This window comes from Trematomus bernacchii, unplaced genomic scaffold, assembly GCF_902827165.1.
Source record: "Trematomus bernacchii unplaced genomic scaffold, fTreBer1.1, whole genome shotgun sequence".
Lineage (NCBI taxonomy): Eukaryota > Metazoa > Chordata > Actinopteri > Perciformes > Nototheniidae > Trematomus > Trematomus bernacchii.
The window spans coordinates 11,506,421-11,650,599 of NW_022987828.1; the positions used below are offsets into that span (position 1 = coordinate 11,506,421).

The window sequence follows — 144,179 nt, forward strand, 5'->3', positions numbered from 1 at the left end:
TGTGTGACTTGCCAACTGAGGAAAGAGCGGAGGATAAAATTCCCCTTCTTGAGTTGAAGGTGGAGGAAAAGATGGAGCAGAGCAGGTTATGAGAACAGTCTCCACTCTGACCTATGGAGCTGCGCCCCTGGACTTTCATATAATACTTTCCACCGGGGAGGCGAGGGGGATACGGTGCATGGAAAGACAAAGACAAAGACAAAGAGGGAGAGAAAATGAAATTAAATAAGAAGAGCGGAGGAGGAGAATAAGAGAAGATTTAGGAGGACGGAAGTGGTTGATTGGGTCCCCTCTGAGATTCCTTTGTTTAGATTGTTCTGCATTTCACTTTTCACTCTCTCCCCTCCACCTCCTTCTTTTTCTGACATCTGAGGTAGATTACAACAGAGACCCTGGGTCACATTTATGACTTAAATCAAGAACATATGTTGCGAGTGTGTGTGTGTGTGTGTGTGTGTGCGCGTGTTTGTACGTCCATTTCAGTGGGATTCCCCTCCGGTCCCTGAGTGGTGGTCAGATTTATTTTCTTGTCCATTGTCTCTTGCTGGGACATCAAAGGACCATTGTTTGTTGATCAGCGAGGGTGCTGCAGGTTACTCGCAGGTCCCGTAAGAGAACGCTTGGCCTCTCCTCCACATCTCCCCTTCTTATCTCCTTTTACTGAAATTGACCTTCTAAGCATGTCAGATCGCCGCAGAGAATTCCTGACACAGTGGATCAGCGCAACACAAAAAACATGTTTTGATTATAAGAGACTGAAATGCGGTTATGTCCCATTTGTTTCATTTAGGCCTGGTCAAGGCTTGTTCTAATGTTCTAAAAACACCACATTCGGTCTGTAAACAATATCTTACTCGAACAAAATGTACTTTAATACAAACCTCATGGACACTAAATGTACCGCATGCTTTGATCACTACAGCACTGAAATTCAGTCATTGTTAGCGGGTAAAAGAAGAAATGTCGCATTAACTTCAGCACAACAGCACATCTGTAAAAGTGTCAGTTGACTTTATTAGGATCGGTTTCACTCAGTTGAAGAAAAAACAACTTTTGTCTTTGGAACGTTTACCTAGGAAGAAAACAAATCTACAAAATAAGTTGCTGGAAGGACAATATATAAAACAATGGCATCAAAATAAAAAAAATAAAAAACAGGCTCAAATATTTTTGGATGCAGGGCATTTTCCTCTTTTTGCCCTTTTGTTTACAAAACAATGACAAAAAAGGGAAACTTAAAAAAAAAAAAAAAGATCAATACTTATTTACAGTGCATATATTTACATTAAGGCATTTTTCCTGGGGAGAAAGACGGTTGATCTGATACAACCCCCACTTCTACACAAATAAATAGTCAGATTTACCATGATACATTACAGTGCTATATCATATTTATGCTACCTGCAGTGAATGAACAAATACAGTTATAGGTGCAGGCTGAATCATACAATCAAAGCGGACAAGCGTATGTTGAAAGGTTCACATTTGTTCTGTCTTTAAAAATACTCTCATGTCCATATGTCAATTAAAATAGTCCATTATAGTCACTGTGACTTGACATTTCCCTAAAGCAATTTCAATGAAAGCGATGGGGAACAAAATCCTTTTTTGGTGAAAAAATTAATATCTTCTTAAGTTTAACCAAAGTCTCTTTGAGTTAAAAAAATAAATCAAAATCAGCTGGGTATCTTACAAAGTTAGTGTTTTTGATTATTTTGCCCTGATTATTTTGAAATTAGAAGCCTAATATAATCATGTTGTTTCACATATACTGTTATTTGTTTCCCCATCATTGACATTGAACATGTTTTGATTGGGGCTAGCTGCAGGAACACTTGCAGCAACAACTCTTGCAATATACGGACATTGTTGTTTCAAGAAAGACTTTAAATATTGTGAACTTCTCCTTTAACAAAACATATGTCCGTGTTTGATTGACTGATAGAACCTCAATGCAATTAATTGTGTACAGAGTCAGACTGTCAATTCATTAAAAAAAAATCAACATCAGGATGTCCGTAAAGTGGCCTGAGCCAATCTGTTAAATCACAACGAATGATGGGTAAACCTGTCATTTAAAAATAATTCACTTTTTTTAGAGCTTTCAATAGATTAAGAAATAAAAACAGCACCAAGTGTGTTTAAAAGGACTTTCTACATTGATCACAGCTCTGCTACCACTTAACAAAAACACATACAAATCAGAGAAGGAGGCACTTTATAAGGTGTTGAGGATGAAGATCATACTTTGGTTAAAACGTTGAACGTAAAAAGGCTGGATGAGATAAATGTACGGGTAATTGTATTTTGAAGACGCTTAATTCAAGCTTGTGCATCAAAATAAAGTCAAATTCAGTTTTAACTGAATTAATTCTCAGATATGTCTACGGGTTCTGCTTACATTTCTCTGGTTGGAAATCCATCAGAAGACATCATGAATAATGTATCACCTAATTGCTGCTCTTTACCATCCATCCACCTTCCTCTGTTTCTCCGCTGTCCTCACATCTCCTCTCTATAAAAACTAAAATCTTTCTATCTCTTCATCTCCACCCCTCCCTTGTTTTTTCCTGCACTATCTTCCCTCTCCAGAGTATAAATGCCTTCAATTTTTAATATCTGAACAGCAAAGGTTTCTGTGGCGTTCACAAATATTCAGTCCAGTAGTGATAAGGATCTTTCCAGTGGTGAATGAGATGCATGAGCCAAAAAAGGCTCAGATTTAAGATTTCTAGTGCAAACCGAAGGATTTGGTAAAAACTAAAACCTGGATGTTCCAGTTATATGAGCAAACTAACAAACCATGGAGCAAAAAAAATGTGGTTTGACTAGTTTTGCAACAAAAAAAAAAGCTTCTCCTGTTTATGTAAGGATAAAAGATGTACAAATGTTGAGCGGTAAGTGCTTTCATTCCAGTCACACGAAAGACTCCAATTGGACTGGAGACACATTTTGGAGCTACCATTTTCTTTTTGTTATAATTTTTCTTCTCTGTGTTTGTCCAAAGAAATCTATACTAAGTATATCTGGAGGTTAAGGGACCAGGAACTACATCTGGCAATTATTGTTCTACCTTACAACCTCCGATTCGTCCCACTCGCGTTTAAAAAGCAACATGTTTGTTAGGCTATCGTACGGTTTCAGCACAGGATAGCAGCACCAGGAGCAGCTGTGGTGTCATCAGGCAGCTTGTAACGTTGTGGAAGATGAAGTGAGTGCTTTGTGTGTGTCAACATAGTGCTTGTGTGTTTGTAGTGTGTGTGTGTGTGTGCAAACGCTGCTAGTTCTGGTGTCTTTTCATGTGCAGAGCGAGGTGGTCGGATCGGGAGAAGGAGCGTGAGCAGATGGCGCACTGGAAGGGTTTGGCGCCCGTGTGCTTCCGGAAATGGCGCGTCAGCTCGTCGGATCGGGCGAATCTCCAGTCGCAGCTGTCCCACGTGCACCGGTACGGCTTCTCACCTGCAGGATGGAAAGAAGAAAAAGTCTGAATGAGTGCTGCGGCTCCTTTATCTAAACTTTATCTAAACTAAAACAATTATTTAGAAACCAAATCCTGAATGGTTATAAGCAGGACCTGTGAACTCATGCTTGCTATTTCTTGTCGTTGTAAAAGTTATTTGTTTTTGTACAAAGAAATGATTTGTTTAAAACAATGAATCAAATATCACGGATGCTGATGACGATGACTTAAACTTTTATTTTCATGAACAATGTACGCTAGAGGGGGGAGGACCAGAAAACGTTTAAGCTTCTTCTTGCACTTTTTGAACATGACCGACTATTTTAGAATTAGCTTGAAAGTTTTTTAATTTTGCTTCTCTTTGTTATAATTATTATTATTGTTTGTTTTGTTTCCAACATGTTCAATAAATTGACTAAATTAAAAAAACAAATGGCATCACTGAGCTGAATTTCTGGTTAAATCACATGATCTTCAGCAAATAACAGAGATATGACAACATGTGATTATGAGAACCAATTAAACTAATTATTATTAGTACAAACATTAAAGTCTCTGCAATACATGACTTGCTCAATTGGGTGGAGCAACTGGCAAAACAGGCTCTACTGAAAGGTAAAGTTGCATCCCATCATACAGTCATCACGCTGTCATAGGCATTTATGAAGCACAAACGCTGCTCACGTTTCCCACGCTCAGCATTGTCTGACTTGGCTATTGTGCATTTCTCTTTGACAGATGTGGTTTGTTTCTCTGTCACTCTGTCATTGCAATAATGTTTACATATAGTGCCAGCTACTTTGGGAAAACGTATGTGACCAGTCTCATTCATTCACGGCACAATCAACCAGTGGTGACTATCCATGCAGATCATTTTAGTTTTATCGGCCCAGGTATTGAGATTTCTGCAAACCACCCACATACATACTTGTGACATTATTTATTTAATTAATTGATGGAACAACAAGACCCAAGGACAAGACTTTGCAGGAAACACAATCAGGTAACAATTGATAAAGAATTATGATCCCTTTTCTTCTTTCAGTAGTTTGTCTTTTTAAATTTCAATTTGGTGCTCAATTTCAAGTTGGCAAATACTGCTTCACAATGTAATTGATTAAAACGTGTCTTAAAAGCAAGCCACAGTTTGTTTGTAATTGTTTAAATCTCAATGCACCAAAAACATAATTCTTTTCTCCTCAATTAAACCTGAATTAAATGTGGTAAAAGCAGAAAGAGATGTAGGCACCTGGACGAATTAAATATAAATCTGTCTGCATGCTGAATACCACTAGAGTTAAGTGAACACAATAGGATTTATTTTGTCGTCTGTGTGAACAAAACCTCAAACAGGCACAGCAAGCTCTGCAGCGTCGCTAAAACAACAACAGTAATGCCATTATGACATTTAAATGAACAACAGCATCAACAAATTGAGGAACACACACCTGAAACTCAAACACAAATAGGAGAGACAATAAAATAACACACACAAAAAAAAGTGAACCGGGAGAACAACTCACAATACACACACACACACAAACAATCAGGGTAATGGATGTTGATGGAGATTAGAGTGGGAACTCCCACAGGGACAAAAACGCATTAGGAATCATCTCATCCAGATTACTGACAGGTGTGTGTGTGTGTGTGTGTGTGTGTGTGTGTGTGTGTGTGTGTGTGTGTGTGTGTGTGTGTGTGTGTGTGTGAGTGCGTAAGTGTGCATTCAAGCAGCTGAATAAGATAAGTAGAATGAGTAACAGACAAAGATAGAAATGGGGGGAGTGTTGAAAGTGGGAGGATGGCACAAAAGAGAAAAGAGATTGATTAGATGAATAAAAAGGATGGGAAAAGGGGGATAAAATAACTAAGTGGGCCTGACAAAAGCAGAGAGGATAAGGAAGTTGCTGCTACATCCCTCTTTACATGGCGTGCCCTCATCTTGTGGTCTATAATAACTGCAATAACCACAATCAGCCTGCAGCATGAATGACGCCAGATTTAATTGTCGTGTCATGTTCCCAAAAACGAAATGTGAGGCACGCACATCCACAACAGTATTCTGAACAAGCAGTGCAGACTCATAAGTGGAACAAACTCTGGATCCTAAAGTGGTAAGAATGAAATTGGTGTGTGTTTGTGTATCCATACGAGTGAGGAGAGCGTAGATATCAACAGAAGCTTTGTTTTGTTAGCTGGAGTGAGGTGGGGCCCAACACCTAAGCCCTTGTTTGTTGATTTTTCCCATCCAATAGTAATAATAGTTCAAATATAAATGTGAAGAGGGGGAGAAAGTGAAGCAAGGAAAAGGGAAAATGGACCCTGAAGTGCACACGGTGAGGATCGAAGTGGAACAAGAAGGTATATTTGTACATATTTATAATTTCAAAGATCCACACAATAATAAGGCATTCAAACATTGATGTCTTCACAGATCTTAAGAGAGATGGCACCATGCGTCTAGCGCTGACCACATAGTTTGTCATAGAGTCATCCCCTGGCAGAAGTGTGTCACTTCCACCTGTTTTGATGGAATAGTATATTGGGCAGAGGATGGGAATGGGGTAGGATACATTTACACACACATGCCAGGAACACAACACTCTGCCTAGCAACTTGGTGCCAGTGCAGATACCGAAATACAAGTCGCGTGGGCAGCGTATTTTTCCCTGTTTAAAAAAGATGCATTAATTGGAGGAATGTCTTACCCGTGTGGGTCCTGAGGTGGGCTTTCAGATGGGACGACTTGGTGTAGACCTTCTTGCAGCCTGACGACAGAGAGAAGGATAAACACAAACAGAAGTGTCAGATATGCGTTTACCCAATGCGCTGAGTAGTGGCATGCTAGAAATGTGAACTAATGAACAACAGAAGCTGTAAACATTTGTTTTTGCTATTCTGATTTATCAAAAGTACACGTGACTGTGTAAATAAGGGGCACACATGCTTCTCGTATTAAAACTGTTTTCATTTGGGCGTATTTAAAAAATAAACTGCATGCCAATAATCACACGCCTTTTTTTCTAAACATATTCTGACATCCAAGTCGAAATATTTAAAATACTGAAAAACAAGACCCTTTTCACAAAATAAACAGTGTGCATTTTGAAAAGATTTAGGATTTAGATTTAATATTTAGGATTTTGATTGATTTAGAAAGATGTTTTTCTGATCTGTTCTGGCTTTAAATGAAAATATTACATTTCACATATTGAAAACATGTAAAGAGTGAACAGCTGCTGCAGTGAGACTAATATTATACACTTGGTTAGAGTGTGGATGCGTCCTTGTGTGGATATGATGGATCTGCCTCATCTGACTTGTGGTAACATGCTGCAGGAGGCTCGGCTTAATCCTATTTTACACGCTGCCACAGGCTAGTTGACATTACATGTCCTACAAGTAGCTGCACATCGTACAAGTGCAATCTGAACCAAATATCTAAAGTGTGACTGTATGTAAATGACGTGTTGTGGAGAGAAGATCAAATGACTTCAGGAGAACATTCAATTAATTACACCCACGCAGGTTAATTCCACAATCATACCAGCAATGTCTTAAAAGCCACAACAATGTGTGAGAGCTCGAGAGTGCCCGAGTCATTTGAGGTGAGACATTAAAAGCAAGGTAGTTATAATACCAGAAGGTTAATTGTAAGGCAGTGATTGACGTTCTGCATTGCCAAAATATTTTAATGCTAGTGCAGCGTGCACACTGCCGTGGCTGTAGTACATATCGTGACTCATAAGCCTGGGAAATCGTTTTACACACAACATATCATTTTCCAAAAATGCACGGGTGTCTCAAAATAGATCTGTTTTTTCTTAGTTTGTGAGTGACCAAATATTCACCTGACCACAGCTCAATGTAAGAATAAACACACAGTGAGAATAATCAGAGAGCTGTGTAATTGTTCTGACCTGGGTAATCACAGTGATGGATCCGTCGTTTCTCCAAATCGGGGTTGTTCCTCCGGTTGTAGCGGGCAGACATGGTGTTCTGGGCTGGAGTTGGGGTTGTTGCAGGTGCTTGGGGAACGCCTGAAGCTTGGCCTGGGGACGGAGTGGGAGCTGTGGTGAGGGGGAGGGCTAAGCTGCCTGGTCCTGGTCCGGGGCCGATCCCAGGGGTGCTGCCTGCCAACTTGGAGGCGATGGTGGCTGCATATGAGGGAGGAGGGGACATGGTGTGGAGCAGCTCCTTCTGCCTGTCAGGGCTGCCGGGCTCCGAGCTCGGGGGAGAGGGCGGCAGGTAGGGCGTCTGGTGCTGGAGGAAGTGGGGGTGGGCCTCAGCGTGGGGGTGTGTGTACCCCCGGCCACCCAGGCCGCAGTACCTGCCAGGCTTGGCTGTCTGCTCTTGTTGAGACGCAGAAGAAGCTACCGGCATGTCATGGAAAGGTGTGTGGATTGTGGAAGTGTGCTGTATCTGCTGATGATGATGGTGGTGATGATGATGCTGAGCCTCCATACCATTGCCATGGTGATGGTCCAAGCCGGAGTTCAGTAGCTGAAACAGTGAGCCGCTGTTGTCATGGTGGTGGAGAGCGTGCTGTTCAAACTGCGGTGACATTTCCTGTTTGATGAACACTTCTGGCACTGACTCGTCACCGCGGCCGCCTCCCGCATGGTTAAAAACACTGGTGAAGTTCGGTAACCCTGTTAGCGTCATGTTTATGGCTGAGGTTTCCATGGCAATGCTGCAGCTACTGGTGGGCGTTGTGTTGGGGCAGTGCAGCTGGATGTTGGGGGAGAAACACGGGGAGGCATTTTCTGTTTTTATTTGGGAGAGACCTGTGTGGTTCTGCTGCTGAGGCGGCCGCACCTGCTGACACAAGCCCATCCTCAGGTAGGCGGCGTCGGGGAGGTAAAGATTCATGTTGAGGGTGTAGGGAGCCCCTGTATGGTTGTCAGTGAAGAACTGATCCAGCGCGGACACACAGTCTCTCTGATTCTTCTGCTGGCTTTCTGAGTGAGGTTGAAGTGGTAGAGACTGAGGGGAGAGGTACCTGTCCATCTCAAACTTTGCCTGTAGATAGAAACACAAACACAAACAAAACAGTCTAGTTTAGAGACATTTCATTTTGAAGAAAACTTTGGTTGAATCAAATGTTTTCAGCTTGCTTCTCATGAGCTACCATGAAACCATTCTGAGGCACTATTTAGAGAAGACAAAGGTTTGATAGGACAGTCACCGCTAAAACATTTATCAAGTAGTCATCAATAGGCAGTTCCTACATTCCACATTCACTCTCTGGCTGCGAAGCTGAACTCAGGAACCCATCAGCTGTGAGGCCAACAGTTGAGAATCAGGCCATGGAAATAAGAACTAATACCACTAGAAAAAACCCTAATAAATGTCCACAACTGCAACTATGACAACAGACTTAAGAAGCAAACTCGGGCTGATCCAACTGGAATCACAGGTGGACAACTTGATGTCAAATAGGGCCTTTTTCACTCTGTCCATTTCCTGTGAATATTAAGGCAGGTATAAAAGTTAGAGAAGCCTTGCAGCAGAGGATGAAACGGCAACATGAAAGGGAATAGGGAAACACCCATGCCTCTCTATCCGCAGCAGCAGTAGTCTGGGGATGGGCTGCTATTTCTAGGCTCCTGATCCACCAGCTGTTATATAGCACTCTCTCCTCTGCTGCACAAGTTTCCTGCTAACTGGGGACAGAGTTGCCGGGAGCTTTCTGTCCGGAGCTGGAGTCAGTTGTTGTCAGCGTGGTATGATGGTGAGAGGGGGGGGGGGGGAAGAGGAGACCAACAACTGGTGGCCAACTGGCTGGCAGAGAAAACATGCGGTGAATGCGTTTGCAGGCGGAGCGGCTCGGCTCCGTCCAGCTGGCCGCAGCCTGCTCGCTAATCACCAAAAATAGTGCAAATGAAAGTGGAGGTTAACATCAGCTAGGCCGATGGAAATTTAGAGGCCAGCCAAATAAACTGGATCTACAACCTATCTGCCACGCCCATTCAATGAAATACATCAAGTCGGTTTGATTTCTACCCGGTTTACCTGTGCGTAGTCATTGTGTCCAGTCTTGTCTGTTTCTGTGATCTTGCAGTCCAAGCCGAACATCAGCGAGTCCTCCAGGGGGAATCCTGCGGGCAGAGCCGCCTTCTGCAGCGGGTAGAAGGGGTCCTCCTGCCCGCCGCCGCTCATCGCCAGGGTCGCGGCCATGAAGCTCGGGTGCAGCGCCGCTAAGGATCGCTCGTCCTTTTCTGCTAAAAGGAGGATGCTACAGCGGAGTGAGAGGAGTAGAGCCGACGAGGTGGAGAGCGTGAGGTGGAGTTAATAATGTGAGCCTGTCTGCTACATCCCCTTCACTTGTTTCATCCCTCCACCGGCCCACAGACAGTTTTCTATCTCCTGCTACAGGGCGGAGCGACCCAGTGTAAATACTGCACATGCACCGCCCATCAAGCGTTTAATAGGGCTTTGATCATTCATTCACTGGCCACCGCCCTACTCCATCTAAATACACTGACAACAGTGTCGTAAAGTACAGGACCTGCCTGACAGACAGCATACACAGCCATAGAGGAAGTGAAGGTTAATTCATGTTTTTAATTCAGTGTTTTTAGTTTATATCAAATATATACTTATATAGATAATCTCTAATAGGAATATTATATTGTATCTAAATACCTGGTCTATTCTTGCAATTAAAGTAACTTTTTAAACCTGATAGTCCCAAAAGATACACAAATAAAACACGAATGGGCAATTTAAGGCAGCAACTAGACCCACATGCCTCCTAAATGTCCGGTTATTTCAAACCCCACACCACCAGTTGGTAATACAGACTTTAAAATGCGATCCGAGACTATTTTTTTTTAACTCATCATTATAAATCAATATTCTCAGGTTGGGTATAGCACTTCCATTGACAGGTAAACTGAACTTCATATGCAAATTAAGGAGTAAAAACTACTTTTAAACAGGTCATTCTTTTAATGTGAACTGGATGGTGTTAGAAATCGCAGTTTATCACTAAGTTTATTATGGAAAATACAATCTGCAAGGGGCTGTACTCACACATTTTAGTTTGTACAAAAACATGTATACAGTGTAGGATATGATAAGCTTTTACAAAAACATGTTCTTATATTTTATCCTAGCTCATTTAACAAAAAAATAAAAGTGGTTGTTTGTGAAGTATTTTATGCTCAAAAGAAATGAGACAGCCTCTAAGCAATCCTCTGGTTGAGTTTAATTTGACACCGATAAAAACGTGGTCAGAAATGAGAGGTATGTCTACTATATGTCTATATTTAAAGCCAAAGGAGCCTCAGCTCGTTCAAATCAGCGGCTTATGTTCCTGCAATGCTGTTTGTCTGTAGCCACCACTATCTGCAAACCTGGAAAAGATGAGGAAATAATGATAGACAGACCTAATAAAAAAACAACTCACACATTTTAGTTTGTACAAAAACATGTATACAGTGTAGGATATGATAAGCTTTTACAAAAACATGTTCTTATATTTTATCCTAGCTCATTTAACAAAAAAACAAAGTGGTTGTTTGTGAAGTATTTTATGCTCAAAAGAAATGAGACAGCCTCTAAGCAATCCTCTGGTTGAGTTTAATTTGACACCGATAAAAACGTGGTCTGAAATGATAGAGGTATGTCTACTATCTCTATATTTAAAGCCAAAGGAGCCTCAGCTCGTTCAAATCAGCGGCTTATGTTCCTGCAATGCTGTTTGTCTGTAGCCACCACTATCTGCAAACGTGGAAAAGATGAGGGAATAATGATAGACAGACCTAATAAAAAACAACAGTGCCAAGATAGAGGAATTTTTGGGCAGCCAGTTAGCCAGGAATGAGTATTTTGTGGAAGGTAATACTTACTGAACCAGTACGCTGGCAATGTATCCTCTCTGAACAATATGTAACCAAGGATGAGAACAACAAAACACTCGGACACCAGCAACAGTTTCTGCTTTTGTATATCAAAAGTGTTTTACATTGGAAAATTCTTGATAAATTAATAAAACAAGTCGTAACATAAAAATAAATATTTTCATTTGGGTTTCTGCTTCATCTTTTGGTGCCAATTAGGAGCTTCTTTATTTGTCTGCAAATGAAAAAAAAAAGAGGAAAAAATGTTAGAAAAGGATGTGCCAGCAGGAGCTTTTCTTAACATCTCACATATTTGACTTTCTCATGATTCAAGGATGTATACTACAGTGTATATTTGCTCAGCTGACTGTAGTGAAAAGCTCAATTGAAACTAAATGACAAAAATACAATTTATTATTTCTTGTGAACCTGTATTGCTCCTTTGTGTGAACTTCTGTCCAGGCAGGTTAAGATGCTGTGACTCATACAAGGGCGTTGCCCTGTCAGACACTTACAAACACAGTGGGTTTGGGTTTGTTTGGCGACTCTTCTTCTGTGGTCCTGTTGATACGTTTGGACTGGTGTTTCCCTGCAGCTTTATCTGATTCCAATAGGGTTACAGCTTCTCCCTGTCCGGACCGCATGCTGATCAGGACCTGCTTCATCACAGCTAACTCCTGCAGAATCACATGGTTCAGAAAAATAGGGATGTGGAAATGATAGCAGAACAATAAACATGAATCTTTATGAAGAATACCTCGGAGTTTAGTTTTCCAAAATGCTAAAAAAACTAAACTAAACCGCCAGATAATTTTTTGGCTGAGTGCAAATCTGACAGGGGTGAACAAAACATTCCTCTGTATACAGTATATTGATCATTTCTGCACAATACCTCTTCAAAACGGCATAGATCTACCACACTAAATTATGATAAGCTGTAATATTTCATATTCTATTTTTCAGAGTAATTTTTAATATATGTAATCGTTTTTTTAATTGGTTTTATTATAATTCTATATTTGGTACTTTTTTTTTAAACTGAATTCCTTGCATGTAAAACGACTTGGCAATGAGTTTTCTTTGGATTCTGATATAAGAAATGTTTTACAAATATTTATTAGGATTGTAATACCTTTAATGCAAAAATAATCATATATTTTAAGCTAATACTTCCTCAACATTTGATGATTCATTTGCATCAATGTTTGTTTCCAGGAATTTTTATTGCTGCTTTCTGTTGACATGTTTGTCCTCTTAACTTTAACTATGGGACGACTTGCATTAAGCTCAACAAGTTGAAGGGTCTGCGGGGTTAGGCAGAGGGGAGGACTCTGGACCATTTTCACGGTTCTATTTATCACCCCTGAGGACATGAGCAATGGCATGTCAGATACACGCACTATCACACACACATACACAGAAACACACACGCATAACGGTGGCATCCCAAGCAGCCAGGCAGAGGAACAGCTGTCTGTGACAGGGCACATACTTCAAACAGCAAACGGCTGGCTGGGGGGACACGCACTCCCAACATGCACTCACATACGAGCACACGCAATCTTGAAGTAAGCGTTGCAACACAGAGAAATAAGTTGTCTGACTATTAAAAGCCTGTTAAATTAAGAGTTGCAACGTTCATTTTATTTATCAATTAAACAATTGATGGAAATAGATTCAGTGACTCATTTGCTAATAGATTAAGCAGTTGTCATTTTCAAGCAAACCTAACAAATATCAAATGGTTTCATGCTCTCAAATGCAAGATTAGTTGCTTTTATTTGTCTTAAATTAACTATTTCTCAGATTTAACTGTTAATTGGACAACAGAAGTTTGTTGTCATCATGGAGGAAACCATCAAACATTTACATTAAAAAGAAAAAAGCATTGTTATCATGTGTACCTCTCGATGGTTGAGGAGTCTCTCCAGATCGGCTGCCATGTTGTTTTTCACCTGTTGTAGTGCAGTCCGTTCTTTCCTCAGAGAACTGGGGTTACAACCAAAGACAATAAGAGCAGATCTTGTGTTAAACGAAAAAACATGACTGTACTTACTGAGAGTTATTAATTTAATGTTCTAGTTACTTAAAGGGTTCTGTGAAACATGATGACGTTTATACATTCTTAAAGACAGGGTATTATTTTCTCTGTAATAAAGCAATATACCCAAACTTGCCAATGGCATTATTATGGTTTACCTTCAACAAGAAATGCTGGCTATAAACCAATCAGCCAAGAAAAGACAGCACTCGTGTTTACTAGCACTGTCTGTGACCATAAATAACTGGCATGAAACCATCAACCTCTAAAGTTTATTAGGACTTTATTCTCTGAGAAAACTCTTCAGCACTGTTCAAGTGTTCCTTCCTGCGGCTGTGAAACATACAAGCAGGAGCTTGTGATGGAGGGTGCTTTCAAGTAAATCATCTTGCAAATCTTGAAACTGCAGCAGTGTCACCACTCTTATAGCCTGAGATCTGCCTCTGCTGAGACACTGTTTTGGTCAACTTTGAATATCACCAAACAAACTGTGAATACAATTATTACTTAAGACAGAGAGCGATTGAAGTACAGAAGTAAGAATAGGTGTATCAGCTGTTTAACAGATGGCACTGCACAGCCACAGGAAGACTTCAATATCTCTGTCAGATGGGGAGGTTTGAGAAGCTTATGGGGATTTTAAAGAATTTTTTTTTCGCTCTGCTGCTTGCCCCAGGTGAGCGCTCAGTGGTAGTGAGCAGCAAGAGAAAACCTGCAGTCTGTCAGTTTGCATATTTCTCAGGTTCAAATACAGAGGGGGCCAGGGGAGATTAAGGTCAGTGCCAGGAAGCTAAATGTGTACTTATGTGAAACACTCACTTGTTGGGCATAGACAAACTCTCTGTATGGTTTACATAGGCAAACTCTTTGTTTTTGTTTCTTTACATACACAGGCTCTTGCACAATCAGCTTTGCACGAAGACAGAAAGAGATAGATGTGATATGGACAAACAAGGTTTAAATGGAGGTTGTTATAAAGCAGAGACGCCCAAGGGCGAGTAGTTATGACCTGCTGCCATGATGAACAAATTACAAGACACAGAATGTAACCAATTAAATTGACAAAGAAAATGTTCGACCAACAAGACAGAACAGACTTAATCGCCATCAATTAGAAAAAAAGGTCACGTGTGGTGACTTTCTTTTCTGTTCAGTTCCTTCTTTTATAGAAGGAAGTGTTCATCTTTATGAACGGCGTGCTCTGTACCTGACTTCGTCCTGGAGCGAGGAAAGACGCTCCTTCAGTGTGTTGATCTGCGTGTCTCTTTGTCTCACCGTCTCTATCAGGTAGCTATAGGGCTGCTGCGTCTGTTGCAACAGCTGGTTGGCTGCCAACAACTGGGGAACAACACACATATGTAAATACTTCAGAAAAATACTCCACCTAGTACTGTCAGTGTGAATTAAGGTGGCTGTTTTCCCCCGCACTTAATTATACACCTGGGAATCAGGTCTTCACTGTGTGCTGTACATGAACTCAGCCATGTATGATGCAACAAGGGCCTAACCATTTATCCGCATGTTAGATGTTTATTAACCTGAACATGACTTAGTTAAAGAATATTTTCACTTTAAAACTATTTGTAAATGCGGTTAATATTGAAAAAATTAAGATCTGTGAATGACTTGAAGCCCCAACCACCGCCAAGATATTCCTTATATCTGATGTCATCAATGGTGCCCATATAATTGAGATTTATAAAAAGGTGTATCCAAATTGTATCCTTTGTATTAAGAGTAGTAGTATGAAGACATATAATAAAGTTATTACAAACTCATAAAGTTATTAACCTTTCATTTATAATTACTGTCAGAAAACTCCTCGCATAAGAATCTGAATGTTCCATGTGTGTAATCAAACATTACTCAGCCAGTATCATGCTTAAAATCTGCGAAACAATAGATAAAGTTAGGGTGTTGTTACTCATTAAACCACTTTTACAGCCAGCCAGTAGTGAGTAGAACTGGGTGGGAGGGTAAGGACAATAGTTACTTAGTCAGAGCATCTGTGTGGGTGGTGAAGTGGTTAACACCCTTTCTTGAGAATAAAAAGTATAATTTTTCACTCTTTCTTGTCACGCTCAATGAATATGAGGCATTCCAGGTGAGTGTCAGTCAATCACAGACGACAGTTGAATGGACGGTTTATTTAGTCTCAAACCGGCCCAGCCTTTACTCCAACTTGCACAATCTCTCCTCTCAATGACATTAGACTTAGAATTACATTTAGAAGAGACAAACATAGCATTCTATAATGTTTACTTAATTTTTACTCAATTTTTAAAGTGGTAGACAAGTGACTTCACATTCACAGACAACATACACACACCCAATATTAAAGTATCAACATTGCACACACATGCATGGTGTGCCAAACACAACAAAAGCCTCAGTGATTGGCCAGGTGAGTTGTTGGGAGAGCCTGGTCGTCACGCTTTCTGGCAGTGTTTCCCACTGTGTCAACAAGTGTGACAGGTACTAAGAAAGATTAACTTCTCATGTAAGGTGTCTGCCGCCTGCTCTCAAACAACCTGTCACTTTCCTGACACAGCTTTGAAAGAATTGGTGAGACCGTTGTTAAACTTGGACCAAGGTTTTTGAGGAAAATAAAAGCAGAAGACACCCTCCTTAAAGAGTCCTGAAGTGTGTTTGATGATCCATGTGCTGACCGACCTCACAAGCTGCAAAAATCCCTTTACTGTTTTGCACGATATGTCTTTTAAAGAGCGATTAGATGTGCATTCGACATTGACTTTCACAGCAAAGTGTCGTGCGATGGAGTGATGAGGTAAATAGTGGGTGATGAGAGAGGAGCCACCGATCCTTGCTCTCCGATAATGACTATGTTATGTCATCAGAGAGAGGTAAAAACCAGCTGAGATAAATCACAAGGCTTTGATAGAAGCTGCGGAATAACCATAATCTGAGTTGCTGGAGGAGATCTGTGATAGTGGGGAAACAATTGTGTGATACAGGTACTGACTTGCAGTGACTCTAATTATTATGACTTTTTAAAAAAACATTAAACTATTATTTCATTAAAGATAGGCCCGAGGCAGGTCCACACCTACATGCTGTGCGTGTGCGTGTGCGTGTGCGTGTGCGTGTGTGTGTGTGTACCTCGTCAGATATCTGTCCTGCCTGTGACTGGTGCCTCTCCAGCTCCCTCCTCAGTGACGTGTTCAGCCTCTCGAGCTGCAGCACCCTGCGGGCCAGGTGAACGCTGCACGATACACACAATCACAAACACAGTTTTGGAAAATTCCAAAAGATGACAACACCAACAGGTTTACACTAGTGTGTACTTCCACCTCGTTTACCCTACAGCTTATGTAACCACAACTGTTTGGGTTCATGTTTCACTGCACATAGATTTCAGATCGAAGTTTACGATTGAGTGTGTCATTTTTAGAAAAAGAAAACATACAAAACTAGGACAAAATAATCTATTATCTACCTGATATATCCGCATACCTACATATCAATGTAACCCTTACAGCAAAGATTAGTAGATCAAAAAAGTAATAGCCAACTATTTTGAGTGTATCATCAAAATAGAAAGCTGTTTTCAACCTTTGAAAATGTCCTGCTTTCCTCTGCTTTGTATCATTAAACTGAATATCTTTTTCTTTGGGAAAGTGGGATGGACACTTTTTTAAAACAATTTTATGACATTTTAGGGATCAAACAATTGAGAACTCGGAAGATTGTGTCTATTTGTGAAGTTTGCAGCCCTATTCCCATGCTATATTCAAATGCGATTTTCTTAATGAATTCAAATAATTAATGTGATCAATTCCAGAGTTTGTTAAGTGCCATCTCTCACACAATGTGTCCAATCCTTGAATTGTAAAGGGTACCATGTGCTGTACCTCTGTTTCAGTCTTCTTTTGGCCGTTGTGGGAACATTTGCTCCGTAGCCGTATGAGAACAGGACTCTCTCTGCCTCCTCCTCATTCTCAACTGGGAACAAACAGAAACACAAATACTGTCCATACATCTCCATTATTTAAACACTGTGGCAACGTCTATAGTAAAACAAAATAATAATTATGTTACACATCATCTTTGTTTTCTCTTTTAACTTATTTTACATCAAGTGTCACAAGGCTGTCCATTACAGCTCTACAATTTGATGCTATCTGTTCATATTATAATAAACATTTCCTAAAGCCAGGCCAAAGCATTTGAAGGGAGCAGTTCTTGTTCGTTGGTGCTTTTATCTCTCTGACCTCACAGTAATGTGTGCAATGTCATGAGTCCGCTTCTTACTTTCAGCAGCCTGCATGGTGACCTGGTCCAACTCTTGCTCGAGCTTCTCATACGTCTCCAGCCGAGACGCCTGCTCGGCATTGTGGGCATGCAGCTCCGCCAATCGCTTCTCTGATGACGACTGAAGCTGGTAAAACTCCTGGGTCAGGAGCTGAGGGGAGGAGGGGGGGGGACAGATGAGAAGGGTTTTGGAGCAAACAGAGCATATGACAGAGATCTCAGAATTGTTTTTCAGTGGGCGTCTGTTGAAAACAATGGTTTTTGTACTTGTACAAAATGATACGCCTGAGGAATATTGTTAATGAAGTGGTACACTCAGTCAGTGTAAGAAAATGAAGGATGCGTGATTAATCATTTCACTTTAGTTTCAAATTATGTAGCTATTTTTTTTATACAAAATCTTGTTGAAACAATGAAGCACTGTAGATTAGCTGAGGTCAAATGAAAATAAACTGTAACTGTTGTTACTCGCACGGACAAACGTGTTGTTGGTCTTTCAAAATTGCTGTCATTGTGGATGTGTATATTAAAAAGAAAAAAATCACAATCATAACAATTCCACCTTTTTTCACATTCATAAGGATGTACAATAACATCACAAAGAGAGAGAGAGAGAGAGAGAGAGAGAGAGAGAGAGAGAGAGAGAGAGAGAGAGAGAGAGAGAGAGAGAGAGAGAGAGAGAGAAGTAAAAGAAAACTAGGAGAAAAAATAAACAATCCTACAAGAAAGGACTTTTATTCAAAAAATAGCTTTAAACCTCATTATTACAAAGAACTGGAACAAAATCAAAGCTAAACTGCACACTCCACAGTAAAAACCTAAACAAGCTCTTCATTGAATGTTTAAAAAGAGAAAAGGTATTTTTGCTTCCTTCTTTTCCTCCATGATTGTTTGCAATGCATCATTTTAACATGCATGACCCTCTGGTGAGCAGGACAGGGTTAAACACAGATGAAGAGGAGGGCCTCAGCTAAGAGCATCCAGAAATCATGAACAACCTGTGCTCAATTAACTCCTTTTATTAATGGGAGTGCTACAGAGGACAGAGATAAGAGTGGAGCCACCGGACAGACGTACAAAGACTGGCCAGAGTAATGAGTGATGTAGAACCTTGAGACTTTAAGAAACACTCAAAGTGACAATCTGTTAACTTGAGCTATATTGATTGATGTGTATACTGTTCAAAATGACAATGTTGGATTTGAATAAACAAAGGGGGATTTCTCAACCTGAAATAAATATGTGTTTTGTACATTCATTTTATTTTCATGACAGTAAACAGTTATAATAACCTTGGAGACGTGGACATCTCGGGTGTGAAATTTGAATCAGGCAACACTTTGCATAGTGTTTGTTTACTGTTTACCACCTGTTTAAAACTACCAACAAATAATGTTAGTGGTTGAAATCAAATCATGAGAAGTTGGGGGATATTAAAAGTTAACTGTGATAGAGTATACCGCTGTAAAGTCAAACTGATTTTCCTTTAGATTTTTACAAGAAGAGTACCTCCAGTTTCCTCTGCTGTTTCTCACACTCCACCTGGCACTGGGCCAAGGTCTTAGCCGTCTCTTCTTTGACCATCTGAGCGCGCTCGGCTTCGAAGGAGTGCAGCTTGGCCTGGTTGGACAGGTCTGAAACCCGGCTGTCGGTGCCCAGCTGGAGCTGACGAAATCTGCGCAGACAGATACACACAGATAGTCACACACAGATAGTCACACACAGATAGTCACACTTCACCTGATATCAATGGTAATAGGTGTTAATGAGGTGAGATAATGTATTTTGGTGAAGACAGATACAGAAGGTAAACTCAGCTCTGGGCACCCGGTTGAGCTCAGGCATGACATGGTGGTTAGAAACAAATGTTGAAATATATTCTTTCTCATAGATGCACTCACATTCTGAGATTATTTGCATAATAACATTTTTATTTGGAAATTGGCAATGAAATTAGTATTTGGGGTGCCTTGCGCAATGAACATTTTTGTATGTGTGGTGCTCAGAGTGCTCTGTGGTATCTAACAGCTTGGCACATAAAGTATGAGTATAAGTCGTCAAGCAGGAAATCAAAGCAGGTTTTAAATCCTTTGGTTGCAGAAGATTATTTCTCAATGACGCTCGAAGCAATGTTTGTTCTTGTTTGATCTTTCATGATTCTATTTGGCACTTGAGAAACATGTTTCAACTTTGGTGTTTAGTAAATAGGACAGAAAGAGACAAGAGTGTATTCTACCGTTTTCACAGTTCTGCATCAACCCAGTCTTGTTATACATACATGTGCGGATGGGAAACTTGAACACAACATAGAGACATAAGCTGTTTGCATTAAAAAAAAAAAAAAAAGGATATTCATATAAGCAGAACAGACTGAAGATAGTAAAATGCATCTCTGAAGTCATTTATAAGGCAGACAAACGTATTCAAACTTCCCAAATGAGAGTTTTCGGCTTTGCTCTGTTGTATCTCATCTTAAATTGAGTATCATTGTGTTTTGAACTGTTGGTTTGATTCAAAATAATGAAGGCAATGTTTCATTATTTTCAGATATTTATTAGACCAAGCAATAATGGATGTATTCAATAAAAATGAACAAACTGACAGGGGTTGTGTTAATAATCACTTGCTGCAGCCATATAAAAATAAAACAAAATAGTTTTTCAGTCTGGGGCTCTTCCTCAGGCAGCTTTCAAGCCCCAACACACATTATTAAACCATGGAGGTCGGTTGGATAATATTAATAACTCTCTATTACAGCCGACCTGATAGGATTTCATCATCCGTGGAGCGCGGGCCTGAGCTGTGTGCTCACGGTGACAGACACGTACACGCGGTCCACATTCCATGCCTTTTATAAATAAAAGGCAAAATATAACTTACTCGAGCAGAAGATTTTCTTTGACGTGGTTTTTCGCTCTTCTTTTAATTGCAGCTACGCTATGTAAGAGTGCATGACTCTGGGGTTTCCTGAGGCACTTTAGTCGAAGAGTTGACAAATACTGTTTTTTCTGTTCGTCTGTTTTGACTGATTTATCACCCTAAGTGGCCAGTTAGCCAGCATTGTAAAACAGAGAGCAGAGATTGTCTTCTATGTTACAATCATCTGACGCCCTTTCAAGCTTGTGCAACTCATTCTTTGCCCCAAAAATAGGGGCATGCGTGGGGTTAGGGGTTAAGGGCTTGAGGCTAGCATCTGTCGTTACTGGCTTTCGATGCGAAGCAGAGAGGGAATGTGATCGCAGCAAAAAGAGAGAGAGAAAGAGTGAGAGTTAAGTGTGTATGTGTGGATGGACCAACAGCTGGTAGTTTGGATCTGGAGAAATGACTGGTATGTAGTAGTAACCCAGGACAGGGACACTGCTGCTGCTGCTGTGTGTGCGTCACTGTTTGTTGCTGATACAATATTGTAAAACAGAAATTAAAATAAAGAAAAAGCTCCTAAAATATATTGTTGTCGAGATATTGGAATTTTTACACCTACAACTCTATAAAAAGCATATTTGATACCATTTTCAATATGATAGGGAAGATGGAATAACACATAGGTAGGGCATACCATTTTAATTACATTTATTTTAAAATTAAATATAGATATATCAAGGCATTAGAATAAAAACTGTTCTTGTTTTCGCTAGCAGCAGAGAACAGCAAAATGGACACTGCAGCGGTATGTGTGAACTTGTGTTGGATATAAGAGGGAGTGAGAAGGTGCAGCTGCTACCGGTTTATTGATAGTGCGGAAAATGAGTACTGAAACCATCTCAAATATTCAGAATTGATATGTAGTTCAAAATAGAAATAGTTGACAACATTACGGTTTGTTTTTTAAGCATATTTTTCTACATAATTCCTTTCAGTACTAAGAACATGTTACCACAGGTGTGGGACTAGACAAATCAGATGCAAATACACTCTGTTTGTTTAACCAGACATCTTTGTATGCAGCAGAGTGTTGTGTGTGTGTGTGTGTGTGTGTGTGTGTGTGTGTGTGTGTGTGTGTGTGTGTGTGTGTGTGTGTGTGTGTGTGTGTGTGTGTGTGTGTGTGTGTGTGTGTGTGTGTGTGTGTGTGTGTGTGTGTGTGTGTGTGTGTGTGTGTGTGTGTGTGTGTGTGTGTGTAGCTGGGCTTACAATATATCTATGTTGCAATTTCCACGCAAGATAGGAAACTTCCTTCAAGGCCATGACCCTGAGGCACCTTTCAAGGCTACACTGAGCTGGACATAGTTGCCTGGAGCAGAGATATTGACCAGCAACTCGATACAAATCACGACAAGAATGTCTGGAAATTACTAAAAAAGCTGCTTTGCATTAACATTTGTTTAGCCAAGTCAATTCATCCTCCAGGTCAAGAACAACTTAAGCTAGTTTAAAGGAGGTATTTAAAATAGTGCTTAGCCACAGTGAAAAAGGAATTCCTCGGCATCTAAATAGTCTTCAGAATAACACTGTCTGTCACTGCATTCAACCTGCACTGAAAGTATTTCCCTCGAAAGGCATGCAGCCTGGCCGGTGACACCTGTTGCTTTAAAGTGACATTCAGTAAACGTCAATGTGTGCCCTCCTGACCCCGCAGTTACAGAAAAACATTCATGTGATCTTTAGTAAGAGATAGTAAACCACAACCACAGAAGACCTGCTGCTCCCACAACATGAGCTAATGACAGACTGCTGACGGCTCACATCGGCAGCATCAGAGCCACAACAAGCTCCCAGCTTTCAGGGAAATACTCAGGAATTCCATAAATCACACTAGTTTGTTTCTGTCCACTCCCACAAACATCAAGTCAACACTATGAAAACGAGGGAAAAGTAACCCATTCTCTCGGTCTTATTGACATTTGTACAGTTGCCCTCAGGTTTAGTAACTTCCCCCAATACATTACGAGTGAATCCAGGAAGTGACGTCTATTTAAGGGCAGCGGTTCAGTATCTTACAGTTTATTACTTATGTGTTGGAGGTGTCTGTTTTTGTCCCAACATTAAGCAGAGGCCTGTACTACGAAGCTGGTTCAACATAACCTGGATATGTTTGAGTTACCCGGCTTACCTAATCCAAAACAAACGCGCTCTCGCTAAGCGGTCCTACGACGCTGGTTATCAACTCGTTAACTCAAGCCAGCTTTGCCCTATCTAGTTATGTGCGCGTTCACATGAAAGGGGCGGGGTTAGCAACATTTGACAAATCACAAACATGGACAAGCGTACTGACAGCGCAGCGTCATACTTCCTGAATGAAAAGTGAACTATAATATTAGACAAATATTAAGACGTTAAACTTTAAACATCCATGACTTAAACACTTTATCCAGGATAAAAGCAACATAGCTGCACCGGCAAGGTGAATACAGCTGGTAACAGAAAAAGTGTTTGAATGCGTACATTAACAGGTTTATGATATCACTGCCCCGTCTAAGACACGAGAGGATCTGACTTTAATTAGGAGAATTTGACTCGAGTGTTTCGTCAACTTAATGTGTTGCTTAAAATAATACTTCTGCATACAGTATGTGACACTGTGTTGCACGGCCAGATACGGCTCAAGAAGCTGACTCAGATAAGGAAATATATGATACATTATGATGTGATATGAATGATAATGGGACACATCGACGTCTGCACTCACAGTGCCGTGGACTGTACGTAATGTTACTTTGATCTGGTTACTTATGTTGTGTACTTAATGTTATAATAGTCAGATTGCTCTGAAGATGGGAGGTGATATTCTATAAATGTTCACGTTCACACAGTCAATTGATTTTTGCCGGCAGTCTTTCCTGCAACGGCAGTTTTTCTGTATTTCCTTTCTCCTGTAATATGACTTGATCGCTTTAAACTCTGCACACTGAGCTCTGATTGGTCAGCAGGCGGTGCTTTCACTGAGTTGATCTCTTAGCCTGGAACCTAACCTGCTCCGGAGCAGGCTAGCCGTTCAGCATAAGTTACCATGGAGATCTAGCCCGCTAAGAAGTGAACCAGCGTCGTAGGACCGAAAACCCAGAGTTTTCCCTGAAGTTACCTCGCTAAGCGAAAATCCAGCTTCGTAGTACAGGCCTCTGGTGATTAGTATTTCCTTTATGTTATGATCACTTCAAACTTTACTGTTGGAGTTAAAGGCAGAAAAAAAGAATAAAAAGGTAAATGTATTTATTGGCCTGTTGATGTTCAATGTCCATAAAGACAGTATAACATTACCGATGAGGTGTATTAAATCTTTATGTGTGGGATGGAAGGTAAAACTCACTGTTCCAGCAGCTGGTCGTATCTGGACTGAGCGTCTCTCTCAGCAACAACAGCTCTGTCCTTCTCCAGCACCGCATTGTCTCTGGCCTCACGCAGGTTTCTGACAAACACAGGATGCAGCAAAAAGGAAATGGCATGTTCTGTTAATGTAGGTCATAATAAAGGAATTCTTCATCTTTTTGAAGTTGTGTCTCCTTTGTTGTGATGCTGCCGGGAGGTATCTTGCCAATAGCTGTTCCTCATGTTAAATATGTGCATATGCATTCATTACTTTAGTTACTGCTGTATTGTATACTAGATTAAGAGTTGCTGTCATGTAAATGTCAAGAGTATAAATGTGTACATTTACTAAGAGATTATTGTTTACCATTCCCAAATTAACAAAAACATCACAAGGAGAGAGAAGCAGCTCGTATTAGATCCAGGATAGATGTCTTTTTATTTTTTTTACAAATGCTGGAGTTTTAAGAATTCATTTGAATAAAAGTTAATAAAAAAGAAAAGAAAATGAGAAGTCTTATCTGTAAATCGACTAGGAAAATAATGATTGATATGGCATGAGAGCAAAATGAGAAACTATCCCGATATTTAGTCATAGTTTTTACCAACATCCATACAAACATATTAATTAGGAGGGTTATGTAAAATAAAAGACTGGTACCTGTTCTCCCTCTCATACATCTCTCTGGAGGTTCTCTGCAGGTTGTCTATCTCCTGACTGGTTTTCAGTCGGATGTTCTCCAACTCCTCTCTCAACTTGGTCTCGTACTCTGACTTATAGTGGTCTCTGTAGTTGAAAGATACAAATAAAACAAAATTACTAGATCATAATGTCTCTGTAAGATGAAACCATCAATGTCCGTGTTTGGCACAGGTCTCCCACATTATAAAGAGTATTGTCTGCTGATGACCAGTGTAAAACAGCAGAGACTAACCTGGATGCTACATATTTTTCATAGGCGTCTTCCCTCGCCTTCTTAGTGTCTTCCAATTGTACCTAGATCACAAAATCATGAAGTGAGAGCATGTCAGAAGAATATGAGTGGTATTGATTGCCTGTCCTAATAGATGAGTCTCTCATCAGCTGTCCTGACCTGCAGCCTCTCCAGGCGGTCTTCTTCATGTGCACAGCGCACACTGAGCTCCATGTTCTGCCTGTGCAGGTAATCCTTATCCTTCTGCAGGAGACTCACTGACTGCTGCAATGTCGCCACCTGGAGGGGAAGACAAATAAAAACTATTATAGAAAAGAATAAAGCCAAAAATAATAACATTTGTTTTTTGTGTGTGTTTGTGTGAAGCACCTCTTTGCTGAGTGTGTTCCTTTCTCTGGTCACTGCAGTGTGAGTCAGGTCTAGTGTCTCAAATCTTCTCTTGAAATCTTTCAGTTCTGCCTCAAAGTTGTCCCGCTCACTATAAACAGTTACAGGTTAACATATATTTCAACTTGCAAATATATATCAATAATTTCAATAGAGGGGGAAAGTAGACAAGATATAAAGGGTTCTGGAGTTTTGTTGTGATGAAAGAAAAAAACTTAACAAAATAACTCCATGTACTAGGGATGTGCAATTAATCGATTTTTAATCGCAATTACGATTTTGGCCTGCCACAATTACAAAAACAACAAACGAAAAAAACGATTATTTTGCTAGGTTGTGACAGTGCACTGCAACATATTTGATCTAATTTATTTTATAGTCTAATTTATTTATCATATTTATATATGTTTAGTAGCTTGTTGAAGTGCGCTCCAAAATATTTGTTGATCTTTTTTATTGGTATTTATTATTTTGATATTATTTATGTAAATGTAAATATACATTTATCATTTATTTTATTTATTGGTTTTTCAGTTGAATTATACGTTCAGGGTAATCAACAGTTAAACAGATACTGTTCAAATGATTATTTTAATTTGTTTTAAAGTTCAATAAATTGACGTTTTCAAAGTCAATGAATAATCGTATTTAATAATCGTGATATCAATTATTGACCAAAATAATCGTGATTATGATTTTTGCCATAATCGCACAGCCCTACCATGTACTGAATTAGACAAAATCCAATATATAGTGAGCTTATAATACCAAAAAATACTAAATGAATGATACACACAACCTTCCATAACTTTTCCAGAAACTGACACACACACCGTTTGATGGCAGGGTAGTTTTCTCGCCGATAGTCTCCTTCTTGAATCTGCTGCTTGGTGTCGGCCAGTTCCAGCGTCAGTCTCTGGCTCCTCAACTCCAGCTCAGTTCGTAGCCGCCGCTCCTCCTCGTAGCTCTGTTGACACACACAGTCACAGAACAGAACATTTTCAATTATATTTGGCATTTATTTTATTAGACACAATAGGCAAAAAGGCAGGATTTCACCTTCTGGACACCCTGACAGGAATTAAACAAAAATCACTATCAAGAAAATGTCAAATTTGCTTTAAAATGTACAGTATCATACAATCCCTGACAATTATTTAATAGTTCATTCATGCAGTGAAAAACACATCCTTATTTACCTGCTGGATGTACCCAAGTCAAAAAACAAACTGTGATATAAAAGGCAAGAACCTATTCAGGAATAATGTTTAAATACTCATTCAAACGATGATGAATTAGTAAGAAAATGGTCTGATGATTGCGATGATCAGGTTATTTTTTTCCTATATTCTTACCCTGCACTATTATCTTTTCATTGGGACAAATATGCCTGCCGGACGACTGCTGACTAGATTGAATGCATGGCTTTTTTTGGGGGGTAAGTCACAGAACTTTCAGTTTTTTCAATGCAGGCTGTAAAAATAACTATTTTGAGAATGTTGTAACTGACACAACAAGCAATAACTGATGTGTTTTATGTGGCGTTGATGTTTTCCACATTTAGGTTGAAGGTTACTGAACCTCTTGACACATTCGTCGTTTCTATGCTTTCTAAATATGTGACAGGAGGAGTGAGTGTTTGTTTGAGATGTGTGGGATATTGTACGTTTAAACAAAGAAAAAAAAGGAATTCAGCTGGACTTGTGTGCTCACAAACACTTGAGAAGGTTACATAAAAGCTTGTTGAAATGATGCACAATCAGTTATGTTTATTTTAACTGTGCAAAGTCTACGATTTTACCAGAGATGAATAGGAATAAACAAAATACTGATAATACATGAATAATACAATAATGAATAAGTGAAATACAATTATGGTTATTCAAAACATGTGAACTCACATAGAAAAAAGATGGAATGCAACATACAGATGTAGAGTTTAAGGGAGTGTATGTGTGCCGTACCTCCATCAAAGCCCTCATCTGGGTTCTGTGTGTGTCCAGGTCTTCAGTTAAAGTTCCTCTCTTCACACTGAGCTCAGACAGCTGGGCCCGCAGAGGAGTCACCACCTCGTAGAAACGCATCTGAAACACACAGCGCAGAGAAAAGGTCACCATGTCAGCTTCTTGTCTTGTCTTCTATATTGTCTCCCTGGTTCTACAAGTTGGTGTAGAGATTCAGGAAAGCCCCCCATACTTACAGCCACGTATTCCTGTATGGAGAGTTTGTCGTCAGGGAGGTCACGGAGCTCCTGGTACCTGTCCTGGGGGAGGTCCAGATCCCTGAGAGACCTCCGCAGCTCTCCAGACTTCTCACACAGCTGCCGGTTAGTTTCCTCCAGCTGCTGCTGCCTGAGCAGGATGGCCTCCATCTCTTGTTTACGCAGAGTCTGCTGCTTCCTGGTGAGGACAAGATTTGTTAGCACCGTTTGTACTTACCATAAATGATGGGAAAGATAACACAGGCAGTTCTCCTTATTAAAAACTTTTTCCTATTTTAAATACATATATCTATTCCAGTTTTAATATTCTCTACATCATTTTATGTGGCATAGAAGCATGGCACCTGCTTTCAAAAGTGATTTGTTCTATAAATGAGGTCATTGATAACCATTCACTTACAAGCACAGACATTTCAGGCTTGGCTTTAACACTGTGAGTTAGATTTTTACTTGGTATTCAGTAAGATGTGTGATGTGGTTAAACATGATGACTGCAAAAACACCAAGACTCTATGGCGGTAGAAGATATGTTAACTGAGAGACAGTGGGCCAATATGAAATGCTAAAACCATGTCAAAATGTCTGTTCTTAAAACAGACGACTCAACAATTACAAGGGGCATGGCAGTTTTCCTACAGTACATTTCTCTGAACTTCATCACTTTTTCTCACCTGTTCTCCTCTTGATTGAGTTTCAGCTGGCTGTCAAGTCTCAGGGCAAACATTTGTTTCTGATGTATAGCATCATTCAGCCTCTCTTCCAGCTCCTCAACCTCACATGGGAAAAAACACATGGAAACAATCATGGGACTATTATTGCAACAAAGATAGTTTTGGAAATGGAAGTGACTGCATGTTTTTGTCTTTGTCAGGTGGGCAAAATGTAACTCTAACTTGTACTATAATATGAGAATAATGTGATAAAGCAAGAAGAAGTAATTCAACTCTTTTTTATGTTCTGTCCGCCTTTTTTAAGTAGCAGCCTAACTACATTTGCAAGATGGATTAAGAGTAAAAATACAACATTTTCCTTTGAGAGAGATAGATACATAAAATAGAATAAAATGCAAACAACATTTAAAAAAACATTTAAGCAAATATGTGCATAATCAATGTAGAAAATACACAGACAAATATCTTAGAATACACAGTATAAAATATACAGAATAAATTAAAATGCTCTCTAATATCTGATATGTAGAAGAGATGTTCGTAGAGAGTACTTGAGTAAATGTACTTAGTTACAATTTACTTCTGTATAAGAGGAACAACCTGGGGATGAATTACACCAACACCGTTCCTCTCTCCTACCTTGGACATATGGTCGGCCTTCATGTTGTCTATGATGAGGTTTTTCTGAGAAAGCTCTATCTTCAGCAGCTGGACGGAGTGCAGCAGCTCCTTCCTCTCGATCAGCTGGCGGGTCACCTTCTGCGATCCGTCTCGTTGCTCGTCGGAGGAGGAGAGGTCCTCGGTGGTGGGCACCGTGGTCTCCAGGCTGATGTCCTCCGACTCCAGGTCCAGGGAGCTGGAGATGTTGGCTGCTCTTGGCCTCACCTGTTGCTTCTTGGGAGGCATTTTGTCCTGTTTTGGCCCTTTGTTTTCCTCTCTAACGACGCCCCGTAGCAGAGATAGTTAGTTTGTAGCTACCGACAACAACACTGACACTGCCCCACTCTATCTAGCATATATCGTGGAAAAAAAGTCAACCGATGCACTCATATTGAGAGAATGAGATATATATACCCGCAATAAAGCTTTTAGGTGACATCCCGGAGCTGCCAAGACCATACGGTGGTGGGTTGTTTTTATTTTCAAGTGTCCCGCTCCGAGTCGCCTGCTAACCGCCAACGGCTCGAGCTCGACTACGCTGGTATAGGTAACGTTGACTACAGCGCCTACTATGGTTATAAACCTGCATTACATTCAACGCCCACATGTCTGCCATTCATTACAGTGCAACGGGAATGCAGTACCTCCTCCTAAACACAGGAGGCGCTAATTAATTAGCATATTTTTCTAAACCCACCCCCTCGGACTTCTTTAGCTTTGTTTTCATTGACCAAGCGTTGTGGGCAACCAAAACTAACCACATACTTTTCATTTATTTCACATAAAAGCAAAGGGTAGCGTTGTATCGTAATATATTAATTGTACGTTATTTTTTGAGATTGTTAAAACATAAATATTAACTTATTTTAACTAACGACCTGAAATCTGGCTTTACGTGTTTATCAAAACTCTGTGAAAGTTTTGTCGGCCCACTGAGTGAGTTTACCCATGGTTTACACATGGGCAGCTAACTCCTAGCTTCTCGTCAATTTGGTAGGAAAAAACATTGGGATGTTATGTTTGTGAAGCCTTAATTGTTATCATGTTGAAATCTAAAACCTTCGTAAAGAAGACCCGGTCGGGTGGGGTGATGAAAATAGTGCGTGAGCATTATCTGAGAGATGATATTTGGTGCGGAAGCGAAGTTTGCACTGAATGCAAACAGGAGTCCACAGCGCTGCAGAGAGACCCGTGTATGGAGAGCAACCTGTGCTCTTATCCACATTATGTGATACCTGACACTAATGTGGTGCTGCATCAGGTAAGAAAAATACGTCACACTTCACCTGGATATCTATTTTATTTGTGAAAATTGTGTAATAAACTGAAGAAAAAAATGTGTCATCACCAAGAAGTCTAACATGATGTTTTCCAGACATATTGACTTGACATGTACTTTTACATACAGATTTGTATCCCTAGTTTATGCCTCATGTATTTTGATAATACATAATCTATTATTTCATCTTTGGTTGTTGTATTGTTAATATCTTTCATTGCACTCAGCTAGGTTCTATGACAATCCTTGTGTGTCTTTACACAACTATAATATCAGTATTGTTGACCAATTGCAGTCGAGGGATTACATAAATGTGGGCTCTGGTTGACTCTGATAAAGAAAACATGATCAAGCGTCCCCTTTCAGTGTTAAAATATAGGATTTGCCTTAAAAATGTCCCCTAAGGAAACATTTTTTACCTATCGGACTGCCTGAGTCCACCACTAAATGTAGGTCATAGATTAGTGATTCCTTGATCCTAATCCTATGCCATTATAACTTCTCCTTTTGTATTCACACCAATACAAACTTAGCACCTGATTCTCAACACTTCTGATTCTCTTTACCCTAATGTTTATAATTTCTGTGTCCTGCAGATCGACGTGTTGGAAGACCAAGTTATTCGTAATGTCATAATCCTTCAGACAGTGCTGGCCGAGGTACGCCACCGCAGTGCACCAATCTATAAACGCCTGAAGGACATTGTACATGAGAAAGAGAAAAACTTCTACACCTTTACCAATGAACACCACAGGTAGAAAAACACCACTGACCTTTTTACTGCTTCTGAACATCTCAATTGCATTACAGTAATATGTAAAAAGTCAAAGTAATCAGTGACAAAGTACATCGGCCTGTTGAACAGAGTTTCTTCTTCTTCTAATAAATATCTTCGTCTTAGACCTCCCTCCTGATGTACATTTTCTTATGAAAGGCATGAAATAATGATTTACCTGTTAATTTTTTCAGAGAGACATTCATTGAACGTGAACCAGGGGAGAGTGCCAATGACCGCAACGACCGTGCAATCCGTGTGGCGGCAAAATGGTACAGCGAGCACCTGAAGAAGTCCGAGTCGGACACTGGCCCACTCAAGGTTGTCCTCCTCACCAATGATCAAGGGAACAAGCAGAAGGCAGAGGAGAGCGGCTTGCTGGTGTACAAATGTAAGTAGTCTTTTTTTCAGAAAAGATAATAGGACACAGCAGAAATTTGTTAAATGAGACATTCCAATTTGACGGATTCTCCCTAATTTCAAATTCAAAGCTTTACGTATGAAGCACCGATCCCCAATTTGTTGAATAAAATATTCCTCAGGCCTTCCCAATATTTTCTGTCGGATACTAGCAGCATCGGCTGTTATACCACTTTGTAACAACAATTTGTTCACTTCCCTTCTAGGTGAAGAGTACATCAAGAGTCTTATCGGGAACCCTGAGCTGGTGGATCGTCTGGCTTTGTCCAATGATGACAAGGTAAACCTTTCTACAAAAAACTATTTTGTTTCATTTTTAAATAGTAGTTATATTATTTCTGTATGTACAACTTGTATCGGTATCAACTTTTTACACTCCTACCTTTTCATGGTGTTTTTAACCTTCCATTGATCTCTTTTTATTTGCTCCCTCAGAATGACATCACTAGCAGTAAGGTGTTATTCCCAGAGCACCTCCCTCTGTCCAGGATCCAAGCAGGACTTAAGAATGGCACTTTCCTCCAGGGCACCTTTAGGGCTAGCAGGGACAACTACCTGGAGGCCACTGTCTTTGTCCAGGGAGAGGGGGAAGAAAGCACAGAGGTGTGTGTGTACATGTTTCTGTGAATGTAAAGTGTTTGTCTGAACAATCATCCAAAATCTGGAAATATATGAATTTGTCAAACTTAGTAAAGTTAATGTAAATGAATGCTTTCCATTTTGTCTGGCTGCAGGTTCTCATCCAGGGTCTTCAGAACCTCAACAGATCCGTGTACCAGGATGTTGTTGCCGTGCAGCTGTTGCCACGGGATCAGTGGGTGGCGCCCTCCTCAGTTGTCCTGCAGGATGAAGGCGCAGAAAAGGACGATAATGAGGAGGAGGGTGAAGAAGAAAAAGAGGTGAATATGTGTTGACTGAACGATTAGTTAGCAGCTAGTGCAGAACGCAGCTGCGCGTCTTCTCACTGGCCATAAAAAGCGTGACCACATCACCCCAATTCTGGCCTCATTGCACTGGCATCCAATTCGGTTCCGAATTTATTTGAAACTCCATTTTATTTGTTTTCAAAGCACTAAATGGGCTGGCTCCGGCCTATATAGCAGAACTCTTCCATCGCTACACCCCAGCCAGAGCCTTAAGGTCTGCTGATCAGCTGCTGCTGGTAGTGCCCAAGACTAGGCTTAAAACCCGAGGGCACCGAGCCTTTGCAGTAGCTGGCCCTAGGCTCTGGAACAGTCTGCCCCTCCATGTGAGGTCGGCCCAGACCCTAGGGGTTTTTAAATCTACACTAAAGACTCACTTCTTCTCTCTGGCCTTCTAATCAGAGCGGAGTACGACTCCTGACATTTCCCTGTGTTTGATTTTTATATTTGCTGTTGTAAATTATTGTCTTCTGTTTGCTTTTGCAGTAAAGTGTTTTTATTGCATGTACAGCACTTTGGCTCGACCAAAAATAATTTTAAAAATGTGCTATATAAATAAAACATGATTGATTTGATTTGATTAGTTATTAGACTTAACCTTTCTGATAGTGTTATTGTCAAAACAAATCAGCAGGGTGTACACCGGTAGGATTGGACAGTATGTGCGTGCTGTACTATACAAATGAGGCTTGCTGTTGAACCCCAATTTTACATTTGTAGCTTCATTATCTTAATAATGTCCCATTATCCTGTGTGTCTGAGCAGTTGAGGGTATCGGCAGCTGAAGCAGCCAGGAAGCCCACAGGAAGAGTGGTGGGGATCATCAAAAGGAACTGGAGGCCATTCTGTGGCATGCTCAACGCCTCGATCATTAAAGGGGTAAGTTAAGACTGCTCTATACAGCCATATGTCTTATATCGTTTATTATTTGTTTGGTTTGAACATTCTTCCTGAGAAATGGTAGGCCTTTTTACAATGATTACATCTCTATTCACTTTACAAGCTGTTAAGCACCACTTTGTCTCATCATTGATCATCTGTTTTCTTTTTCTTACAGTCCACCAGACATCTTTTCACCCCTGCAGATCGCCGTATCCCGCGCATTCGCATTGAAACACGTCAGGCAGACGCACTGGCAGGCCAGAGGATCATGGTGGCCATCGATGGCTGGCCCAAACACTCCAGATATCCAAATGTGAGTTTAAATACCTTTCATCTGGTCAAATCTTTGAAACCTTATATCCTTGATTTCTTTTATCTCCACTTATCAACGTTTCACAGGAAATGTAATTGTTCACTTTTTCTACTTATATAGCCACACTTTAGGATTGCAGGTTTTTTTTCATTTAAGAAAACATCAAGTCTGTCCATGGAGAGAACTCAGTTTTTTCTTCTTTGTTAGGGTCACTTTGTGCGCAGTCTGGGTAGTGCCGGGGATAAGGAGACGGAGCAGCAGGTGCTGCTGCTGGAGCACGATGTCCCCCACCAGGCCTTCTCTCAGGCTGTGCTCAGTTTCCTTCCCACGATGCCGTGGGAGATCACACCAGAGGTAATGACAGCTTTGCGTGGGATACACTGAGCATTATTCTAGTTGCCGTTTATTGTTTAGGGATGCACACATTTATGAGCACACAATATGACATGCCGTAAAGATTAGGCATATGTAGCACGAACCCCTGACAAAGCAAGTGGACAAACTAAAATGTCTGCTATGTGTTATTTTTCTTTTGATGATTGTCTCGTCATCCATCATCATCAGCATCATCCAAGTTTGTTTGCAAAGAATGTTTTTTCAGCTTATTTTGGACATGTTACATAAAATAAATAGTCTGTTTTACATTTGACCGAAGTTTAAATACTTTTCTTATGCACACTACATTTGGAAAAACATTGCATATGTTTGCATCTGCCAGTTGGCCATCACAATAACAGAGGAATGACTTGATGGTTCCTGCAAATAGTTTGAAAATATACTGTATTTGCAGATATCGTTATCTGCATTCAGTCAAAATGTGGTGGAAACTTAAGGAATTTTGTAAAAATCCAACATGTTGCATTCCTGTCAATTATCAGTGGGTCTATCACAGTATAATTTTAAGGCACAAACATGTTGATAGTTATGTATATGTGTTTATAATAGTGTTGATGTTTGTGGAACAGGTGATGGTGAACAGAGAGGACCTGAGGAGTCTGACAGTGTGCAGCGTGGATCCTCCTGGATGTACAGACATAGATGACGCCCTGCACTGTAGAGAACTGGACAATGGAAACCTTGAGGTACACATACTGGACACAAACATTATAAAGTTAAAAACATGTTTTTTTTTAAGTTCATATGAACCTAAAGTATTTTATTTCTTTGCTGTAGGTGGGTGTCCACATCGCTGATGTCAGTCACTTCATCAGGCCTGGCAACGCTATGGACAAAGAAGCTGCAAACCGTGGCACCACTGTGTACCTGTGTGGCAAAGTAAGGGCAAAACACAAACAAAACACTCTGAATTCAGTCCAGTTTGGAGGGGAACAATCGGTTATTTGGGATCTTTTACTAAAATGTATATTGGTAGGAACAGAAACAGCAATGACAGTATAAAAACCTCAAGACGGTATAAAAATATGCAATATATATGCAGAAACTTTTTTTAAACTAAAATGGCTTTAACTTTGTGTCCACCAGAGGATAGACATGGTTCCTGAACTGCTCAGCTCCAATCTTTGTTCTCTACGCTCCAATGTGGAAAGGTGAGGACTAGAGATTTATACACACACTCACACAATAACCAATATCATCAAGGCTCCTACTTACCAAAATATTTCAGTGAATAAATAGATCATAGTTTGAACGCAATTTAAATGTTTGTCTCTGACTTTTTTTCCAGGCTGGCTTTCTCTTGTATCTGGGAGATTAACCATGAGGCTGAAATTCTAAAGACCCGGTTCACAAAAAGTGTCATTAAGTCTAAGGTATAGTACTAAAACACTATATACTATACTATCACCTGTTTTCAATATTTATTTGTAAGACACAAAACTACATGCTCAAGATGATTGTTGTTTACTTATGTTTTCCTATTTTACAGGCATCTTTGACTTACGCTGAGGCCCAAATGAGGATTGATGACACCACACAGACTGATGATGTCACCAAGAACCTGCGCGGTCTCAACAAACTGGCCAAAATCCTCAAGAAAAATAGGATATTGAAAGGGTGAGGACTGGAAGTTGGGACAATTATAGCATAAGAAATAGATTTACAAAATGTAGATTTGGTAAACTCTAATGCAATGGGCAGAACAGGCTATTGATGGTGTGAGTTTTTATTTAACCTGAAGTGTGTTTTTATGTTGCATTCGATATCCTTCAGGGCATTGACACTGTCTTCTATAGAGGTCCGATTCCACATCGACAGCGAAACCCACGACCCCATCGACCTCCAGACCAAAGAACTCATGTAGGTTACCCCAAAAAGGAGCACACCATTATCAAAGCAAATATTTGTATTTTGTGTTTTGGGACGGATGCAAATAACCCCATATTTTGTTTTTTAGGGAGACAAACTCTATGGTGGAGGAGTTCATGTTGCTGGCGAATATTTCAGTTGCTCAGAAGATCTTCGACGAGTTTCCAGACTGTGCCCTGCTGAGGAAACATCCAGCACCGCCTCCATCTAACTACGACATCCTGCTCAAGGCTGCAAAGTCCAAGGTGAGTGGAGATAGAATCACATGCAGAAAGGTTGCTCTGTTTTTCGGTTTTATTCTTTTTTCTTGAGGTAATCGAATCACTTTTGCTTGTAATAAATGGAGTGACATTTAAACCTGGTACCAGACACTGGAATCGCTGCCCACACCATAGATTATTTCAGTGACTCAAACTAATTGGATGAAAATGGCATTTCAGTAGGAACTTTATTTTGTGCTTTTTGCAAATAATAAATAAAAGTGTGTTAAGATGTCAACACCAGAGTTCGCGTTAACCGAATATTTTCCATCTATGACAGATTTTTTTTAACAATGGCGGAAAAATCTGAAAACAGTCCGTCATTTTGACAATTAGAACAAACTCAGAACAGCGCCAAATTTCCCCCGCAGCGAGGCTACGGTGTTATGCCGTGTTATGCATGCCCGCCGAAAAGGAAATGATATCGGTTCCAAACCGTACTTTGCCGTACAAATCATTGACATGTCTGCGAGTTTTTGCTTTACGCTGTGCGCGCTCCCGCGAGGTGCATGCATAACACGGCATAACACCGGCGCTAATAGTTCACCACCCCCCGCCCCGTTGACAGTTCACGAGCGTGCTCTCTCCCCCCTCGTCAGCTCGTTGTTACAGACCCGACGGGTAATAATGGATTATGACGGAAATGTTACGATCCTGTCCGTCAAAATTACGGACAATGAAAAAGTCTAACGCAACCTCTGGTCAACACTCTGTTTCCTTCTCTCCCCAGGCTGTGGAGATTCACACAGACTCAGCGAAGGCTCTCGCTGACTCCCTTGACGTGGCCAGAGTGGACGGCTTCCCGTACTTTAACACGCTTCTGCGCATCTTGGCCACCCGCTGCATGATGCAGGCCGTCTATTTCTGTTCTGGCATGGACAGCGATTTCCACCACTACGGCCTTGCTTCTCCCATTTATACACACTTCACATCACCTATTAGGAGGTATGGAAACAGATATTCTTCACCTCTTGAACACACTTGTGGGGTCTGGCCAATTTTTAACAAAGAAATGCACAATTAGGAAATAACCACAGCACATTTAAACCTCTACCTTTCCTCCCCCTCAATTGTCTGTATCTGCTCTCCTGCACAGGTACGCAGATATTATCGTTCACCGCCTGCTGGCAGTGGCCATAGCAGCGGACAAAACCTACCCAGATTTGATGGACAAACAGAAGCAGTCAGCCCTCTCCAACAACCTCAACTACAGACACAAAATGTCTCAGTATGCACAGAGAGCTTCTGTGGCCTTCCACACACAGGTAAACACAAATGGAGCCCACACACTGTTTGGAATACATATAATGAAAAACCCACCGAACCATCATGATTAAGACTAGTCCATTTACATCCCCATGAACATTTGGTTTGAATTAAAATAAGAATCAAACAGATCCTATACCATGCTAAATAATCCACTGCTTTAATGCAAACAATCTCTTTCCAGTTGTTCTTCAAGAGCCGAGGCATACTGAACGAAGAGGGATTTGTTCTGTTTGTGAGGAAGAACGCCATCATCGTACTCATCCCAAAGTTTGGCCTGGAGGGAACTGTGTTCTTTGACTCCAAAAACAAAGTAGCCCCTAAAGTTGTGTTTGATGAAGAGGTTAGTTATTTATTTTTGTTATACCTGGTTAAATCACTGATACATTCTAACAATCATTCAAACAATATCTCTTCTGTATGTGTGTTCAGGGTCCCTCTCTGACAGTGGAACAGCACACCTTCCACATTTTTGATAGAGTGATGGTCACCATCAGCCTGGACGCCTCCAATATCCAGCACCAGAAGATCCGCATGTCTCTCATTGAACCTGTGGTAAGGACTGAGTACAATTTCACTATCAAAAAAGCAGGAGCACACGATTAAGGCGACATTTTTTAGATCTTCAACTTTAGCGCAAACCTCTTTTCTACCAGCAGTATTAAAGGTTTATTTACGAAGGTTAACATGTTTCCAGGATGTCTCAATAGGAAAACGACTAATTTTGTGAATTATTTGTCTTTATTTTAGATCCCTGGTGTGAGTGTTTCAGCTCCAGAGATTGAACCACTGGCCAAGAAACCCAGACTGGATCGCTGATGCAGAAAGAAGAAGTGTCACCAACTTGTCCTCTAGATCAAGAGGAAACATCTATAAAAGCAGTTTGGACTGTTTGATGCGTAGACACAATTAACTGTTTTATTTTTTGGCAAGTGCGTCCATTTTAACAAAAACTTGTGTAGCCACAGCTCAAACCTTACATATTCCACTCTGCTATTCGTTATATGATGTGAAACAACAGTTCGTGGAAGGGCACTGCAAGTCAAATGCAATGTAACTTGTCAAAATTATAGTGAGTTCATCATTAAAGTGCTTTGTTTTGTTTTTATATCAGTTTTTATTGCTTTTTAAACCGAAATATTTTTGTTCTGAAAGAGCTTTACAACACTGACAAAATCAAGTTATTGCAGCCTTGAAGCATTCTTTATCAATGTGACAGATTTTAAGTATTTTACATTTCATATTTTAGTCTTACCCTATCAAAATAAAGAATATAAAACTTATATTCTCCACTTTTCTCCAATTTCTTTTTTTTCCTCCACTTTTTAAAGTCTAACAAATTTGGAACTACAATTTTTAGATCAGTTAAAATGCATTTTGTAATTAATATTGTTGGTAGTATAGAATTGTATGTCTTTTTTGGACGATCTCTTTAACTCAAAATAAATAGAAACACACAACTCAAACTCGTTAAGGCAGACAAAGAATTCAAGTTAATTTATTTATGTGACAGCGATACAGCCCATGCTTTAAGTATGGCTCAATAGGCTTTGAATTAGTGGCATTATGTGTCTTATTCAGAAATAAATACTCTGACAATCCAAATAAGATGCACAGGTAACCTGAATTTAAACAATTAGTTCAAAACAAGAAAAAGCTTGTATAAAAACATGGTAAATTGTTTAAATAAAAAAAAGATAAGTACAGTACAAATCTGATGTCATCTGAAACTCAGGATCAATCTGGGAGATCATGTTGGCACCAAACAAAACTGAAATTATGACTTCAGCATAAATCCAGCATAACAGAGGTATTTGTGCAAGTTTGATACAGCATTTACTTATTTCTCTTCCCCCTTACCACAACATTATACAATACCAGGTCCCAAAGAACTGGAAAACGTTTAGTCTATTAACTAGTCTAACATTCACTTGTGAAACCCCTCAGTTTATACTGCATTGATTAGTTGACCCAATTCACCTTAAAACACATAAATGCTTCAAAATATAGTGTGAACTTTGTTTCCACTGGAAGAGGCGAACCTTTAAATGGCTCAGTGGTGAGGATAAAATGCCTGGAAAAGAAGAAACATTCATTTAGTGAAGTGAAAAGGGTAACTTAAAAGACACTTATAAACCCTTGAGGCAGGCACTGAAAAGCTCATGGGTTAACTTACCTTTACTTTAATGTATCGAGGGGGTTGGAAGGCTTCTTCTGCCATGGTCGAACTGAAGGACTCTCTGCCATGACAGTCTGAGCCGAGTCCATCTATAAGACTGGCAGTGCCCGCTGAGGTAGTGTTGTACCCACTGTCTACCTGAACACACAAAAAAGCAGTCTATATAAAATCATTTGTTTACAGATCAGGGACAGATCACTTAAAACCTGTAGAGTTTTTAGCTATTAGGTGCAAGTTGCCAAATGTTGGAGATATTGGGTCATGATTTCTTGAAAGGCAGACAACTCACACCAAAACAATGTAGATCCATAAAAAGCAAAACTTGTAAGAGGAAAAAAATGGGTTCAAATGTCTTTTAAAATGTCAAACAAAAAAGGGAAGACAGTAGCTCACAGTTGAAATTGCACCCTCGTACCTGCATGCTGGAATCGAAGGGTATGCTGCTCCCCTCTGCCAGAATAGATACAAACATACGAGAGCCTTCTATTGGCGACACATTGCCCATACGAGAGCTGGTCAGCTGTCCCGAAAGCAATCCACCTTCCTCCTCTTCATCCTCCAGCCTCCCTTCCATCTCTGAGTCCTTGCTCTCGTCCATTTTCACAGGTTCCATAGGATCCAGGTTTACCCTCTCAGCGGCAGCGGAGTGAGCGTGGTGGGCAAGCGGTGAAGATGGATCTAGCTCCATAATGGGGAGAGAAGAGGAAGACGAGGCAAAGGAGGGGGGGGACAGAGAGAGTTGGTCCTCAGCCTCCTGATTGTCTTGGAGCTTAGGGTTGAGGATCGGAGAGATGAGGGGAGGGGACGCCCAGCAGCGGACCCTGGGTCGGGGCTTAGGTCTGGCATTGTGCTGAGACTCATTGTGGCAGAGGAGCTGGTGGGGAGAGCAGCTACGAATGGGAGAGCAACCCTCCACGAATGGACTCACATTGCAGGGAGGGAGATTTATGTCCAGGGAAACGCCAAGTGGAGTCAAAGTGCTCAGCTTCTTCCTCTCAACTTAAGAAAGAACACAGTTTGAAGAGAAACTTAGTAAACATTACCCCAGTGTCTCAAGTAGTAAAACCCAATCATACAAAGTTTATATTCGGTACGAGTCACAAATTCAGATTCCCTACCTGAAGAAATGGGTGAGCAAACTGCGTGGGAAACGATGGGAGAAATTGTGGGGGAGACCAGGCAGGCAGGAGAAGACCTGTCCGGGAACAGAGGACTGGTGATGCTTCCGAGGCTGCAGTCCCGGAAGCGGCCATTATGAATGGGACTCGACGAGAACTGACCCTGTAGTAAAGAAAACAGTGTAAATTTTACTTAATTTTCTGAAAAAAAGAATCCTTCTTAATCAATACTTATGTCTCACTAGAAGTGTTCGACTGTATCTGCAGAGACTCTACATTTGGAGTGCATTTTCTTAAATTTGCTGAGTTCGGGACGTCTCTGGGCGTCAACTTTAAAAACATAGCAACCAGGTGCCGGATGTGAAGCATGAATTCAAAATGACGCTAGAAAATTGTTGCGTTTACAAAACTGCAGCGGACAAATCTTACTCATTCTGCCTTTAAATTGACTGTTTGATCGAAATATAAAAAAAACTTTTTGCTAAAAAACACTTGTTAGTTGTGATGTTAGACTTTTGTATTGAGCATGAACAACATCTGCAGTACTCTTTTGCAGTAAGTAAATAAGCAAAAGCTCATTATTTAAAATATTAACATTTGCATCACTTAACTTCTGCACTGACTCACCGTAGAGGGAGTAGGAGCTGACACCCCACAGGACAAAGGGGAGGCAAAGATGGAGGAAACAGGTTCCCCCGCAGAGCCTACTGCCCCTCCTGCAGATCCCCCTCCTCGGTTCAGAAAGAGCCTCCCCTGCGTTGTGTGGATTCTCTCCGGGCTCGCTGGGCAGGAGCTGTCAGAGCCGCTGAAAGCACCCTGGCCATCGAGGAAGAGTTTCCTTCTTAAGGAGGAGGAACTGAGACTCTCGTGCACGGCGTCACATGGTTCCTCGATGCGGTAATAATCCCCTGAGGAGAAGGAAGAAACACACGGTGACTTGATGGTGAAATACTCTCTCATAACACGGTCTGATATGACTGTGCATGCATTTATTAGAGGTTTACCTAGTATTTTCTCCAAATCAAAAGCCAAAGGTAATGAAAGAGTTGTCTGACAAGCAACTGTAAAAGAAACATAGGGAAGATTGAAAAAAGTTAGTAGATAGATACTGCAGAAAAGACAGAGAGATGTGGCACTGTTTGTTTGTTGAAAGTCTTTTTGAACCCTCTTAAAGAAGAAACAAACCTGAGATTTTTTCCGGCTCCTCTTCAATCATTGCAGACTTAGAACCTACAAGAAGAAGACACAATACAGTAAGTTGAACATCATTTCTGTAATAAACCAAACCCAAGGCAAAAACAGGGAGAAGGATATTGATCATAAAAATACTTTGTGCAGTTCAAATCAATAATAAACCTACTTTTGGTATACATCTGAGGGCCTTTACGGGTGTCTGGTGCGGCCCAGGGCGAAGGCACGATTGCTCCTTTGGTAAAAAACTTTATTGGAAGACAGAAAAATGAATGTGTCAAGAAATCATCAATATATGAAGTATCATTTAAAAATATTAGCAATTTAATTATAGTCCCGTACCTGTTCAATAGCATTCTGACGCTTTTCTTCAATGTCAGTATCCATCCTAGAATAAAAGATTTGACAATGAATTAATACATTTGTTAAAATACATTGTACTTAGATTGTTGGAGAAACTGCAGCAGAAGGTTTTGCTAGTTTTTTTCAGCCTGCAGCAGTATTGGTGAAGAATGGGAAGGTTACTAAAGCAAAGAGGGTAGGACAGTGTACTGTATGTGTCTGACATTGGTCTGAGAGATATCCATGAACAGCTTAGTAAGTTAACTTGTGGATTTTATACCCAATGCAGGCGAGAACAGGAAGCAATTAACTAACAATTGCAGTTACCTGTCGATGTGGGGGAGGGTAGGCAAGTACTCCCTGCTTGCTTTTTGCATTTTGTACAACAACATGGGTTCAATTAGGATGTTTTAACCCTTTAAAAACTATTTTAGTTGTGTCATCATTATAACCTACATACAAACGTTGGCACCTGCTGTGTTCAAGTACATACCTTGTCTGGCTGAGGTATAAAGACTGTCGCTGAATTTCCTCTGCATCTATGTGCACTGGGAGAAGACTGGCCATTTCATCTATTGACCAGTTAAACTTGGGTGGAGTCTAAGAGAGAGACAGATGAGGAAGTGAATAAAAGACTACATACCAGTGGAGCAAAATGTGTGGACATAATACAGTATGTGGATATTTGCAGTGAGAGATGTGTCAAATAGGCAAGTACTAAGTCCAAATGGTTTGAGGTGATGGGGTAGGTGTGTTAAACTTACAGCTTTACAACAAGTCCTGGATTTGAAGACAGATGGGCTTGGCACCAGGGCTTCACGGAGGTGGTGGTAGTCATTGGGACTTTCAAAGGGGTTTCTTACTGAAGGCCTGCCTGGAGTCTCAGGAGTGATCTGTAGCTCAACTTGGTCCCCCATCTTACCTGAAATATTCCAGTCGGCATAAAGCAAAAAACAGACATTACATTAACATGATCAAACCCATTAAAATAACTGCCTCTATGTATGATTATGATGAGTTAACATCGTTAAATTAACGTTAGCTACATTTCCCTGTTTCTATAGCATTAATTAACGTTAGCGTACACGGAATTTGGTCGCACATTTCCTCCCTCCTCTTTCTTAACAAAACACTATACTAAAATATGAAAGGGATATTGAAATATGAGCAAGATAAAGATCTGCCGTTGTCACTTACAACTGTTAACGATCCAGAATGTTGAACAAACAGCTAAAAAACAATCTTCATTGAGGACTCGACAAACAATCAGCAGCAACAGCGTTCAAACGTTTATTTCAATTTCGCCATAGGGTCCGCTAGCCAATAGAAACGTCGCAGGAACTTGCTGGGAACCAATCAATGATCGATTGTCGTCACTTCCTCCTCCAGTTCCGCGAGTTAGCATCATAGCCATAGCATGCAAGCAAGCTAACTAGCTCCCAATATTACAATTTCTTATTAAAAACAATTGACCGTGTCTATTTTTGGAGGACGTATCTCAAATGACAGCGAAACGTTTAAAGTCTGACTGAACTGTTTTGAAAACGTTGTCTTATTTCCCGTCAAATACCTCTTCTCTCAGTCGTATTTGTTAGCTTCCTGATAGCAGTCATTGGCTAACTTCACTCTAACACTATGGCAAGTGCAGCAAGTGCAAACTTAAATGCAGTCCGGGAGACAATGGACGGTAAATATATATTACATGTATTAGATGGCTTTAAATTCAGTGGCAAATAAAGTGGCTTTCATAATAACTCCTTGCTCGTTTGTAATGGCATTGGTGTATAATAGGGCATCCATCCCTATGTTTCCCTGTTTTCTTTATATAAACTAACAATGAAAGGTATTGGTGAAGGATATCTTCGAACTTCGATATGCAAAATAACGAAGAGAGATATATCTTTCAATTGCAGTCTGAATGGTTAAAAACAAATGTCTAAAAGTAAAGAAAACGGGCTTCCGCGCAAATTAGAGTACGTATTTTTTAAGGCGTGTAACATCAATAAGTCACCTAAAGACTATTAGCTGTAGGTGTCTTCATCATATTGACCATGGAAACATACATGGGACATTTCACCTAGTAAAATCACAGTGCTGATAATGTAAAATCCATATTGCATCTTATTATATAGGCTAACTTGTCACTTTCTTCCTCAAACAGTGCTACTGGAGATCTCCAGGTTGCTGAACACAGGTTTGGACATGGAGTCTCTGTCCATATGTGTGAGACTGTGTGAGCAGGGCATCAACCCAGAAGCTTTGTCTGCAGTCATCAAAGAACTACGTAAAGCTTCTGAAACCCTCAAGGTACAGAAACAGGCTCCAATTGAGCAGCTAACTTCTACATATTACGAATGGATTAAGGTTGAGTCCCGCCAATGTGAAATAACCAGACCTCAATGTGGTGTTGTATAATATCTCTCACTGTCTAACCAGAACATACTCAATTTGCAATATGAATGAGGGAACGTTTTATTAATAACATTATGTACATTTGATAGATTATCAAAACTGTCATTTATTTTTACTGGGCAGCTTTTTATTCATTCAACTATCAGTTTCAGCTCTTGTTCAGATGATTCATCTCTTTCAAAACAACAGCTGGCACCAGCAGTGAAACTAGTGTATTGTGAGACTGAAAGTTGAGATGCCTACAGCTGCTGTAATAATAATTGTTATGGCATCTCAACCTAGTTTTCTTCTCTAATGGAAAACGTTTTACAAAGCTGTTAAATGTGAATGTTTCCTGTTAGATGGTACAGGATAAGTTGATATGACAAAAGAAAATGGGTCAGCCATATGATATTCTTCCATGCCATGGATACTAAGGTATCCCTCTTGAGTATCTTAGGTGTATCAGGCAAAGCAACTCTATTGTGTAGTTTAATGTGCTGTACATGATAATGCAAAAAAGAACAAATATCAAAGATTTGCAATAAAAAAGAAATGCAAAAATACAGGCCATTGTGTGCAGTGTTGGATATTAATGAGCATTGTCGCCTGCAATATTGCATTTTACACAAATCTGAAGAGGTTTTTGGATGTGTAAGGTATTTGGTTGACTATATAGACATTCATATCTGACTAGTCTAGCCATAAACTAATTCTTGATTTCCCAGAAAAGGGTATTTCAACACAATACAAAATTGTACATGCATATCTTTGTAGCATACTGCCCAACTTTTGTTTTGGCTGGACAGAAACCTTGCCACCTTTTTCACATCTCACTGTTGGTTAAATGTTTTTATGTGACCATATGCATTGTGAACTATCTGTTTTCATGCTAAACTAATTTGCCCGATAATATTTTTAATGTATGGCTTTCATCTTCTGAGTGACTCAATCATAAGACAAATAAGAAACGGGAAATGTCATGTCCTCCATGCAAGAGGAAAATTCCTCACATACTTCAGAATTGTGTCCTGTGGAGGTGTAGCCCTCCCATAAAGCCTGGGTAATTTGATTATTATCAAAATCAAATCATCACGATGCATCACTTCACTACCACTCTTTTTTCTTTCAGGCTTCTGAAAACTCCACTAACTGATGTTGCAGCCTCAGTATGAACTTTAAGTGGAGGAAGCCCTGTTCCTGGATCTGTAGCTACAACAGGCTCCAGCCACTCAGACCTGTCTGTGAGTTGGCCCTCAGTCCTCTGCGCCTCCTCAGTGACTGTCTGATCCTGTTCCCTGCTTTGACTTGTGTCTGAGTATTTCTGTGGAGGTATCAACCCCAGTCCTCTGCCTAAACACAAGTCATCCCCCGACATGAGGCCATGCTCTGCCTCAGATTTGCTTGCAAGTGGAAGATCGAGATGGTATTAGCATTGACATCCTGCCTTAATTTAAGAGCACTCTTCTAATTTCTGACAGTCAACTTGCACTTTTCATGATGAAATGTTTTTAACGTTTTGAAATATCTAATTTGTTATGAATGTTTTTTAATTGTATGTAAGCCCATAATGCATTTTCAACGTAACCTTTTGTTATTTCCATTGTCCGTTAAACCATCAATGATGGAACAAAGTCTAAATTAAATTGTTACAGTCAACGGCCACAAGGTGGTGTGATGTCATTATTTTTCTTATCTGAGGCACAGTTGATCATTTGGTGTTGGGTTGCAACTGTGAAAGTTTCCTAACTCGTAGTTTCACAATGTTTAAAGCAATTTATTGAATTTATAAGGTGCTTTTTATTTTTCCCTTTTTATTAACCATGACATGGTTGTCTCTTTCTATGTTGCCTAAATCCCATTGTAGGATATTGCTAAGCTTTTTTCCCCCAGTGATGCAAGTCTTACAAGCTTTCAAATTGGACCTGAATTTTTCTGAAGGATTTTACAAAGGAAATGTTCCTTCCTGTCACACTAGGTGAAAGGGACAAAGATACAAACACCAACTGTGCAGGGGTGATCACATCAACATGTACAAAAGAGAAGAAATGAACAAGGGTCATTCTTAACAGCAGGATGTCCTGTTGAACTGAAATCTTACCCCCTTTATGTCCGCATTCTATACGTACCAAAACGTATTTCAGATTTATTGCAAACTTGACAAAAAAATGCGTCTTTGATCAACCAGAAATGAAGCCTCTACATCATGTGTCTAACCACACAGAGCATTGTTTTCTTTCTCCAGCGTCTGTGAAATAGCTCTATTCATCTTCGAGACGAGGGAAAATGCTGAGAGCACAGAACATTCCTCCACAGGCCAATATACAGGCGAGGAGCGACCTCTCATCCAAAAGGGCTTGAATCAGTAGGTTTTTGAATGTGTGTGTGTGTGTGAGAGTTTAGGTGTTCACGCAGTGCTGTAGATGTCTACAAATGAGAAGCCCCTAAGCCATCTGACAGTCACGCCTCACCCCTCACAGGCACACTATGGAGAAAGCCAGCGAGTGAGCCGGAGAGGGTGTGTGTGTGTAAGCATTTCTGTCTTCTTCTGCTTTGTCTCGCCATCTTGACTGACAGGCCGTGAGTCTAAATCTCTGTACCGCTGCTTTGATCTCTTAACACAGTGTCTCTCTGTTCCTCAATACCAGCATCGTGTTAGCCAAGTATGAGAGGCATACAGATACGGCGCAGTGGCTCTCCTTGATAGCTCGTGAGCCTGAACAACCCCTGGCCTCCGTGGGGGGTGAGCTGCAGGAGATGTTGATGGAGGTGGACCCACCTTGAGAATCCTTTTTATTTTTTACAAAGAGTTATGCATGGTTGATTGGCTACTGTGGGCGTGGGATTCAGGATGCATTGCTCTCTGTTTGATGTGTTTGAAGGGTTTCTCCTGATCCTAGCCGGCTACTTTGATCTCTATTAAACAAAATATTCTCAAATCCCATAGTCCTGACTGAGAGATTAGCGTCCAAATATGCATAAACATCTAAGAGGTGTTCAACTAGGCCACTGGTCAGGTCACATGACTGTATTAACTTAAGAGGCAAGCAGGTCCTCGCATCTGAACTTCTAAAGGTGTTTATGTTTGTATGTCTGATAATTATCCAGGCCGACGATTATTTTTCTGATAAATGAGGGCAGTCTCATTTAAAAGTGAAAGATTGCAGTCCAGGTGTGCGCAATGGATTTAGAAAATAATTAGACTGGACTGATTAGAAGTTCCTTATGCATAAGGAGAGATGGTCTGTTGATGTTTGTACATCCCCTACATTAAAGTGTCTCATGAAAACAGCTAGAGTGTAGAAGGAGAGTTTAAGGAAGAGTCAAAGATCTCTGCGTGCTCTGTTATATTTAGGTTACTAATTACCATTAGCCATAAACAGGCAGGTCTAATGGTCTCCCCGCAGACAAGAAACAAGGCTTTGTTTGTTATGTCCATTTCACTGCAAGTTTTATGATAATTTCAGGCGAGAATCTTAAGTTATACGATTTTATTTCTGGTGTGATGACAATTTAAAACTTGAGCCGTGTTTCAGGAAGGAACTTATTTGTGGCAGATTTGATTTGAAGATTCAAAAGTTTTCAAGTTCAAAAAGACATCGTCTGACATGTTTCACAGTATTTACTGATAATTTCATGTCGGCTAAGCACACTCTTTTTAAGTTCTAACTACAATTCAGGTTACTACTTTACTTCAGTGTGCTACTTTCTACTTCTATACATTTGATTTCAGAGGGGATTATAGTGCTGTTTACTTTATCTGGAAGCTTCAGTTATTTTGCTAATGAGGTTAAAAAAAAAACTATGATATATATGTTAAATATGATGCATCATTACACTCTAGATTTAACCACTCAACCGTATAAAAAATAGGTTAAATTAGCTCCGCGGCGGCCAGGTGTAACCTTAACAGCTTTAACTTCAGCTTTAACAGACCATGCTGCTTTAATTTGTAGGAAGTATATTGTGTTATTTCTTTTTTTTTTAATCTTACATACTGCTTAAAGTTCAAGTGTTAAAGCAAGACTGGATTTCTTTGTGGTATTTAATTTTAAGTAAAAATCTAAATACTTCTACCACTCACAATACATGACTTACCATATAAATAGATAGCAGCATATTCTTAATGTCCTGAAACCAATTGAGTGTAGTGTACATTTTGAAAGTATACTTATGTCTGTTTTCTAGCACCAAAGTGATTTATTAATAGTGTTGTATGGCTTCTACCCTTCAATAATGTGAAGCTTCACTGGCTGTATTTGCCCTGAGAGGAATTCTGTGACCTTGTTAGATCTTACTCCGATACACCACCCTTGATTACATACAGGCCACACTTTAACACCGTTAGATTATACTATTTAGGTCCCAATTAAATTCACAGCAAGGAAATTGGATCATAAACTCTTTAAAGGATCGTTAACAATCATTAGACGGGATAATGGCATGGCAATCAAAATATGTTAAAAGAAAAGAAAAAACTTCCAAAGTCTTTTAGTGACTTTGTTATTTTTGGAAATTTTCCAAGCTGATTAATGTAGAATTGATTGATTTACAGTTGCAATTAGCCGTCTTCTGCATAGATGCATAGTAATCATACATCTTCCTGCTTGTTTTAAAGTATTAATTGGTTTCATTAACAAAAGCAGTTAATTGAATAACAATTAACAAAGTTGGTGATGGCATCGACGCTGCACATGCAAACTCCCTTGTGTTTTCCCTATGATGATAATGAAACCACCTTTTTATCAGATTGGAATTGTGTGTGTTGGACTATGTAATGACTAATATGATATAGGGCTTATTAGTTTATTTGAGTGGCTCACTGAGGCGTTAAGCTGGTGTTGAGCATGTTGTGTTTAACAGGTAGGCACCATATGCTGCCTTAATCAGACATTGGAATCACATTTGGTTGTTAAATTGTCTCCCAATAAAAGCAGGTAATAAAACAACTTGAGTTAATTCAATTTCAGGCGAGTTTGGGTGAAGTGAACAGCTGTTTGTGTTTGTTGAATTGTTTTAACATTCCCTCTGTTGTGTTTTTTTTTTAAAAGGTTTAACTCAAACAGCTTGTTTGTTCTCCAACTTTTCTTGTACAAAATAGAGATGGAGGGTGGACTAGCTGTCCACTCTCCTTAAAAGAAGACAATGCCAGGCATATTGTAGTGACAGCTTGCATTGTGTGTGTGTGTTTAAGAGAAGGAGAGGGAGAGAAAAGACAGGAGAGACAGCATTTGTGTGTGTGAGAATAAAAAAAAACTGAAAAATAGAGAATGAGTGTGTGTGTATGTGTGTTACGCTGACAGCTTGTATTCTCCGTGATTAATGATGTGCTGTGTGACTTGATAAGTGCTTCGGAGGACCAACGCTTGTTTCAATTAGACCTTGTGAAGGTCGCGACGCCGCGCTGGCCTCTCATTATCATATCCATAATCAATCCACATTATCATAGGAGAATGTGGAATGGATGTGTGATATCTTGGTCATACACACACATTCAGAGATGAGCACACACACACACAGAAACCTAATCACATACCAAAACACAATGACATACACTCTCACTCACAAGAGCACACACACACCCTTCACTCCAAGTTGATTTGAACCATAACAGTGGCTGTCGGAACGGATTGTCTGTTCAGATTAAGAGTGTGTTTCTGAGAATTAAGCAGCGTTGATGGTGGTGGCATTTCAGATCCCCTCTGCAGACACAAATGCCAAAACATCATTCTGTCATCCCCTCCTTCTTTCTCTCACGCACACACACACACTTAACCAGGACCCTGGGGCATTTTTAATAGAGGCGAAGTGATTCGTATGTTTTTACTCCTCTAATGAGAACAGATTGAGTGGTATTTACACTTCATCGGCTGATCTAACCACCTACACATTTCCCTCATGCTTCTGCTGCTCACTGGCCAAAACAGACATGTGGAAAGGACCAGAGCTTGGCTTTCAAACAGCAACACAACATGAGCAGTATCTCCATCTCTTTGGCTTCGGATGGCACTATGGCAAGATAAATATGAACTGTTTAAACAGAAGAACTGTATCCAGATATATTTTCTTTTAGGAGGGAGTATGAATTTGTCATCGACCAATATTTATTGACTCAAGTGACACCAGCTGAGGCACTTCAGGACATAAAATGCTTTGAACAACTTTTTTTTCTCGCATATGCTATAATATTATACAAGACCTGTTTGATGTAAATCGTTGGTGTTCCTGTGTAATCTTCCACAGTTATAGTAGCTTATATCTCCTCTGTATGGTACCCTAGATTTTTATACTTCAGTAACTGGGGAGATTTTACTTTAAGTATCGCTTCATTGTTTCATTTCATGGCAGTTTAAGCACAATAGCTGCTGTAAGAATTAAACCTGTGACCTTCCTGTTGTGAGACAAAGTCACTTCCCACCATCCTGCCACCTATAGACACTAATGTTGCTCAGCAGACTGTGGATGGATTAACTACAATGAAAAATGAAACCAAATCTAGTATCTAAATTTATAATCACTTCTTTAGGCTGACATATTACTCATCATGCCCTTGATCATGCCACCTTTTTTATTAACTGTATCATAGATTTATTATCAGATGGTGCAACAAGCCTTTAAAGTTGCAGTACACTGAGCCGGGAGGTTAAAAATGAACATTATTAAAGCCTTAAAGGTGGGAGTTTACAATGGGAATCAGCTCTGCTTAACACATGGCTTTATCAGTGTATTTTTCTACAGCTGGAGAAAGAGAGTCGTGACATTTCTTTTTGGCAAGGAAAAGGCCATGCTCAGCAGGAGTTATCAAAGGCAAAAAGTAAAAAGTTCGAGTTAGCTATCTCTCTCTCTTTCCCCCTCTCTCTCTCTCCCTCTTCCCCTGGAGATACTCATGTTAAGCATAATTAAGCAGATTTGATTAGCATCAAGCCTGGCTTCCTCTCTTGACTTTTAATGAATGTAAATCTACCATCTACATCCTAAAGATTAATTTCTGCCAATTAAAAAACACAAGAGGGCTTATTGGAGAGAGGGGGTGGGGGGCTTGGAGGAAAAGAGTGTTAAAGTCCTTTGAGTTGGAGTACAGTCAGAGTTTTATCCTCTTCCCCCTTGTCTTATGGTGAGATGGTCTCTGGAGATCTGTGTCTCTCTCTCCCTCACGACCGAGATCATTATCAGCACAATGTTCCGTGAAAGCCACTTTGAAAGGACTGCGAGCTCCGTATGTAAATGGTGTGTGTGTGTTGGTGTGTGTGTGGAATGGATGAGGAAACAGTACAGGGAACAGGTAAAGGGGTCAATTTGTCAAGACAAGGTTATTAACCCTCCCCCACCCCCCACATGACGGTTGTTGGGGGCGGGGGTTACACTCTTTTTTTGGATCCTTTTGATTTCAATTTAGATCCTGATTTATGTTGATTTTGAAAGGAATTAATTACAAATAAAATGACATGAATGACAAAAAGGGCACCCGGCAGAAATGAGGTGCAACAGAAATTACTTGAAAAAAGGCAAAACATCCTTAAGGCTTTTTTTCTAATTCAGCTGTTGTAGCACATTTTAATTAAACAAGGATTTGCTAATATTTTGTTTTTTTATTTATTAAAGAAGTATGGATATTTGGATAATTCATATTTTGTATTTCGTATTTGACATTTTAAAATAAATCATTCCAAATAAGAAGGACAGCCTACTTTTCTTACACAAGGCAAGCCTTTACGTCAAATCTATACAATACAAATGGACCATGAAGATCCTGGTAAGAATGTATAGATGAAATTTTGTACAAATTGAAATGTTATACATGTTATAACATTTAAATATGATTTTATATTTTGTGGAAGACTCTTAGTAAGTTTAAATCACTGCTATAAAACTCTCTTTGGTGGTATCACAATTAGTAGTAAACATGGAGAATATTTGCTCTCAAGACAAATAACTACAGCAATTAAGCCATAATTTTCAAAGATAATGCAATTATACAACTATTAGTCACAAACGAAGTGGGAAGATTAGAGTAATGCCAACAAGGTTTAAAAGTGCTATAAAGAAGACAGATTGAGTGCCATCAGAAGCATTAATATTAAAGCGTCGTTAGGCGTTAATAAATAGGCTTATCCAAAGTTTATGTAGGCTAATCTTTGCTCTCTCTCTCTGCTCTCTCAACCTGCATGTTTCTCTCTCTCACTCTCTCTAAGAATACACCCAGGCTCCACCTCTTTATGATAATGTGACAGTAGCATCTCCAGCTCGGAGACAAGCCTCCTCTCTTTCTCATTCAACTATGTGATCTGTTTTTACACTCACACGGACCCTGTCTCCTCTCCTTTATCCCCCTCTCCTCCTCGGCACACTCCATGTGCAGCACCCTCTCGCAAAACAACCGCATTTGTTCGGCGAAGTTACTTTCTTAACATAGTTGACTTTAAAGTTTACTTTTGTTAGATTTTTCTCCGACATGACTACCATGGCAACTCCGGCTGCCCCGGCTCTTCTTCCCGCCGCTACACTCGGGCACCACCCGGCTCCGAGCTCCGTCTCTCCGGTCACCAACTCTCCGCCACCTGCGACCCCCTCCGCCGCTTCCTCCCCGGCTCCTCCGGTGGCGCACCCGGCGCTGCTTCACCAGTTCCACGCGGACCTCTTGCTGGCGAACGGGACCCAGTTAAAGAGCGGAGGAGCCCCGGTGTCCAGCAGCGCTAAGCCGGTGTACGCAACCCCGTCGCCCGTGGAGAGCACGCCGCAGAACAACGAGTGCAAACTGGTGGAGGTGAAAGGTGCCAAACTGGCCTCGTTCACGGTCAAAGACACGGAGCTCATCTGCCTGCCCCAGGCTTTCGACGTGTTCCTCAAGCACCTGGTCGGCGGGCTCCACACCGTCTACACCAAGCTGAAACGGCTGGACATTGCCCCGGTGGTGTGCAACGTGGAGCAGGTCCGGGTGCTGCGGGGGCTCGGGGCCATCCAGCCCGGGGTGAACCGGTGCAAACTCATCTCCAGGCAGGACTTCGAGACGCTCTACAGCGACTGCACCAACGCAAGGTGAGCGAGGAGGGGAGGGGGAGACAGACAGGGTGACCCGGTGCTGAGGAAGAGTTTATCTTAAGGGTCCTTGTGCAGCAGGTGGGGTTATCTGAAGCTGGGGTAAGGGCAGTGAACATCTCATTTAGGGGACTTCTACTTCTGCATTAAATTATCTGAGAACAGTCTACAGGTCATGACTAAACTTACATTGTCCATCAAAGAAATTCTGAAATATTGCAAATTCCGTGTCAGAGATAATTATGTATTAGTTTGCTATTTGCAAACTAATACATAATTATCTCTGACACGGAATTTGCAATGGTTATGGGGTTTTGTTTCATATATCCCAACATTTTTTTTAATATTTCACGACTTTACTGCACTATGGGACTTTAGATTGAAGGCTCTTGGTGTATTCTACAGGCCACTGTTAAACATGTAAATTGCCAATATGGGAAAAATGAATATTTAATAAATGAATATATCAATATAAATATGATTCGTTTTTAACAAGTGATAGATGACTGAGAGGAGGTCCAGTTGACTCCTTTTTATTTTCCACATCACTGATTCTAGGCCTTTTCCTAATTACCATATTACAGATGATAAAAGCTTTGATGGAGATGATGGTGTTGATGATAATGAATTTTAGTAATCCTAATAAAAAAATCTTCAAAAGTTTGTCACGTTATCATAGGCTATGATCACTCGCTCTCTCTGACATGCATCCACTCACTGAGTCTCTGTCACACAAACACACACACACACACACACACACACACACACACACACACACACACACACACACACACACACACACACACACACACACACACACACACACACACACACACATACACACTCTCGCACTCGCACACATTGAATCTGACACTGTCATTCTGAGAAATTGATTCTTCACAGAAATTAATTAATTTTCATTTGGCCCCAAGCGGCAGCTTAAATCAGGACAAGCTCACTCACTCACTCCCTGATCCCTTTGCTCTCTCTCCTCCTCTCAGTCTCCCTTTCTCCCGCTCCCTCTCTCTCTCCTTCCTTAATAACTTGCTGTCTTATCATATCAACACTCTTTAGCCCTGAGCATCAGAACAGAGGAGATGATTAAATGAATTCTCGGTATTTATGATGCGATTATGTAAATTAGCTGTTTTGCAGAACTCTGAATGTGACCAACTACATGGGTCATCAATCCAAAGCGCCACAGAGATGTTTGGATAAAGGGGCTATAAATTGGCTGGGATTTGTTGTTTCCTGGTGCCTCAGTCTGCTGTTGTGCAGACCACATGCTCATAACAGCATGGGTTTGTATCCAAAGGAGTGTGGATTAGCCTTAGTTTGGGGAATTTATATTGTTTGATAGTTAATCCCTGCTCCTTGGAGCATGAATGATCCAATTTACACCTGCCATTAAATGCAGAAAGAGGATGTGTCAAGATGTTTGAAGATAGACACCAAAAGAAAATATGTAATAATGTATTCCCGATATCTTCTTTGGTGTAGGTTATATCATTTAGGTGCTTAAAGATGGATTTTATATTCAAGCTTTGATACAAGCTTTGACTTGTTGAGAAAAACCATAAACTCTCTTAAAAGAAACAAATCATTATGAATTTCAGCTCCCAGCTCCATGTGCATGGATTAACACCTGCTCTTAAGCATCTGAAGCCCTCCAACCAAGACAAAATCCAGATGCATCTTCTGGCTGCTTTGGGATTTCTTCTATGTCAGGTGTTAATGGGAACGTTGTTATACAACCGCTGAAAATACACAGCCTCCGCCGTCTCTAATTATCCACACAACACTCAAACAGGCTTTAGTTAATGAGATCTGAAAACATCACTCGTCTGAAATCTTCAAACGACTTCCGTGATTCTTTGTCTGAAGGCTTCAAGTGTGCTGTGGTGGCCATTAGCATCAGCCCTCTGCTGTAGAAGTTTCTAAGTAATCCCTTGTGTGGATAAGGAAACATTCAGTAGCAGGTAAAGAGCGGGACTTAGGATGGTTATCGTTAAAGGCCGGGTTATCTCCAAGAACATGATGTTACGGCTCTCTGACAGTGTCAGCGCTCAGTGAGGGTTTTGTTACTGATTAAGACAGCCATCACTTATTATTTTCCAGTTCAGTACAGTCAGACAGCCTACAGGAAATAACAGCCTTGTCTGATAGTTTAACATGACTTACACAACCCTTTACATGGACTCCCGCTGTTTAATCTTATGGTGTTATGTTTGTTAATCATTCTTTTTTTAAGATTAAATCAAAATAGAGGTTATGAAAATGTTTATCATTGTCCTTATCCTATTTAACTCAGTCTTTCACTCCTGCTGTGTACAAACAACACTGACTAATCAAACCATAAAGAAAGGCCGACTTCACCCTCATTCAGAGCCTAGTTATAATTCGTAAATAGGTGGCAGACAAACACACACTCCTTCTGTCATCTCTGTACACACAAACTTACACAGTCACGCCTGTGTGTTTGCTGGCTTTGCTGCTAAATGACATTAGTTCCACAGAGAGAACATGGCGTGTAGGAGGCAACCTGATCCTCCGTCCCTTTCTTTCTCCCTCACAAAGGAACAGTTTCATTCTCTGTTAGGAAAACACATCAAACAGCTCGCTCTGGTCAAACTGTTTGTGTGCATACAATATATACTGTATATATGTATCTTTGTGCAGAGTACACAAATGCCCAACCAAAACATTGTTACATAAAAGTAATGTCATGTGGCCAGGTAATAAAATCTCTTTATTTAACTTTTTTAACAAAGCGTGTGTTAATAACAACTTGCTGCATTTGTACGCGTTAACATCTTTTATTTACTAACACCTGAAACATAGCATAAGATATGTTTTTATAAGTAATGATATTTTAAAGGGTTGATTCCAAAAAAAAAAATTGTTCCCTCATTTTGAGGAACGCAACTTTAAGATTCCTGAAAATGAAGGTGAATTGAATTTCATTTGTGGTAGCACAAGTGCTTTTTCAGAAACAGTTTTCATTTTACTCTGGAGAACAGGTAACAGTTTTCAGAGGAATTCGATTTTCGTTACACCTTCTCTTAAAGAAATGGTCTCTTAGAAAAACGGTTAAAAATGTCATAGTTATCCAGCATTACAGGGACACTTTTTCTGGAAAAAACACGCTTTTGAAAATTGAATTATCTAACACCACAAACTACATTTCATTCACCTTTATTCTATTGAGGTGGAAGCCAAAACCTCTTCACCTCAAACCTAACATGTCTAGAAGTAAAATGTCAGAAATGTTTCTTGTAATGTAGGTTGACTGACCCTTTAAGGGATGTCAGAAACTGACCCGAGTTCACACATGTTTCGTTGCTGCTCCTACCACCAGGGACATTTACAGTCAAATGTGAAGCAGGTGTAAATTAACATAGAAATAATATTGTGCATAAAAAAAGAAAGAAGTTAGTGGAATGAAATGATAAATTATACGAAGCGGCCTGCGGAGTGCAACAAAAGCCCGCTCTTTGTGTTTCTCTGTGGCAAACATCGGCCCCGTAAGTTGGCAGCATCGTTGTGTGTATGTGTGGGAAGGTGGACTCCTCAAAGCCGAGCCCCACTGCCATCCCATAACTCACTGTCAAAGTCAGCAGCGATATGATGAAGGGGAGGGGTGTGTGTGTGTGTGTGTGTGTGTGTGTGTGTGTGTGTGTGTGTGTGTGTGTGTGTGTGTGTGTGTGTGTGTGTGTGTGTGTGTGTGTGTGTGTGTGTGTGTGTGTGTGTGTGGGTGTGTGGGTGTGTGTGTGTGTGTGTGTGTTAGGGTGGGGTGATTATCCCAACTTTAACCTCTGCACTCTTTTGATGTTTTATAGAGAAGTGAACGATGATATAGAGGGGCCTCCGTGTCTTCCACAGTGACAGGTTTTAATAGAGTACACACACAGGGGCACACACACTTTTACACATACACACACACTTTGGAACACACACACAGTCTTGACATCGTCTTGACCCTGGAATGTGGGAGAGGAATGCAAGGCAGTATCAGTCTAGGAGATCAGATTCTTGCCATGATCAAACGTCCTGTGTGTGTATGTCTGAATGTGTGTGTGTGTGTCTTGTCCTGCCTGCTTATTTCATGACATCACCTCACAGGCTTTTCTAACAACAATGGCGCATAAAGCCTTTTCTATTTTTTCATCAGCCCTCGATTTTAGAGGAAGATCACAACATCAATCTTTCCCTGCCTTCTCTGACCAGCAGCATAAGTCTTCCTGCGCTCGGCGGCGACGATATGATTTATCAAACTGGACCGTGACGGCGAATACAAACCCGTGTGATAAACACAGATTGAAAGGATGGGAGCATGGGAGCTGTAAAGCGCTGCTAATATATTCCAAACAAAATCTTGTTTGAGCTAGTTCTCCTACACGCATTCACATAAACACACACACAGCTGCTACCTATCAGCACTTCAGTCCCTCCAAGCCAGTAGCTGTTCCACTGTTTTGACTGTAACACTTCCTCTTCTTTCATTACTTTTCTCTTTCCTCTCTGTGTTTATGTGTGTATGTGTGTGTGCGTGTGTATGTGTGTGTATGTGTGTGTGTGTTTGTTAGCGAGGAAGAGAGAGATCTGTCATCTTTGTTATGTTTTGTTTCTGTTCCACCTGTGCTAAGCTCCAGCTGCCATGTTTGGCGTTTCATGTTTCAGGTAACACACACACACACACTACTAGGCTAAGCTTGTAGGGCAGAACTCAATGTACAGAGTACCCTTTTCAAAAATGTGTGTGTGTGTGTGGCCAGAGCGTTGGCATGAGGGAGGACGTCTGGGTGAGATTTTAATTAAAGTTTGAGACAAAGAGGTCATAAGCCATACACCCCCTCTTCTACACACACACACACCTTACACTCACACACACACAATGAACTGTTTTCTCTCTCCCCCCGCCTCTCTCTCATTCCATCCCCACAGCTTGATGACTTTTCCATGAAAGGCTTTTTCATTAATCCTACCTCAGGGAACCGGTGCTCTCCAACCTCACACACACTCACAAAACACACTCGCATGCACAACACACACGCACACGTAGACCTCCCTCTACGGGTCACTTTGATGTATCAACGCACTTGCAGACTAAACACAAAATTAGGTTCCAGCTCTTTATGCCCCCTAAAATGCAACATATACAAAGACACACACACACACACACACACACACACACACACACACACACACACACACACACACACACACACACACATACAAGCACACAATACACACAGGCCATTAATTAGTGTGTGCAAATAAACAGTAGTAAGGGAAAGGGAAGCGGCTGCTGTAAAAACCAACCACAGTCTTTGGTCTCTGTGTGTTTTATTTCCTCTCACTGTTGTTTGCTTCTCCATTTGTGTGTGTGTGTGTGTGTGTGTTTGTGTGCGTGTGTGTGTGTTTATTTGAGGTGTTTCAACATCTTTTTCAGTGGAAATGTGTTGCTTTGCCTTCAAACTTGAGACTTAAAAATACATTTCCTGCTTTTGTTAAGCACAGTATGTTGCTCTACTGTACATGCACTGCAAACTAATATTGTCCGTGTGATGTGAATGCACCCCCACCTCGACAAAAAACACATCACACACACTCATACAAACCTGTTCACAACTTCATCCTCCTCGAACATTCCTGCTGTCTGTCTTCCAGGGTGTGTGTGTGTGAAGGATTGTATGTCTACCTGAGTGTGTCTCTCTTACTGTCTATGTGTGTCTGTGTGTGTGTGTGTGTGTGTATGTGTGTGTGTGTGTGTGTGATATCTGATGTCAGCTGTCACATCCCAGTCGGTCTGGGCCCATAATAAGAGACAATAATAACAACTCATTAAAACTGAGGGCAGGAACTGTGGAGCTCATCGGCTCATCAAATTAACCTTTGAACACTTCATACACACACACACCACTCACACACACACACGCCGGTGTGCGCTCTCACACACTCACTCAAGCTACCTGTTTTTCTCACACAGTTAGTGACTGCACAATCTTTCTCTCTGTCTTTTTGTCTCTCCCCATCTCCCCCCCTCTCTCAGCCAGTGGGTGTGTCAACAGGGGATTGGTCCTTTCTGCTGGGTAATTGATGAATTATATGCAATATGCAAATGAGGCGCCATTAATCTCCTGACTGACAGCTTCGTTTATGGGGCCTTAATGACGGCTGGATTAGATTCTAATTAAAATCTGCTCAAAGACACCCCACGCTAGGAAGATGCTGCTGCTAGTCTATCTCTCCTGATGATTTTTTTTACTCTTTCCCACCTTTTCTCACTCTCTCGGACTCTCCCTCCATATTCCTCTCACTTTACATGACCTCATCTTCCCCTGCATCTCCCTTCTCATCTTTATTGTTCTGTTTCTTTTCCTCTCTGTCACACCTTCTTCTCGCCCCTCTTTTTTTCCCTCGTTCTGTCACTGTCTTTAAATGTCACACACACCCAGACACACACACACACACACATCTCAGACACATGCACAATCGCCCACGGACTCATGTTATCCAATGTCAAGCTGGTATGAGAGGAGATGAGCTGCGCTGGTTGTCATTAAGCCTGATGTGGCCCGTGTCATTTCCCTTGTCAGGACATTCACAGCGTTTAGTCAGAGCCAAAGTGATGTCTGACAGCTTTTCACATACCTCCTCTAGGATTGATTGAGCATGCCCGGCTCAATCAAACCATGTGAATCTGTTTGTAGTCGCAACCTTTATTGAGGAAATTTGTGACATAGCGGGGGAAAAAACGGCCAGATTAAGGAAGAAAGAAGAGAGGGAAGGAGGCGAGCAAACACATTTAATAAGCAAACAAATGAAGGAGTAAGCTGAACAGTAATGAGGTGCTTTATTGATGCCATAGGGAAACTTCTTTTTTGCTTGCTCGTATCCACAGGGAGGTCAGATGTGCTGTACAGCAGCCTTCCTGAAACCGGTCAGGTTTCAGTGTTTTTGCTTGTTGACACTTCAGCAGGATCAGAGGTTTACAGACTGAAGGGCAGTTACTCTAACCAGGCCACCCAACTCAGCCTCAGCAGGAAAAACAGACTGACTGAGGGACTATTAAGTATTAAAGTGCTCTAATGACTAATGTTAACTTGTGTTTTCTGCCTGCAGCTCCAGGCCGGGACGACCGCCCAAGAGGCTGCAGTGTGTGACAGAGGGCGGGACGCACCACATGCTGTCCCACAGCGGTCTGATGCATGCTGGGATCATACCTCCTGCAGGTGACCACCCACGCCCCATGTGCACATGTGTACTGTAGAAACAATATCACACAGGCACACAGACATACCAAACTGCTGCTGATAAGAGGAATGATTTATGACACCATATAACTATGATGTCCACTGTGCATCTTAAAATCACAAGGCAGAAAATGTACACTTCCCTAATATACTTGGAGGAAAAAAACATGTGTTTGAAAAATGATTTGATTGTTGTTGGGGTTTTCTATTTGCCTTATTTGATGGACACAAGTATAACCTTTAATTTGACATATTTTAAGTGGTCTATAAACAGAGCATTTTAGGAACGTAAAGATTTAATGAAGAAAAAACGAATTATATATTTATACAATTATTTTATGTGTGGAAATACACATAATTTAATTTAAATTTGATATGTAATAGATAGTTATTTTTGGGAGACAACAAACAACATTTGCTTTTGTGATAAAGAACTTTGTTCATTTGTCATACAAATTGCCCATTCCTCTTAACTAACCTGCCAGTGTATTCTGTATCATCACATATCCATTTAAAGGAGAAAGCCTTTCTGGGTCTCTAAATCCCCCTTTTTTGTTTTTAATAAGGCTGATGTTTGCAATTCTTCAAAACTGTACAGAAATCACAGTAGAACTCTTCTTTTGGCTCCATGATCGGCTTTAAACTGTAAATTAGGGACATGTTGTTGCTTCAGTCCTTTAGAGGAGCTGTTGCTAAAGTTCAGATTTAATCTCTTTTCAGCTTTGGGAAAGTGAGAGTTTCTCCATCGGTTTAAAGAAAATAGCATGTTGCTCATGCACTACATTTTTTCCGCAGACTCTCATAATGACACATTTTACCACTCATCAATACCATGAGGAGGCGGGTTCTGGGAGGCGACCTGTGTGTTGATTAATAAAATTAGCATACACACTGCTGACACACGAGAAACAACTCATAACTTGCAAGTTAGCCTTTTTTCATGAATTATAAGTACACAAAGTCCTCTGTTGCATAAGATTCATAATCTTTAGGCCTCTCAATTTTTTTTTTTCAATTTTAAAGTTGCTATTAAAATCCCCTGTTTCGTAAAAAGGGAATTATAATGTGTTTTCTCAAAAATGTCCTATTCTTATTTTATTCCACATTCAAGCAGGTTGATTTTCTCTTCAAGCATGAAATTAAGTTTTAAGATAATTAAATTATTTTTAAGGGGCAGGTAAAAAGATAAGTTGTTGTTTTGTTATTTGTAAGTTAGCGTCTGTTTTAGATTTGTTAGCAGTCTTAGTCATCCACTTGCTAAAGGCCGTGCTGCTGCTTGTTCTTGTCACAAACAGTTGTGTGTTAGAGTCCTTAGTGTGGTGTTTGTGTGTGTGTGCAGCACAGAGAAAGGGAGAAAAGTAATTGTTGGCACCTCGCCGCTCTCAAAGTTGCCCTTGGCTTTGTGCTCTTCACTGCAACCTGATCTTTTCATTCCCCGCCTCAAAAGAAGCCATTTTCTGTTAGCTCCGCTTCCTCTCACTGTTCAAAGGTGCTTGAGTGTGTGTGTATATGTGTGTGTTGTGCCTGCGTGAGTGTTCAAGAGCATCTTTCTCAGTGGGAAAAGAGTCTTTTTCCACCAAAGGAGAGGGCACGGCGGCAATGTCAGCGCTACTGATTAGAGCTGGCCACATGAGAGGGGAGGAAGAGACAGAGAGAGGGAGGACATTTGAGCGTAAAAGGCAGGGAAAATCTTTGATGTGATCCTCCTTAGTCTCCTTTTCTCGCCCTTGTGCACTCACACATACACACACGCAACACGATGGCTTATGTCCCGCTGTGATGCTGACATTTGAAAAGGTAAAGTCAGGAGAGGGAATGGGAGGAGAGCAGAGAAGAGGGCGGGAGAGAGAAGAAGAGAAGATGAGAAGAAAAGGAACAATTTGTTGTGGTTGTCTCCGTCTTGGATGGACAGACTATGCTTATAAAACCATTGTGTAACAAAGAAAAAACTCTCAGCGGATCAGTGTGTTGCAAATGTTTGGATGTATCCAAGATCAGGAAATTAGGACTTATGGTTTGTTTGCATATCTTCAGTCGTGTTTGCACAGTTGCGTGGTTTGTCCGAATTTAATAAATCACTGTTTGTCTGCATTAGTGCGAGAGATCTTTCATTTCTACGGCATAAGATAGAGTTTTAAAGGTTTATCTGTGGGTCAAACTACCTTCTGAGGTTCAAGACACAAATTAAAATGTGGCTGAGCCCTCCTGCCACATTTTGTCACTCTCCATTTCACATTATCCGAAAGTGCACAACCCCTATTAAAAAGTATCTTCCATTTTTTTTCTAATGCTTCTAATTTATACTGATAAAGAAGTACTTTCTGTCTGAGAGGTGGAGCTGCTGCCGCTACTGAGTGTCATCCTGTGTGCTGTGCTGTGGGATGTGATGTCCCTGTGTGGGAGAGATGAATGTCTTGGCTTGTTCCTATCACTGCTGATTCCCTGGCAGACTAAATGGCCAGTGCAGCGGTGCAGTCAGGATGAATGGCTGGCCTCTGTCTTCCCATGACAACCTCCTGCCTACCCACTGCTCTAATCCTCCACCGGGGCCATTGATCTGGCTCTTATTGATTCCTCTTCTTTCTTTCTGTCCTCCTTTTTCTTTTTCTTCCTGTGCTTATATCTGTCTCCCTCTCAGATCTGTCTGCCCTGGCCAAGAAGATCAAACTGGAGGCCTTGGCCAGTTACCACAGCAACCAACAACATGGCGGGCTAAACGGAGAAAACGGTGACCATAGCCACCAACTGGGTGAGGGTCATCACACACACACACACAAATGCTTTCGGCGAAATGTTTAATGACGGTCGTATAACACGTCGCACAATTGTTGTCTCTACAAATCTGTGTTGCCAAGTAAATACGACTCGAGCAGCTGTGTTTGTGAGCGGCCGCTGAACCAAGCTGATTAAAACCAGGATGTGACATCACCCCCGCTGCCGATATGTTTCCTGTTCGAGACGCCGAATAAAAACAAAAAACAGCAGCAATGAGTCAGTTCTTGGGATAAAATTCGAAACGGAAATCTGATGGCACCAAACATGCCTTTATGGGACGCTTCACATTACCTTTACCTTAAACCACTGCTTTAAAAACGACTCTAATGTGTTGGGCAATGTCAAACTGGAATAAACTACCACTATATTTAAATTAAATTACTCTCAGGATCAAAAAACAAACAGTCATTATTAGGGAGTAACCAATTAAGCCTGAATGAAATGACTTATCATTATGGTAAGTAATTATTATTTTCAATGGTACACAGTTAGTAGTCACAGATACTTGTATACATCTATTATACTTTTTCTATTATTTGATGTAATCATGTATCATAGATATGACTTCAGTGTGAGAGACTTATTCATTTTATTCTATTTGCTTTTATTGATATTGTGGATTGTCAAGAATTTGATGTTTTAATGTATTTTCTTGACTTTAATGTGGACCTCAGGAAGAATAGATGTTACTGCCAACTACTAATAAGGGATCCTAAATAACGTCAATTAGCTAACGTTATGGTCAGGTAATCCAAGCCATGAAAATATAAAAAGCATGAGGACATATTTTTTGATAATCAACAGTTTTATCGTTTTTTCCATATATTTTCCAGACTATGATAAATGCCTGTAAAGGTGAACTTGTGCGATTCTGAAAAACACAGTTGGTCATCCGCTCTGTGGCCCTAAAATGTTGCCGGAAAATAATTAGTGTATATTAGTCATCACATCGTGAGAAGGTAAACCCAAACCAGCTCATGCTCAACCTGGTATTAGTCTTTCATATTAAGTATCATTAGATCAGGATTTACTGGAAGAGCAGTCTTTATTTTAAGTAGTGTTCTCATCCCTTCTGCTTCTTGTGCAGGTATAATAATTAGTCACACAATATTAGAAACAGGTCCCTTTACTGCACCGATCCCTGGCTTTGCAGTAAATGAGAGCAGCCGGGTAAAGTGGAGCAGCACCGGGATGATAGAGAGATGAATAAGATGAGAGGCTGAAGCCAAATCAATAGTCTTCTCTCTAATTCACTATCCTGAATGCAAAACGACAAATGCTGGACAATCGATAGCGGTACGGACACACGCACGCACACGCCGGCACGCAGACACACACGCGGGACGCACCGCCCCCACTGTTATCGACAGGTTAAAGCGACATCAGTGTGTTTAGACAGATGACAGGGCTTATGGAGGTCTGTGTGGAATACGCTATCAACCTGGGGACGCATACACACACACACACACACACACACACACACACACACACTTAACATGAGGTTGCAAGGCTTAAGGACAGAAATGGAAAGGAAGAAAGTGTCCTTGTGTTTTTTCAGAAATTACAAGGAGACAGAAGTAACATCACTGTATGTTTGAGTCTGGTTTTGTGTGTGTGTGTGTGTGTGTGTGTGTGTGTGTGTGTGTGTGTGTGTGTGTGTGTGTGTGTGTGTGTGTGTGTGTGTGTGTGTGTGTGTGTGTGTGTGTGTGTGTGTGTGTGTGTGTGTGTGTGTGTTTGTAGTAAATCTTTACTTTACCCATGTCAGTAAACACTCCAAGTCTTAAGCATTGTTTACCATTGTTTACCATTGTATACACTCAGTTACGATTTCCAGCATCTGCGCGCATTTAGGTGGCATGGTTACCACCAGCTATTATAAACCTGTAAAGCCTAATCACTGTTAATGATAGAGTCAAGTGGAAACACACACACACATACACATGCAAACACACAGGGCAGGCATACATACACACACACAAGAACGATGTGTTTTTTCCATACCGCCACCCACAGCCTTATGGGAAGGATAGGCCCCTACCAGAGCTTTAACCACTACAAAGGCAATCTCAGATTACACACACGCACACACTCACAAATGCTGAGTGTGACACCTTATGGGCTGGGGAAGAGCGGGCAGCAGCCATTTCTGCATTTAACAAGATCTTCTGGGAAATTTACAGTAACTGTTTGTTTACAGTAATGGTTTGTTTGGATAAACATAAGAGAGGCACTTTGACTTTTGATGTTTTTTAATGAAACATAAGAGAGAGTGATGGGAGGGCAGAGAAAGTGAAGAGAGGGGGGGAGGGGGGGGGGCGAGTTAAGAAAGAGAGTGAAAATGAAATTATAGAGAAGGTGGGTTTTGAGGGGAAGGGGGGAAGGGGGGGGACAAAAGTGGAGCGCTGGTTTCTAACCAAGGCTTAATATTTGGAGCTGGCTGCTGGTTGATTGTCGGAGCATCTGGTTATTTAGCTCCATTCAGACAGATCTTTTGTTTGGATTGGTTTCTGCTCTGGGCAAGTGAGAGACTAATCTGCCAAATGCACAAAGCACTGCACATATGTCCAGCGAGCCTGACTCATGAAGTCAACGCCTCACTCTTTATTTCTCAGTTTGCCTTTTCTTTTTTCTTTCTCCTTCTCTTTTCCCCCGTCTTTCTTCCCTTTCCCTCCATTATTTGTTCTATTTCATCTCCCCTCATTGGATAGCCTGTTTTTGTTTCCATGCACTCGTTCTATTATTTGTGACAATTGTGCGGAATAGAGTCCAAGTTTTTTCCCTTTGTGTTTATAATTACCCAGCGTGCATTGCTGGCCCAGCACCAGGACTGCCATCAGCTTCTTTTGTTCCACTTCCTCCCTGTGTTTCTTTTGTTTTTGTTTTTCCTTTTATTAAATGATAAATATTTATGTCATTTTCTCCCCCACAAACCGGATTGTTTGTTTCATGAATAGAGGGAATGCAACAACCCACTAGGGTGCTGTTGAGAGGAAGGGATTTTCTTTAAAGATAGTGGATGCTTGTCGTAAAGAGAGGAGCGCGAACAACAGATTGGCCAAGATAATAAGAGTTTGGTTTGAACCGCTGAAAATGTGTTGGATTACCGTCAAGAGCACCGGGGCATTGAAAGCAGCTAAGCATTGTTAGCCAGTTTTTCCTCATTCCAGAGAGGCTGTGTTTGTGTTTCTGCAGGTGACATTTAAAGCATCACAAAAACACATTCAGGCCATCACTGTTTTAACATCTTTCTCTTGTAATGAGCAAGACGAGACGGTGTCCTTTTCCCCCTTCCTCCTGCTTTTATCTTTTTCCACACCCCACTTCTCTAACCCCCGACACACACACGTATTTTCGAGTTGTGGTTTGGAAGCAGAGCAGTCATCCAGGTAATATTGACATCACAGAAGAATGACATTGGTGTCCAGTTTCAATCCTGTCATTTGAGAAGCTGGGGGCTTTCAGTTCAGTACACAGCACAGGACTGAGCAGAGCCTTTAAGTAGTGCTGGGTAAATACAACTGAAGCAAAAATGAAAGAAGATAGAGGCCAGACCTGTTTCATGTTGGCTGCATGTATAGTGCAACTTTGATCGTCTTAAAACAGAGCTGCTGGTCTGATCTTCAATGATAGGAGGTCTCAAGCTTTTGTAACAGGAGGCCCGTCCCAAATGAAGTACATAACACATAACACAACTAAATAAAAAAAGGAGAAATGATAAACGGGGCTCTTAATGTTAAATGAACTGTTGTCGTAATAGAATTGTTGTTGATCATTTTTTGTCACCATATCCGAGTGAACGTCAACATGTTTGTTTCTCATGTTATGAGCGGTGTTGTGATATTGAAACGTAACTGGTCATATAATTTATGCATTTTAACTAACTGATGTTTTTTATTTGAATGGTTTAGCAATTTTAGATATAAAAAAAGATAATTGCTAACTAAAAGTTTTTAAAAATGAAGCTAACTATTTTGCAGTACAACGGCAGCCAACTAGATGAGGCCCACCATGCAGACCACTGGTTGAGACTAGCTGTTACATGAGAAGCAACAACTAATTAATGTACTCTACCTCTATAAATACTACTCTTCTTTAATTGTATTTGTATTCCTCCTCACCAGTTCTGGATCAGCTGCCCTTTATGATGATGTCACATCCTCTGATACCTGCCAGCCTGGCGCCCGCCTCCGTTTCCATGGCGATGGGCCAGATGAACCGACTGAGCACGCTGGCCAGCATGGCCAACATGGCGCAGCTCCATGCCAAGCTCCCCCCCCGGGGGCCCACCTCCGTCATTAAGGTGAGGCCCAAGAGTCCTAATGGATCAGATCACGTGACCTCAGAGTTTTAGAAGTTTTTAAGTATGGGATGCTCATTTAAAAAAAAGACACTACTAAATAAAAAATAATTTGCTTTTCACATCCAGAGACATGGATTGTATCCCTCTAATTCAAGCTCTTATGATCATTTACATCCAGAATTTAGTTTCTATTTGTCTTCTATTTTGGCTAAAAAACTGATATTTTCTTCTGGTGGTCATCCAAGATCTGGATCACTACCAGAATGATATCAGTTGTTTTTTGGCTTAAGGCCCATCCCATATCTTTTTATACATATTTGAGATATCCTGCATAAAGACAGAAACTCCGACCTTCTTAGCAAAGTCACTTTGCTTAAAAACCTTCCTAAGTTTCAGTGGTTTCTCTCTTAAGACTAATTAAAGAGCAGATCTGGAATTATTATGATTTGACAAATTTCATTGCACCAGGTCCAGTTGCAGGAAGTACCGCCTCCGGTCGTAATTTTAACGATGTCGACCATTGTTTTTCATACTCTGGGCTGGGTCCCGGTGTTAGTGTACCAGGCTTCTTGAAATCAGCGCCAAATGATCTGTACCTGATTTTTGACCAGCATTTACACGGATATCATTTTGTTTTCACTATAAGCGATTTTTGGATAAGTCTAGAAAAACACAAGTAGCCTCAACTAAAATTGAATGTACTTTGTTTTAATGTAATTTCAATGAAATTAAAATAAAATTATGTTGGTAATTGATGTTTTAACTATAAAGACTAAATGAATAAAATAAAGTAATTTTAAAAGTATACACAGAGACAGAAAGTAGATACAGATGCACAATCCCTATAAAGTATTTACTGATAGTTACTAAAAGGTATTTTTTTTTTTAAATACATATACATAGTGCATTTCATTTTCCTCTTGCAATACATTTAGAATATCCAACACAGGATTCAGTTTCTTATTTAGGCAAAATAATCAGCATCTAAGGGCAACAAAGACAATGCAAAGTTTTTGTAAGAAAGAAACGCCCCTCAAGTAAAGTGTTATTAATGTTTTGTGGTTTTGTTATTTTTATTTTTTGCACTTTGTTATCAGCCATTATCTTCATTTGATTTTGTCACTTTAATCATATTTTGTTTTGTAGGAGCGAGTGCATGACAGCCCCTCCCCTTCTCTATCATTGGAGGAAGCTCAGATGTCATCTAATCACAGCAGCAGCGTGTCAAGTTCACCGTCCCACACAGAACACACTGCAGAAAGCACACGTACGTACCTACCTGTGTGAAAGTGAAAAACATGAACGATGCTGTAGCTAGAACAAAACCTGTGAGGAATTTGTGAGTTATGATCTTTTTGACATTTTGGTTTCAGACCCACATGACCCAAGTCACAATGTCTCGGGGCACTCACCTGGGGTGGTGCACGGGGCCCGAGAGACAGATGGGACCTCAGTGGAGTACGGCAAGGAGAACAAGAGGGGCCACACTGACAGACGTAAGATACACTGTTAGCAGATAAGATAAGATAAGATTGACCTTATTGTCCACAAGGGGAACATTTGCTTGGGCCATAGTGTTGCACAGAGCTGTAAACAACTTCAAACAATACATATCCAAACACACAGTTAGGTGTTCATTCTAGGATTTGGTTAAAAAATATTGCACTTGTCTAGTCAGATAACAGAAATAAGTACATAGGCATTCTAAAATGGTTTGTATAGCCTGGGTCAGTTTTTGACCTGGTTAAAAATAACTCTTCTCTTTAATTTAAAGTGCACCTATCATGCTGTTTTTAGGCAATAGCATAGGTCTCAGATATATAAAAATATATAAAAACATGTCTATGAAGTGTTTTGCTCAAAATACCAAACAGATCACCCATTCTAGCCATGCCTCATATCCCTCTATTTCACTTCCTGTTTCAAAAGTGCTGATTTGGGGTATAATAATAATAATAATATAATCAATAATAATTGATAATTAAAAAAAAAGGAGGGGGCTGAGCTCATGCGGGACCTGGCAGCTACTGTCTAAACTAAATACTGCCGTGATGAAACGCCATATCATGGATTATCAAGGATTATTTCTGAAACAGTATGGAGCTCAAAGGCTTTCTCTCTTGCCGGTTATACCACAAGGTGAGTTCCTTTTTATTTCCTGCTTCTTCACACACATGCTCTGTGCAGTACAGGTTAGCTCTGAGTGTTAGCAATGCTAATGTAAACATGCACTGACCATATTACGTACAAAACAGTCGGGCATTGTTTCTGATAGCAACGTTTCTGATAGGGCCGTGGGTGTGTAAAGCCAGCCTACATTTCCGATATTACGTCATATCGGACGCAAATCTGGATCAGCTCCGTTGTAGCCCCGTTTTTAGAGATTTGGGTACGGAGGAAAAGAGAAAGGGTATTATTTTCTGATGCTGCGTGAGTTCCCTGACACACCGGGGACACATATTTATGTATAAAAGACATCAAAAAGTGCATTTTGCATGATAGGTCCCCTTTAAATGTAATTTTAACTTGTATTAAGGTGTCTTGAGTCGTATTTTAAAGTAATTCAAACTGTCCGACTTCACACACATTTGCTGAATGACAATGTCAGGTTCACTTCAAAGGTCAAGTTTTGGCTGTTTTCTGAGAATTTCTTGTCACATTTAATGATTTAATGATTTAATGATTACTTCTCAGACAAATCGATTCCCTTAAAACAAAGTCTATCAATACGGCACAAAAACAAGCACTCAGTTTCCCTCCAATCCATCCATCTCTGTCATCATTCACACTGTGGATTTAAACTCTAGTGTCTGTACTTTATTCAACCTTATTTTTTTTTAAAGAAAAAGGGATTTCCTACTCTTTTAGAAGAAAGAAATACCTCAGTAACAGGTCGATAAGGACTCACTGTCTCCCCCCATCTTCCTCCTCTCCTCTTTGCTGTCGGCAAACTCCTGGCTTCCCGCGGAGAGCAAAGACAAATAATTCTGCAAAACAGAGCTCCATTAGACCAGGAAGCAGTGTTACATTAGCGAGCCATTTGCCGGGCCGCGGCCTAACGAGCCAGGCGGCCTCCCGCGCTCTCAGCTGGACCTCATCTGCATAACGACCGCCTCCCTGTCGTTAGGGCCCGCGTTGCCACGGCGCTGCAACGTCAGTTGTTTGGTTCTCTCTGTCAGGGAGGTTTGCATTAGCTTAATGAGGACTGCTCAAGGACAAACAGTCAGCAGAAATCTACAGCGAGCAGGAGAGGGAGAGCGAGAGAAACTGAGAGTTTGTATGTGTGTGCACGCGCCGGTGTAAATGTATTCTAATACTGAATCACATTATTCAGTAATCGAATCCAAAAATCACAAAGGGCCTCCCAGGTAAGGTTTCATAAGCTGTCAGGTATCTGTGAACATATTGACAAAGCAGTGCTGGCACCGACAACGTGAATGCCATGCATCACACATCTCATTTATGCAATTGATTTTCAATTGATTGTGCTGCATGCAAATGAAACGCATGTACATTTGCTGGATTGCAGGCTTTTGTATTCGACCTGCAACATCACAAGATAGGTTTATCGTGGATTGAACAGAGTTTCAAAGAGCACTTCAGCGCTGTCATTCTGTCAATCCATTGTATGATAATCTCTGAGTGTGTGTGTGTGTGTGTGCGAGTGAGTTTTGGCTGTGTGGGCTGTTTCAGTGGTCTTTGAACAACGTATCCATGCAGCAAAGATCAGAGGCCATCCCTGACACCTCACTCCCATTAACCAAACATCAGCAGAATTTTATTCTCTGTCTGTCTCTCTCTTTCTCTTCCTCCCTCCCTCCCTCCTCTTCTCCTCTCTTCCGCTGACTGGCAGTCTTCACGTGGTGAAGTTCATTAGCCCTGGGGAGGGGGGGAGAGGAATAAGAGAGGAAAAAGAGAGATGAAGTTGAGAGGAAAGAGAAAAACAGACAGTGACCTTGGTTAGGGAGATGGGTAAATGATCAAACGAGTTGGCAGTTGTGTGTGTGTGTATTTATGCCAAACCTGTGTGTGTGTGAGTGTGAGGTAAAGTAGGCGTAAAACAGTAACTCAATAAAGGATCAGTCACATCCAAGGAGCCTGGGGAGCCCACGCTGCTGACTGCGCACTTCACCGGCTACGAATGTGTGTGTGTCTGTGTGTGTGTGTGTCTGTATGTGAGCCACGGGAGTGTAGTTGGATGCCCTCCGCTGAGCTCGCCAGCACCTGCTAATTACCTTTCTCTACAGAGCAATGCTTTTAGCAAGAAAGAGGGAGAAAGTGGAGGAGGAGGGGGGGTTGCTTCTCATCTGTGAAACACCTTGAATGTGACAGTTGCCAAGACGTGCGGCCGAGGCGGAGTAGGGGAGGTGGGTGGATTTGGAGCAGAAGATGCTGTGGTCAGCTAAGTGGAGAAAACACTGTCATTTGTCACAGACAGAGAAAAGTGCCAGATATCACATCGCACGTTCACACTCGTCTCTGCTCCAGTAAGCGCCGGACTCCCAGGACGTCTCCGTCCTCAGTGGCTCGGATGACAGTAAACGCAGAAAGTGAGCAACTGCCTGATGTTGGGGGGGATAAAAATGCAGAAAATGGCTAATCTTCATCTCCCCTACTGTCACGAATCGGGAACACGCAGTTCTCAGGTTTACAAACAGATGGTCATCCATAATGCAGCTTCTTAGCTGTTTTTATGGGAGAAGTCAAGCTGTGATGCATTATCAATAGGCAGAGTGCCATCTAATAAAGGACAACCACATTTTCAAAAAACAGGACTTCTGTGTAGACAGTAATTAGTGTAAACACCTATTTGCTGTTGGGCCTAATATCTTTACAAGGAGACATTAATTAAATGTATTAGTAAGTCTATAAATTATAGACATTTCCATTCAGCCTTGATCACATATGCTCGCTAGAATCATCTTCCCTTTGCTCGTTTGAAACAATCATGATAAAATAATGTGTCTGTTGGTGGTGTAAACTGCATTAGTGAGTGGCACAGAAATAGACAGTACATACACTTAATTTACATTTTAAAACAATACTCTCAATTTCCTTCACAGGAGGGACTAAAGAGAGAGAAACATATCTTATTAAAGTTAGGTATTATACTCTGTGTATGACATTTGCACAACGTATGGCTTTGCTTTGTTGGCCAGATCACCATTGTAAAAGAGATTTTATCTAAATTGGTGTATCCGGTGAATACAAATGAAAATGAAAGTTGAATGCACTGATTGGAAGTTGCTTTGCATAACAAAAACATGTAAGATGTCATTTTAAGGTATAAAAAATATATAATAAGAAGGCTGTAAAAAAAAACACAAAATATTAAGTTATGAGAAAAAGACAAAAATGATAAGAGGTATATCATTCCCAAACCCATCTGTTCTTGCTGAAGACCTACATCTTTAGAAACAGGTCATGAATATACTTATAAAGTACTGTTTTGTTTTTTGGAACAGCTAGGTGTCCTAATCTTTTAGGTATTATAAGACGTAACTTAAAACAGTTACACATTTCTTGGAGTCTGTTTTCAATTGCAGATGTAATGCTCTTCTGAATCTTTTAAACATTAAAATGGTGTATGTGGGATTGATTTAAAAATATCCGTCCGGGCCCATGTTTTAAGGAATAAGCTACCCAGTGCAGGAATGTGAATCATTGACTTGTATTTTAATAGCTTTTTGGAAGTCTATGGCACGAAAAGGAGCCTGCTATACTCGACCACACAACAACATCTTATTAGTGGGATAAAATCATCTTTGATGGGAAGAGAAATATAGAATATGTCTGCAAAAGTGAAGAAGAATAAACAGTGTTTGTGTTAAACTGATTAACTGACTAGATATTCAAATGTCTCTCTGCCCTCCAGATAGCAGCTCCTTGGCCTCTCAGACGTCCAGGGAGAGCTGTGATAGACAAGTGTTCCAGAAACCCCCGTCAGGCTGCGAGAGGGTAACGTACCCCGCAGGACAGAAGCTCTCAGCAGGTCTCCACCACACTCCCTTCATCTTCCCGGAAGGCTTGTCCTCCATAGAGACCCTGCTCACGAACATCCAGGTGAGGCTCTGCCGAGGCTTTATTGTTATTATACCCTGAGATGAATAGGAAGGGAGGTGAGCCACTCTTTGGGATTTCCTGAAATGGTAAATATCAGAGGAGGCAGACATTTAGGATGTGCAATAATTGGCATGGGCGTGTGCTGACCTGCTTCTCAGATTGTACATGTCTTTGTTATGGCAGAGTCACAATGAAAGCTGGCTGGGTTTTCACAGGAAGAAAAAAAAAACATGTTTTCAACCTCATCTGACCCTGATCGCATGTCGTTAAAAGATCAGTGTTGACTTTCATGAGGCTGAAATCTGATTTCTTTATTTCCTTATTTGTTCTTCTCCTGCTTGAGTAACTCCAGGGATTACACACCTGAGTAAAACACTAGAGTGAAACATTGCCCAAGGAAAGAAAATATTTGTGATCTCTTTATTCTTACAGTGAGATTATTTAAATGCTTATTTTAAAAAAGCACTTTGTTTAAGTTATATAAATACAGAAATATTTGCTAAGGATTAAAGGGTTTTCTCTGTGAAGTGTTTGAAGCCTCTCCTGGCTTCTGTTCAGTGTATAACCTGTTGATGTGTGGCTGTGTGTCTCCAAGCAGGGTCTGCTGAGGGTTGCCATAGAGAACGCCCGGGCGCAGGAGAAACAGGACCAGATGGAGCGGACGGAGCTGAAGATGGAGCTCGTCAGAGAGAGGGAGCTCAGAGAGACCTTGGAGAGACAGCTCAGCATGGAGCAGAAAAACAGAGGTAGGCTGCTCCACATCCAGCACGTACTATAGAGGGGGAAATGCTAAGGCAGACCCTGAAGACACAGCAGAGAAAACCGTTAACTGTCAGGACTTAATTAAGATTTTCAACTGGAAACGATTCAAGTTCAAGCTCCTTTATAGAGCTACTTCAAAACATTGACAAATTACCTTCATGTTTTGTTTTTTTAACACTGGCAAAGTGGACATTTTTATATCTAAACATTGACAACTCTGCAGTCACACCTGTCAGACATCCTCTGTGAAAACACCTCATTTGATTTGAGTCATCTGAGCCAGGAACATATTGGCCTTACAGAATATTACTTTCATATGAAAATCAACCAAACAATACCTTTAAAGAGTCAGGAAAGTCAGGAAGCAGAAATATAATAAACACAGTATCTGACATATTTACTTGACATCCTTTGTCATCTGTCCTTCTTTTATATCTTCTTCTTTTTCTCTTATTTTCAGTTCTGATCCAGAAGCGCCTGAAGAAGGAGAAGAGGAGTAAGAGGAGGCTACAGGAGGCGTTGGAGGAGGAGGTCAAGCTGCGGGATCAGGCAGAGCACACCCTGCTGCACACCGCCACCACACACACAGGTACAAACTGTTTTTTGAAAATATCAAGACTTTCTTTTTGTTAGCTTTAAATGATCAAATCCCCTGAATGCTCATTTTCACATTAAATGTCTCCATGCCTTCAGTGCAACATAGCCTTGACTGTTCATTTGCCTCTAATTAAGTGTCTTTATTAATTAATGACCAAACATCAGGCCATCAATCATCAGCAGCCCCTCCCCACACAGAATCTGTGACCCAGGACGTGGATGGGAGCAATCACGATGACAGCAGGCTGGACACCAAGCCCACAGTACAAGGTACGGATGCACAAAACAAAAACTGCTTCCTCTGTGTGTGAAGCGACTGTATTCTGATCAGTAAAAAGGTTGGAGTTGTGCAATTATTAGACAGAAAATACTGCTGTCACGGCTGAAATCAGAATACCTTTATTCGTCCCACAGAGGGGACATTTACATTTGTTACAGCAGAAAAAAGCCAAAGACAGCTTAATGTTAACTAAGAAGCATACATAAAAAAAAATATTAAATTAAAAAGTCACCTATTGACAACATAGAATCTCAAATCAAAGGTTTGAGATTTCTTAATCTATCATTCTGAAATTGGCTGTGTGATCTTTTAAGTGTGTCTACTTCTTTAAAAAACTATGATTTAATTTGTTTAAAACCAAAGATGTTTTAATTAACATTTAAAGGCACTGCACCACGTTTTTTGTGAATCATTTCCTGATTACCAGTGGTACATTGACTGACTAAAAGGCCATTTCAGGGCAAGAATTGTAAAATAATTGCAATATACCCTGCTGCTGGGGATTTATTTATCAACACATTTCATTATTACTCACAGCATTTATTGCTTAACTGACCAGTCAACCGGGAGGGTTTTTTAGAAGGTTTCACAGGGAGTCCGCTCCTGAGAAGTTGAACAAAATTAAATGAAGCATGAGGCAGTTCACTGGGGCTACCATTTTGATGAAGATGGGCGTTTAATATATTTATTTAACGGACATTATTGTCTTCACAGGGATAGATTAATGAGAAATCCCACATGTAACGTCTTAAATGAACAGAAAAAGAAATGGCCGTGATCTCTCGCCCGGCCTCATCAGAGGAGAGCAGCCCACCTCTGCTCCGCGCCGTGCCAGGACCCCCGCACCAGACAGCGTGCTTGTTCAAAGCCAATTTTTAATTGAATGTCAGTGAAGCAAGAAGAGAACTGGCCACTAATTAACGCCTGTCTTAATTGTCCTCGTGACGAGTTTGTTTGGACATCATTTGCATAATTAACACCCAGTAATAAATCATTTAAAGGGGAATTGTCTGTCAGACAGCAGGGCAGGATGTGCTTCCTTTGTGCCAGGAAGTTTTATCGCCAAAAACAGGGATCAGGGGCCGAAAAACTGAGCCTTTCTTAATAACGATCTTTTATTAATGATCTTCGGTCAAGGTTGCAGCAGACCTGTTTTAATATTTATATGAATGAATTAGTAACGTACAGCATATGTCCTCCTACTGTTTCAGTCACTGTGGTCTGTCCTGAAGAATCCGTCTTATTTCATAATAACATAGAATTGTGATTTTGTTTTTATTAGACTGGATTTCTTTCTGGATTTCAGAGGGCAGAGGTTTCCTGCAGACCAGCGGGATGTACTGAAGATGAGGGCGGACGGATGAATGGACAGATGAATGGAAGAATAGAGCGATGAAGATTCCTCATTTAAGAGAAATACAAAGGACAGGCATGCTCAGTCGCGTATCGTTGTGGCATCTGAGAGACACATCTGGCCTCCTCACGGGGACTCCCCTACATTTCAAAGGGTGACATTTGAACTTTTCTATTGTTCACTTGTTTAATTTATTGCATTTATCTGCAAATCTCCGCCGTAGTGGGAACAGTACTTTATCCTGATGATGTGTTTGACTGTGTTTCTTTCAATCAAGGTTTTTAGATCCTAGATGAAAATGACCATTGTTGTTTTTTTTGTCAGTGCTGTTTATCTGGACACAAGTGATGAATATAACTTGCAACAGAGTTGTGTACATATATATAGTCATCCTTTTTGTTATTATTATTATTATTACCACAAAAACATAAAGGCATGTTGTACAGTCAGTAAATGACTTGTATTGTGTATGTTATGCAGTAGTGCAGTTTGACAATACAAACAATACAAATCCTTTTTATTAAAATTGTGTCAGTGCTTCTTTCTTCAATTACATTTGTATTCTCTTTAATGGTTGCTTATTTATATTTTTATAAGGGACTTTTAGGTTTTTTCCCTCTGAAATAGATGGCACCTGTCTTAAATGTGGATTTATAATGTCGTTTTTTTGTTGTTGTGACAGACACTTCTGCATTCTGTGTCACAGCAACCCCTTGAGATTTGATTTGCATGTGTGGAGGAGGGGCAGGTCTATGTGAATGCATGTCTACACATATGTGAGGGTTTAGAGAGTGATGTGACATTGATTCTTGCACCATCTCCAAAAACATACACGTAAGTATCGACAGACAGACAGGAAGGTGGTAAGCAGGGTCACATGTGAGCTGTCCTTTAGTGAAACATGATGACGACGCACTCCCTCTGTGGCTGCACTCATTTTAAATCATGTTTCAGGAGAGAAAAAGGCTTAGGGACTTCTCAAGCTAAACTTTGATCAGTTAAAATTTAAGAAATAGTTTGGTACATTTATAGAAAGATAACACAAGAAATAAATCAAGAATTGTGCAAGAAAGAACAGACAGTGGTGGCTATTGTATAATCTTTGCTGGCTACATTTCATAATTGTAGTAGCTGGAACTGTACCTAATTGCAAACTATTGATTTTCTTTTGGTACTTGTTTTGAAATACAGCCCTAAAAATGTCTGGTGATATAAATCAATTATATCCAAACTTGTCATTTAGAATTGGTAAAAAAGTATTTCTGCATACACATTAGAGAGATATTTGACAAAGTAAATCTGAGCTGTTCTATGTCAGTAATAGCAAAGAGGCTGAAGAGGTAAAAAACTACACCAAGAGTTCCTCGACCGATGGGCTAATGAATGAACATTTAATCAAATATATGAAGGGTCAACGATCACAAACTCTGTTGATTGTTTTAAGATATTTGTAGCACTTATTTTACTTCAAGACACACAGTAGATGCTAAGAATGTGCAGGTTTCTGAGTCACAAGTAATAAATCTCACATTGTTCTGAAGTCCTTTGTTGTGCCCAAAGAATCCTTGAAGAACGCCACATTTTGCTCATTTGCAACCTTGTATAAATGTTCAGTGCCATTTCCTGGACACAGGCAGATAAGCTATCACAGCGGGGCTAAAACAATACCTCGGTTACAAGCTATTCTTCCTGAATACAGAGTGGCTGACAAGTGAAAAGCAATAATTCACATACATGAATGTGTGAATGAGTCATCAGCTTTTTAGATGACCACCTCAGAGGCTGTCTTAAAAAGGTTTGCGACTTCATTCAACACCGCTCTACTCTTCTCCACTCTCACACACACAAACAAACAATCACACACACACACACACACACCCTTCACATCTCACAGAGTATTGTCCTGCCGAGAGATGTGTAATGGAAAAGATAAATGGAGGATAAAGCTAAGGTGACAGGACGGAGCATGCATGTGTGTATGTGTATTTGCATCTCGTGTGTGTGTGTGTGCGCGTGTGTGCGTGTGTGTGCCCGCGTGTGTGTAGTGCACAACAGACCAGCAAACCATCTGCTCATCTCCTCTTAATGAACAAAGCAAACAGCAGGAGTCAAGGCTGTCTCCAAATCTGGAGTCTCTTTATTGGTAAGCACACACAAGCACACACACACATACACACATGCACATCTCTGCGCTGTTTAATCTGATTATCTTTGATTGAGAACAGGGGCAAAGCAACCTTTTTAGACCTCTCTCCTACATCAGTGACAGAGAAGGTCTGAAACACAATTAGCAATCTGTTCCTGAGCTCTGCTCTGCAGTCACATCTGACCACAAGCAGCCAAATAGACCTAATGGGTGGGAACTAACCAATGGGAACTAACACGCACAATGCATCTGTGGATGATGGGGAAACGCAACACTATTAGACAGCTGTTCGCCATATCTTTTCAAATGTACTTGGATGAAAAATAAGCATGGGATCAATTGGCTCAGGAGCAATCACAGCCAGGCATGAAGGTACACACAGGGTTGGATGTGAAGAAATCTGGCAGCCTGAAGTGTAAGACAAAGCCGGACCGCTGCAAAGGAAGTCTGGACCTTGACAAGATATGACACTGTGTGTATAAGGCCAAGAGGACCATAAGAAAAAGACATTAATCTGGACTCTATGTGGCCACATCCTGCTCAGGGCCCCGAGGATAATTAACAGTTACCTCTCAGTCAGCAGGCTCACCACATGGCTTCAAGACATGAAACACTCCCTGTCTGCTGCTTCTCTGCATATACAACCCATGAACATACTGAGCAAATGGATCATGAATGACAAACATTATTAGACCAGCATCAGAGCCTGGGGAACCCTGTCTGAGGGGCATCAGATAACAGCAGGGGGACATCGTGGGTAGGAAAATGCCCTTTATAAGAAGGATCATATCGACAGCATCCCGTTGGTGTGAGCAGGTTCCAGCTGCACGAGGGCCACAGTTGTTAGATCTGGTTGTTAACCTGGGGGTCACAAAGTTACACATGGAGAGGACACTGGTGTCACTGCCGTGTCTGTGTGGATGCACATGATCATTCATAAAATATATTTACAGGTTAGCTTAAAATAATTTGATCTCATCAGCAAAATAAGTTTTATTTTCTTTAAAGCCTTTTATTTTTAAAGGTTGTTCAAATCTATTTCTCGTACGTTCTTTTATATTGTTTTATGTTGACTTTCTCCTGAAGATTTTTGGCTTGCTTGTTTTGAATGTGGATTTCCTTTTTTAGAGAGAGACACATTTTATTATAATAATTATTGTTAATATTACAATAAGTATTTGTTGTCTGCACTGTAAAGACTGGATGTTTTATTATTTTATGATTACTTTAGCTTTTTATTTCATAATTTTGAGTTGTTTAATACTTTTTGTTGAGTTACTTTTATTTGAACATGCATTATAATTATCACTTAAGACCCAAATACATTTATTTTCTGTATGATTTTGATCACAGTAATATGATTTTATTGATATCACTGTATAAATATTATTATTTGTATAATCATTAGATAAATTAAATGGAAATGCTTATATTTGTTAGCAATTGAGCACTGGACCAAATGCATAACTTATTGATTTCCTTAATGCTCTATTCTTCCCTCAGCAATAAAGACCTGACTGTAAAATAGTCGTTTGGAAATTATCTTATCAAAATATCTGGTGATCCTCATCTCTTCCTCACTGCAGAGCGACACTGCCCTCTGCTGGCCAGTATTACTTAACGTCAGCGGACCGCAAACTCACCTTTTTTGGGCCTCTCGGGCTCCTGTAGCAGATCCCCTTTACCGCTGTCCGCTGTATCTTTTTCCTCACACAGCATGGATCCTTTCTACAACTTTATTTCGGTGTTTTAGAGTTGGTTTGTGTTTGGCTTTGGGAATAAGGGACTTCGTTACCTCTTCTGGACACCATGTTTACCACCACCGGCTCTCGGGGGCTGTGTAAGTATCCCGGATCCCCGGTAAACGACAGCCGTGATGTGGCTACCCTCTCATCGCTCCTCCTGTCAGTTACAACAGCTAGCTTAGCTAACCCACGTTAGCATTGTTCTGTCATTCATTTACTCTTGGTATTATGTATACGTTAAACCTGCGTTTGGTTAATAAACTTCATATGTATTTAGTCAGTGTGTTCAGCAAAGGTTTCGTCGTTTAAAATAATACAAATATGTGGAAAGGGGAGTCCACTGAAAACCTAAATAACCAGCTACTGTCTGCCCTGCCCCCATACAGAAATCAGCCACTTCTCTCCCTTCAATTGACAAAGCTGTGGTCTAATTTACTGTAACATAATAAGCAAGATGTTGTGTGTGTGTGTATGTGTTGTTTACAGACAAGGCTCCTCTGTCTAAAGGCCTACTACTGGTTCTCAATTGTCTGACTGTGATGCTCACCCTGCTGCCTCAGTACCAGGAGCTGTTCGTATACACTCTGCAGGTCACACAGCACCAGGTATGTCTCCTGTCTGTCTGAGAGAAACACACACTGGTGAGGGGCTAACAACCATACCCAGTATCTCCAGATATAAAACTAAAGATATTTTAAAGCAGAACTCGTATACTGCCACTCTCATAGTTCTATACATTACCTACTATGTGGAGGTGTGGGGAAACTCATGCAAAACCAAGCTTTAATAATTTATTATAGAATTTACATGCTTTAAAATGTGATCTGGATGGGGAAGGTGTTTGACTATGTGTATATGTGCATATATGTATAGTATATATGTGTATGTATGTATGTACATATGTGTATAGGTATACTAGGGAGGCGTGTGGCACAGTGGGTAGAGCGTTGGTGTTCGGATCAAGGTTCAAACCCCACTGCAGTCAGCATGTCGTTGTGTCCCTGGGCAAGACACTTCACCCCAAATTGCTAAATCGCTTTGGATAAAAGCGTCTAACAAGTAACATGTAATGTAATGTAATGGTATATATGTCAATCAACAGGTAAAGCAGATAATTAATAATAATGATAATAATTATTGCAGATTATAGATTATAAATAAATCATTTAGGGACAAGGGGGTGAAATTAAATAAATTATACTTCTTCTCACTCCTTTTCGAACACTAGATGTGGGACTGTTTATGTTGCTAATGCTGTTGTTGTTGTTGTTGTAAATGTCATTTTTTTTTCTCTCTCTCTTACATGACTATGCACTGCAATATGTTTTTTGTTTTGTAATTATTTATTTTACTTTTTCGAAATAAAATGTATCAATCAAAATCTGATTGTTCTTAACACAGGGATTATGTATGAAGGGCAGAATAATTTGATATCTTTCTGTTACTGTATTCAGAAGTTGTTGAAAGGAAAGGGCTAGTATGGATTTTGGACAGTTGGTATGTTTATACATCTATGCACATCTGTCAGGTTAACCTGTGTACTGGATGTGACAAGAAATCTTAAATGTGTAGTTCACTTTGCAAGCATTTAAAAAAAAAAAAATAAGGCTATAAATAAACATGTAAGGTATGATTATTTACAATGTTTGGAACTTTGATTGGGTTTCTGTCTCTGTGTTCTTTTGTTTTTATATACCTTTAACCTAGTAGTGAAAGGGTTGCCTATTTGAGTATGTAATTTCTCTAATGTAAAAATAGTATGTTTGTATCTATACATTGGTGGAGATACAAAGAGATCAAATAAACACAGGTTTTGGGGACAAAGGGTTTTAAACACTAGAATCCCTAAATACATGAATCATTATCATGACAAGAGTTTGATAATAATTTGAAATGTAGTGCTACTTGAGGGCTCTGCTATGTGAGATATAAACGCTCTGTTTTTCAGAAAGGCATCATTTCACAAAGTATCAATTTGTCCATCTTCCCCTGTATAAGGTATGTGTAGTGAGTATAACTCTTCTCTCCCCCCTGCTGCAGGTGTGGAGGTTGTTGTTTGGCAGGCTGATCTGTCTGGACGTGAAGGACGCCTTCTGTAGCAGCCTGCTCATCTACAACTTCAGAATCTTTGAGAGGAGATTTGGAACCAGGAAGTTCGCTGTAAGTACCAATAATCAGTGATAGATTAACACAAAGATCCATACAAAGTTAATAAACTTGCTAATGTTGTTATGTGAACTAGATGAAACTACAATAGATGGAATTAGTGTGATGAATTGCCATTTCACACTCTACTTACTCTCATAAACAAAAGCTAAATGTTAAGATCTTTTCTAATAGGATTATAAGTATGATCATCAATCAGAATCAATATAAATTGTACCTGTGTATCATTTAGAGAAGAGTTCACACAACTTCCTCATCTTTCACGAAGCAGTTCTCTGTGTAAACAACATTTGGCAATGGCACTGTTTGTAAAATTGTAGTAAAATGTTTAAAGACTTGCACAAGACTCAACCTTTTCAAGATATGTTTCCAATCTTCTATATTTTGAACTTTACTTCCAGTCCTTCCTGTTTGGCACGTGGGTTCTCTCTGCGCTGATGGACTTCCTGCTGGCTCAGGCTTTCCAGTTTCTGTTTGACTATGAGGTGGAGGAACTGCCCGCAGGACTGTGAGAAGATTTGTCACTTTACTAGCCACAATAGACGATACACTTTTAAGATAAAATAATAAGATAAGATATTCTTTATTACTATTTTTTACTATTTTTAATTACTAATGCATGTGCTGCATGTCTCGAAAGGGAACAACTGTTTGTCACTTATATGAACACTGGAGATTCTGCAATTAAAATATGAAAACATGGTCTGTATTCAAAGAAGAAAAACCCTAATATTGTCTTTCCTATATTTCCTGAAAAGTACTGCTAAATATATATAGTTTTAATATCCATGTTTTTTTTAGTGATCTGTATTAAGCTGCTTTTAATACAATCTTTTCATACAATGACAATTTTATAATTTGGATATATATATATATATAATATCTTTTCCATCCTCTCTCAGGATCGCTCCGGTCTTCTCTCTGTTCGTGCCTTTCTACCGGCTGATCCCCAGCATGCCGGTCACCCAGGTCCTGGGCCACATCCACATCACCAACAAGTCTCTGGTCTACATAGTAGGCTTGCAGGTAAGCCCATGTCTGCTAGTGCGGTGATATATGGGAGGCGAGTGGTGCAGTGGGTCGTGCGTTGTTGTTCGGATCAGGGGGTCACAGGTTCAAACCCCACTGCAGTCAGCATGTCGTTGTGTCCCTGGGCAAGACACTTCACCCCAAATTGCTCCTGTGGGGATTGCCCACAGTATTGAGTATGTAAGTCGCTTTGGATAAAAGCGTCTAACAAGTAACATGTAATGTAATATGCCAATTCATAATTGTTGAGAATACTCTGTCCCCAACGAGTCTGGTTTTAATTGTGTCCGTCATCCTCTCTGTTTCTGTGGGGCAGCTGTTGACGTCCGGTCCCTTCATGTGGCTCGTTGCACTCAGTGGACTTGTAAGTAGCCACATTCTTCTTGTTATTTACTCTGTGTCTAGAAAGTGTACTGGGTGTTTCGTGAAGTCATGATCAGCACTTGAGTGGACTAGAGATCCAAAACAATAAACTTAAATGGGATAAAGATTGTGGTAATTCGCTCTAGATTGTGTGATAACATTTCACAAGTAATTTAATTAATTGTTGCTCAACAGCAATATACCTACCTTGTTGCTTATACCTTCAATCCTAAAAACGTATTTTTTCTTTGCTTACAGATCTCAGGCGGACTGTACCACTCCAATTTCCTGTGGATGCAGAAGCTCCTCTTTGTACCTGCCTGGGTGTCTTGTATTGGGCGGTATATTCTAGAGCCTCTCTTTTCAAGTGAGTAAATCATTAAGTGATCATATAAACACAAAAGCTCCCCCAAAAAAAGCCAATTGACCCTAATGACTACTGTTGCAGGGCCTGGCATGGAGTTTTTGTTTCTCTTGTGTTTGTTCATTGTGTGCACTTTGCATGTATTCTACACAGGGTGACATGTTATTGGTCTGCCTAGTAATGTGTTGTTAACATCTGTTAACATCCAGCCTCCCAGCCGAGCAGTGAGACCCCTGTGGGGATGGGGGCCACTCTGGACATCCAGAGGCAGCAGAGGATGGACATTCTGGACCAGCAGCTGATGTTGGCCCAATACAACGAGTCCACGAGGAACACCAGGCCACAGCCACAGCCACAGGTACAGGGACACACACACTTATAGCAGAATTGGGCCTATTCAGAATAAAACTACACACTACTTTGAATAAGGTTGATGGCTCTAGTGCATCAGGAACCAAAACACAATGGACTGAAAATAAAATGAATATAACTCCCCTCACAGTGCTTCCTAATTAGTATCTATTATGTTATCTATAAAGTCTCCAATTTGCTTTCATAGATGTCAGAGAAATGCAGTTTTCTTACTATATCGAAGTATTTCCAAAGTGCTTGATTCTGCCTCTGTGTCTGTGTGTAGCCTGGGTTCTTACAGTGGACCAGGTTGTTCCCCTCCCTCAGGCAGAGAGGACCGAACCGCCCCCCGATGCAGCCCCGCCCCCAGGCTGAGGCTCCACCCTCCACACAGTCTCCGCTGCTGGACAACTCTCCTGTGGCCGAGGAGCAGGTGGGCGTTCATCTCTGTGTTTCTGCCCCGACTGCATTTTCATTAGCTGATTCTGACAAAGCATCTTTTTAAAGTCTGACCTGCCGAATCAGAAAATGATGCGTGCGTGCATGCATGCCCTTGGCGATATTTAGTTACTGCCACTGGCGATTTTATGCGCACGATCAAACCATCATTAATTAGTAAAGACCCTGGATGAGCAATTAGTACATCTCTACATTTTTCACTGGCTGTATTGGTTCACTTTGTTTTCCTTCTAGACTTTATTTTATTTTATACGTGTAATAACTAGACTCAAAATCTTCACAGACTGCTTATTTTTGTTCATCAATTTTCTTCAAGCATTATTTTATGTCCCTCTATTCCTAACTATGTCCATGGCACCCTTATGTATTATTCCCAGGTGATGCTTTAGCTGCTGCTTCTGTCTTAAATGTACTGTACATTTGTATTTCTACATGTATATTTTCTACTTTTTTAATGCTATTTTATTGCTATTTGAGATGTTTATATTTTGAATGTCTTTTCATTTCTCTAATGTACAATGCCTTGTCTTTTTATGCTGCTGCAGCGCAAAAATGTCCCAAATCTGGATCAATAAAGCACTTCTTATCCTATCTTAACTGATGCTTTTTTTTGGTTTAACTTCAGGTTGCCCTGTTGGTGGAAATGGGCTTTACCAGGACAGATGCCCTGGAGGCCCTCAGAGCTTCAAACAACGACATAAACATGGCAACCAATTTCCTCTTGCAACACTGAGAGAGTGAGAGAGCAAACAGAGGAGGACAGAGAAAGAAATCAGGAAGAGGAGAAACCAAAGGAGCGAAAAGCAACACGGAGGAAATGAAAGACAGTGAATGATGGACAAATTGTACAGCCTGTGTCACTGCTCGCTGAAGCAGTTGTCAGGCTGACTCAACCTGAACCAATTCCGATATCAGGCTGATTAATGAAGAGGTGTGAAGCACAAGCTGGGAGACATTTGCGTCATAGCTTTCTGAAGGCCGCTGTAGTGTGAAACAGGCGTCATAGCTCAAGGCAGACGAGTTACACCTCTATATCTGAGGGGTTTCCTGGGAAAAATATACGGCAGTGAAGAGAATATGAGGTGATTATTTCCTTGAGGCTGAAGCACAGGAATCAGCTGCCATCCCACTTACAGCTGTTGGAAATAACATTTTATAAAACCCACTGTCCTGTAATGACACTCTACTTTCAAAACGGCTTACCATCAGAAACAGTTTTATTGCCAAGTAGGTTAACACATTTGCTTTGGTGTTTAACTAGCATCTTAGACCCTGATTACTGCTAAGAAATGATCAATATGACAACGAAAAAGAGCATTTCAAATGGATTTGATTAAAAAATTCATCCACACAGTTGTTATTTCCTTTTGCAGTGTTTCATAGAAGTTGCAGGGCTCCACCCTTTCCTGCGTGCGATGTTTTAACAAAGCCTCACTGACAGTAACTGTAGGAGCCACTTCTCTCCATTCGTCCCTCTAAAAGTACATTGTGGGTGACAGACAGCTATCTCAGGGTCTTTGATGCGACTTCTTCCAAAAATGACAATCATATTTACAGATATGGGTGCCCATACGTAAACAAAGTATCCATTTTGAGGAGGAGGTCATGTTTCACACTCTTGTTTCTGTATGACGTCATTTCATGCACTCACTCCCCAGGTTTTATTTATTCTGTCTTAAAGGTGGGGTAGGTAATTTTGGAGAAACCAGCTCGAGTGCGCTAGAATTTGAAAATACACAGCCGGAAAAATTTGGTCGTGCTTTTTACAGTATTACGGCTTCCACAGATGAAATTCTTTTATGGATTTTTTGTCAAAGCACTTAAGATATTCATTGCTATCGGGATGTTAAGAGCATTCCATGGAATATAACAAAAAGTGTATCACAAGCCGGTTTCTCAAACTTACCTACCCCACCTTTAACTGAGTTTGAGTCTTTTCTCTACCAGCACACATGTCTGGATATTGTTAAGTCTTAAAAGGCTGGTGATATTTATTATGCAATATCATGACAAGAGACATTTATGGAGACTATGTACGGCATAGTTTCTACTTTGTGTATATAAACATGCAAACATGTGCGAGAGAAGAAACATTGCAGCCACTGTGTATTGATGTCAAAGACAGATGCTAGTTTTATATTTTGTGCGTAATTATTAATAATATATGACCACTGAGATGAGTCTGTCATTTCTGTGTATGTATTCTAAGAGTGGTATAATAGTATATGGGTGTGATGAGGAAGTTGTTGCATGGACAACTTTCTGGTGAATTGTAATGAATCATTTGATCTGAAGAATAAATCAAATGTCAAACACAATTTTTGATGATATTGATTTTCCTGAGTATTTACTTCATCTGATCCCAGTATTCACTTACACTCCTGTTACTGAGTTTGAGGTACTAGCAAAATCTTGAATAGCAACGCTATGCCAATAAACATTTATATCTGGCTCTTGAGGGCTCTGAAGTGAAGTGTACTTCTTGCGCCAAATCCATCAAAGTCAAATCAAAGTTTATTTATTTAGCCCATTTATTTGTACATGAATTATTTATTCCTGTATTTTCTTCCACATTTATTTAAATTTTTTCTTTCACATTTATTTATTCTTATATTTTGTTATTCCTGTATTTATTCCTGTATTTATTCTGTATTTGTGCATTTATTTGTTTTGTACTTATGTCATGTTCTGTCCTCCATACCTGTGTGCTCGTTTGTGCAAAAAGGTACAAATTCACTCCAAAACACATCACAGCATGACCTATAGTTGGGCTTTCATTGATTTGAAAACACATTGGTGGTCCAGAGGTCTATGCATTGTTTTTTCATGCTCAAGGTTCAACACACAGGGGAGGGACATATTTTGTCTTCTGCTATGCTGATGTTAAATCTGGAGAAATTGTCCACACCACTTTTTTTAACAAAGTGATGCCCATGCACAACACACTACAAATGGTTTGTTGACATAGAATTGCTTTGCTGTTGTGGTAATACTTTTTAACACATGGTGGCACTCTTGTGATAAGATGTTTATTTTTTCAGGGTAATTTACATATTTACATCAAGATAAAATGTTAAATCACGACAACGGGCTGAAAATGAAAAGTGACAATATAAATGTAATGGATTTTTATGTGACAGTTGGAGATAATGGAAAAGGTTAAAGGACTGATATATTGAAAATAAACCAGATTTAAACGTCCGATAGTTATGCCTTTTAGTGCTTCTAACAAGCATTAAAAAAAAAGAATCCAAATATTTAATGGTGGAAAAAGACACTTTGCTCTCAACTAAGGGAATAGAAATAGATTCATTTAAAAAAGTTGCAAGCCAAACGAGTATGGAGCCACTTTCTTAAGAGATTCAGTATCTTCCAGAAACTCCTTCAAATCCAAAGCAGCTGCAACGGTTTTATTCATGTACTTCCTTGTGAGTCGTCTGTTGTCTCCAAGACTACTATGTGTCAGGCAGAAACCAGTTTATATAAAACAGGACAATTGTGTTTATTCGTTGATCTGCCTTTTGTCATCTTCTCTCTCCAAGGTCCCTCTTAGAGATTCTTGTATCGGCTCTTTTATACTTTAAAAAATAATCCACTGCAAAGATGAATGATTCCTCTTTGCCTCATAACATTCAAATTGTTCTGTCACAATACATATCTAAGAAAAAAAACACATTTAATTCACAAGCAATTTAATAATCCAGACAAGTGTCTCTCAAACTGTATCAATATTTTTAATTTCTCCAGGTGTTAAAGAAAAGCAATAAAGGTGGGCTTTTAGTGGGATATTTTGCACGTTACTGTTTGTATTTCAGGAGAATACAGAAGGTATTAAACATAAAATAATATTCACTTTGCGGCTGGTATGCATTTAAAGGCTTGCATACTCTCAATGGAAAGCATACATTGTTCAGCGTTTCGAAGAAAGACATAACTGTAGCAAGATATAACAAGATTTGAACAAAAAAACATGTTCCCATTGTTTGGTTTCCTTTCATCACTAGATGGAGACATTGAGTGGGGTGTGTGGTCCTGTTGTTGCCACTGAGCTCTGCCACACCCACCCTCTCAGATTATTCCAGTGAGCAGACAGCTCCAGCAGACAGTCTCGCTCCAGGGTGACTGAATTTCAAAAATGATGCACATCTCTCAAGTCACACAATTTCTGAGCATGTGGTTTGCCAAGTATTCCCTGATTGACACAAAGCAAAAAAGGACTCTTTGAGCAGCTTTTGTCTTCCATCTCGCATGTGTTGCACTTCAAATCTCGCCTGAGCCCCTCAAAAAACATGTTTTGTTTTGACTAAAAGGTCTCCTGAGTTCACAGTGACACAGTTCCTTTCAGCCGGGGCTGAAGTTGAACCCAGTCAAGCGGTGCATCTTTTAATGGCTGCCGAATTGAAAAGCAGCTTAAACCAAAGTGATTAATATCTCTGTGTGTGTCTTTGTGTTTCAGTATTTAATTAAAAGCACTGATGAAAGGAAAAAGACTTTACTGACAACCAAACTCATTAGGGAGATTCTTTTGTGAAATGCCCACTTAATGTGCAGCATTAATCACGCTTCATTTGGGGCCCAATTATTTTGATAATATATTTTGGAGCTTTAGGAGGTTGTTTTAGTAATTTTTTCTATTCCAAAATGACTGTAAATGATCTATCAAGGGTACCATATGTGAACTTATATTGTCATTATGTGTGAGCAAGCATGTCTTTATACAAACTGTGTGAAAATGTACTTGCATGTCCTTGTGTTAAACCAGGAGTATCAGCTATATGATGATGAATGTTCTCAGGGTTTTTCCATGTCTGGCAGGGAAACGATTATCATTTACTGTACAGCAGACTGGCCTTGAAGCATCAGCAGTTGTGTCGGGCAATTTGTCATTTCAGGTAAGCCGTCTGTGGCTCTATTAACCAAGGCCTACTGTATGCTATGACGTGCCTCAGATCAACAGAGGGATGTCTGTTTGTGTTTCTCATCCTGCATCTATCCTTTGGACAGAACAGTTTGAGTTGTAAATGTTAATTATCAAAGATTTGCAACACTCTAAGGAGTTTATTATTATCCATCTCAACTTGAAAAACATAAACTTCTTTGTAAATTGTAAATGTTCTATCAGTTTATGTATGAGTCAAATGCTAGGGCTTGAAAAATGTCCAAACTTAGCAAATTGTCTATTTCATGCTATAGTTTTATAGATTAAACATAACATATTTAACAGAGTTCGATTCAGAGAGGCCTGCATTTTTTTGGCATCTTGTAGGATTCTGGGTTTCTTTTAATTGGACTGAGGCAAGTCTAGGCACAGATCTAGTGTGAGATGTCAACACACAAAAGGAAAAGGGAGAAAAAACAAGTTGCACACCACAAGCTGTCACCATTGCTGAAAGAGAAAAAACAGGTTGAACAAACCCACAAATCCTAAAGTTACCAGAGCCAAGCCTTAACGATTAAAGAAGATTGCTCTCCTTTTGATGTAGCCGAAGCAAGCACAGACTAAACAGACCGCAAATGGCATACAAGAGCCAGCAGAATAGAAGTGAAATACCAAGCGCCTGAATGGCCTAAGGGCAGGTACATTGTTGTGCCCCATTAACTATGAGGTTTGTGTCAAAATGACGTGGGGAAAACATCAATGGCCTCTGCCGCTTGCTCTCTGCCCTGAGAACTGAATGCAAACATTCCCACCGGCTGCACAGCGCACTCACGCACATCCATGTGGAAGAGGTATATACACACACACATAGAGTAAACATACAGAAACCAGATAACCTGTGAGCGTAAAGGACATGGACAGACTGTTATTGTGAGTCGAATGAATCAAGCAAACAAATGATGTCATTATCTCAAATCCCACTGCCTTCAATATCATACACATATCAGTGGGAGGCATTTGGCATTCTCGCCTTCCATAGCTTTGTGCGCACAAGTGAGAAAGAAAAAAGAGACGGCATTGTTCTGGATTATTCTCAAACATGACACTTTCACATGCAATGACACAGTAAGAAAATCATTCAGCTGCTTTGGTATTTCAGCTATCCACTGGAACGGCGTCACAAATACCTTGACATGTTTCTGCAGAAAGCTTCCCTCAGGGCATTCTCCTGTGCTGCTAATGTGTTTTTTTAAAGCATTAGTGTAATAAAAAGGCATACAAACGAACGATCATGCAGAAACATGATGGGAGCAGGAGGAAAGCTGTAATAAGCATGTCCCCATGGTAACCACACAAAACGGCATGCACTCACCATGGCAACAGAGCTGGTGAGGGAATATAGCGGAGACAGGGTTAGAGCTGGTGCTGGCCTCTGGCTGTTTGAAGTGATACACGCATGCCAGCAGCACAGCATCAGCAAGTAGTTCACTCACACAGAAACATTAACACTAACATGTTACTTCTGCAAATAAATACTGACACTGACATGATACTGTAAGTGTACATTTTCCAAAATATGACAAATTATTCTATAGTGGACCTTATGTGAAAGCTATGTTTATTAATATAATCATTTGTATTAACTTTGGATCAAAGACAAAGGGAAAAGTGAAAGAAGTGACTCATAAAAACAAACCAACAGAGAACTAACACCTAACTCCGAAGCTCCCCTTTTAGCATCTTTTAGCTCTTTGTTTTGGTTTGTTTCTGTTCACACTTATGGCGCATTTCCACTACAGCGCGGAGCGCGGTTTAAGCGTGTTAAATCCCATCTGTGCTTTTCTTCTTGTGAGACGTCATTTTTTTAAATATTAGTAATAGCCTGCTGCCTTCCAAAGTTATGAATTCTCAAAATATTATATTTATGTGGAACAATTATGTATTCATGCTCGTCTCTTGTGTTGGGTGGCAGGTAGGTTACATCACTTCCGCCTAAAACCCAGGAGGTATACGATCTAGCACTAACCCAGACAAGACGGCAGGCGAAAAACCTTTTAAAATGCGTGTTTTCTGAATGGAGATCGGCTAAGCTAACGTTGTATATGCTCCGACCGTCCACATCCACAACAACGGCCTACAGACATAAATAAACCAGCGACTGTATTCGCCATGACACAGACAGTCTGTGGTTTGTACTTGTTTAACTTTTGTCTAGTTTCCAAACAGATATGAGGAGCTGTGAGCTCTGAGGCTAACAGCTAACGGCTGATGTTGGTTTTGTGTTTCGCATTGAAGATGACGTCACGGCTCCGCCTACACTGCGTTACTATAGTTACTACCCCAGTTCCTAAACTGTAATGGAAACGCAGCATAAAGTGAGCCTGGCCTACCAAGGCCTAACTATTCCGTAGTAAGCCGCGCGAGGCCCTGCCGTGGAAGAGCTCTCATCAACCTTGTTTCTTTTTGAGCAAAGAATACCCTTAGACCCACCGTGCACTCATCACCAAATTGACAACATTTGCTGGCAAACTGAGTGCATTATTGAGCAGCTCAAAGGACATATGAACTGTTAAATATACGTATTATCATTATTAACCCAGTAGCTGATTAGTGTAGGCTTAGCGTAGCTTAGCATAAGACTTTAAACATGCAGAAATGGCAACACGGCATTTGTGTTATAGTCACGAAATTAATCTATTGATTCGTGTTCACCAACACGATTTCGCCATTTTTTTCGTGTCACACAGAACGATTTTAAAAGCAATGTAAATAATAACAAATTAGAAGGAAAAAGACATTTAAAAAAATACAGATTTAAGTATTCTGACACAGAACGATTTTAGAAGCAATGTATCTATATTGGTAGTATGTTTCGTGCCTGCACCAAATAATAACAAATTAGAAGGAAAAAAAGATGATTTCAGTATTCTGAGGCTCTGAGCCCCATTTCTTTTCCTCACTGACGGCACAAAAACTCAGACATTATACAATTTAAAATAAAAGGGATAGGGTTAGGCTTAGGGTAAGATATTGAGTAAGAACATGTTTTTATGAACCACACAGCTTCTGGTCTTCCAAGACCCGACCGGACAAAAAGACGTGTTGCAGGCACGAAACATACTACCAATAAAAATACATTGCATTTAAAATCGTTCTGGTAAAAATGTGAAAATCGTGTTGGTGAACACGAATCAATAGAATAAATTAATTTCGTGACTAATAACACGAAATGCCGTGAAACTGGGTTGGATGTTCATATGAAAAACCTTAATTTGCAACCCAGCCGTCTTCCAAACAGCACTCTCTGCTCCAGATCTCAATCAGCATGACTGTGAGGTAAACAGCCATTAATCTTGACCATCACCCGTCACTGACCCGGAGCATGTCGGTCCTTGTGTCTACAAAATTAGATAGCTTTGGGAATAGTTGGCATTCCACCATAGGGACCACATAAATAGCATTTGGATGTTTTGAGAAAGACATGATTAACACCTCTGTATGAGAAGTAACCCAAAAAGGTTTATTTGATTGTGGTTTATTTTATGGCAGATGTTGCTATTTGCACCCGGTGACTATAGTGAACAGTGCTATTTTTTTAATCAAAATGAGAGATATGAGCAGTGAGGTTAAAGAAGGTAAACTGAATACATAAGATGAAACAAGACACATACAAAACATTAGACATGACATGAGATATGAGTACAGGTATCGGGTACAGGTTTCTGAACCAGGATTTGGTAGCACTCTAAAAGTGATCAGGAAGCGAGTTGAAGAAATGTTTTCCTTTCACAGAAAATGCAGTCTGAGCAAAATATGGAAACCTGACAATTGCCACTTTAAAGGTCCCATGTCATGCTTTTCCGGTTATTACCCGTCCCCTTGTGTGTTATGTAGCTTTTTATGCATGTAAACGCTCTGCAGAGTCACAAACACACAAACAGCCTCTTTTCACTCTCCCTCCTCCATAAACGTTATGTTGCTCTCTCTGTACCCCTGTATACCACTCAGTACACTCTCTGTCTATGTCCCCTGACCTTTCATAAGGTTCACTTCCTCTGTAATTGTACACACGCGGTATGGCATGAACGCATGCTTCGTGCGTGGCTGAGTTTATTTTTATGCATGCTTATGTACGTGTGTCTATAAATGTGATGAGCACATAGTACCCATTCAGATCTTGTATTTAAGGTTAAGGTGTTAAGCTGATAAAGCTTTCTCTTCCGTTGCTCCTCCAAGTGAACTTTACACACATACACTAACACACTCCAGCAGATCCATTACATCCGGTCTAAAAGGGACTTCACTTAGGACTTCCGACATTGTTCTGAGTGAGGAAGCGTCCAGCTGTTAGTGCATTTATCATGGAGGCTTTGAGCTGATTCTGGCTGCCCGTCTGCACAGCTGACACACAGCAGGAAGACTTTTCCTTGACTCAACATCGAGAGAAAGGCTTTTTTTTTTTGCAGAGCCATCTTCTTTCTACACTCCCCTTTACCCTCTGCTTACTCATGTCCTTACCATACATGTTTTTGTGCTCCACTAGTCTTTCTAAGTAGTGCTAATGGGGCATCCTGTTTTTTTAAATTCCAGTCATTGCAACTTCTGAGAAAATCAGCTCTAAAGGGATCCTAATACCTATTGTTATTCTTAAAAATGCTTTTGAAACGGTCATGGTAAAGAGTGCAGACACTCGTTAATGAGTTGTAATTTTTGCACTTGCAGATACCTCATCTTGAAATCTCTCAAAAAAGCAGTTCCCAAGTGGCTAAAAAAAGAACACTGAAGTTGTCGGGAACAATGGCTTTTAAGATTGTTGTATTGCACTTGCAAAAATCCAAAATTCTATGTAAAATCCCATTTGAATTTGGATTTCTATCGATATCACTGCTTGCTTACATATTGTTGCACTAAGGGAGTTTGACAGGTAGACTTGAGTATTGCATACATTATCATTGTAACCTGATGATGGCGCTGGAGGAAAATTCAGAGGATTACAAAGTAAGTTGAATTGGGGAACATGAATGTCAAAATTGTCAACCGATCCAATAGTAAATGAGTCAGGACCAAAGCAGTCAAATGACCCACAGATTGGACATTGCAATTCCTCGAGCCATATTGCTTACATTGATAAAAAAAATCAATGAATGTATATATTCAGTTGTTTGCAATGAGATGTCCAAATTATTTTTAGTCCTTTGGCACTTGATAGAGACAATGAGCAGATGCACGCAAAGTGTTTATTTAATTGAGCAGTGAAATAAAATGGCATCATCATGATATTGCAATATGCTGAGGGCTATCTCACCAAAGAAACCAATAAAACAATGTTATCTCGATTAACTTTATGATGTTTTGTTGTCTGTCTGAGCGAATGAGACTAAAGGGGAAATTACATTTAATGGTCCTGAAAATGAACAAACACCAGATACAAATTATTTACTCGGATGAATAAATGATCTCAGCTGAAGAATAAGTGGAAATATTTCCATTGCGATACATACACTGGCATACAAACAGTTTTACCAGAATATTCCTGGTTCCTTTTCACACTTCCATGCGTGAATGATTGAACACTTTCACCTCAGTGCTGGGGCGAAGATAACACAGAAATCTCAGTGTTCTTTTAGTCATGTTTAGACACAAAGAGACCCCTTCCCTCCCCTTCCCTTTTTAGTCTGTGCTGATTCACAACGGTCTGAAACCAGCCAGCTCTGGAAGCTTGTCTCCATGGAGACGAGGGTGGGAAGGAGAGTGATGATGTTGCTGGCAGAACAGCAGTCCCGAATCAACCATGTGTTTCAGTGTGTGTTTCTGTGGATGTGTGGGTATACAGGAGACAAACAGAGAGAGAGAGATGAGATTTTCCATCTCAAAAAGAGGAGTCATTTGGTTGTCTAGCATTGCACGCAACATTGCTTTCATCCAGTCATTGGGTGACTTCGTGACCTGTCAAATCCGGGGAGAAAAACAAACTGCCTGTATTGATACGTAACTATGCCTGCACATTGATTGATGGTACGGGTTGTGACAGGCAGAGAGTGCAAACAATTTATTGTGACACGCACATTCTCACGTATTCAGATTGTAGATTCAACAACTCAGGCTGAAATGTCAATATGAAAGCTTGGTCCCATTTTTCATTGCCTTTAAATGCATAGTTTAAAAGGAATATATTGGCAGAGGTGAGGAGTCGGAGGAGCACCATTTATACATTCTTCCCAGTTCCTGATTTCTGGGGAACTTAACAACTCAACTATTTGTCAATCTTGACCTCGTGGGAAATTTGGTTTGACAGATAATAGTAGGGTTTGCATCAGTGACTTAAATACTATATCTGAAATTACATGTCTGCAGCACTGGAATTTGAGGAAGCGGTTACATAAGATGTTGAAACACTGGGGAGTATTTGTCAGAGAGAAATTATGGCAACGGTCAAAGTAATTTAATTCTAAACCGCTAATTACTGTAAATAACAAAAAGGCCATGAGATTGCTTTTGCAGGTGTTGAGTAAAAAAGCCAGTTTGTTTTGTTGACCTTCTGTGAACCACCTCACTAAAATTAAACTCAGAGCTTTTTAATGCCATGGTGATGGAGAGGCTTTGATAGCAATTTTAGAGGCGATGGAGGCTGGATCTGTGAGTCATTGTTTAGCAGGAGGTGTGCACGTTTATGAGACATGAGTCACCTAAGTATGACTATCCTCTATACATTATTTTAGTTTATCAATTCTTATTTTAGCCCTAATGAAATGGATAATTATTGCTATGTATTGGCAACAATATGCCATATGATAGCAATTTTTTTTGTAGTACTTTTGTAGTTTTTACAGAAATTGGTATTTTTGCATTGTATTATACATCAGGAAGTGTTGTGTAAGTCAGTGTTAAAAATTAACCATGTTGTTGATGTTGTAACTAAAATAGTTAACTTCATCAGGGCAAGAGCATTGAATCACAGACAGTTTGTTGCACTTTTGGAGGAAAGTGAGACTGAACATCGTGACATACCCTACCATGCAGCTGTCAGGTGGCTCAGCCTGGGCAAAGTGCTGAAAAGAGTATGGGACCTGAGAGAAGAGATTCAAGACTTCTGTGTGAAGAAAGGAAACGACATCTCACAGCTTTCAGATGCAGACTGGATGGCAGACCTTGGTTTTGCTGTAGATGTGACTGCACTAATGAGTGAACTAAATGTCAAACTGCAAGGCAAGGGCCTTTTTGTGCATGACATGTACAGTGCAGTGAAGTCTTTCATGAGAAAGCTGCAGCTTCTCTCAAGCCAAATGGAGGACAACATTCTCACGCACTTGCCAACACTGAAGGAAGCCACACCATCAGCTGATCACCTCCAGAGGTACTCATCCATGTTAGAAGCACTGCATGGTGAGTTTTCAAGGCGATTTAAAGACTTCAAAACAGTTGAAAATAAAATGAACATGATCTTTTCCCCATTTACATGCCATGTGGATGATGCACCCAGTGATGTTCAGCTTGAACTCATTGACCTGCAGTCTGACACACTTCTGTCAGAGCACTTTAGGTCAGTCTCACTGCCTGAGTTTTACGCTTCCCTGAAAGAGGAGAACTTTCCACACATCAGGAGACGTGCTCAGAAGATGATGGTCCTCTTTGGATCTACCTACATATGTGAACAGACATTCTCAGTGATGAAGTTCAACAAATCCAGATACAGATCCTCTATCACTGATGATCACCTCTCAGCTGTCCTTCGCATATCCACCTCAGACATTGAACCAGATTTCCGTGCACTTGTTCAAGCCCAAGACAGACTGGATTTTTCTCACTGAACAAGTAAAATTAACTGAAAAACAAAAATCAAAAGCACTCATTTCTTTTTGTATAAAGCTGATTCATTTCTTATCTTTAACATACTGTAAAACACCTTTTCAGGATTGGTATATTGAGCAGAATTAAGTTCAACTTATTTTTGATTCGGCCCCCCAACACAGCTCGAGTTTCTGAAGTGGCCCCTTGTAAAAAATAATTGCCCACCCCTGCTCTAGAGGGGTCCGGGGGCATGCTCCCCCGGGAAGATTTTTTTTTTAATATTGAAGTTAAAAGCATCAATCTGGTGCACTTTGAGAGCAACATTAAGAGATCTATGGATACATCTCTCAACACCCATATGAAACAGAACTGTAAACAGATTTACTTTTTCTTTATGGATATTTTACAAATCACTCCCCTTTTAAACTGTATTCTTGTTTTACTGTCATAGTATTTCATAACTGTTTTTCATTTATTCTCTTATTTTTTTATACCTATAATGATCATATAAACGTGTGCCTCGGAAATAATTGTTTACATTAATCGTGACCAAACCGTTTAGATTACCCACTGAGATAACTAATCTCAGTGGGTAATCTAAACACTGAGAGAGTCCTTTACCTCACTGAGCTGAGGTTATCTGAGCCGTCTGACAGGCGAGAGTTCTTCCTCCACCTTGTTGTTGAAAAAGCTCCTTATATCCGTTAGCGTAGCTAGCTAGCACCAGATGCTAACAACAACCATCTCCGGTACCAGTGAGCGCTCTCTCTCTCTCGCTCGCGCACGCACACAAAATGGCTCGTTCCACACACACACAGAGCCGAGCTTGAATGACACACAGAGACCCAGATGTACTTGTACTGTACTGTAGCATATTATTTTTGAATCACACATAAAAATAAAAAAGACATACATTTCTTGGGGGTGCTATGGCTATCCTAGGGGGACCTGCAGCACCCCCTGGCGCCCCCCTGACGCCGCCTATTGACCTTCCATCCTCAACATGTACATTACACACCTGTGTCCTACAGCGCCCTCATAGGTTTCTAAGGTTTCTAAGTTTAACTTCCGCCGGTCATGCCGACGTCATAACAATTTTCTTTTCACATTTTTTGTCATAACAATTTTTTCTCCTGGTCTCTCGTGCCCCCCAGGGGGGGCGCGCCCCCCACTTTGAGAAACACTGGTTTAGAGAAATGTATCATGCACTTACACTGACTTTCCACTGAGTAGCAGTGTATGGGATGATGCAATAGGGTCCTATGTAGTGGCTAATGTGCAACACCATCAAAACCCATGCATATACAAGAAAACACCTTTTGAATAGCTGTCCACTGTAGTGACCTCTATGCGTGAAAGGGTTAAGTTACTTTCACTTAATATATCAATTTATGCAATTTCTACTTAATTTCATAAGTTGTTATTATTTCAACTCAGCTCTGTAAACCAGCTCAATGACCTACATTCTATGAAGTCAATTTGACTGAACAGTGTGAGTTGTGATGTGTATTGTTCTGGAACTTTCCATGGCCTCTTAAATTGCAGTAGTGATGACATATTCCTGCCCGGTGAAAATAGTCCCGGTCTTATAGTTGTTTTCATTAATTGAAGGCATTTAACAGGGACATGAGTTTTTTTTATTTTTACGACATACAGCAAGTGAACCACCGTGTTTCGATTCGCCATTATCAAAAGAAGAACTTCAACCATGGATGTATAATAAGAACTGGATACAGCGTGGGAGGCGGGGCCTCATTCATTCCTATGAGAGTTGCTCATTCGCGCATGATGATAAAATGGCCCAACTTTTGAGAGAGCGAAACGTCACAGATTACCCGGCATGCCTGAGAAGTACCCGTATGTGCGCTCATAGCGCATGCGCAACTTTAACCATGCCCCCCAAAATGCTCGTTCACATCAAGCACGTCAATTCGCGTACACGTAACAGCACCACACGTTCATGACAGCATGGTAATGGTTTGTTATTATGATAGATTTGATATTAACGAGGCGGCAGTTAGCAGCTAGCGGTTAGCTAGTAATTATGCTAATTTAATTTACACATCAATCGTTATGTACTTTTATATTACGCTGTAACAGGATCTAGTGATATCCAAGCAACAGAGCTTCATTTAGCATGAAAGAATTATTGCACTGTATATATATATATATATATGTATATATATATACAGTGCAATAAGCTTCTTAGTGCAATAAGAAGCTACAGTGACGTTAATCTACGTCGGTAATATTAACTTTATTTAATACAACATTTACGGTACAAGATTTAATCATACAGCCCATGTAGTATAATATTTTACAAATGATGAATTACAGCAAACATGTGCAATATATTCATTATTACAGCTCCGTGGGCTGGCAGTAAGGCGATATGGGACGGGTCCGTTCTTATTGTACATCCATGGGTAAAGATAAACGCATGTACTAGTGCTGAACACGTAACATGAACGTGCCGGGCGGCGCGGTCCCGTGGGTTAGATGCGCGTTCATAATGCAGAGGGAAATAACTCTCAGAATAACGTTATTAGCACATTTTTACAACTTGAGGAACGAATGTTTTTAATAAGGGCTATACAAGTGTTCATACTGGGTAGTTTATTTAGTTTAAAAAAAATTATCCAACGATTTACAGACCACTCTTTCCCCATGTAAGTCAATGGGAAAAAGTGTTTCCGGGCCTGGCAACCAAAAGGAAGTGTAGTACTGCCGTTTGGCCAGCACGAATATTTTCATCAGAGTCCGGCGCACTTCCTGGGGGCTTGACTTCAACCGGACAGATTGATGACTACGAAAAGCTAAGCGGCGGATGAATACGTTTTTTTAAAGCGATGTTGCAGTGAGTGAACATGACCTACAGAGTACTCTATGCAGATCTTTTCGGCTGATGAACCACTGGGACAGGCAAAGTGAGGTGAGTGGCTGCATATTTAATGGTTTCAGGCAAAACGAAAAGTAGCTAAATGGAGTTAAATCAACACCTAACTGGTGTTTGAATGTCTATAAAGAGATTTTATTTCAGGGCAGAGTGTCACTGAAAATGTCAGTTAACCAAGCTAACATTACAGGATTATGATTATCTAAACTTTTATAAAATAAATAAGTCTCAAGCATTCATACTCTTATTTATGACGCTTGTGATTTTGTAAAGGTTTGAATGGTAACTGTCTATGTTTGTAGCTTAATTTAGAGAGGTTTTGTTTGTTCGTTCCAGTAATTAGCCGTGTCCCGGCTTGCTGTTCGGCTAAATATTGAAGCTAATGGCGCATTTCCACTACAGCGCGGTTTAAGCATGCCGTTTTTGGTTGCTTTCCACTTGGCGTAGTACCGGCTAGCGGGTACTATTTCACCGTTTTTCTGGCCCCATAAAATCGAGGTTCTTAGCAGGCCAACAACCAGGCTGAGTCGGGCTGAGTTTGCTAAACTAGAGAGAGAATCGCTGGCAAGGGGGCTACAACTACAACAAAATGAACATTTGACCGTGATTTAATTGTAATACACGTTTCAAAATGATGCCGAAGTAACAACATACTGATACCGGTTAGTAAAAACCATGAATTAATGCTTTGACAAGTCTGCTGACAGACGGCAGGCGAAAAACCTTTTAAAATGCGTGTTTTCTAAATGGAGATCGGCTAAGCTAACGCAGTATATGCTCCGACCGTCCACACTCACAACAACGGCCTATACAGACATAAATAAACCAGCGACTGTATTTGCCATGACACAGACAGTCTGTGGTTTGTACTTGTTTAACTTTTGTCTAGTTTCTGAACAGATATGAGGAGCTGTGAGCTTGAGTGCTAACAGCTAACGGCTAATGTTGTTTTTCTGTAGTTCGCATTGAAGATGACGTCACGGCTCCGCCTACACTGCGTTACTATAGTTACTGCCCCAGCTACTAAACTGTAATGGAAACGCAGCATAAAGTGAGCCAGTCCTAACAAGGCCTAACTATAGTACCGTACTAAGCCGAGCGAGGCCCTGCAATGGAAATGCGCCATTAATTAATAACTTGTTTGTTTTAAATTTCATTTAAAGGGCCCATGTCATGGCCATTTCCACTGATCATAATTACATTGTTGAGGTATACTAAAATAGATTTATACTGTGCAATTTTCCAAACTCACATTGGTTTCGCATACAGCATCTCTGTCAAGCATGTGTATTCAGCAGTATTCACTTTCTCCACTAAACGACTCGTTGGAGCTCTTGCCCCCCCCTCCCTGTGAGCCTAGTGTGCTCCGATTGGTCAGCTCGGCCACTCGTTCTGATTAGTCAACCACCAGAGAGGCTGCGCCCATGTCAGTGCTTTTCCCGGCTGCTCTCAGCGTAACATCAGTCTTATCATGGCGTCGGTACAGCGGTATATTTTATATACATATATATTTTTAACTGTTGTTATAGAAGAGTGTGACGGCCCCAGGGCCTTTGTCTTACGATGGGGTGGAGCTGAAGAGGCTAATCAGCACGATCACGGACACCTCCGGACACAGTCTCTCTCCAAAGCGGCTGCAGGAAGACTAACTCTGCGATCCTCTCAACCACCTCTCTCTGCATTTACCACAATAAATGTGCCGTGGTTTTGTAAACTCGTGTATGTCTCCTTGTCTTTCCGTTGTGGCCTACGAGCTACTCTCATAACAAAGAGTAAGTTATTTTTACCCGTTATAAACTACTACTGTTTGATGAGAAATCAAATCATGGTTTGCTATATATGAATTCAGGGAAGAAAGGATAGGCCTACTAAGTATTTCCATTAAACTTTATTTTTAGAAATGTACAAAATGAACATAAATATACATATATATATACACGGTATATCATTCATTCCTCCTCCTCGCATCTTGCCCGCGCACAGTCGGTGCGGTGCCTTTTAGCACGAGCCCTCAGTAGTAGTCGAAGTCCCTTCCCCGTCATGGATTGTCCGCCAGGATCTGGCTGGACGAAATCAAATGCAAATCACAAAATATTAGAGAAACTTAGTTGTTTTAGATTCGTTAGTAGTAGTTGTGTAATGAACAGCTTGCCTGCTAATATGCTAACCTAGCTTTGTTTACCTTGGTAGCTAACACGATATGAACGTTAGCTTGGAGGAAAGGCAACTATAATGCAGTGTAATAAAACTACTATGAACAAAAGCTAGTGGTTCATATTAGGCTAGCAATAACGTGTTTATAATTGCAATCGTATACGGGTATTCTGCTACCATACAATGTAACTTGCATGAATACATTGTTTTGCGCTAGCATACAGCTAGCCTCGTTAGCTACATGCAGTATATGTACGGTCACAATGTACGGTAAATCACAGTACAGTATACTGTATGAGTATTCCGTGTGTGTGACTGCAGACATTCTCCTGCCATGACAAACATGTAAGGCCATCTGCTGACATTGTAGTTGATATATTTAAACGCTAGCAACGTAGCATCACAAAAATGTTTTTCCGACCAAAACTAGCTCTAGCTCCGTGTGTTAGATCGCTACGCCAGCTATAATGTAATTAAGTTTCGCGACTGACCGGCAAATCACCCGGAGTATACTGTCAATAGGTATTTTGTGTGTGAATGCAGACATTCTCCTGCTATGAGATACATGTATGCAAGGCCATCTGCTGATATTAGAGTTGATATATGGAAACTCTAGCAACTTAGTTAGCACAGTTAGCACTGTGTCAATGGCTTAGCAGTCCAACACAGTTTACACATTTAAACAGTCTTGTTTGATAAATACACAAATAACAATGCAAACTTACAGGTTGTATACCCAGATCTTCCCCTGCTCCAAACGGTCCAAACAAGCTGTGCATATCCGGCCTCAAACTGGGCAATGTTTTGGAAGCTTTCGTCTGTGAAATGCCGGTTCTTCGAACCTCTGGAGGAGGAACACGCCGCTGCTGGTGTGGCCATAGCTCTTCGGGATTGGTCCATTTCGTTCCGGGTACCGCATGACATCAGGCGGTACCCGGAACTAAATGGAAGACTCAAATGGGCAGTGACGTATCTCCAACGAGGCGTTTTGGGGAGGTCTTTTCTGTGTTAGAGTTTTACTCGCTACAGGGTGTACTTTGAGGGTTTTGACTCTGCACACCGTTTACATGCATAAAAACCTTCATAACACACAAGGGGACGGGTAATAACCGGAAAAGCATGACATGGGAGCTTTAAGTTTTGTTTTATTGTGTTTTTATTGTGTCTTAATTATACTTCTTAACATGTGGGTTCATTGATCATTGTACGCCTCCTATGTGGATGTCTTATTGTTTTGTCAAGCACTTTGTGACTTTGTCTGTGAAAAGCGCTTTATAAATAAACTTTACTTACTTACTTAATTAGCGCGTTTCGGAGAGGTGGTGTAGTCGTGTCTTGACTCTGTTGGGTCAAATATTAAAGCTACATTCCGGGCGTCCCGGCTCGCTGTTCTGCAAAAATATTTAAGCGAAATTAGCGCGTTTCCGAGGTTATGTGTTCCTGCCAGTAATTAGCCGTGTCCCGGTTTGGGCAAATTATGCACCCCATCATGAAATGCCCCCCTTGCCACGGGAACGCGCATTTCTAAATGACACGTTTACACCTTAGAACGATGTTTAAAATGAAAAGTAAACGTTCAGGGTTTTTATTAATGGTAATTTTCAGACTGTGAGTTGTTTAGTGGTAGCTCATATAGTCTTGATTCTTGTGGTTAAACTTTTCGCTCCGTATTTGATGGTAGTGGTGTCGAAATTCATTCGTCACTTCCTTTTCAGTTTTTTTTTTTTTTAATCTTTTTTTTTTTTTAATTATTGTTACGTCCTGTCTGTATACACGTGCTTTAAAATGTATTGTTTAATTTTACATATTTGTCATATAATAATCAAAATATATGTTTACAAATGTTACATAGTCTTTGTCAGCATATTTTTGCCACGTTATGCACCCCTTGCTATCTTACATAATAAAAGTGTCACATTCATGAAACTTGCTCCATTCATTGGTACTAGTCCTACAACTATACCCTGAAAAATGCTTGAGGGTGGGATTAATAGAAACATATTTTTGGGTGGTGTGCATTTTATGACAGGCCTGGTTATCACAATATGCCCCCCCTTAATATCTTACAAAATAAAAGGGTCACATTCATGAAACTTGCTCCATTCATTGGTACTAGTCCTACAACTATACCCTGAAAAATGCTTGAGGGTGGGATTAATACAAACATCTTTTTGGGTGGGGTGCATTTTATGACAGGCCTGGTTATCACAATATGCCCCCCCTTAATATCTTACAAAATAAAAGTGTCGCATTCATGAAACTTGCTCCATTTATTGGTACTAGTCCTACAACTATACCCTAAAAAATGCTTGAGGGTGGGATTAATACAAACATCTTTTTAATTATGTAATTATAACACAGGGAAAGGTTACTGTGCACCCACGATAATACAATTGTACAATGCAGAGTTCCAAAGAATTGTCACTCCGGACCTGCTTTCATCTTTTCTGGATGGACTTGATGGCCTGGCCCCAAGATAGCTGGAGGTGTACAAAGGTGCATCCAGGACTAGTAAGAAGCAGGAACTAAAAAGCATTTTGCACTGCCTTGAGGAAGATGTAAGTGGAGATGCTGATGACCATAATTTAGCCATCATTTGTTTGCAACAAATGTTTATATCCCACTCATTTGTTGTCCTGCAGGACACAAAGGAGAGGAGGAGGACTGCTGCTCTCTTCGGACTATCACACTACATATCTGGTGAAAATCAGGCAAATGTCATCAGCATGTCTGATGTAAGATCATAACTTTCTTTAATTTATGTAATTGTACATTTTAACATAAATCACCCTGTGCCCAAAGTTTCCTTCAAAAGTTATGTTTACAATTACCTTAATGTAACTAAAATAATTGCAATAAAGAATGATACATTTAATATAAACAAAAACAGCAAGAAATATAAATGTTTAACTATTAAATAATATAAATAAATATATAGCTCAAACTGTGAAAAGGGAGGCAATGAGGCAATTGAAATTATGTTCCATCACATTTCACTTTTACACTGAACTGTAGATTTTAGCTTCTATTTTTATTGCAGAGGCCTCTTAATTAGCTTAGTAGAGAAAAAGTACTTGTAGAACACAGAGCTCACTTTTATTTCTCCTTTTTTAAGGCTCATGGAGTCACTCTAGAGCAGGGGTGCCCAATACGTCGATCGCGATGGACCGGTGGATCGCAAAGTTAGTGTGGGTAGATCGCATTGGCATTGAAAAAAAGAAAAACATTTAATTTTAATTTTTTAAAGTTAGCCTATCATCCATCCTTACTATGGCATTTGCCACTTGATTGACGTACAGGTAAGCCAGTCTGAGTTGTATTGTGCCATACGGGTTCATGCCGTTATGAGGGGGCCTCACCTCCTCATCTGCGCCGTTTAGTCCACTAGCACCAGAATCTCAGTTATGAATTTAGATGAACTTTGGCAACAGCAGTTCAGCACAGACTTCCCTGAATGCAGATTGGAGGAACAAGCTGGAATGTCAAGAGAGGATCTCAAGTTTATGAAGTTTGTGAAGAAAGTGTTTTTTCAGCAAGAGCTGAAGAAGAAGTGTAAAAAGAAAAGTTTTAAAGATGAGAAGAAGCTCAAATCCCAACAAAAGCCCTCTCCTTCAACGGCTGCCCAGAAAGGCCCCCGCTGCAAGCAAAATAAATGTAAGAGCCATCGTGTTCAACAAGGTGGAGAAGGATCATGTGGACAAAGTGCAGAAGAAGCAGAGCGTGAAGGGCCAGATAACGCCACTGCTGGGGAAAAACTACAAACAGCTGCTGAGCCACCTCGAGGCTCGCGAAGCAAAACTGAACCAGCTGAGGGAGAAGGACGAGGACAAGGCCAAATAAATGGAGAACAAGATGAAGTGGACCAACGTGCTCTACAAGGCCGAAGGACTAAAAATCAAAGACGACGAGGACAAGCTGCGCTCCTCGTTAAAGGAGTGGGGCGATCGAAGCGAGAATATCATGGAGAAGATGCAGAAACGGCAGGACAAGAGACAGAAGAACATCCGACATCAGTGACATCTTTACCACAATATTGACTCTTTTCCACTGACAGACTTAAAGGACACTAAGGATTATTTTTGACTGAGCCTAGGTGGTGGTACCTTTTGGCCTAACTGACTTATGAATCGTATAAAGAAAAGAAGAAGGAAAACTACACATACATGAACTGCAACTGTATGGACTTATAATATATAATTGTTACATGTCTCCCATTTGAATAATGTTAGTAATTATTATGTAATTATTATATAATTAGAGGCTGGTGTGTAGGAGCCATGAAGCGTATATAGTAATGCGTTTTGTTTTAATATAAGATATTTGTTTGATCACTTGATTGGTTGGCTTGGGTCACATGGATATGGGCGGCACTCATTATAATCCTGTTCACCTGCGTGAGGTGTCTGTGTGGAAGAGAGGGTGACACAGGGCCGTTGTACTTTTTGTTGACCGCAAGTTTAATGATTGCTTTGATTATTATAACTATGTCCAAGGAAAATAAGTTGATCATCCCAGTTTTCATTAAACTACATTATTTTTCAACAGAGTTTTTGATCTCAGAAAGTATCTTTTGTAGCGTGTCACACAATAGCAAACAGGCCCGGCCTCAGCCTCTCAGTGACTTTGTTTGTTTCCTGCTGTCGCTATAGTGAGTTCAATTTGGTGTTGTGCATTTGTATGTGTATCCAATGCTCATTTTCAGGTTCTAATAAGTATTTTGTGCCTCTACACTCTACAGTGACATGTTTATAAAAAAGAAAAGAAAAAGGTTTTAGGTTAGTGACAGTTTTAGAGTATTGGTGAATTCCCTTTATGTTGGAAGTGTGTCACAAAGAAACTTGCACAGATGTTTTAACATTTAATGTTCATTTCAGGTTCATATCAGTATTTAGTGTCTCTACTTGAAAGAGTCCTCTCCTGCTGATGTTCAGAAAGATCTTAATGTTCTAAAAAGCTCTTTATTTTGCTCATACTGTCTGTGCTGCAGCACCTCTTTTCACCCTCTGTCCTATTTGTAAAATGAATTACAAAAATTAAATGTTATTCGTATGTATATCTGTTGTATATTTATGTTTCTACTTGAAAAATAAAAATATTTCAGCATCTGAAGTAACTTCAAGCCTTGATCTCCTTTTATACATTTGGGTGATGTTTAATGTTCTAAGTTCAGTCAGTAAGAAGTTTAAGGAGCTGGGGAACTTGTCATTATAATAAGAGTTAGAAATAGAAAACACTAGTTGACTTAACATGAAAATGTAAGTTAAATTGCTTGAAAACAACATAACTTGAATTTGTCAGTTGGTATAAAAGTTAACCTAACTTAGAATTGTGAGTTAAGATGAGGTAGAAGTTAAAGTTGATTTGACTAGATAATGAACATTTCTTGAATCGATAATGTAAAATTGTAAGTTTCTTAAAGAATTAAGTTATAACAATGAATGATCATTAATAAAATAACTTGTATAACTTAACATTGTGAGTTGAATCAAAGTACAGTTTGACATGAAGTCAACTCATATATATAAGGCAGCCCTTGAACTTATGTTTTTAAGTGCATTTGCATTTATCATAATCTATGTATCATAAAAACAAAGCACTACAATATGTGTGCAATCTAAGCCACTGTCTGATATAACTTTACATGTAAACTATTTATACAAAATGGATACAGTGTTTTGGAGATTATATTTTTCTTAACAGTATCACATAACATATTCTATGGCCCTATGTATCATATGTTACAAGATGCTGAAGTTGGCCTTCAATTTGCAGCTTTAAATTCAAAAGTTAAGGGGAATGTTATGGGAAACATATTATAATATTTTTGCACCACTTGTAGTTGTGAAAAAGTACCAAAAGGAGAACAATAAGCCTAAAAGCTTTAAAGACTTTTACATTTGTGAAACCGTTCTTCAATTTGAAAGATTTCACTGTATTTCCTCTAGCCAAGAAACATAAAAAAACAAAAGCACTAGATTATTCAGAAATAGAGTGCCGCAGTGACGCGTCCTAAAACCCGGAAGTAAGCTGCTTCCGGTTCCCTCGACAAAAAAGCAATGCAATTTCTCCATAGGATTTTGGAAAATAGCTCGAAATAAGGTCTGTGGTTTACACGCATTTAGGAGACGGATCACGTTTTGTTCAGTCGGATAATCTCCACATGTCTACCCTACTTTTATAAATTTCGAATCATAAATCTAATTGATAGATTTATGATTCAAAAATTGCATTGCTTCTTTGTCGAGGGAACCGGAAGCAGCTTACTTCCAGTTTTTAGGACTATTTCAAACAAAGTTAAAAAAAAATTGTAGTTCAGTTTTAAGTGTGTTTTTGTATTTAAAGGGCATTTGTATCCAGATTGTCAGACAAAACTGAATAAAGATCATTACAAAAAATAAAGCAGAAAATGCCCCCATCTTATGTGCATGCTTGACCCAGCTACTTTCAACACACTACGGTAACTCATCAAAAACACAATAACAAACTAACGGCTTTCATTTAATTTCTTTTCTTTCATTTAATCGTTTATTTGAACCGGGACAGTGCACATTGATGAACACTTTAAACAAAATAATGCTTTCAAATGTAAAGGAGCCGGATTTTAGCTTTGAGCTAATTTCCACCCGTAGTCCCGTCACATACAACATTTATGAACATGACAGTTATATACATAGCAAAAATAAATACATGATATGCAGAAAGAGCATGAGCAGCATACAAGCATTTACCACATGGCAGTACACTATAGCAGCAACGACATATAAAGTGCAAGAGAAGATACCCCTGTGTTAAAGTGCATTTAGTGGTGATTGCACGTCTGTTTGTTTCTCAACCATTCTTTAAGTTGACCTTTAAAACTATTGAGAGTGGGACAATCCCGTATCTCAGTTGGGAGGCTATTCCACAATGAGCTGCCTTTAATGGAGAGGACATTTTGTCCAAAAGTTGACCGTCTACGGTGGACCTCACAGTCTCCTCTGGTTTCTGACATAGTGCAGCGTCCAGTGTGTTTTCTGTGGATGAATTCCCCTAAGGGTGGGGGGGGCAGTCCATGTAAACATTTATTAAAAAAACACATACTTTTAAAAGACTTAAAATTGTCAAAACTCAAGAATTTTTGTTTTTCAAGGATGGTACAGTGGTGGTATGAATAAGGCTTTCTGTCAAACACCTTGATAGCTCTCTTGTACAGCTGTTCTATGGGTTTCAGGTTTGTGGCACAAGCAAACGACCAGTTTGTCAAACAGTATTCAATGTGGGATAGAATCATACAGTGGAGGTATGACTTTGCAGCATTGACAGTTTAGAAAGGTCTAATTTGTTTAACATTTTGCAAGTTGAATTTAATAGTATTGGATACTTTCTTGATATGTTTCTTAAAAGTCAAGTTAAGTTAACTGTAATGCTGACTTATTTGCCTTATTTAACTCCATCGGTTTGTGGGAAGTGTGTTTGCTATTAGCTACATCTCTAGAGCTCAGGTGAAGGTGCGTTGTTTGAGTGTTGGACACTTGCTAGGCTACCACCAAGGGAAACGTTTTGCTAATGGCTAAAGGACAACAACTGGACTAGAAAAATGGCGAACCAGACATAATTAACATCAGCAAAAGGCCAAAAAGTCCCTCAACTGGTTCACAGTCTTTGAAGGTAACAATTACATGCACGTCCTGTTCCCACTGCGAGATAGCTATTATCATGTTTTAACTTTTTTGCTAGTCTCCTGTCACGCTGCTCACTGCTGTCAGTTTTGTGCCCCCATTATAAACCAGTAAAGCTAGGTGTTGTGTCTGTAGTGAGTTCACATTGCAAAAAAGCAGTGGTGTAAAATGTAAATTAACCAAGTATATTTACTCGAGCACTGCACTTAATTACAATTTTGAGGGACTTGTACTTTCTTGTGTATCCATTTTACACTACTTTGTACCCCACTACAATGCAGAGGTAAATACTTTTAGTCCACTACATTTAGTTACTTTTCAGATTTTTTTTAAGGATGTTAAATATAATCTTAAATAGACTTTAGTTACACCTGAGGTAAATAGTATACAAAGAAACTTTAAGTATATTTTGATGCCAATGCTTTTGTACTTTTACTTCAATAACATTTTGATTGCTGGGCTTTTACAAGGTTTAAGTACTTCTTCAACCTCTGCAAAATAGACTGCAAAGTAAAATAAATAGTCAGAAACTACGTGTTTAGAGCTACATAAAAAGACGGTAGGCCTACATAATGGATATTTTGACTTGATAAAGCATGAAACCCCCAGGTGTTATCACTTTAATCTATGATGCCATTAATCACAGATGTGCGTTCATGCTTTGGCAAGTTCAAATGTGAAAAAAAAGTTTAATAAAAAAAGAACCAAGGCTGTAAAACACTAAACTATTAAGTAATGTTGGTAAAACACCTCCAGGATACATATGTAATAATATACTGATAATACTTTTTTCTGCTGGTTGCCCCAAGGCACAACAACCTCCTTTGCAATACAGAGAGCATTGTGCTTAAATCCTCACTTGTTCTGAGTGTCAAAAAGTAATAATTTACCTATTGCGCTGGTGTTTCCCTGTAAGACTAAAATCATGTTAAGCATAATCTTTTACCGTGTTCAGCAGATGCCTAAAGTAATAAAAGCAATGCCTTTGATTGTGTTGTGCCCTCAACTCCCTGTTTGCCAGAGGAGCATGTGTTGAAGGCTTAGCACAGCAAAATAACTTCTTTGACGAAAGGCTGCTAATGGAGATAACATGGCAGAATACATTATGATGATATTAACCAAGACAACAATGAGTGACGTTGGCCGCTGGAGGGGTAACAGACTCCTAACATAATCACATTTCTCAACACAACACTTCAACAAGAGGACATAGTGTAGTTGCAGGGTCTGCAGGGAAAACAAATGACATTTTAATGAGTATAATAATGCATGTCTAATACTTACATTCTCAAAACAGGAGTGGATATGAATTTGTAATTGTATTTGGAAAATCCCACATGGTGTTTCTCCTCTACAGTACAATCTAAATTATACATATTGAATCTTACATGTTTCCTTGTATTGTGCCAATTCTGGTCTCACCTTTTGCCTCTCATCGCCTCACTGAGGGCTTTCAGGCCTCCTTGTAAAGAAAGAGCTCTCTGATGCCGGTTCTCCATCTTCTGGGAATGCTATACTGACATTAATGGCCCATTTAAGCTGGTGAATGCAATTTAATGCCGTTTCAAACAAAGTTATGTCAAGCTGTAATGGTAGTTAATGGTGTTGTTTGCTGAGTCACTGGAATAAGTTATCATCTAATTCCGAGGATTAAATGGCATCCACATGCTTTCCTTCAGTTGTTCCATGACTCAACAAGAACAAACAAATCACAGAACAGCGTGGATTGTCAGCATTTTTAACAACCAGTGGGTGGAGCAGGCTTCTTGTGACAGTAGAATAATTATGTTTATGCGTTTTTCCCAGCTGTACAATTCATTTTCTGTTATCGATGTATCACAAAATATTTTATAGATTAATTATTTGGTCTTAAAAAAATAGGGAAACATGTCAATTCTATTTTCTCTTTTTGCATAGAAAAGTAATTGATAGATAATTACAATTGTTTTACATTTTTTCATCATGACTTCATGGTTAGTGGAACATTCTTGGAATCTGTAACCTAACAATATAAAAATAATAAACAAACTTTATAGTTTCTGCAGACAATTAAGCTCAACTCTTTTGCTTTATGTGTCATTGCATGAGATTAAATTAATTTATGATGTTTGACTTGAATTACTCCCATGATGATATCTTATAATGAGCTATTTCTCATGGGAACCAGTGTAAATAAAGATTTTTAAATAAAGCCAGCACTCTATTGATTATAAATATTACACAGCTGTTTTTTTGATTGGATAGGAAACAAAGATTAGACTGGGAAAGAAAAAGAGGCGGAGAGATGACTGTTTGAATTTTAGTTACATTTCTAACAACCACTGCCGTTTTAACCTTAAAGCGAGCAGTACCATTAACACATAGTCATGTAACTTACAACTTTTAGAATAAAGTGAACCTGAGTTCCATTACAGAAGCCTTAGTAGTTTTTGTTTCACTTCAACAGTTGACATAAGCAAGATCATCAATCACAAGTCACAGCCTGATCCAGAATCTACTTGTTACTTGTCAAAGCCCTCCAGCTGTGTTTCACATTTCAGTGATCTGTTGTGAGGTGTTTCTCGACCTGGAGGACAGGTTTCCTCAGGTTGTATCACCTGTCTGACAAAGATGAAGTTAAAGAAAAAGGAATTTGTTGACAAAACAAAAACATATATTGACTTTTTCCAGACATCTCTGTCATCATAATAACCGTTTTATCCATTTACATTTTGTACACAACCTCACCTTCTTATACTTTTTTCAAATTTTCAGGATGAATATCGGTTTCTATGTGCCATCTCATTATCACTATCATCAGTACTGCTATTACCTTGCTTTGGGAGTGGTCACTTCATCGTAAAGGCAGTTATTTTATGAAATAAGAGTAATTACAAAGGGCAGTTTCTTGTGCGCAATGATGGCTGAGGAAGTCTGCTGTCTGCCTTTTCTCGTACTTTAAGTAACTCCCTTCCTCTGCCTCCCCTGGCAGCTCCACACTCTGAGACTGGATTGACTGGAGAGATTAGGCAGCCTCCGGACATCGCACTGTCAGCAACAACAAGGCAAGTGCAAGACTGTTCAGTACATCTAACATTTACACTGTGCTCACTAGATACAGGCCACAGTTAAGACAAGTCTTTGTCCCACTGACACACACACACAGATATTTGCTCGTGTATGTACTGTACATGTATGCAGCGATGTGTGAAAAGCCTCTGAACCAGCACCCAGACCATAAAACTGTAAGACGCCTCAGGAGGAAAATCTAAATGCAAAAATCAATAGTGAGCTCTTTGTCATGTTTGCATAGCATGCTGCATTAATTTTCACAATAAGCAGTCAGAAGCGCTTGGCAACAAGAACAGAACACTGAATAATACAATTCAGCGGTATTGATTTTAAAGAACGCTGCACGTCATAAAAGACTTCATGTTAATTTGCTCTGGGATGTGTTTGAAAGGGCTTTACGTTATTTGCAGAGTTAATTAACTGACTGTTAGGAGGCGTCTTAACCTGATACTGTTCCACAGATGGGGAAACTAGCAAAAATATGTTTTGTTGTTTTGTTGAGGGACATTTTAAGCAGTGCATATTAATATGTTGATAAACACAGTTGTGGTGTTTCTTGATTTTGTTGCTAACCTCCCATGAAGAACAGCAGCAACAGTCGTTTCACCAAACCACCAAAAACATTTCTTTATGTTCATGTTACATTTTCTGGCTTTGTCAATAATGGTCTCCTAACCTGAAAGAAGAAGTTATTTTAACCCAAACCATGATCTTTCGCTTAAGTTAACCTTGGTGTTGTACTTGGTTAATTTATTCGTCATTTCTTGGAGTTGTTGTTTTAGTGCATAGATGAACATAATCATAAATATTTCACCAATTATGAATTGAGCAACATCAAGAATGTAAAACATTCCTAGAATAAGAACAAGGAGTGCAGGTATTAAGGAGACAGTAGAGTTTTACTTTCTGGTTTCCTCCATCTTTTAGGAAGGACCATTTTAATATCCTTTTGATCATGCCTGTAACAATTAAAATACAAGACGGACAATAATACTGAAGAGAGTCAGGTCACTAATGCTCATTTGTGTCTGTACATTTCTCAGTTAAACAAATCACTCCCCAAACCTTGGAGAAAAACAGTGAAAAAAAGAAGCTCTCAATCCTCCCAACTCTTTATCAGTCAGGCAGCACCTGTCTGGACCTGACCTGATTACCGAGAAAGTAGGTCTGAATTTAACCCTCATTGTTGTCTCACATGAAAGGACACAGCTGGAAATCAGCCCCTCACTCTTCACTGTGCAGGTTTGGTGCAGTTAAAAAGGTCATGTGAGCATGTGTAGGGTCCTGTATGTTCTGCTTTTTTTTAGATTTGTCATGTGGGCAGTTTTATGAATTTCAGTGGCCATTTTGATCCGGTCTCAGTTCTTTCGAGGGCCAATTGTGGCTCAGGAATTGGCTCTAGTTAGTGTAGGGTCCTCAAAAGGATAGAAAATACAAATGCTTCTATTATGATCTTGGTTTAATCAACTATCCATCCATGCAGCTATGACCAAACGTATTGATCTCTACCAGAAAATGCAGTTTTACACATTTGCTTGGTTGAATGGTGCAGTTGAAAGACATGCACAAGATTGGCCACTTATCTATAGATTACTGCAATAAAACAAGTGCTGCTGTCGGATCCACATTGATTGGGGTAATAATGACCTCGCTTGCGATCATTGATTGCAGATAAACATACCAGTTTAAAATGAAAACTGAAATGAGTTATAAGTAAAAGCATCCTCTTTTTCTGTGAGCTAAGGCTGTCAGTGCTCCCTTGGCATGATTCAATGGAGGCTTGTTTTCACCGAAGGAGCAGCATTCATCTTATGTAATGATTGATTTCTAGTGAAGGGAGCGCTTGATTTGAATGGAGCGCAGTGAACCTGGGACGGGAAACCCCTGTGGAGCTGTCTGTCAGGCCCTATGTGGCCCCTGCATATAGCACATTGATCAGAGCGGTTCGATCCCGAGCATAATGGATGTGAGAACACACCTCACTGCTGAGGCTTATTAGGTCTCTTTATTGGTAGTCTGGGGAGCTGACGTGTCAGAGTTACAGTCAGTGCAGAGAATCCGTCCTAAATGTACATGCATATCATTAAAGCCTCAGCCATTTCACTGGAGGTTTACTATCAGTGTGTGGCCTCTTGGATTAGTGCAGACTAGTGAAATATGCACCGTGTTCCTGAAAGGACAAAAGCAATCTGCACAATCAATAAATCCTTCAATATGTCCTGCCATGTTATTGCTATACCTCTAGGGACGGCTGTGTCTGTCTGTCTGTTGATTTACAACTACGATCCAGGCTGAAATATCATTCTCTACAATTAGGGCTGGGCAGTATGATTTTATGATTGAATAGGGGACTCCTTTCACTGCACACAGCTCGAGCGCCCTTCGCCACTTTTTCAACGGTATTGCGGTATATGAAAAAGTATGGTATAAAGTTCACGGTATTCGGTAATAAAGGGTATACCGCCCAGCACTATCTACAACTTAGATTAGTTTAAAAATGTAAAAGACATTTATGTTCTTCTTTGATGGATCTCAATGACTTTATTCAAGTGCCACCAGCAGGTTGACATTTTTCAGTTTGGATTGCAAGAGGTCAGAAAAGGAAGCCACATTTACACTTTAGTATGATTTTAAAGTATAAACAGACAACTATTGATCTTTTTTTCACCCTTTGTGTTACCAATTGATAATATTGGACAATTGAGTCTCTTGACATATTCAAAGAGCTACCAACAACACAGGACACACTGCATTTTGTTTTCCACAGTTGTTTGTTTGTTCCACTGTCTCTGCTACTACTACTCTGGATAGTGACTGCAAAGAACTCACATTGATACTCTTTGTTACCTTGGGATAGCTGCTCACTTTACTGGAAGATCGTGGCCGGTGACAGACAGAATTACGTATTGAATGCGTGGCTTATCAATATTCACCAAGTTGGCATCATTATTCTGTGGCCATCACATCATGCAATCAACATTACTTCAATGAGTTTAAGCAGACAACGTGTCTATTGGCCCTTATCAAGGCAGCCATCTAACATGTCATTGCAGGGTAAACACAGGTGTAATTAAAAACATAAATTATAGCCCTAATCCATTAAGAATGGCCAGGGCCCTGCTATGGTTGATGCTGTTTCACCCGAATGGCTGTGACACACTAAATACTTAGAATGGGACCATAATTAGTTTTACAAAAAAACACCTGTGTATACCCTGCAGTGACATGTCAAAATGACAGCTGTGAAAAGAGCCTATCGTCACTTGAAATGATCACATTTCATGGCCACATAGCACAATACTGTACTTGTTTCTATCTATTTTCATTGGCTGTAAGAGACCACTCTACCATGACATTGTCTAGTCCTTGAATGCCAATGACAAGACTCACGTAATGATTAATTGGGAGATTGCACAATAATAATGTCTATCCCTTTTATTATCGCAGCATAGTAATTAAATGGCCACACCCTATGTGAATATCTTAACTTTCTTTATATGTTTATTTTATCCAGAATTCTGTATATTCATCGCTCTCCTAAATAATATTGGTATCATTCAAGTTTTGTCTCTGAATACTTATTTACTGTAATTACTCACTAGAGCTCCTTGAAGTAATTAAAAATGAGACGGTAACTGTAAACCTTTTAATATGGATCAGTAACCATGCATGGCCACAGTGACTGACAGCCTTACAGATAACCTACTGTACTAAAGGTAATCTAATGAGTGTCTCCTTACAATGATAACCTAATGCTCAGCCTCAGAGTATACACACACTGCACACTAAGCTGCTCAGGAGCTGAATATGGTAGACATACATATATGAGGCTTGTGGAAAAAGCAAGACATGTTTCATTTTGTGTGTTTTAGCTAGGGAAAATGTGATTACAGTGTGGGCCAAATGTGGTTCAGAAAAGTGTTCAGTTATGATCCAAACAAGAGCGGAAATATATCAGTTGGAGGAAAATATGTCATAACATTTGACCGTGCATCTATGTCTCTCTCTCTCTGTTCACCTGTCAGGAAGTCAGATTTCTATCTGTATCTCTACCTCTCTTTCCTGGCTTTATTATTCGGGATGTAGCAGCTGGTTTGGGGACGCTACGCTCTGCATCTTTAGCGGATTACTGCGAGATGAGAAATACTCCTTTTGATATGGAAATTCAACATCCCCAACAAACATAACTGCTTATCTCTGACAAAGTGTAGCAGGAACAGTGTGTGCACTATGTTAATAGCTTAGGTCAAAAGCTATAGCCACCATGTAAGACAAGCCAAGTATGTCAAAAGATACATAAAGCTCAAAGTAGTGGTACTATTTAGTGGCTCATAACTAAGGGCCTAAGATATTCTAAAAAATTATATTTGAAAACATTAAAAAAAAAACATTTTTCATTAGTTTTACCAAAATAACTTGATTTAATTGTATATAAAATAAAATTTCCAAAGAAATAAATCCTTCGAATCTGCCTGTTCAATTTCTGTTGGAATGTGAAGGGTTAAATGCCGTCTCTGCGAGTTATGTGAAGACGGGAGAGCTTGTTGGTCCCTCTGTACAGAGAGTAATGTCAAATGACAGTACAATTGACCAATCATATCTTCCCTCTAAATGGGTGGGCTTTATTTTCGTGGACTTTATGACAAGTTCCGCCCGCTGTGAGGTTTATGCATGTGTGTTATATAGTGGTGCAGTGACGCATCCTAAAACCCGGAAGTAAGCTGCGCTCGGGTTCCCTCGACAAAAAAGCAATGGGATTTCTCCATAGGATTTTGGAAAATAGCTCGAAATAAGGTCTGTGGAAAACGAAGCTGTTAGATAAATGCACGTTTTGTTCAGCCGGATAATATCCACATGTCTACCCTACTTTTATAATTTTCGAATCATAAATCTAATCGATAGATTCATGATCGATAGATTTATGATTAGCATAAGTTCGTTCATGATGGCTCATGTCAGTGATAGTGATTACATCGTTGCGAAATTATTAACCGAGTCATTTTCAAGATTGAGTTACAATGATACATTGGAGTGGCAAAGGATCAGCTGCATGACCAAGTACTTCATCCAAAAGGACAGGAGGATGGACTTTGTGTTTAAGTGATTTGATCATCAAATGTAGGCCTAAGTCATTTTCAATGTGGGCCGCCGTGCCGACGTAATTCATTTTTAATTGTTACTTGGCTGTGGGTGCCCTGTCATGATAGGTGTTTTTATAAATGGTGTTGTTCTGTGTGGTAGAGGGTCGCTGTCATTGATGCGTTTTGCACCCCGGGCCGTTGTTTTGATATTCCGCTGAAATATACGCTGTGACGTGATAACTCTTCTTTTTTTTTTCGAGGGAAGGGGGTGGGTCAGAGGGCCTAGGTATAAAAGTCACGGCTCGCCACTGATATTTACACAATAAAAACATTACATTAACAAATTACACTTTTGCTTTCTGGGGAGTCCTTTTGCTCCGGGTTAGGAGGGTACTAAATTAGACAAAAAAAAAAAAAGTATTCACTATAAATTCTTACAGAGAAAATTTAGGACGGGACAACCAAGAAACAGAGTAGTTATTCACAGATGTAACGTTCTGTAGCAAGACGCAGGCACTTTACTTGGGTCTTGAGGAGCTGCAGTGTTTATTTATGGAGCCACTGAAATCTACTCTGTCCATTTACTACCACTTGACAAGTTTACTGTTCATTTCTTCTCTGCTCCGAGCGCATCCACAGTATCTGTCTCTGTAGGAGTGTTAGTATGTGTGTGCGTCTATTGAGTTTTGTTTGGAGTTTGGTGAACTTTGACTCTTACTTAAAAGGTATAATGTTCTACAGCAGGGGTGTCCAAACTACGGCCCGGGGGCCAAATGCGGCTAGACGTATACACTTTCTGTTTCCCCTTATTATAATCAATCTGAGGCTTCTGTTTTAAGGAATGAGCTAAACACTTTTTGTAATAAAAAGTAAATGGAGAGCATAATTTACCTGCATTTGATTGATTTTGCTAACTTGTCATTTCACTTATGAGGCAATATACCTCACATTTGTTAACGACCTTCAAATGTGTAGCTCAATATGATCACACTAACCTTGCTAAATGTGTCTTTTTGTTCTGTGTTTTCCCTCTCCGCCTTAGTGGAAGACATGTGGTCTGACAGTTTTCCCTGCTACTGCCAACATTTTAGCAGCGTTTGGCAGGTGGATAGCACCAAAGAAGAAAAGTCCTTAATAAACAAACATTTTAAAAGCTTGAATTGCCAATTTATGACATAGGCTTACACCCTTTAAATATGATAACACCTTATCTCTTAATACAAAGATAATCATTGTTGCACATTTTGTGTACATAAAGACTATACAAGTCTTTTTATTCTTTAACCAGTTGGTGTGTTGCAATAGCAATTGACTTTAACATAAAACAATTGTATTTTAATGAGAAACTAAGCAGATTTATTCAAGAGTGGCAGTAATATGTTGCCATAAACTGAGATAACCAGATGTTGAATGTTTTATGTTCTGTATGAGCTTCTGGCTGATGGAGCTCCCTCCTGGCACAATCAATGATAACCGCCGCTGGCACCAAGTCGGAGTTACCACACCCTGAAACACACACAGAAACACACACACACTTTCACACACATAACACACACACAAACGTGCAAAGCTTAACTTTAGCTGTAAGCACCCACAACATGAAACATGTGCACACATCCCCATCAGCCATACTGTACATGCAACACTCTCTGTCACAGGAAATGGAGTGAGGCTGCAGATTAATGTGTACGGCGGTGTGTAATCCTTCTCTGCTCTCACTCTGAAGACTTGGTGATGTTGGGAAGGGAAGGTTACGAAGGGGAGGATGATGGTCCTGAGTGGAGGACATCATATGTCACTGGAGGTGCTAAAGCTGGTAATCTGTCGTGAGCTTTCACTTAGGGAGACACCTTTGGCAGCTTCGGTAATATATTTTGACTGAACGTCAGCAGGAATGCGTGAATCACAATATTTTTTTCTTTCCTCTAACATATTTACTCAATAATTTAGTTGCCGCCAAGTACAATTTATGGCATTTATAGATCTGTGGTACAGCTCCTCTCTCCTCTCTTATGGTGACCTGTAATTACTGTGCAAGTGCAATTACAATTGACTTCTATTATAAGCACATTTAGCATCACCTGTAAATGGCAATTGTCATGTAAATGCCTGATTGTTTTAACTGCACCAAGGTTCGAATTACCATAAACAAAACCTTAATAACACCAGTTTAACTAGTTTGATTATTGCATGTGTTCAGTCAGATTTCATTCAGTGGTTTGAAGTTGTGAATATGCCAGAAAGACTGCAGAGTAACTGAAGCAGAACAGTGTTTATGTTCACAAACGGCAGCAAAGCCAGTGGTGATGGGAAAGTAAACTCTTTTGTAAATGTAAATTCATCACGCTCTCTCCATCTTCCTTCTCTAATGAATAGTTTCCTGTTTGCTTCCCGACAAGCTTGCAAACATTTACCCAGTGATTACATGGAAATAGTCCAATTTGCACATTAGTTTTTTTATTCTGATTGTCTCTCTGGCAAGGGTTTTGTTGAAAAAGAAATTAAGAGCTTGATGGATCTCGCCTATTTAAGTAGCGGAACGATTAATACATATTTCAGCAAGTTAATTTTTTTTATGTGGCATTCTTGATGTCATTTTGAAAATGTCCTGCCAGTAGTTTAAGGATTCTTGGCTTACAGAGTTATTTCTTTCAACGATTGATTATACAAAACATAATATTGCGATTCTCAAATGTTTTGATATTTTCTAATATCGCATAAATTAGCTAAATTAGTCAATGACACATACCGTAACACATATTTCACGTAATAATCCCTCTAATTGTGTTATCAAAGGAACATTTTACACTTAAAAAAAATGAACTTGTCAGTGCTCTCTGCTGGACCAGCTATGTAACAACTCTTTCTATAAATAAAACATTCTTCTCGCAGACATATATGTTGATTACGATAGAGGGATATCTTTGATAAGCAAATATCAGCTGATATATTAGCCTGTGCGATAAAACAGTTTAAGTCTTGTTGTCACTTTCCAAATCATTCAAAGCCAGCTGCAGGTTTTTAAGTGTGTTTCTAATTAAAATAAAGAAAAAAAAATTCAGGTGTTCTTTGTGTGAATTTGACACCTGGAGTGTTTTGGCAGTCAGTGGGGGCGTGATACAGATGCTTGCAGTACCAAGCTATTAATAGTTGCCAAGTGTGTATTTGCGTGTGTTGTGCCTGTGTATGTGTTTGATACCGCTCAGCACTTGCCAAAAATGTTTGCTATTTTCTCGAGAGTTTGTCTTTGTTGTACATTCAGGTTTAAGGTTGTGACATTATTGCTTCAGGATAAGCCACACAATTTGATTAAAGTTTTAAAATATCAAAATAGATATTTAAGTTTAATCAGACATGTATTGCACTGGTCCTCACCTATGCGCAAGTATCTTGCCCAACAGTGACATTGAGTTAATAATAGTAGTAGTAGTTGTTCTTGATGGAATATTAAAACATTACCTGGAGATTGAAAAATAATGTTGATGAATCATCCTAATTTTCAAATCAAATCAAATCAAATCAAATCAAGTTTTATTTATATAGCACATTTTTAAACGATTTTTGGTCGAGCCAAAGTGCTGTACATATAATAAAAATACCCTACAGTAAAGACACTTTACAGCAAATACAACAGCACAGTTTGTGCAGAATATCAGTATGAGAAAACGACACCCTCTGTCCTTAGACCCTCACATCGTACAAGGAAAAACTTCCGGAGAAAGACCCACAGTTTAAAGGGAAAAATGGGAGAAACCTCAGGGAGAGCAACAGAGGAGGGATCCCTCTCCCAGGACGGACAGAAGTGCAATAGATGCCGTGTGTAAAATTTTGAGTCAGCTTGTACATGTATGGACAAGGCTTTCGGCCCCTAATCGATCTGATGTTTTGTCTGTCTGACTTTTGTTTTGTTATGTTTGTTTTTGCTATATTACTTGTAAAGCGACCTTGGGTCCCTTGAAAGGCGCTATATAAATGCAAGCTCTTATTATTATTATTATTATTATTATTATTATGGACCCCAAAAAACACCTACTCAACTGTCATCTTCTTCCTCCATTTCCTCCCAGTCCAATTCACCAAATAGTCCCCTACAACTGAGCTTTTAGCCTAGTAAAATGTAGGCAGGGGAGAGGGAGTTTAAGGGTGTTTAAAGCGCTATTGGCTTATGTAAACACCAATCAATAACCACAGAGTCCCTCCAAAGCTCACTGTTTTTAGAGAGGAACATAAATATGCACGATCAATTAGCATTCTGCTAGCTGTTTCGTTGAATCTTTAAGTTGAAAATGTTTTAAGTTCCTTGTGTCCAGATACTGTCCGTCATCTCTTTGTTTTGATGCCAAGACCTAAGTGACATCCAACAGCATGGTGGTGATGGCATACAGCTTGTCGGGGGGGGCTTAACAGCTATATCCCCCCCAGAATAAAGAACCTGTTGTTCAGAGAAATCACAGCGATCCCTGTCTCTCTGTGCCTCTGTCTGCTCCTCACTTGTTCTTTCATCCTCTCCCTGGTTTCACTGATATCACATTGTTTTCTCGCCCTCGCTACCTCACGCCTGCTCCCCATCACCCACTGTCATTTTTCCTCTCCTGTCTGTTTCTCACCCCTCCTTTCTCTGATCTCTCCCTATGTGTCACCCAGGGCTTTTTGTTCCCATTTTCTCCCTTTCTCCCTGATCCACTCCCTCCTGCCTCATTAGCTAGATGTGTCATTGGTGGAGAGCTGTAGCTTGTTGTAGCTGAAAAGGCGTGGTCTTTCTGTCTTTTCAAAGTGTCTCTGTGTCTGTTGAGGCTCCATTCAGACATTTTATTGGTTGGATGTTGTTTGGATTTCCACCTTGTGTTCATGTCTCCTTCTCTTCTTCACTCTACGCCTGCCACACACACTCTTACACACACACCTCAATCAACCCAGTCGGACAGCCAGTGCCGGGCGCAGTTCTGTTCCAGTTTCCAGTAAGCTGATCCTGCTGGCAGAGGCTACTGGGGAGACTTCCTTTTCTGGAGGGACCTGATGCATCGTGTTAATGATCCTCTCTCTCTCTCTCTCTCCACCCTTCTCTTCCTCCCTCTCTCTTTTTCCCTCACTCTATGTGTCTCTGCTGGAGAGTCTCCTTTCATATCACAACGTCTGAGCTGGGAGCAACCGCAGAAATCTTCCAGCGGGCAGAGTGAGGCGACTGTGTGGATCACGCCCCCCTCTCCTGTGTCAGCCTTACGCTCTTTCACTAACACCATTAACACCATTTCACACCCATTGTCTCTGTCCCTTCTTTCTCTCTTTTCTCACTGTCTCCTTTTGTTGTGCCATTTTCTGGTGCGTCTTTGTCTCTTTCTCTTTTTGTAGAGTGTCTCCAGTCTTCATCCTCAGGTAGGCAGCGCCAAAAGCAGCCGGGAAAACACTCCTTCAGTCTACCTCTCTCTCTGTAATGTTGTATTCCTTCCTTTTGTCATACAAATCAACATCCTCCTCCTCCTCATCTTCATCCTCCGCCTCTATCTCTCTACTCTCCTCCTGCCTCCACACCCTGCCTCTTAGCGCGCTGGAGAGAGTCGCCAATTGCGCACGGCAAAGGCAGCAAGTGGGAGTGGACCTCGGCGTGCGTGCCTGCAAGTGTGTGTGTGTACGAGTGAGTGTCTGTCTGTGAACGTGGAGAGGAAGAGAAGAAGAGGAGGAGGGAGTGAGCATCAGCACAGTCTTCCCAGTCTCTACTCTCTTCACGCGCACTCCCACTCTGCATGGAACAATCCTTCCTTCACTGCTTCTAAATGGACATTTCTGTGGCAATGTTTCTCCAGTGAAGACAGCAGCTGCTTGCCGCTCCCCTCCACAAGCTCCTACATGCTGGATTTAAAAAACAAAGTGAGGAGAGGAACAGGGGGAGATCTCTGAACATGAGTGAGGAAGCTAAGGAGAAAGCAGGCAGCGGAAAAGCAGCCCATCGCAAGAAGAAAGGCAAAAAGGTAGGAGAGAGAAAGAGCTGTGTTTGTCTTAGGGCGCTTGGTTTTGCTCAGTTGTTGCTCAGGGTCAACAAAATATGTTTTTTTTTTTTTTTTGGTAGGGGAAATAAGGTTGTCGGGTGAGGTGTGAATAATGGGTGAGGTTGATGAGCCCATGACAAAGTGACTGAAGGCGTGTTTGGTGATGTTGTTTTTAACATGGCTTTTCTTACTTCATCATTCATTCTGATCACTCAGATATGCAAGATTGAGTGGGTTTGTGTTATATAAGAGACTATTTATTTAAAGTACAGCCTGTACACCTGGTTGTTTTCCTCTTAATAGTACTCTCAAGTTATTTAAAACCTGTTCAATCTTCCTTAAGCTTGCATGTGGCTCTCAAATGGGGAAGACATTTTTGTCTCGCCTCACCTGGAATGCTATAAAAGCCCATTGAAAAGCCGTCTGTCAGTCACAAGTCACCATTTATTATTACAATCCCGACGCTGCGACTGGTCGGTCTGGTTCTTTTGCTCAAGGTGATTGGCTAAGGGAGCAGTGGTATGTAAAGTGCAGAGAGAGTGTGTTTAATGGGAGGCAAGGGGATGTCCTCGGGGGTTAGGGTGGGGGCAGATGAATGCACGCACCACACAGTGTGTGTGTGTGTGTGTGTGTGTATCAGGTACATGTATTTTACGTATGCATGTCTTGTTGTTTTCCTCAGGAGTTGTCATTATGGCTTTTACATTGAAGCGTTTGAAGCCACCGAAACATGTTTTGACTCATGAAGTGGAATGTGTGTGTGTGCTTGTACTTAGGTGTGTGTACTTACAGTATATGTGATTTTCAGTTTGTGGTTTACAGTTAAACACCTTCAGCGTGTCTGTGGGATTAGCATTATGGAGCGAGTCTCTGGCCCTTGCCTCCCCTGCTGTTGTGTCAGCGAGGCTCGCCTATGATAAATGTGTTTTGTGCTGGAAGCCACTGATCATACCCAAACAATGTGACAAAATACACCCGCTCACACACACAGGCAAAGGGTATTTTCCAGATCATTTGAGCTCGGATTGGGCTGAAGCTACTCGAGGTGGCCCTGGAGATCAGGGATTAACTGGACAGGGAAAGACCAAAGCAGAGAATGAAAGCACAGTTACAGCAGACAGACACTATAGGTTTTACACAGCTGAGTGAATCTGTTATTTAGTTTCCCATTAAATAATTTATAGCTGTTAATGTGTGCCGCCCTCATTGGTGAAGCTGTCAGTCTGGTTCTGTAATGGCAGCGAGAGACAAGATGTTCCAACTATTGACTTCAACAATGAAATGTGGATTTAAAAGATTGTCACACAGTGAGTGGGCAGAGGGGCTAATTAAAATCACTTTCAAGACCAAATTGATTTAATATAACATTCCAATAGTAAACAAATACAAATGGTTATATTACTTAGGAGAAAAAATATATATTTCAGATGTATTATATATGTGCAAGGTGGTCGATTCTTTGAAGTTACCAAACTAAATATTTTAAAAAGAGCCAATATCATAGAAATGTCTGCGTATAAGCCTTCAAATAAAGTAAAAGGAGTTTTTTATCAGATAGTGTTCAATGGCCAAGTTATCAAGCAACAAATATAGCACGGTTTTAGTACAAAAAATATACATACAAAGAGTTGCACAAAATAGGTATAAATGCAAAAGCCAACTATTATGATAATTGATTCATCATTAGTAGTAATTTTTTATGCAAAAATGGCAGAAAATGCTGCTTAAAGCATCTCATAAAAGTAGATTTCCTGCTTTTATCTGTTTTATTTCATATAAAAGTAAAACTACATGTAATAAACCAATCAATTAATCTGAAAAACAACCAGCACATTCATTAATAATCTAAATAATCATTAGTCGCTGTCTTAAGAACATTTGTGGACAGGAAAATGTACAGTAGTGCAGAGTGCAAAGGGTGCTGCTAATATATGGAATGAGTAATGTAACAGGTTGCTTTACGATGTGGGTGGATATGAAAGTATATATAGTGTGCTTAGATCTATCTCTGGTTAAATTGAGATTGAACTATAAATCTTGGTATCTGCTTAAGAAATCCAGTAGTTAAGCCCTTCTTCATTACACAGAGGCAATGAATTATGAATAATATTTTTAAACGGGATGCTAAATATCAGTTTGGATCATCCCAATATTATGAAGACTCAATTATTCTCAACATCATCTCCATATCCCGACGGATTAAGTTAAAAGAGATTGGCTTCAATTCACCAACAGGATTAGGACTGAGACCAAAAGTTCTCCGTTGATGTATTTTCGCCAAACAAGCCCCGGCCCCTTATCTCTCGCTCACAAGCTCCAGACTGCAGCCATGAAACTGAAGAACAGTGTAGCGAAACGCTGCATATTAATGCTTTTATACATATGTATGTTGTTTGCTTGTTGTGTGCAAAATGTGCATCCATGTGTGTCTGTGCTTCACTCAGTGCGCATGTGTGGACAAGATAACTATGCCAGATGTGTAAATGATTGTAGCCATGGCAACTAGTTCCTGCTGTGAGCGATAGATGTCGAGGGTGAGAGAGAGAGGGGGGTGGGGGGGAGGAGGAGGTGGATTTGGTAAACTTGGTGGCCACAGAACAGAAATATATTTTTCATGAGGCAGCTGCTGTGATGGGGGAAGCTCAAGGATAGAATCAAACATCTTCTGACTGAAGGTCTCAGACGTATCGCGATTATGGCGAGGGTCGTAAATCAACACCATGTCGGGTTTGCCTTTTTGTGGGTGTTTGGGCTTATCTGTGTGTGTGTGTGTGTGTGTGTGTGTGTGTGTGTGTGTGTGTGTGTGTGTGTGTGTGTGTGTGTGTGTGTGTGTGTGTGTGTGTGTGTGTGTGTGTGTGTGTGTGTGTGTGTGTGTGTGTGTGTGTGTGTGTGTGTGTGTGTGTGTGTGTGTGTGTGTGTGTGTGTGTGTGTGTGTGTGTGTGTGTGTGTGTCTAGCTTGTATATTTGAGTGTCTAATAGTGAGTTTGTGTAGCACTTAGATGTTCTTCCCAAATGCTCTATGATCTCTGAGAGGCTTAATGATGAGAATGTGATCTAGTGATAGAGATAATGAGGATTACATAAGACGCAGACACACAAACACAAACAAACACACACTCACGGTATTAAGAGGAATTCAGTTGCATATATTCCCACCACACAGAAGCTGCTGTTGGGTCAAGAAAAACCCTTTTTCTCGTGTGTGTGTGTGTGGGTTTGTGTGTGCATGAAGTAGACTGGGTTCTAGTGAAGTTCAATATAGGACATTTTTCCTGCATTTATAAGACAGAAATAAGGGTGAAAATGTGCCTACAAGATAATAAAAAAAGACCACAGGGCACTATATATAGAAATATTTCATTTCCACAATCCTAATAACTAAGCTCTACAAAATGCAACTGCTTGAAGGAAAGGAGAAAATTGCTTTTATTAGAAGCACAGTAAAAATACATAATATCTGCCCTGACTTGCATAACTCTCTATATGATTATATTCCGGCCTATACCCAATAAAGAGCAGATATTCTAAAGCAGTGGGTTGTGAATTGTTGGGGATATGGTGTGAGCTTGTCAAATGATGAGTCATCTGAACTTAAATGATGGACAGAGAAAGTAGTGCTAAGCATAACTGTACATGTTCCCAACATCAACAGCTTTTCTAATAAAGTCCTCAGCAAAGTAAACAAACCATTATATAAGAGATGCTTACTGTACTCACCAATTATTTTGAAACGCTAACGTTTTTCTTGGCTTTTACTGTACAGTATCTTCCCAAAATAAGCTGCCCTCAGCTGTAAGGCATGTTGTGCTGTATGTTTACACTTCAGATGGTTGTGTAAGGAAAGGCAGTGTGGGCTGTCAGAAAAACCTAAGCAGAGCTGTTTTTGTCAAAAGCACTGAAGGAGGAAGACTGCTGAGAAATAGGGTATCACTGAAACACTGAAATTCTGTCACAGAAAGCCATATTTCTCCACAGTATATTCTGCTGCCACTCCTCAGAGTATATTTCACACTTAGAAAACAGCTAAAAGCGTCCCTGAGAGGTCATTCACCTGTTGATTTATATTCTTATATAGCTAAAACCAAAGCTTTAATAAGAGGTGCTCACCAATCTCGTAACTATAACATGTTTTATAGTAGATAGATCAGCAGCAAAAATGAACACGAGAAAATGAACAGGATGGATGACTTCAGCTTATTTTCGAAATCCTTCCACTTTTCTCTGGACTGAATACATGTCTCTTTGTGTTGCCTCTGTTGTCTCGTTCATAATGAGACAGCAGACCAGGGCAGCTCTGCTCTTTGTCTCGGATGGAAAAACCCTGCCAGAGACGGAGAGCCCCGCGTCTGGAGGACTGGTGAAATAAGCTGTTCTGTGACAGTGCCTTCAAAGAGAAATGGCACATCACAACCCCCTAGATAACAGCGAGTGGTGAATGTGCTGATGGAGGATGAGAAATGTGAGTGTGTGTGTGCATGGGTGCGTGGAGAGAGACTGAGAGAGAGGGAGAGAAAGAAGACAAAGTGCTGCTTTTGTTTTTCAGATTAGGCTAATGGACTTGGCACAGATGAAATCCTTAAGAGGTGTAGGTAATGCTTCATGGGCTTTTTGGGAAAGAGTGAGTGGAGAGAGGGGAATAAAGTAAATACGGCTTACTGCTAAAGAGAGCTGACATACTTAGTTGATCAACAAAAAAACTATTTGTAACATTTCAATACCAAATAATTTAAAGGGACCCTATTATGGTTTTTCGGGTTTTCCATTCCCTGTAGTGTGTTATTAAGGGTTTTAGTGCATGTAAATGGTCTGCGAAGGCCAGAGGGGGTTTCTCTCCCACACACTCCCCCCTGCCCAAATCGCCTCCATTGGACTTCTTTGTTGACATCACTATGGAACACTTGCGCTTCTATTGGCTATCGCTCCAACACATTGTACGTGATACGCTTAGGGGCGGGACATCTCTAAACGGTGGACTCATCACAACAGAGCCGGCCAGCTAACCAATCAGAGCAGACTGGGCTCTGGTTTCAGACAGAGGGTGAAAAGAGGTGCTGCAGCACAGGCAGTATGAGCAAAATAAAGACCTTTTTGAACACTAAAGCATTGAACATGTAGAGGCACAAAGTACAACATTACTAAGCATAATAGGGCCCATTTAAAGCAAAAATGACAAAGATCCCCCAGTTTCAGCTTCCCCAATGTAAGGATTGGCTGTTTTTCTCTTTAGAAATGATTAAATATATGTATAAACTGGAAGTATATCAACACATTTCAAGATGTCACCTTCACCTGTTGGAAACTGTGGTGTACATTTTGTAATATCTTCTATTGCGTAAGAAAATATTCAGCATTTAAAATAATCATTAGTTCCAGAACAAGCACTTAATTAACTCTCGCCATGACATACGGTATGTGTCACTAACCCAATATTATTACAAGAACAACAAATTGTTAAATGTCTAAATGACTCATGAAAAAGCTTTTAAATGTCATAAATGTCAAACTTATACCTCACCTGTTTTGGGAATGATTCCAAGCTTGTTGGCAACCTTTTGCGAAACCATAAAACGAGAAATCTTTTGAACCTAAATATTGATATTGATATCAGGCCAGAAAAATCTCTAACCTGTGGTTCCCCATCACATCACCTCACATTCCTTGTTTCTGAGTTATCCTAGGGGCAGCATATAAATGTGATGCCTTATGTAAAGCTGTACACATGCACATGTGCTGCATCAGAGTGAGGAGGTGTAAGTAAGTGCACATGTGTGGTCCTTTGGCAGCTCTATAAATGTATGCATGCATGTGTGTGTGTAGGTTGTATTCCTGCCGGTTCTGTGTGGATGTGTGGTCGGGGAGGTAGGCGTCTCTGAGCCCGGGCACAGCTGCACGCCCAGGGTGAGGTCAGAGGGATCGGCCTGTCAGAGCTCCATCACTCTCAGATAAACCCTCTCTTTTCACTGAGAGATAGAGGGAGAAAGGGATGAGGTGAAAAAGAAGACGGATCGTCAGGAGGGATATGGATGGTCAAGAAGGAGGTGAAATGGAGAGAGCAGAGAAGTGCAAGTGAGGTGTGAGCTGGAGAGTGACAGAGGAGTAGATGGAAGGAAAGGGGAGAAGGAGGTGTGAAGGAGGAGTGTTTTCTTCTGTCACCCTGCAGCCCCGGAGACCTCCCAATGGCTGTAGGGGAGGTTTGTGTTATGCTTCATCAGGCTTGTCAGATGGTCAAAGAGCTTTAGAAAACCCCTCCATGCATCAGTGGTTCAGATGGGAGTATATGACAAAGTCAGTAGAGTTTGAACTTCTCCTTTAAGCTTTCTTGTTCCCAGTTACCACGATTTATCTCACTTATTGTGTCTATAAGACATGCAAGATGAGCAGAAGGCAAGGGGATCAATTCCCCTAAATATTCCATGTACAAACAAATTCAACACTGAATATCTTTGAGGAGAAACTGAAATTGTGCAGTGTTATCCTGATTTAAAAATATTTATTACATTTCAGCACTCACTTTGTCAGCCATTGTTTCAGTACACCATCTACATGTGCCTTCTGATGTCGTCAGACGAGATATTTATTAATTTTCAACGTTTTTCAGCACAACACAGCTCTTATTATTCCGTCCTGTATTCCTTGTTTACTGGTTGACTGGTTTCCTAACTGGCTGACCACCAGTTATTTGACTGACTTGCTAATGGTTCATTGGCTTAATCACAAGTCAGCTTTGTGGATAAAAACCGGAGGCAGCTGTACTCAGACAAAGACCTGCGTTTATATGCTTGAACAGGCTGGAGTATGAATACAAGTACATAGTACACACAAACCGAAACACACAGACCACAAATAGAAATGGAGAGGTCACGGCCAACTAACAAGGCTGTTGAACCAGACCTAATCAACAAAAAGTCCTAACAAGGGCTCTCCACTCGTAGCTCTATCCATCCGTCCCTCCACAAACCTCTCCCACCCTCCCTCCATCAACAAAAGCAAGCAATTTGAAGAAATGCCTTGGTGAGTTTTGTCGGCCAGGATGAATCAATACCAGTGAGAGCTCAGCGCAATTTAAAATGAGTTTCTCTCAGAAACAGAGCCTGTGTTGGGTTGGTATCAGATTCGTCTGTCTATTAAACAAATAAGAAACCCTTTTCTGTAATTAGGAAAAGGTCAGGCCTCAGTCTGAATAGTAAACTTCCTCAGAGCTGTACAGTATAGTATTTTGAGCATGCTTTTAAATGACATATTGCAAAAAAGCTGCCAATATATATGAATACAAATGCTGAATCACACTTAATTTGAATGCAATAAAGCCAGACTCTTTTAGCTAAGGCTGCTTGGTGACCCAGACTGCAATTTATTGGAGCTTTCTACAATGTAATAATGTGTGCCTTCATATCAACAATACTGGTATTATTTCTCTGCTGGCAGTCGCTGCTGCTTGAACCCCACTGCCTCTTCCGTTTCCCACCGCTCCGTCCGGACTCGCTCTGTTCACTCTTTCCCTTTCCTCTCCTTCAGTCTTCCTCTAAAGACTCCACAGTGCGTGTCAGTAACAGAAAGTAAAAGAGAAAAAAGCTAAATTGCCCTGTTTCACTCTCAGGTTTAGAAACCCCTTTTTATCGAGTTCGGGATCCTCCTTGAGCCTCTCCTGGCTCGGCGTCGCCATGGCAACTGTTAAACGCAACGTGCAGGATAACAAAAGCTTTTGTTCTGTACAAAAAGCAATAACAGTGCTTTATGCTCACTGTGTTTGTCTGTTGACCTCGTTCTGACCGTAGCACTGTCTCACCTCATTTCTCAATTATTCAACAGACGGTGGCTTTACTACAGCTTATACCAAAGCTGGCGAAAACACTGTAGTGTACGCAAACAGTTAAAGATGGCTGGTTTATTTTTAGTCCATACTTAAATCAACTGAGTCACGGATGCAATGGCTGATAATTGTTCTCCACAAAGAATTTGCACCACAGAAACGGATGTATGAGGTGCTAATAAGGTCTGGATGCAAACTACTGTGTGAGAATCAACAAAGATAACACTATTCCCACACTAAGTCCCACAGCAAAGCATCAGTCAAAAGAGACCATCACGCAATGTAAATTCCAGTTTTTCATGTTTCATGTGCGGGCTGGTTGTGTTTATTCACAATAAATGTAAACAGCAAGCGGTGGTGGGTGAGACGGTCTAGATTTCAGTTTCAGATTGCAGACCTGAATGGTGCCAGTGATGGATAACCCAATGTTGTTTGTAATTAAAAGAGCTTTAATTACAATTTAATTAACTGCAGAAGAGGGAATGGGGGTCTGCATTCGTCCTTTTTAGTTCTCTGGTGTTGTTTATGTGATTCATAAGATGTATTGTGAGATCAGGAATACATCCACAGTAGAGCCAAGCCACATGGCTCGGCCCTGCTTCCTCCATGGGATCAAGAATGGAAGCTTGTGAATAAATAGGTGAATGAAATGAAAGATGAACTGTGTAATACCAAGCAGAGGAGATAGCTGTAGTCTCTCCAAAAAAAAGGGCCATGTGTTTAGACCTTTCTGCTGGCTCTAAGCTTGAAGATTCACTTAACAGGAGGATCCGGCTTCCTCTGAAATTCAAATGATCTGAAAGATAACCACAGAACTGACGCTGTGTTTTGAAATTTCGAGCAGATTGCCACTTTAGCACTATTCCTGCAAAACGGTTGCCGGGAACCAGGTGGAGGAGACATCCTGGAGACATGCTTCACTAAGTAATATTCTTGCAGGTTATTCATTATTTATTTGAATGGTGTCTCGAATCACGTGTTTTAGGCCAATGTTGGGTCGTAGAAATTACATTCACATATAGTACATCTTATTTGTTTGCCCGGATTACGTATGTTGGAAAAAAATGTTCTAGATGCAAAGAGCTATGTGGTTTTAATGCAAAGGGAAGTGGTCAGGATGGAGAGTGGGTTAGAAAGCACAGGGGAGGCTGGGTTTATATCCTGAGTCATTCTTTGTTCGAAACAATAATAATGGTCTTGGTCAGTCGATTCTGTGTCTCATGCTTTCAGCTTGACCTTTTCCAATATTAATCATAAAACCATTGTCTTTCCCTAATCTTAACCATGGGCTTTAAATATCTAAAAGCATATTAAGAAATGTCAGGGATCATTTCACTTGTATATTTAATATTAACATTTTGATTTCTCATTATGTTGACAAAATCTAATATTTCATGAACAGGGGGATTTGCATCAGCCTTCAGCAGGGGGATCCACAATGTTACGCTTCCCTTCATTCATAGTTTTATGTTTTTTCCCACGCTGCCTGGTGGCTTTCTATAAGAGCCAACCGTACAGTGGGGTTCTTGAAGCGTCACAGAGAAGAGGTGCGGGGGAGGAAGGCGGCATGCCGTCTGGGAGCACCATGGTAAATTCTCCCCTTTTTTAGATTTCAGTTCAGGGATGAGAGCAGCGTAATGAGCCCCAAGGCTGCATCACCTGAGCCAGATGGTACAGTAGAACTGGGGCATATCATAGAAATGAAGAGGAGATAAGGAGAGGATGATGATGGATGAGAGACAGGAGAATACTGGAGAATCACATTCTTACAAGAGAGCAAAGCGAGTGATTCATGAGAGGTGAAACCCCATGGGATTTTGGGATTTTTAGCAAAGCACCGAGTGGGAGGAGAGGAGTTAAAAGAGAAGTGGTTGGGAATATGTGTACGCCTAAATTTAAACCCTTACAGGCATGCGTGATATGCACATTCCCAGGGGCTTCGGTGACAGTGATGGCACCGGGACAGTTGCCTCTATCATATCATTACATAACCCAACAAAATGATCTCCTCGGTGCTGCATAGTGAAACTGTGACATTTGTCAGGTTTCCTTGTAAGAACAAGATGTTCACCTCATCTCTAATGTAACACTCTCGGCCCCCCTTTCCCCCACACTGAGGAGAGGAGCCAGACTGATGGGATCTGCTTGATATTGATATTGATAACTCAATTTCTGCTGCAGACAGACACAAGTGGTTTTGATTCGACGATATGTCATGCTCCTCGGCCTGCTTGCTATTTATCTTTTGGCATTTGGCATTTTTTCTGAGCTAGTCACTTTGTCTAATGCTGCTTCGAGCAAACTTGAATTATTAATGATCAGACAATTTCAATCTTTATCACCAAGTTGAGAACCTTTAGGCTACCTCTCTTACCTCATCCTTTCCTCAGTCCAACACACCATCATTTCCCCACATCATTGACTTTAATGAGTACTCGGCAGTGCTTATATATGCTCTTGTCATTTTCCAAAACACCTGCTTCGTCAGCAACTCACATCCCAACATGTTATTGCTCAACCTCAGTCTATTGTACAGTGATGTAATGGCCCATTAAATTAAAAAAGCTCCATGCCATTGGGCCAGCTTTGATTTTTCTTTCATATTCCTGAGGATAGTTATATTAGGATAGGATGTAACTGTTTCCCAAGACATCGCTTACAGTATTTCATGTCTCAATAGGGCAAGACACAGAATAAAGGTGTTGTTATTGGAATATTTTGACTATTTTTGTCTACAGGCTACAGCATGGGTGGTTTAATTGAATGTGATAAACGCTTCCTGCTAACCGTTGAAACACTAATTCCTTCGCAGCTGTGTTGAGAACCTTAACAGGAAGTTGGCGTCAAATCACAGCTGCTACGTGGGAGTGCTCAACTATGTCTGTGAAGTATGACAATCATATCAGCATTTTTGAAATGTTGAGAAGCAAGTGGGAGTTGTGCAGGGAAAGCAAGGTGACACAGTTTAAATATATGTCCATGATTTGTGTTTGCATTTAGTTTTGCGCGCATGTTGTGGAACGTCCAGTATATCTGCAGGCTGGTTAGTCACTTTTTTTTCTCACAGTCACAGGGTTTCTCCTGCCCTGTGGTCAGTGACGGCACACACACAATGTGACAACCTCCAGCTGTGAGGGTGCGAGTGTGTTAATGAGATACCCTCTGGACCTGTGTGTCTGTATATCTGTGTGTGTGTGTTTGTTATCAGAACAAACCTGGACATCGTACAAGAGGCCATTCAGAGACAACTGTCATCAGCTGCCGGAAATGGGCCATGTCACCTATTTTATAGGAATAGAACAAAGCTAATAGGTAATCAAAATTAAAAGAGTTTATTGCATGCACGTCGGAGTAATAGATCAATATTGCATTTGCAGTGACGCCGCCGGCATAGGTTGCTGATCTAGGCGTCTTTTTAATTCCCTAGAACATGTCATAATGAAAAATAGCCGTTCAGACGGTTTGCATTAAAGTCAAACAAACTGGTTTAAGCTCATACACCGGAGAAGATCCAACTCTACTTGTAATGAATCCATTTAAATATATATAGTGTAGTGGCCGATTATGCAGAATGTTCAAAGGCCACTTGGTCTATCAGGCGAACTTGAGTATTGACTCGCGTATGTTAAAGAAATCCAAATACCTTGCTCGTTCCATTCAAGTGCTTTATTGGAAAGTTCAATGGATCAGCTGGCGGCCCACTACCGACATGCAACCTTTGCACAGTATTTAAACAAATAAACAAACAAATCCAACAGTCGTACGGATGTGTACAGTCAAAAACCTTTTCCAACTTCCTCTCTAGACTTCCTGCTGTGTCATTTATACTTGAGCATGCGCACTACATTCTGCTTTCTATAAATAATAAGAAAACATAAAACTAGAGCAGTCCATAAGCAAAACAAAACGTTACAAAAACGGTATAATTTATATTTATTCAGTTCATTTGAGTTATCTCAAAAGAATATTTAATTGGCCATAAAATAATGTGCCTAAATGGCTCTTACATATAGTACGTATAAATTCAGCAACATGACATGACCATGCCGTTAAAATAGTATATTCATACACTTTCAGTACATGCAGGAGTGGAGACAATGAATTACTGGGTGATTTGATGTGATTAATATGAGTAGGTAGAATATGAAGTGAGGGAGGGAGCATGTGGGCAGCATGGTGGGATACATCAGGGAGGATGTGAGGATGTCTGGGAGGCAGCTGGGGAAAAGGGGAGCATGAAGGAAGAGAGAGGAGGCCGAGTTTTCACCCACTGGTGTCATGAATAAATCACTGCTGCGCTGAGATCTCCTGGCTGTCTAGCCCAGGATGGACCAGTATCCTTTCATAGCTCATCCCAGATGGCCTAGTTTACCCACAGAGAATACAGCCAAGTCGTAATTTACCAGCAGGGGACCCTTTATGATAGCTGCATCCATCATCAATTACCCAGCACAACGGAAGTCAAACATTTATAAACTACGCAGGGGAGATTTAACAATGTGGACATCCCCAATAACCGAATACCACCTGCAACAACAAGGGAAAAACGCTGTTAAAAGGAAGATGGATGAGCCTGTCAAAGAAATAAATAAATAGAGAATGGAAAGCCAGGTATAACCAATGTATGAAGAGCTTTTCGTGACTTTATTACAGCACAAGCACCTGAATTCCCTAACATAAAATGCTGTCTAAAAATCACTGCACTCTTCAATACAGTCGCAGAGGAGGATGTTATATAAAAGCGAGTGGGAAGGCAGGATCAGCGCCAAAAAACTAAAAGATATGTGGTCAAAATGACTTAATGATATAGTCCTGTCAGCTCAGTACAGCGCTGCACATCAGTACAGACTGTAATAGAGTTTTAAGGGAACAAAGAGAAACCATTTCCTCCCACAGTGTCATTAAACAATGGAGACGTCCTCCTCACTGGCCAAGACAGAGAGCGATTGAGCTGTTCTGGGAAGACCTATGTTTGGCTGTGGCAGTGATTAATAATGTTATTTGTCATGGCTTGCGTGTGTGTGACTGTATGTTACTTTATATTAGAGTCATTTAAAATACACGGAAACAGGGACAGAGCTGACAGGAGTACAAAGTACAATTTAAAAGCAAAACAGTTTTTTCTTTTGTGTTTAACACCAGCCTGGATTTATACATGTCAGAATCTAATATACAATAACTCACTTTAGCCTCATACGTCCCCTGGATCATATGATTGTCATTGATCAATGACAACCCTTCAACAAGTCCCTTTTGTCGTTCTGCCCTAAAAGTAACATAAGTAGAGTTTGTCAAAAGGGCCCTATTATGCTAATTTTCAGGTTTCATATTTGTATTTAGTGCTTCTACTGATTGCTCATCCAGCCGGCTATGATTGGTCAATCGGTTAGAGATGTCCCGGCCCTTAGCCTATTGAGTACAATGTATTGGAGAGCTAGCTAATAAAAGCTCAGATGTTTTGTAGTGATGTCACTATGTTACTGAGTTTAACAAAGGAGTCCAATGGAGGCGTTTCAGGCGGGAGGGGGAGGGGGGAGTGTGTGGGAGAGAAAGTCCCCCTGCCGTGAACTTTGGGACCGAGCCTTTGCAGACCATTTTACATGCACAAAAACCTATATAAAGAAAAAGGTAAAACCCCAAAAAGCATATTAGGGCCTCTTTAAGACAAAGACAGGTGCATTACTGAAGACCATATCCCTCTTATATGTCACCATTGTGGCCAAAGAAAGGTATGGCTGATTCAAGTTGATTGTTATTTACTAGATCATTCATTTTGCAACAAACCACCTCACAATGTGACGTGATTGTTGTTAAAAACACCAACCTTATTAATTAATCATATTTTAATCGCAATTACGATTTTGGCTTGCAACGATTATGAAAACAACATAATCTAAATAAAACGATTTTTTTTTTTAATTTAAAGTGGACCTATCATGCTATATTTGAATAATATAGTGTAGAACCATACCTATATAAGGCATATTTATCCTTTTTCTTTTTCAAAATACCAAACAGATCACGCATTTTAGCCATGCCTCATTTCGCTCAATTTGAAAAATGTTAGCTCTGTTTTTGCAAGGGCAGATTCGGTGAGAACAGCACCATCTACAGGCCTGGCATATGTACTACAGCGTCTCCAGCGCTTTCGAACGGCAATGGCCGTGGCTGTCTCCTCCTGATTGGTGGAGTTGGCCCAATAGCCGTAGCGCCACCGTCCTGACGTCAGGACAGTGTTCAAATCTGGATCAGTTTTTATCAGATCCGTTGCAGCCCCTTTTTTAGAGATTTGGGTATGGAGGAAAATAGAGAGGGTTGTGTTTTCTGACACTTGGTGAGTTCCCTGGAACACCGGGGACACATATTCATGTATAAAAGACGTACAAAAGTGCATTTTGCATGATAGGTCCCCTTTAAAGAAAAAAAGTATTATTATTATTTTTATTGGTTTTTCAGTTGAATTATACTTAACGTTCAGGGTAATCAACTGTTAAAAACATACTGTTCACATTTTTTTTTCCAATAAATGGATGTTTTCAAAGTAAATGGATAATCGTTTTGAATAATCGTGATATCAATTATTGACCCAAATAATCGAGATTATGATTTTTGCCATAATCGAGCAGCCCTATCTTATTATCTATAAGTTATCTATAAGTGTTATCTTTTACTCCATTGTGCTCAGTCATGAACTCTGTATGTAAGACATGCATTTCGAGGCGTCCTCTTGAGCAACTGGCTCCTGAAACGTCTCCAGGGCTCCCCTTGTGCCCTACTTGAGTCATCCAGATGGCAAATTCTTTAAAAAATGTATTACTTACCCAAAGGAGCATGGCCAGAAAGACAGTTCAAGCTGAATATTTTAATAATCCACACATCATCAGGTGATCCCTGAGAAGTGTCACCCTCAATATTTTCTACACGGCTGCACTGCTGGAATTTAATTCAATCTGGGTCTTTAATTCTTAATTTGGTATTTAATTCAATAACATCCACACCCAGATAGTTTTGTGATTAGCATCATTGTAATAACGGCCCTCTGTGTGTGCTTACATTTCCAATGCATTTCAGCAAAAAATATCATTTCCTAACTGAATCTGGAAGCTAATTGTCTACTTTACCAGCACAGTCACAGTTTGAATTGGATAAAGACAGCATTAGTATTGACCCTGCCTCAGAGACAAACGAAGTTAACGTGACGTCTGCTCCACTTTTGAAATCAGCACCTAACTGGGTTTACACAAGGGCTGCTCGATTATGGCAAAAATCATAATCTCGATTATTTGGGTCAATAATTGATATCACGATTACTAAAAACGATTATTCATTTACTTTGAAAACATCAATTTATTGGAGAATTTTTTTTTTAACAGTATGTTTTGAACAGTTGATTACCCTGAACTTTAAGTATAATTCAACTGAAAAACCAATAAAAAAAAAATTTAATAAAAAAAAAAAAAAAAAAAGTAATAATAATAAAAAAATAATCGTTTTATTTTGATTGCGTTGTTTTCGTAATCGTTGCAAGCCATAATCGTTATTGCGATTAAAATACGATGAATTGAGCAGCCCTAGTTTACACTGAAGAGCAGTTAAACGGTTTGATAAATCACAGCAGACAGGACTTTGAGGCCAAAGCAGAAAGTTGCTTTGATGGAATATCCATATCAAACTTTGTAGTTAGATTAGCCCACTGAGGAGGGCTTTTACATGAGATTCTGAAGGGATTTTCTACACTGGGGCTTTACCTTATTATCCCATCTATAATACAAACTAATTGGAGCTGTCAGGCTGCTGATAATCTGTATGAGAGTACTGGCACTGCACAACTTTAACATTTCTAAGAGAGATGATTAAAGAGTGAGTGTGCATGAGTGCTTGAGGGAGAAAGAATAAAAACAAATCAGGCTGCTTGTGAGTGAAAAGGCCGAACCCAACAGTGGTTTGTCTGACAGAAAATGTAATGAAATAAATTGGTAATTCCAGAATTTGTCCTCTGCTTTTTTGGTGTCTTTGAACAATTTTGAAGTGTTCTGATGACAGTCTGTGGCTTCAAGGCCTCAACAATATCCCTGTGATGTCTTTGAGTAGAAGTAATCTAAAATGGCCTATTTAAAACAACAAAAACCTCACATACTTGACACTGTACAACTTCTTTCAATCAGTTTATCTATCCATCCATCTGTCCATGTTCCTCTGCCTCTGAAACCAGAGTGAAACATTCCACCTTCAGGCGTTCACACTCTGGCTCCTGCAAAAGATGATCCTCTATCTGACCTCCTTTTCTCCTCACACTTGTGCCTTTGCACGACTCTCTGTTCTTTCTTTATATCCCCTCTTCTGTTTCCTTTCTCACTGTCAGCCTCCTCCTTGAGGGGAAAGAAATGTCATAAACCTAAAGGAGGTGAGAGGAGTAGAGAAAGAGATGTTTTGACTAAGAGTAACACACACACGGACACACACACACAGTCTCAACCTCAAAGCTCTCGTCACTCTCTGCCAGCCGACAAGCCAGATAACTGCGTAGCCTTGGATAGAGAAAGAGAGGTAGAAGAAGAGGTGAGAGAGTAAGAGTTTGGAGACAGAATATAAAATAGACAGATCACTGTGGAAATGTTCTTGGTTTGTCTGGGCATCACTATGTGCATACTTGAATGTGCTTCACAAAGCTGTCATGAAAATGTGTGTGTGTTTTATTCAGAGTCCTATGTCTGGTTCCTCTTTTGGAAGAGCCAGCAGCCCCTCAGCCCAGCATGTGGCATCTGGAACCAGCCAGCAAGTACTCTAACAAGACCCCCAGAGTGTGTGTGTGTGTGTGTGTGTGTGTGTGTGTGTGTGTGTGTGTGTGTGTGTGTGTGTGTGTGTGTGTGTGTGTGTGTGTGTGTGTGTGTGTGTGTGTGTGTGTGTGTGTGTGTGTGTGTGTGTTGTGTGTGTGTGTGTGTGTGGGTGTGGGTGGGTCTGGGTGTGTGTGTTTATGATGTAGAAAACGTCTGTCAATCTGGGCTGCAATTGCACATTTCTAGCGTTTCTATTGCAACTTATACTTACTAGAAGGGCACTAGATCGCAGACTTCCACAAATATCTATCTAGGGATGTTGACAAAAGTGAAATGTAATTTGTGTTTCTGCCCCTTGATCAGATTAGATCCATTTAATACGTTTACGGTTGCCCATAAAACATTTCTTCACCAAGTTTTATGAAAATGGGACCAGTAGTTTTTCTATTGTCCTTCAGAAAAACAGAATTTGTACCTCAATGCTGGATGTAATAATACAGGTCAGACGAAGAGGATGGTGTTTCCTGCTGTTTAGAGGAAATACCTCTTTCTCTATGTCTCTCTCTGTCTGTGCCCCTTTCTCAGATGCTTAATTCCTCCATTTGGGAAAGCCAGCAACACTTTATCATCTGATCTGTTCTCAAACATTCATCAGAGTATGTGTCTGAAACTGCAGAAGCATATGCCTGCATGTAACAAAGCTTAAAACTGAGCCAATGAACTGCTTTTGCTCAATCTTTGGTTTAAATATACTTTATCTGATGGCCAACTGATTTTTTCTATAAATAGGTTTAAAACTGCGCATTTTAATCTAATGTGATGTCATGTAAGCCGGGGTCAGGCGCTTGGTTGTTGCAGAGCAGCCACTGTACGCACGTGCTTGACGACAAAAGCCATTTTTCACTTTTGTGACAGCTAAGTTTAACAAACACTGTCTTAGTGTGTTTATAACAGTTAACAGATGCTCTTCGTGAAGGCATAACAGTTTCTTTATGTGGAGAGATATTAGCACAGAGGCATCACCAGACTGTTTCTATATCCTGATTTGGAACTCAAGAAAATCTTTAAAAATCAATTACATTTTTCCAACCAAGGCCAAAATGTGCTTTAGCAGGGTATAATATGAACCCTTTTTTAAAGAGAAATCTGTGTTGGTTTAAAAAAGGATTAAAATGACTGGCAGCACAGCCCTAAAATATGCCAGACGCTGTTGTGTCTGGCATATTTTTAACCGTCTGCGGGCTTGTCTAGCAGACAAACAGGGAAATACAGGAGGCAGGAGAAGCATTTAAACAACATTTTGATTCCAGGGGGTTTGAAGACATCTGGATTGGAGTCTGAGAAACATCAGTAGCAGTACTCATGTTTTTCTCTTCTCTTGTGATGGTCTATTTGCGTCTCCCGTGTGCCTGAACGTCGCTGTCCTTGTTTCCATGGAGACCAAAAGAGGTGTGGAGAATCCTGAATCCTTTCTGTGGTCAGTGGCTCTCTCATACGTGCCGCCTGCCGCCACCACTTACCTTTAATAACCCTTCACAGCAGGACGCTTTGCAAAGGCACAATTTCTTGACATTGCGAATTAGAAAGAACAGGTGTTTGACGTAGTTCCAGACCACATTCGGAGCACTGACTCATGCTTTGAACAAAACGAACACAGTCTCAGTTTGTCAGATGACTCCAAAAGTGTTCCTTTGAGATACGTAGTCACCCCAACAATTAGTCCAACAGAAATTCCTCCAGTAGAAATTCCCACCAGCTTAGCCCTCCTGCTGTCCCACTCCACCCTCATTTTGATCTGAATTATTCCATTAGCACTGCTTTCCATCCCTCCTGTTGTCCTGGTACACAATGCCATTGACCCGCTCTATTGTCTGTGGGGTTGTATCCTCTTTTTAGCTCAGAGAGGCTCATTTGTTGATCTGCTAACTAGATTATGCCTTGCCTGATTAACTGCCTGTAACCTGGGCTGACACATGTAGCTGGACTGGGTTGGGCTTTACTCTCAGGCTCTCTGTCTCGGCTTTAGTCGGTTCATGGCCTTCGGTGGACCTTTCCTTTTGGCACATGGTGAACTTGCTGACAATGTCAGAGACGGGATTAACTAAAGATGCAAGGGGTTGAAAGGGTGAGTTTAAAAGCACAGTCACATGGTCGTCATTTTCTTTTTTTACGTGTCAGTGATTCATTGTGAAGTGCCCATGAGTTGCCAAAGCTAGGCTAACAGGGCTGTGATTGAGCTAAATAAACAACCTGTTCATCTGCTAGTTGGATAAGCCAGTGTTGATCTGAGTAAAGGTGAAGTAAGGCAGCCACGTGGAGGCACTTCTGTTCCTTAATGTCAAAGGGGGTGAAACAATATTGCAACACCTGATCTAGTTTATCAATATCTATGTTTTTGTAAGGTAGTTCTCAATCTAATAACACAGTCACTCTCACTTTGTTTCACTTGTATTTTTAGCCATGCTAGCAACATGTATATAGAGATGGTGCTGTTTGTCTGTTGGTCTGTCCACCAGAACCAGGACCATTAAATATGTCAACAACTAATGGATGGATTTTTCATTACATTTTGTCGACAAACAATCATGTTCCCCTGGGGATGAATACCACTGCCTTTTTAACGTATGCCAACGTATGTTCCCCTCAGTTTTATTTGTTAAAACTCTGGTGATCATCTCAGTTTTCCATCATCGGGTCAAAGTTAAAATGTGTCCAAT

General features: G+C 40.2%; 7 protein-coding genes and 1 pseudogene across 11 annotated transcripts; 5 read left to right on the forward strand and 3 right to left on the reverse strand.

Annotated features, from left to right (window-relative positions):
* Positions 1-990: 990 nt before the first annotated feature.
* On the reverse strand, positions 991-9,816 carry klf5a (Kruppel-like factor 5a). The gene is made up of 4 exons (XM_034152188.1): positions 9,476-9,816; positions 7,381-8,482; positions 6,169-6,228; positions 991-3,459 (listed from the first exon to the last, which is right to left on the reverse strand). Exons 1-4 carry the CDS (start codon positions 9,638-9,640, stop codon positions 3,281-3,283), a joined length of 1,506 nt encoding a protein of 501 aa, XP_034008079.1. The 5' UTR covers positions 9,641-9,816; the 3' UTR covers positions 991-3,280.
* A 1,580-nt stretch (positions 9,817-11,396) lies between these two features.
* Positions 11,397-29,253, reverse strand: pibf1 (progesterone immunomodulatory binding factor 1). The gene is made up of 18 exons (XM_034152189.1): positions 28,714-29,253; positions 28,075-28,175; positions 27,383-27,581; positions 27,147-27,266; positions 26,016-26,149; positions 25,165-25,273; positions 24,955-25,074; positions 24,796-24,857; positions 24,522-24,647; positions 23,862-23,960; positions 19,130-19,295; positions 17,621-17,771; positions 17,221-17,311; positions 16,469-16,571; positions 14,556-14,686; positions 13,212-13,296; positions 11,823-11,984; positions 11,397-11,542 (listed from the first exon to the last, which is right to left on the reverse strand). The coding sequence occupies exons 1-18, from the start codon at positions 28,978-28,980 to the stop codon at positions 11,489-11,491; spliced, it is 2,280 nt and encodes a 759-aa protein (XP_034008080.1). The 5' UTR covers positions 28,981-29,253; the 3' UTR covers positions 11,397-11,488.
* A 401-nt stretch (positions 29,254-29,654) lies between these two features.
* Positions 29,655-38,239, forward strand: dis3 (DIS3 exosome endoribonuclease and 3'-5' exoribonuclease). The gene is made up of 21 exons (XM_034152190.1): positions 29,655-29,995; positions 30,610-30,767; positions 30,983-31,179; positions 31,415-31,488; positions 31,644-31,811; positions 31,943-32,107; positions 32,897-33,010; positions 33,189-33,326; positions 33,534-33,680; positions 34,292-34,408; positions 34,500-34,601; positions 34,809-34,873; positions 35,011-35,095; positions 35,212-35,339; positions 35,496-35,582; positions 35,680-35,836; positions 36,582-36,796; positions 36,948-37,116; positions 37,302-37,460; positions 37,550-37,672; positions 37,868-38,239. Exons 1-21 carry the CDS (start codon positions 29,777-29,779, stop codon positions 37,934-37,936), a joined length of 2,856 nt encoding a protein of 951 aa, XP_034008081.1. The 5' UTR covers positions 29,655-29,776; the 3' UTR covers positions 37,937-38,239.
* Positions 38,240-38,599: 360 nt separating this feature from the next.
* On the reverse strand, positions 38,600-43,229 carry bora (bora aurora kinase A activator). Its single transcript, XM_034151827.1, has 12 exons — positions 43,145-43,229; positions 42,712-42,869; positions 42,441-42,547; positions 41,948-41,993; positions 41,775-41,853; positions 41,600-41,644; positions 41,419-41,475; positions 41,042-41,322; positions 40,415-40,577; positions 39,712-40,295; positions 39,294-39,434; positions 38,600-39,191 (listed from the first exon to the last, which is right to left on the reverse strand). The coding sequence occupies exons 2-12, from the start codon at positions 42,862-42,864 to the stop codon at positions 39,171-39,173; spliced, it is 1,677 nt and encodes a 558-aa protein (XP_034007718.1). The 5' UTR covers positions 42,865-42,869; positions 43,145-43,229; the 3' UTR covers positions 38,600-39,170.
* A 105-nt stretch (positions 43,230-43,334) lies between these two features.
* mzt1 (mitotic spindle organizing protein 1) lies at positions 43,335-46,003 on the forward strand. The gene is made up of 3 exons (XM_034151798.1): positions 43,335-43,634; positions 44,109-44,254; positions 45,471-46,003. Exons 1-3 carry the CDS (start codon positions 43,583-43,585, stop codon positions 45,492-45,494), a joined length of 222 nt encoding a protein of 73 aa, XP_034007689.1. The 5' UTR covers positions 43,335-43,582; the 3' UTR covers positions 45,495-46,003.
* Positions 46,004-52,617: 6,614 nt separating this feature from the next.
* dachc (dachshund c) lies at positions 52,618-77,268 on the forward strand. Of its 5 annotated transcripts, none has more exons than XM_034151757.1 (11): positions 52,618-53,374; positions 60,500-60,609; positions 63,269-63,379; positions 67,527-67,705; positions 68,852-68,972; positions 69,079-69,201; positions 73,581-73,768; positions 74,364-74,514; positions 74,991-75,119; positions 75,293-75,397; positions 76,690-77,268. In XM_034151757.1, exons 1-11 carry the CDS (start codon positions 52,791-52,793, stop codon positions 76,749-76,751), a joined length of 1,863 nt encoding a protein of 620 aa, XP_034007648.1. In that variant the 5' UTR covers positions 52,618-52,790; the 3' UTR covers positions 76,752-77,268. The 5 variants fall into 5 exon arrangements, with proteins under 5 accessions (XP_034007648.1, XP_034007651.1, XP_034007652.1 ...); XM_034151760.1 differs by having other exon boundaries at positions 75,326-75,397; XM_034151761.1 differs by having other exon boundaries at positions 75,326-75,397; positions 76,714-77,268.
* A 3,309-nt stretch (positions 77,269-80,577) lies between these two features.
* ubac2 (UBA domain containing 2) lies at positions 80,578-87,702 on the forward strand. Its single transcript, XM_034152593.1, has 10 exons — positions 80,578-80,747; positions 81,139-81,257; positions 82,693-82,812; positions 83,220-83,326; positions 83,721-83,844; positions 84,164-84,211; positions 84,469-84,577; positions 84,784-84,932; positions 85,212-85,358; positions 86,010-87,702. The coding sequence occupies exons 1-10, from the start codon at positions 80,717-80,719 to the stop codon at positions 86,115-86,117; spliced, it is 1,062 nt and encodes a 353-aa protein (XP_034008484.1). The 5' UTR covers positions 80,578-80,716; the 3' UTR covers positions 86,118-87,702.
* An 18,972-nt stretch (positions 87,703-106,674) lies between these two features.
* On the forward strand, positions 106,675-107,118 carry LOC117499739 (annotated as a pseudogene).
* The last annotated feature ends 37,061 nt before the right edge of the window (positions 107,119-144,179 follow it).

Coding starts and splice junctions, on each gene's coding strand:
- klf5a (XM_034152188.1), bottom strand. CDS start 9,640: ATGGCCGCGACCCTGGCGATGAGCGGCGGCGGGCAGGAGGACCCCTTC. Junction 6,229..7,380: donor CCATCACTGTGATTACCCAG/GTCAGAACAATT, acceptor CTCTGTCGTCAG/GCTGCAAGAAGGTCTACACC. Junction 3,460..6,168: donor CCACCTCAGGACCCACACGG/GTAAGACATTCC, acceptor TCCATCCTGCAG/GTGAGAAGCCGTACCGGTGC.
- pibf1 (XM_034152189.1), bottom strand. CDS start 28,980: ATGCCTCCCAAGAAGCAACAGGTGAGGCCAAGAGCAGCCAACATCTCC. Junction 27,582..28,074: donor CTCAATCAAGAGGAGAACAG/GTGAGAAAAAGT, acceptor TGTCCTCACCAG/GAAGCAGCAGACTCTGCGTA. Junction 17,312..17,620: donor CACCATGCAGGCTGCTGAAA/GTAAGAAGCGGA, acceptor GTTTGTTCCCAG/TTGAGAATGAGGAGGAGGCA.
- dis3 (XM_034152190.1), top strand. CDS start 29,777: ATGTTGAAATCTAAAACCTTCGTAAAGAAGACCCGGTCGGGTGGGGTG. Junction 30,768..30,982: donor TTTACCAATGAACACCACAG/GTAGAAAAACAC, acceptor TAATTTTTTCAG/AGAGACATTCATTGAACGTG. Junction 37,117..37,301: donor CTGTGGCCTTCCACACACAG/GTAAACACAAAT, acceptor ATCTCTTTCCAG/TTGTTCTTCAAGAGCCGAGG.
- bora (XM_034151827.1), bottom strand. CDS start 42,864: ATGGGGGACCAAGTTGAGCTACAGATCACTCCTGAGACTCCAGGCAGG. Junction 41,854..41,947: donor GTCAGAATGCTATTGAACAG/GTACGGGACTAT, acceptor CTTCCAATAAAG/TTTTTTACCAAAGGAGCAAT. Junction 39,192..39,293: donor CTCGATACATTAAAGTAAAG/GTAAGTTAACCC, acceptor CTTCTTTTCCAG/GCATTTTATCCTCACCACTG.
- mzt1 (XM_034151798.1), top strand. CDS start 43,583: ATGGCAAGTGCAGCAAGTGCAAACTTAAATGCAGTCCGGGAGACAATG. Junction 43,635..44,108: donor AGTCCGGGAGACAATGGACG/GTAAATATATAT, acceptor TTCCTCAAACAG/TGCTACTGGAGATCTCCAGG. Junction 44,255..45,470: donor AAGCTTCTGAAACCCTCAAG/GTACAGAAACAG, acceptor TTTTTCTTTCAG/GCTTCTGAAAACTCCACTAA.
- dachc (XM_034151757.1), top strand. CDS start 52,791: ATGACTACCATGGCAACTCCGGCTGCCCCGGCTCTTCTTCCCGCCGCT. Junction 68,973..69,078: donor ACACACTGCAGAAAGCACAC/GTACGTACCTAC, acceptor TTTTGGTTTCAG/ACCCACATGACCCAAGTCAC. Junction 73,769..74,363: donor CCCTGCTCACGAACATCCAG/GTGAGGCTCTGC, acceptor TGTGTCTCCAAG/CAGGGTCTGCTGAGGGTTGC.
- ubac2 (XM_034152593.1), top strand. CDS start 80,717: ATGTTTACCACCACCGGCTCTCGGGGGCTGT. Junction 82,813..83,219: donor TTGGAACCAGGAAGTTCGCT/GTAAGTACCAAT, acceptor CTTTACTTCCAG/TCCTTCCTGTTTGGCACGTG. Junction 83,845..84,163: donor TCTACATAGTAGGCTTGCAG/GTAAGCCCATGT, acceptor TCTGTGGGGCAG/CTGTTGACGTCCGGTCCCTT.